Source organism: Coturnix japonica, chromosome 2 (assembly GCF_001577835.2).
Source record: "Coturnix japonica isolate 7356 chromosome 2, Coturnix japonica 2.1, whole genome shotgun sequence".
Classification (NCBI taxonomy): Eukaryota; Metazoa; Chordata; class Aves; order Galliformes; family Phasianidae; genus Coturnix; species Coturnix japonica.
In genome coordinates this window covers 23,572,603-23,716,781 of record NC_029517.1, presented here as the reverse complement: position 1 = coordinate 23,716,781, position 144,179 = coordinate 23,572,603, and positions in this window count along the sequence as shown.

Here is a 144,179-nt window from a genome sequence, read left to right as displayed (position 1 = left end):
TTCCCTCTTTCACCCCTCCCCACACTCCCTAGGAAAAAATAAATAAATTAAAAAAATAAAAAAGGAAAACAGACTCAGTGAAGATTTCATTTCTAGAACAGAGTCTCTTTAAACACTGTTACCAGTGTGTTATTCTATTTCAAGAAATGTACTTATGACATTGCTCCTCTGCATTTTAATATAGATGTTGGAGAGGGCTGGAGAGCATCCCAATACTCTGTTCTTTTTTTTTATTGTTGTTGTTTTGTTTGTCATTTTGAGGGTTAGAGGAGCCACACATGGAAAATTAGGGAGTTATAGGACTAAAGGTATTCAGTTTGTGGGTCAAATGCTTTTCACCTTACATATGTAGGTATAACCTTCAAATGAATGAAGCCACTGGTATTAGCCACAAGCCACAATTGGTCTTTCAGTCAATTCTTGCCATCACAAGCTCATGTGATAGCTAACAAATACAAAGGAAAACGAAGGCATACTGTCATACAGCTGTACTGTTTTTTTATGGTGGTGTGGACATAAGCACTGATTAGATAAGCAATTAAGATTTACACCTCTGGTCAAATCACATTTTGGGTAAACAGAGATGTAAGCTATTTTCTGATCTGTAATTTTTATCCAGACCAAATAGGAAAATCACATATCATATTTTTAATTTTTAATTGAAATTGTAATGTTCTGATTATTCGTACTTCAGCCATAATCCTGAATATTTGTTATAGCAATATTGTCATGACAGGCAACCCCAAAAGAACTGTGAATTCTTATGCAAAAACCACATCTGAGGGAATTGTTCAGTATTTTATTGCTTTGAAATGAAAAGTGACTCTGAATATCAAAGTACAAGAGCAAAACTGATAAATACAACACTGTTACAGCCACTAAATGTTTTGGACTTCCTAAGCATCTGTAATCTGTTGATCTCAGAACATTTTAAAATACTTTTAAGACCTTATAATATGTTTGTAGGCATTGCTATTCAGATTTATAAAAAGGTAATGTTACAAGAAGAAATGATCACCTAGTCTGCCAGAGGCATTGTATGACACAGTGCAAGCAGAGAGCTGATCAAGAAAACACTGTATAGTTTTGTGTGGTTTTGTGACCACACAGTCTAGAATACCTGGAAATTCAACTTGTAATGTTCTTCTTGCTATTACACTTCCTTTCTCCTGGCTTTTGTCATGGATAAAGCCAGAGTCTGTCAAAACTCTGATAGAAGTTTTGAAGATAATAAATCCAAACTGATTTGTTTCAGTGCAGATCTGCATAGAATTTCTTCTTTTCAATCAACATTGAGTTTGTTAAGCCAACAGAAAAAATTGCTGTATCCTTCAGTCATACAGTAATTTTGGTACAGTGTTTTGGTAATCTCTAGGCAAGTTTTGACATTTCACTCAAATTCAGCTCAACCACAACGTTCACTGACACAAGTTAACAGTATAAGAAGTGTCAGGTTCCTTTTTTTAGTGAAGTAATTCAATATGTATAAGGATGATGGATGTGAATGCCTACTAGGGAATCATTGCGCCAAATATGTATAAGTTCACACACTTTTCTTTGGAATCCACTTGAGTCTTATCTATTCTCAATATATTTAAAAAAAAAGAAATGATTAGATGTCTGAGACTTGCAGAAACTGTAATCACACAGTGCATCAAATCTGCATGTGTTTGCAAAAATACAGTCACAACAAAATGCATTATGCAGAACAACCAGCTGATTTGATTAATTCCTATTCAAACTAGAAAAAGAGTAGGAAGATTTATTTCTTTTATTATTCTGCACTACTAAAACAACTAAGGGGACTGGAGATAAATAGAACCCAAATAAAGAGAGACCCTAGAAAAGCAACATTCAAAAATTAACATCCATGCATTTCTCCCAAAGGTTCACAACTAATTGCTTTGAATTTTTCTCTAGTTCTTATCTAGGCTATCCTCCATATACACCCACATAACCTGAGTTTTTTCATTTTGAATTGTTTCTTTGTATTTTCCACCCATCTACACTTAGCCTTTCTTATAACTAATATTTCAAATTCTGAAAACCCTAGGCTTCTCTTCTATGTGCTTTTAAAAATATTAAAAATGATCTTCATTAAAATACTGTCTAAATAAATTTGTGGTTAAAGTACATGCTCAATCATTTTACAGTAATTTGCAGTCTGAGTCAGCGTATATCAGCATATCTCTAATAAATTCTACTCCATGAGGATTCTTGAGTATTGCCATGTCCAGTCCAGAATTTTTTTTTAAATAAAATACAAAGAAAAGCTAAGAAGTCAGCAACCTCCTGCAATTATTTTCATGCAAAGAAACAGTTGGTGTCCTAAAACAGTCATGAGCTTAAAAGCAAGAAGAAGACAGTGTACACTTGTTAATTATGATGGGGTAGAAAGACATTTAAAAAAAGGTAGAAATGAATGTAGGAAGTTTTTGAATAAAAAATCAAAATTTCCTAAAATGGCCGAGAAGCAGCTAGCCACTCACAGGTACAGATTGCGGGTGCAAAAGGAGGAAGATGAGGAGAATTACAAAATTGGAAGAGGACTGCAGTTCCAGACAGCGACAGGTGGTGAGGAAAAGCTGTGGAGTAGCATGATCTCCCACTTTTCGTGAATTCTTGTTGGTATTATGAAGTGTATGTGCACATCCATGAGAACATAGTCCCTATGTTTGCTGATCAAATAATACTAGTTGTTCGTAAGTAAAATGGCATAAAAACTCCCAAAACACCAAACACAGCTGAATTTCTTAAAGCAAAGGAGTAAGCTAAATGACAGTGTCTTGTCCTGGAGAAATAACTGCCTTCACTATAGACCCTCCGAAATGTATAGCTAATAGAACTAGCAGTACAAATGGACAGTCTTTTTCTTTGAATCTGTATTGCAAGGCTGTACAGTTTTCCAGTAACATTCTGAACTACAAGATTTTTTTGAAACAGAAGAATGGATCTGACTTCCATTCCTTAGTAGAAAAGGGGAGAGTGCGAGGGTAAGTTCTTAGAATTGAATCTGTCGCTTTAGGGATCACCAGTACCCATCAGTATGTGGTCCCATGCATTTAAGCATAAAAATAATTAGGCTTTTATTTTTTTTTGTTGTTGTTGTTTGACCTGGCAGTTTCACATGTATAGAATATATAGAATAGTTTATAGTATATAGAATAGTTTAACATGTACAGCTGCCTCCAGAAAAAAAAAAGTAAAAAAATTTTTTAAATTACCTGGATCTCAGCTGAATAATGGTGTTAACATAAGGGTTCAGATCTGCTGCATACTTAAAAGTACATAATTCAGAGTGTGGTAGTTGATATTTTCCATTAATGAGAAACAAAATATCTTGGTTAAGAACAAATTTGCACTATTATTTACAACTTCAAGTCTGAAAACAGGTTTTTTTTTTTTTAAAAAAAAGAATAAATCTAACTTTTAAACACACAGATTTTAAAACAAAAGCAACTTTATGGATATTTCAAAAATGTATGTAATATTATATTTTCCCATTAAAGCAGCATTAAAAAACAAGTATGTACTTACATAACTACTGTTTTTCTCTATGCTTGTTCTACACCTTTAAATCTCAATGCACCATCTGACTTGCTGGGGTTAGGCCAAGGCTTAGCTGTTTTCATTCACTTTTTCTTCTTCTAACTGCACAGTTCTGGTTTGTGTGCAGGTAACTGACTACCTTATGTGCTGAGTAATACTTAAATCCCATGGGAAACTTAATGTTTCCTATGGTTTCTCAGCTCTTTCCTACCTCTAAACTAAATAGAAAAATGAAGCTGACTTTGTTAAATACTATACTTCAGCATTATTGTCACAGAAAAACTTTAGTAGAGATCTGTCAAATTTATTACTTAAATGATTATTGGGTGGCTTATCAAGGATCTCTTGCTGTGTTCCAAATACTCTCTTCGATTGTACATGAATTTTTTTAATCATCTATTCTTCCCATTCCTGTAGCTACCCAAAGTGCTTATTGCTTATTAGGTCATTGTTCCAAGTTTTCTTTCCAGTAATTTTCTTCTAATCTGCTTAACTTTATTAAGTGTAAAAATATGTGACTAATGTGCCACTTACAAGTGGTAACTATCAAACTCTGAACCCAAGTAAAAGAGAGAAAGCTTATTGCTCATTTCCTTATTTATACTTCGATTGATACAAAATACCATAGATGCTGTTTTTCAGACTTAGGCACATACAGGTTTTCTGCATACCTTAGTCTGCTAGATGTCCTCCACCTGAGGAAGGCACTGACACTAATTAGTCTAAGGCTTACACCCAGAACATGTAGGGAGTGAATTAACAAAGAAACTTAACCTTGGCATTTCTTGATTCCTGAATTTGCTGTGTGAATATCCTTTTATCTTTATTTTAACTTCTTTTTGAAAAATATCCTTCCATATGAGTGGACTAATCTACTGCAGCTGTTGCATCTGTTAGTTGCTTTTGATAACAATACCTGGTTCCCAGGTGCATATTTGCATAAAGAGTGATTTGATATCACTTTACTGATGCCAATTTACACCAGCTGGGAGTCTGGCCCACTACTGCTAATTAGTAATGGACAAATTTATTTGCTCTGGCCTTCCTTTGCTTAATAGTACCCCTGGTTCATCATTCTAATGTAACATCTTAAAACCTGCTGAAACAGAATAGTTTAATCAAAAACACTTTTGCTCATATTCCTCTACTACTTGCTTGCAACACATATCTGTAACCTCCTCCACAGGAAGCTCAGTGTGATACTTATAATACCTGAATACAATTTTTTAAAACTGTTTTATGTAGAAAATGATCATGTTCCATATTTGCTTAGAAACTTCACTTAGGGGTTGCTAATTAAATCAGTAAAAGCAGTAAAACAGTCGAGGACAAAGAAAATAATAAGATGACTGAGAAACAAAATGAACAGTCAAGAAAAGGACTTGGAAGAGATTGGTCATATTAAGAAGAAAGTGAAAATAAAGACAAAAGAATAATGAAGAAAATAGTAATTATTTATTGTGCTATTGGGTTTCTTGCATGAAGGAACAGTACTTAAAGCTCAAGAATGGATGTGTTTTAGAGATTATGAAATTAACGTCAGAATGGAGATTTATGTATTTATTATAGTGTTATTCTACCCTGGGAGCTCAAAACGTGGAATGATTATTAGCTAGGTTACTGTTTTTGTTGAGCAGGTATCTCTTCTGTTATTACTCCGTTAAATTACATGATCATATTTCTGTGCACAATTTAGATCTGATGTATGCTAGTGCCTCCATTTTGAACAGACCATATGGAGAGCTCCATGAGTGCCCAGGGAACCAGAAATATGCAATGATCAACCATGTTTTCTGTTATTTGTTGAGCAGATGAAAGGAGCTGTAAAATAAAAGGCATTTTGTGATGGTTTCTATGTCCTTTACTGTCCTTTGTTTAGTTGCACTGCTCTAAGGGGGGAAAAAAGTCTGGTTTTAATATAGCAAAGAAAATTGCATAACCACTTGTAAGATCCAAAGGAAAAGAAGGCATCAGAATAGAAGACACTACTTCATATAATAGTTTATAATAGTGTAATAGTATAGTAGTGTGTATAATAGTATAATAGTGATTATGAACTAGATGAGAAAAAATATTGATATATGCATGTACATACTTGCTTATAGATATTAGATTATGAATAAACGGATAAAGGAACAAGAAAAGACAGAAGTTATTATTTCTCGCTAAAGAATTCTTCATTTCCTTCCAACCCAGTGTCACTGACTTACTCAATTCTTCCTTTCCTCCTATCCTTTTTCAGAAAAGACATTCAATTGCTATGTTCCTTTCTCTCTATACACACATGGAAAAATAAATGGTGGTCTCTCCATTTACTAAACTGAAATAAAAATGAAAAATCCCAACTCTGCAAGAACAATCCAACACAAAAACACCCTTCTTCCAACTCTGGCCTTTTGAAGAGTTGTAGATGCTTGCAAAAGAAAACTTTTAGACAAGTACAGTAGCAGAACCACATCCCATAAGGAACATTCTAGTCTATCTTGCTTGGTGAGTTTTGTGGGCCATCTGAGATATAAAGACATTGAACAAACATTTTAGAAATAACTTTGAGATGTGGAGCAAGCATTTTAATTTGTGGCTGCTATCAGAGTCTTTTTTTCAAGATCAGTATTTTAACCAGTTATTAAAATTTTATCCAGCATCTCTGCTGCTTTACTCCTTATAAGCTTGATTGTTTGCCTTTAGATATTTAAGCACAGTGATGAAATGGACGGAAACAGCAAGAAGACAAAGACTTTATGTTTGACTGCTATATTAGGTTATTTGGCTTAGTGTCTGTGGAAATGTTTTTGATTGCTCTTCCTTTCTCTATGTGAAATTACTGTACATCATGTTCTGGTAGGCTTAAATATAAAAAATCATATCAAAAAGATCAGAAAATGACTTTCTCAGAAACTGGTTACAGTTTTTAACGATTTTAACTGAAACCAAGACAAGAGAAGAGAAAAGAGATCCGTTAATGTTAACATAGGGACAATGCATCCAATGCAACTGATATGACATAAACTCCAGCCTTAATTTGTCAGACCTATTAAAGAAATATTTATTTATTTCCTCCACAAGCCCAACACCTGCATTCTCTAAAGACAAAACTACATTGATATTCTGACAACTGCAGATTGTCTCATAATGGTCCATTATGAGAATCTTGTTGTTTAATAGACTTTGTGGTAAGAGTTATATGTTTAAAAGTTAATGCGTCAGTGAAGTGGTGTAATACTATTTCATCTTGTGGTTATCATTTGTGGATTAGTGTTCAGATGGAAATAAAATTTATTTTACATCCTAAATATTTTCAACTGCCTTAAGCAAAAATGATGCAAGCATGTCTACGGTACCTAGGAATAAGAATTTTGTGGTACTGATATTATCTGTCATCTAACACAAAATTTCATACTAATGTATTATGTAGATTATTATGATTAGTTCTTCTATTATTTTTATTTAATTTTTTAGATGTCTGCTTTAGAATGCCCTTTAAAAGTCTACATTTGGTGGGACAAACCCAGTCTACAACAACTATGGAGATGCTATAAAAATCAGTTAGCTAAAAGACAATAAAACTTGTAGTTAATTCATCTAAGAATAGATCATTTTTTCACAGCTGAGACCACCCAGTACAGATATTTATACTTGCATTTTAAGAAAGCTTACTTTTCCATAAATTCACATATTAGGATGACGGAGTGAAGAATTATGTTCTCTATGTATTCCAAAAAGCATCAATGCTGGAGGTACACAATTAAAGCAAGCTTCATTTTCCTACCTCCTTGTGTGGAAAAAAGAAAAAAAAAAAAAAAAAAAAAAAAAAAAAAAAAAAAAAAAAAAGAAAAAAAAAAAAAAAAAAAAAAAAAAAAAAGGAAAAATAAAGTATTTTTAAACCGTAACAAAGCATTTTAAGAAGACCTTTTAAAATATTTTCTTACAATGACTCTCATGTCTTCATTCTTCAAGTGTTGCTGCAGAAGCAGAAACTCTTGCTTCAAGGAGAGAGAAAACATACAAGTCAGACAGTGTGCTCTACAATGCATGCACCACAAAGCATCCATAAAGCTTATGAAAGACTATTTGGATGGCATGTTTACAATATCTTTGTCTAAATTCAAGCCATGCAATAATTTTGAAAGTTAAAATTGTAACTATAAAGTGAGTCATTCCTGCAAGAGAGACCAGGGCAAGAATACTACTGTGAATTCAGGGGTAGGTCATCAACTCAAGCACCTGAAGTGCCGGTTCTGAAAATATCTCACAAAGAGGGTTACTCCTGTCAAGCCTCTGTGTGAGTCTTGCTTCTTCAATATTATGTACTCAAGAATACTACAGAGAGCTGCTTACATTTTCTCTGAACTCAGATTCACCTTTTATCATATTTTTGTATTCTCTCCTTTACTCTCATTAGCCATCAGTCTTTTCTGAATTTGATTCATTTAAACTCTACAGAAAACAGGAAAAACACTTTCAACAAGACAGTGATGAGGAATAAAAACACAAACAACAAACCAACAACATAATTTCAAGATATAGAAATAAAATCCTACTAAAACGTGATATTAACAGCAAGGATTGTGGTTGGTTTGTTTGTTTTCCAAAAATGTTACCAAGATTTTTATATTAAGGACATTTTAAAGCCCTCCTATACTTGCAGGTGCTATAGTCTTTGCCTCTTGAACTTTTGAAAAGAGGATACATAGAGACTTGTCAGTTGACTGTACTTAGCAGAGACAAAATATGTTACAAGCTGGAATCTGAGACTCTCCATTCCATGGAGCATCCCATAGATACTGGAATATAAGGTCACACTAGCATATTTTCTTCCTGAAAGTCCTTAATGAAAGAAGCACACAGCTCTTTTAAAACTTCATTTTCCATTCTTGTGTATGAAGCATTTGATGTTGTTCCTTTGTTCAAATATTATGATAATGTTTCTACCTTTGGGAGGCAAAATTGTAATAGCTGAAGGGAAATACAGCCTCTCAAAGGAACTGATCAAAAATCAGTTCTAGTGTAAATAGATGCAAACAGTTATTTTCAATAGAGTTGTATCATTTTTGAACTAAATTAGGTCTATGATTGACCCAACTCTATAGTCTCCAGCCAAAATTCATATTATTATAATCAAAGTTTGTAGAATGTCAGTAAAAAAAAGATTAAAAAAAAAAAAAAAAAAAAAAAAGAGCCACATGCCCCATTTGGCTTTCAAAGGCAAATTGGGAGTGCTTTTCTCTTTGATCAGAAGGTCAAAAAGTATTTCTATCACTTGACACAATGTGAGAATACAAACAATAAGCCAAATATCTAACTGATGTAAGGACAAGTTTGATTATACTACCTTTGAGTTTAGCCTCCTATTCCTTGGAGTTATTACTGATAAAATATACAGTTTTTTTTGTGGTTTTTTTTTTGTTTGTTTGTTTTTTCCCAAAGGCACTGATGTGCCAAGAAAACATACAAAACAAGATAAAAGGTCCCGCTAGGTAAAACTTCAGGATATTACATTTCATTACTGTTGTTAATTCTAATGATTTTATTCAATATTTCATGTATTTTCTCATTATTTTTCTTCTGAAAGCTCCAGCTTCATAAACATCACAATTTTTCCATACTTTAAATGTTAACACCCCCTTGTATCTTTCCATTTATAGAAAAAAAAACAAATATTGAGGGCATAGATATTAATTTATAGAATAATTAAATGTTACTTTTAACAATTGAAATTTTCCAAATTTGTCAAAGAAAATAATTTGGCTTTAAATCTTATTCTGCTGTTGACTTTTGGTCTGCCTTTCAAGTCACATTTTCAAACTTTTACTTTTGGCTGCAAAGCTAAAAACTTAACTGTAAAAAACATTAAAGATTTGGGAAAAAGAAGCCAAAAACAAAATGAGAGCACTCTGGTCAAGAGTGGTTCACATCCTTCAAAACAAAACAACCCCATGCATATCTAAAGTCAAATAAAACTGAGCAAATGCTTTATGCATGCAGTTTTTAATACATGGAAATTATATAAAAGTAACTATATGACAACTGCTTGTGCAGACATTGCCTCTTAAGGGAATGAAAGTGGGGCAAGGCAGAGGCCACAGGTTCATAGAAACAACCAAGCATTTTGTGCTTATGATACTGTTTTAAAGCCAGTAGTATTAATGGTCTGTACACCTAATCCATAAATGTTAAGTAGATATCATCTCACTCACTTGATAGCGACTAACTTAAGTTTTACTCTTATGCGCAGCTGATGTAAAAGATTGGTGATAGCTGTTGGGATCCTGCAAGTGACATACTCCTCAGGCAGTACTAAGGGTAAACCTGATCTGGTTGTTTAAAGCAAGCTAGACTGAATTACACATGGGCAATAAAAAATAATCTTCCCAGCAGGTTTCAAATAGTTTCATAAAGAAAAATAACCCTCTCATCCTTTAAACATGCAGGGATGATTAACTTTTAGATTAATCTAATATGAATAAATATGAATAAGGTTAATCTTAATCTAATATGAATAAATGTTCCAAATATTGAGAATAGTTATTTTTGCAAATTAATTCAAATGGACTATGCACAGAAAGAAAAATATTTTGTATTCTTCTACAAAATAAGTATGTTCAGGATTTTTGGTACCGTGGTTTTGGATTTGCCTTTGAGAAACCAGGCATGCTGACACTGGATGGGACACAGCCAACCAAGAGGAGCTAGAATACAGTGGGCAACAAGTTGTCTGGGGTAATCACCAGAGCTTTAAGCTAGATGCTGTGGGGAAAGGAGATGTACTGCTGAGTGACAGAGGGCCAGGAAATACTTTCACTTTGGAAAGCAGAAGAGGAAAATCTCAAATTTGTCCCAGAGAATTTTGAGAGGTATCTCTCAAGAAGGTAGAGGGCTGATAGCCCAGCTGATGCGCTTCTGTACCTGTAGCACAGGAAATAAGCAGAAGGAGGTAAAAAACAATAATGCAATTAGAAAACTATGACCTGATTTCTATTACAGAAACATGGTGGAACAAATTGTACAACTGGAATGCTATGATTGAGTGTGCAAGCCTTTCATAAGGGAGTGGCAAGGTGGGAGGGATGGGTAAATTATTCTCAATATTGAATGGATAGATTGTGAAGAACTGCTTCTGAGAAACAGCCATAATCAGGTTGAGAGCTTGTAGGTCAAAATTAGGGACCAGTCCAACAAAGTACATCTAGTGTTTGGGTTTACAACAGGCCACCTGATCAAGGGAAGCCTATTGATGAGACCTTCTTACTTCAGGTATAAGACGCTTTGTGTTCATGGTGTCTCGTCCTGACTGAGTATTTCAGCAGTGGTGACAGCAATGTGAAAGACAAGCTACATTGAGCATGACCATGCACACTGTCATACCATGAAATGAAGAGTGTCGTGATCAGCTCATCTGTGCAAATTTGTTGATTGCAACCAGGGAACTGTATATAGAGCTGAAAATCAACTTGAATACATTGTAAATGATGGTGACAACTTTGGAATATCACAAGATTTGTGCTAGGTGGGTGCCATGAATGCTCACACAGGAACAGGAAGAACACCATGTACAAGTTTGTCAGGACAAATTGAACTGATATGAGACTGAAGTTGACAGATTCGTGTAACACGTCATTACCAGTGATGAGACGTGGTGTCATGACTATGAGCTTGACTTAAACATTCATTGGTGATATATGAATTCTACATCAAAGAAAATGTTGAAAACGCTGCCCTTGATGAATAAAGTGACATGAATATCTTTTGGGATAGGAATGGAGCCCAGAGAAGACACTGACTAAACGGGAAGGCTCAAGCTTTCAGTCAGGCAGGATAAGAAGATAACCTTTCTCTTGCAACTTGTTAATGCCAAGCCCATACCATTTTGATGATTACGGAACAGAACACGTTGTCAGTCTTGGCTGGACTGTTCTACCACATCCACCATGTTGTCCTGATTTGGCATCTTCTGACTTCCATCTGCTTAAGCTGATGAAAGATAATCATCAGCATTTTCCTAGCAAAAATGTCATCATAGCAGCTGCAAAACAGTGGGTCACCTCTGCTATTGCAGATATTTATATGGCATGCAGGCTCAGTTCAGTGCTGGTAAAAATATGTAGGTAATAGTTGTGACTATACTGAAAAATACTGTTTTGCAGTTGAGAATGTGCTCTGTCAAATAGTGTTACTGTGCTCTTTGTATTTGCTGCACTTTCCATGGAAATAAAAAAAGGAGTATTACTTTTGGAGCTATACACACTGCAATCTTACATTACAGATAGTCTCTAATACAAAATGTAGTCATTTTAGTAATAATGCTAATTGTTTTTAATAATTCTTAACTTTCATATTATGCTTTCAGACTGTGTTAATCTTGCTTAAATATATTCAGAACTTGTAATTTTAATTTATTATGACCAAAAGATGGCAGCACTCATGCAGTTTACATTTCCTTCCAGTTATTCCTGTTCACAGCTCTCTTAGCAAATTTTGTTTTATGATGCTGCACTTTATTATCCTACGTAAACAATTATTATTTGGGAATCTTTCAAATGAGAGCATATATTTCCTGTTTTGGGGACAGTAATTAGGCTTCGGAAAGCTTAAAAATAAATTCCTTTTATTTTAGTTATTTTAGGATAGCTGTTCTAGAGGAGATGACCATCAGTAAGTGATAAACAAAACAATCTCCAGCTTGAAGTCCTTTTAGGGAAGCCCATCCTCCTCTTCTGGGGACTATTTCACCTGAGGATTTGCATCACATATGTCTCCTGACTCTTTTCCCTTTTTGTTTGTTTGTTGTTGTTGTATGTTTGCTATTCTCCTCCTCTTCCCTATTCCGCTGTTTCTTCCTTAATGCTCCCTGGTCTCCTGTTGGACAAATCTGAATGTTTGTGCCTGATATAAACTCCCTAATGGTAAACTTCCAATTCATTGATCACTGTTCCTCCTGCAGCCAGAATTACTCAGCATTATCTAATGACTGAACACTGTTATAACCACAGCAGTCCAAATGCATGTTCCTCTAGGTACTGAACACACAGTGCAGTGGCTCTGAGCCAGTGTTAATAGAAATTGATGGGGGACAACAAACAGTGACTGTAGTAAAGCAGATTTAGCAGATAAATAATATAAAAAAGAGAACCACATGAAAAACATTGACGTGAGAGACTTTAGTAAGCACAGAACCACACTTATCCTTTTTACTTTTGTATGCTTTTTTGTTATCTACATTTTCTCATTGAGTCTATTTAGACTCAAATATAACTCTATTCTACTCCCAGATTTATTCATACCTGTGGTTTCTGATGATTTTCAGAACTGCATTACATTGTGTGTTGATTTCTGTCAAATGTAATTCTTTCTTTCTCTCCTCTTCTCTGTGCTGAAGATCAGTGATTAGCAGGCCTTTCCACTATGAAGCTCATTCCATTTAATAAGCTAACAAGCATTTTGACCTTAAAAACTGTTGCACATCTGACTTGGAATTCAAGGCTTTGGGAAAGAGAGAGCGAAAGAGGGCTAGCCACAAATATTCTGGAACCTTACTCTAATGTAATCAGTTTTTGAGTAGTTCTTTTGCTATGTGTAAACTGACATGTTTCATTATGTATTTTTCCAGGATAGAGAGCCTCATAGACGTGATAAAAGTACCTGAAGGTATTTTTTTCTTTTTATACTGAAATAAAAATCAATATAATTTAACAACTGTTTTTTTTTTTTTTTTTTTTTAATTTCACTGAATAATTATGTTAACAATACAAAGTAGAAAAAATAAAGTGGTGAAATATTAATTTGTTTAGTAAGGGGATTTTGAAGATAGGAAATAAATTCCTCAACATGGAAGACAGTAGTGATACAAAAATCTAAGGCCCATGAAATCTCTGACTGGCACGAAATCAATTTATGTGACAAGGGAGTACAGGCAGTATTTCTGATGATAATATCTAACAGAAGTTTGGGAAAATGGGGACTGGGATAAATCTTGTGCCATTTTCAAGAAAATATATTTCTGCAGAGAAAAACAGAACATGATGCCCCTGGACTTTGATCTTTACATGTGTTCTGGATAAAAATGTCAACTGAGTGTTTGACTGACATAGACTGAATAGAACTATTGAAGAACATGAATGCAAGGGTAAGAAAAAAATCAGCTGGACTTTTGAGAAGTTTTCATCTAAAATACACTGGTTATTTAACTCTGTGAGAATGTGATCTTAATTACCATTCTTTTTTTATTTACAACTTTCTGTATCTTGCTGTAATTGTGATTCTGAAATGCTGAGAAATGATACGAAAACAAAAAATTGGAGATTATTTTTTTTAACAATAAATGACATTATTTCAAATATTAGAGGTGAATTCATGTGAACTCCAAGAATTTTTCTGTGTACTGAGACCTAAGGCATTTCTATGCAATACAAAAATATTTCTTGTGTACATCTCTGTGAAATAAATGGAGTATGAAGTACTTTTATTATGTTTCTATACCATACAAAGATAGCACGTGAAATCATGATTGTCAAAGAGAGGAATATCAGAGTACCAAATGAATCAGAAAACTGTTCCAGTCATGCTCCATGTAATAGTGGACATTAGCTCTGGAAGCAATTAGCTCTTACAGTCCTTAATATTTACATTCTTAGAAAATGTCTGGCATTTAAGAATACCATCATTTGAAAAGAAACCAAAGACTGTGATGAGAGAAATAAAAAAGTTTCAGTTCAATTTACACAGTATTGCTCTACCATTATGTTGAATAAAGTACAGTTTAATTTTTAATGAATTTTGAGTCCATTCTCTATTGTAACTCAGCACAAGATAAATGAAACAACTATTGTATTGCAAAGTGGCCCTTTCTTGCAAAGACAGTTGTGCTGTAAATCCTGAAGTACATGCCATGTAAACCTACTTTTATTCTTGAATTCAGCCCTTTTAATACTTTCTGTATCTAATTTATCTTTTACCAACTCCCTCATAGTAGTAGTTGTAGTAGAAGTAGTAATCAGTAAACACAGTTTATTGTGAAGATATTTAGATAGAAGGCAGTAAAAAAGAATTTATCAAACATTCATTAGCGTAGAGTCTTTCATAACTTTTACATAATTTCTGCTAGATTATCCACATTGTGTTATATTCTATGTTGGTTTCCAATTTTACCATTACAAAATAAATGTGTTATGATCTGATAATGGTTTTCTTCAATCTGAAATCACATTACATATGCATATATCAACAGTGCAGAACTGTCTTTCAAATCTTCAGGTTGTGAAATTCTCCCTTGTAGACATGAGGAGTAGAAATAAGATTTCAGATTATTTTTTCTCAAAGAAAATAAAATTTTGAACCATCTCATTACTTAAGATAGCAGGGCTGTCAATAGCCCTACCTTTGATAGTTCATATAATAAAATGTTTACAACAAATGACAGGACAACCTGTTTATAAACTGGCACACATAGTCTGTCCAATATTGTACTTGGCACATCTAAAAGCAACTACCACAGGAAAAATATGTTAGTAAAGTCTACTGGACCAAAGCAGATACAGCCATATAGCCACATAGAACCACTAAGGTCTGTAAGCCACTAAGCAAGCCCTAGATACATTTGTAATTCATTCCTTTTTGCTTATTTAGTAAAAAACACAATTAATTTTTGAAAATTAAAGAAAAAACCCACAGTACTGTTTTGAAAAAAGCTCTTCTCATGAGAAACTGTGCATCAGTGTTCAGTATTTTCCACAGTTGGCAAGTTTTTAAAAACTACCTTGACTTTGTTTCAGTTTTACTTAACCTTATAACAGTAATACATGCCCTTGTGATCAAAAGACAAGCTTGCTGTAATTCTCTAATAGCTTACGGAAGTTATTCTATTCCCTGGAGCTTCTTGGAATTCAGAAATGTGTTCGTTTATTTATATGAGTAACTCCTATGCCATGACCGCCTACCTGCATTCTCTATGTTGGCAGCTCATAAGAGCAGAATAAATTTAAGATCACACTGTTAGTTATTAAAGATTTAAAAAATATTGTTCTGAGACAGGTTCATTTGAGGATTCCTTCCTGAACAGCTTTTTAGGAATTTTTCTCACAGACATTTTTTAGTTCCTGATTGCATTTAAAGTCTCATGTGTCAGAATCACAGAATGGCTTAGTTTGAAAGGGACCATGAAGATCATTTAGTTTTAACCACCCTCTGCCATGGGCAGGATTGTCACCCACTAGGTGAGGCCATCCGTGTCCCCTTCCAACCTGCCTGAATGCCTCCAGTAATAGGGAACCCACATCTTTGGGAAATCTGTTCTAGTATCTCACCATCCCCTGAGTAAAAATATCATTCTAGATCTAATCAAAATCTCCCCTGTTTGGGTTCAAAACTATTTTCTCTTGTTTTATCACTACCTGCACATGCAAAAACTTGGTATCCATCCTGCTTATAAGCTTTCTTTAAGTACTGAAGCCTTCAATTATCAAGACTGAACAAGTCCAATTCCCTCAGTGTTTTGTCATAGGAGAGGTACTCCAGTCCTCTGATCATATTTGTGGTGCTCCTCTGGATCCACTCCAACATTTCTATATCTTCATTGATCTGAGGGGCCAAGGTCTGGACAAAATACCCCATGTCAATCATCCCAAGGGCAAAGTAGAAAGGAACAATCACCTCCCTGAGCCTTCTGCCACTGCTCTTTGGATGCAGCCCAGGATACAGTTGGCTTTCCAGGCTGAAAGGGTGCACTGATGGCTCATGTCCAGCTTAATGTCCACCAGAATCCCAACATCCTTCTTTTCAGGTCTGCTATCAATAAGTTTTCCCCTCACTTTTTACACACTGCTAAGATCACCCTGACTTGGCCTCGTCTTCCTTTCTTTCATTAGTAGTATTTTTTTTTTTCCTTCATAAAACATACTGACTATATTTCATAGAAACATAGAATGGCCTGGGAGTACTGAAAGGTCCAGCCTCTATCCCAGTACATGAATAGACAAGATAACTAGATCACTGACTTGTTGTTGAATTGAAGCTCCTGTTGCTGAGTGGCTAAACTAGAGATGCTGGAAAGAAAAACAAACACACTGGACAGGACAACACCAGATGGACAGAGAAAGGGGACATTTAAGTGTTTTTTAAACTCTGGTCCATTGAGGTTCAACCAAAATTTGCAGCATAGGTACATAGTACTGTAGATATCAGCAGAAGCTCTTCCAAAGTTGATTACTGTAACACACAGCGTGACACTGTGAAGAAATAGGTTTACAGGCAATTCATTTGCACTTGCTAATATTTCTTTAGGCATAATCACTTCCATCTCTGCTACAATAGGATTCTCATATTGTGCTCTGAGCTTAGTGCTCTGCTACATTTGTGGAATTTGATCACAGAACACAGATAATATTTCTGCCTAGTGTGATTTCCACATAAGAATATAGAAATATCTTCTTACTGCTGAGAACCTTCCCTAGATGATATTATGTATTCACGTATACTACATATTTATTACATGTATCTTATTAATATTTGTCAAAAAAGGTTTGATTTCTACATATCAAAAATTTAAGCCCATCTTCATTAATAATTGGCAGCCACCTGAGCATGTAAATATCTAAGCCATGGTCTCTGAAATGACATTCATCTGAAAGTCTAAAATATCCTTCATGCTACCCTCATAAGTGTCAGTTTCAACAACTGTTAACATCTGGGACATCACGTAATTTAATCCCCAGTTGAACCCAGCACTAGATGCAAAAGAACAACAGTGATATCTGTTATACCACTTTGCATCAATTGTTAATGATCCATTTTACTAAATGAAGAGCACATTTACTGCATCTACTTGTCTTGAAAATGGAAAATCTACTACTATATATAGGCCTAACAATTGATTTCAATCAGCAAGTATAAAATGAATGAAATGGACCATTTTTTTTTCCCCTTCACTTGGCAGAAACCAGTGTTAGGAGAAGCAATATTTTCTGTATGTTATTGGTGTTCTTTCTTCTGCCCTCTCAAAACTGAAGATTTAGTCTCTAAGCTGCATTCAAGGTTAATGCTGCTGAAAAAATGGGGGGCTGAAACTTACAGCATGTTGTTTCATACTGTAATATCAAAATGAGAGTAAATAGAAGTACAAAGCACTTGAGAGCTAAAGATGGAATACAAGTGTCTTTATAAGGCTGTGAGGTTAACTATATACATTTTCCACTTCATGTACAGGAGCATATGGATTAAATACGTTTTCCCCTTTCAGATTTCAGGTCATTTGGAAAAATATATTGGACAAACTAGAGGAAGTTTTAAGAGACTGTGTAAGAAAGGAAGTCTGGATCTTTAAAATAACAGGGGAAAAATCTGGGGTGGAAGTGCTGGAAAGAATAAATATGAAAAAGTGAAAAGTCACATAGAAATATAGCTTTGCGGGGGAAGATGAAAGAGGCATGAGAGAAGGACTTGAATGTTGCAAATATGTTCAATCATGGAAAAAAAAACATTTAAAAAAGTTACTCTGCAGACTCACCAGCATATTAAGATTTCAGGATTCAGTGAGGCTTAGAGACACATGCTACAGTTGTGACAAAGTGAAACTGGTTCAGCATACCTGCACTGGAGTACATTACAATTAATCTTGTGTTCTGGTGCTTACAAGTATATCAGAAGAAATTTATTGAATAAACAACTCTGAACCTCTTGCACCTTTATTTTGTGCTGCAATTAGTTCAACACTTATTGTAAACCTATATGATCTCAATTTTTGTTTACCCTTGTATTTTGTCTTTATGACATTTGTAATTACATGCTCTCCAGGTCTTTTTCTGCTTGTTTACTCTTCTATAAAACATAATATTAGCCCTTCAAAAATCCATTTGTTGCTACCAGCTAGGTTTGAGTCACTTACTGGTCTTGCTGCAAATAACTAGCTTCTAATTAAAACATCCTTTAATTGTTCAGATTCTTGAAATGTGCTTAGACAACGATTTCACAGTCATTGGTCAGTGGCCCTGAGTGCAGGATTTGTGTGAGAAAATCACCATGCCCAAGTGACATAGAAATCTTACAAAGAATGAGTAGTCAGACGTTCCCACAGCTTCCAAATCATTCCCTCCATCTGCCAAATACAGAGGATGCGAAACTGAGTGTGCTGCAGATATTTACAGTGTTAACAGAGGCCGTAGTGCCATGCCATGTTTGAAGTAATCAGAAAGCACTGTTCAGTAACAAGCACCCCAAGACCAAGAAGTCAGCTGGCTTATAAACAGGAATTACTCTAAAATGTGATGATTTTATATGAAGCAAATAATGTAAATAAAGACGCTTTTGGTAGGCTGAGCATGGTTTAGCTAGCACAAGTTTGCTAGAGTTTGTATTGTTGTTCAGCATTCCAACTGTACCATTTTTCTTTTAGCTTTTCCAGTTATACACTTTATAATATATACTAAAGATGGTTTACCTGTATTAAAATATCTTAGCATTTATGCTGCATACAATAATACTAGATTTACAGCCTCTCTCTGTTGTTTGGCCTGGCTTTTTCTCACTTGCTATGGATCTCATGTTTGCTCTTCAATTACAGATTTCAGGGAATTAGGATTTATCTTTGAATTTGACTCAGCAATTCATGAATACATAACATTGTCAGAACAGCTGGAGCGTATCTCTTACCTGCTCTGTGCGATGTGCTTTAGACACTCTTCATAAAAACATAATTTTTTAAACTGTGATTCCAGTACAGTAAGGATTACTATAAAGAACTGGCATTGGAAGTGGTATTTTTTCATAAACTGTTAAGTGGCTAAATCTATTTCTTTTTTCAGAAGACACAAAAACATATTCACCTAAAGTTAACCAGAAATTTGTCTTAATTCTTTTTAGTTTTGTAACTCTTAACATAATACAAAGTTAAGAACAGCTGAAGAGAAAATTTCACAAGGAAATGCTCTAAATTTTCATGAGTTGTTTTGACATTGTTTGACAGTATTTTTCCTTTCACCAGTGATATTTCAGCAGTTGACACAAAAAACTGCTTGTACTTACCAGCAGCTGAATCCCAAATCGCTATGGCTTAAAGCCAAGTTTGAACAGCCTCATGGCCATCTATTCCTTAGCTTGCTGCAATTAATGCCACACTGACGTGTGGAATCAGACTCTATAACCAGAATTAGGTTATAAAGCAGGTACATGTTTATTCAGCACTGGGCACATGGGGGATCACTCCTCCTATCATGCGCATCAATGGACAGAAGTGTTAGAAAGTTATAGAGCAAGTGTATACATATTCAAATTTCCAAGAAATCATTAACATATTCATTGCTTTTCTGGGAACTCATTTACATGCTGTCCCTCCTACTGACGCATGCGCAGTCCATAGTGGGGGGTCTCGCTCTGGTGGTCGTTGGGATGAAGTCAGAAGTCTTCCTCAGGTTACTCTGACCCAGCTCCTCTACTCAATCAGTCAAACCAGTTCCTTTGGCTTATGTATACCCAGCTGTATTGTCTTAACTATAGATCCAGCTGTATTGTCTTAACTATAGACCCAGCTGTATTGTAACTATAGCAATGTCTACATGTCCCACTGATCCTTTTCTTCTGACATTCCCCAAAGCCAAGGATACTTCATCTTCAAGGAAGAGCCCTATTTACCTGATTCCTACTTTCAACACTTCCCCATTTGTACAAGAGATTTAATGGTGGCACTGTCAGCTATAAGCTCTATCTGTTATTAAAACTTTCCAAGCCATTTCTGTAACTTTAAGTATCAAAAATAATGAAGTTGTACCAAACTGTGAATCTCTTTCAGTCATTCTGAAATGAATACAGGCTTGAAGACAGGTGGGTAGAGAGCAGCCCTGTAGAGAAGGACCTGGGGGTACTGATGGAGGAAAATAAAGATGAGAAGCTGTTCGAGTGGGTCCAGAGGACAGCTAAGAGAATGGTCAGAGTTCTGGAGCATCTCTCCTACAAAGAAAGGCTGATGGAGCTGGGCTCATTCAGAGGTGGCTTCTGGGAGACCTCATTGTGGTCTTTCAGTAATTAAAAGGGTCCTACAGGAGAAATGTGAGAGCTTTATCAGATAATGTAGTGTCAGGACAAGGGGTGATAGTTTTAAACTAAAACATTTTCACTGAATTAGATTTAGATTAGATATTAAGAAGAAATCCTGTACTGTGAGTGGTGAGGCACTGGCTCAGCTTGCCAAGAGGAGCTGTGGATGTCCCATACGTGGAAGTATTGAAGGCTAGTTTGTATGGAGCCTGATCTGATGGGAGATGTCCCTGCCCATGGAAAGGGAATTGGAGCCCTTTAAGATCCTTTCTAACCTAAACCATTCTATTATGCTGTGACTTCATGATTCTCTTATGTCTACAATAAATGTTCCAAAGTGTGAATGAAAACAGGACCAAGAATTTACCAGTAGAACCTCTGTCCTGATGAAAACTAACATTTTGCCTCTTTTTTGCAGCTTTTCTCCTCTCTTCTGTGAGAAAACTGATTCTCACTGGAGATAGATACTACCCATGAATGCCACAGAAATTCTGTATGTATAGTATATTTCTTTAGCCAAGATAATTTACATATCAGCCACTGTCATCTCAATGAACAAAATAGCTTCTGCTTCCCATCACCACCATGATAACTGAGATAATCTGTAGTGGTATGGACATTATTACAGTAACTTTTCACAAGGTCAGGGTCAAATGTAAGTTTTTTCCTAATGAATTAATGAAAAATTGGACCAAGCTCTCCAGCAAAATGGAGGGAGACATATTCTTTTCCTGGGGCAGCCCTACTTGCCCATAATTCTGCTTTTGTGGATTCAGAGTTTGCATGCAAACCAAAATCAGCTTGCCTGGAAGTGGAGGGGAGGGTAAGACAAACTTGCAGTAAATAAATAATTTAGGGAACACTGAACTAATCCCAAAAATAAAATAATGGGAAAAAAAGTCCCACTTAATATTCTACACATTTTTCCAGGTATAAGATTTATAGATCTCATTTGGTCTCATTTTTGATGTTCAACAAAGAAATGATATGTTACTGATTTTTATTTTTTTTTTAATATTTCAGAATGGAAAACATGTTCTTTTATTAATACACTCTTTTCTAGGGCAAAGGTTTAATTCTGACATCAGAATATATAAACATATTAATGTCTCTGATGCCACTTAAAAATATTTTATTGTAATTGCAAATTAGAATAAGAGAATTAAAGGGAATACTTAAGTCGAAATAGTCATAGGAAGCAATCAAAATGATATAAGAAATCAAAAGTAATTGTAAGGGAAAATAATCCAATTTATAAGCAAAATACTTAAAACTCTCCCTGGTGTGAAATTCCTTTCTAGTTGTAAGGATGCTTGTAAGTGCTCCTGTGGTAGTTTCTTATACTATCTATTCTCTACCATCAGATAAGATAAATGAAAATTCCTTTTGTTCGTTGACAGTATTGTCCTTTATGACTGAAATGTTATATTCACGCTTGAAATTTTAACCTAGCTGACATGCAATCATAGTTTTCTGTCACTATGTCAGTGACCTACATTAATGTTATAAAGGTAGTACCTGAGTTCTAGTTTTTGTAGAATAAACCTTTGTGGAAATCAGGCCAACAGGCTAAATTTAGCACAAAACTGACTTAATGCTATATCAAAAAACTGCTTCTCTTGAAAGCATACTATATGCTAGAGACAAGTCATGAAATCTAGAAGGATTTGTTATTTTGGTGGCCCACTTCAAGTATAGCAGCATGATATAAAAGGATGCTTTGGAGAAATGTATTTACATTCACAAATAATATGTCTTAAAATTTTTAATTGACACTCTATAGAATTACACTTAGTTAAAATGACAGTTGTTCAGGGGCTCATATATATATGTCAGATTGTGAAGATGATTTTACTTCCTTTGATCCTATGTAGTAGATCTCGTACAAGTAAACATTTCAGCAAAGGACCGATTTGTTACTCAAATGACATGTGAGATCACAAAGATTTAATTTTATACTTTTATTCAACCACAGATTGTTAAAGTTCTTAATTTCTGTCTCCTGCTCCTCTCTGTCTTGTAGCAAACAATACCTTACTTTCTGCACACTGAATTGCACGCTCGTAGCAATTACCAATTAAATCCCTCATTAAGGGAGAGTTTATTATGTGTACCTTATTTTTGTACATATTCAAATTATACAGCTACATTATAGAAAATTGTGTTTAGTATAAGGTTTCCTCTTTTATGCTCTGTCAAAAAGTCCTCTCTACCACTAGAACAATTAGCTAGTTCTGATATTTGCAATTCTGGTGACATTCTTGCAGAAGTGCTGCATTTCTACAGCACCTGATTTATCTGTTTAACATTTTTTTGGTAGTAAAATTCTGACAAGTCAAGAATGAAATAAGTATGAAAAATGAATACCCTCTTTCTATAATACTCTCTGTTTGATTTCCTACTCAAACATAATGTTTCCTCATCATAACAGTCAGCAATAGGTGCATAAGGAATGAATCTACTGGCAACAGCAAATGTATTCACACTTACAGCAAAGTAGGAATGGCAAAATGATAACTACCTTATATATTTTGTGTTTTAAACTCTGAATTTTATTAGCCTCTGTTCTGAACTAAAATGACCCTCAGCTCCTACTGAATGAGAGACACTTAGTACTTTATCTGTGGATGCTGCTTATAGAGTCATACAGAAGCTGGAGGCTAGCCAGTGAGTTTTCCTATTAAAGCAAACCACACACATTCCTATTCAAATTTTCTGCACCACTTGTTATTCTATCAAAAGCAAATTTCAATATTTTGGATATTTTTTTTACTTAGGCTCTGCTAGTAACAAATTGTATTGTGTGTAGATGTCAAGGTTTTGGTACAGGGTAGCTGCAAGGGTGGTCTCTGTGAAGGCCAGGAGGCTTCCATATGCTGGAAACAATAGGTTCTAGCTGGCTTAAAAATGGACCCAGTGCTGGACATGACTGTGCCTATCATCAAAGCTGGTTGCACATTTATGAATATGTATTTAAGAAAGGACAAAACACCATGCAGCAGTGATGAGTAAGAAGAGATGAGAAATAGCTCTATGAGCACAGAGCTCAGAGGAGGGTGAGGAGAAGGAAGTGCCTCCATATTCCAGAGCAGTGATTGCCCCACAGATATCCACAGTGCAGACCACTGAGGAGCGTGCAGTGGAACATATATTTCCCTGCAGCTTGTGGAGACCATAGGAAATGTGTGATGGAAAGGAACAGCAGAGAAGAAATGTTATAAACTGACAATAACCTCTCATTTCCCATCCCATCCTTCACCTATGAGGGACAGAACAAAAAGGAGTTGGGAGTGAAGGAATGAAATTCAGCATGGGTAAAGGAATGGGGAGGAGGTGTTTTAATTTTTATCATTGTTTCTCACCACCCAAATCTATTTTAATCAGCAATAAATAAAATGAACTTTCCACAATTTGAGTCTTCCCCATGATAGTAACTTGTTAGTGATCTCCCTCTCTTTATCCCGACATGTGAGCTTTTCTGTTTTACCATGTTCTTTTGAGGAGAGAGTGAAAGAACAGCTGAGTGGACATCTGGCAACAAGAAAAAATCAACCTGCAACATTAAATTTTCTCCTTTGCTTAATTCTTTAAAGGGCTGGATGTAATCATCTAAATAGCAGAAAAAAAATAGTAATGAGAATCTTAGTGGAAAGAAAGAGACCAATCTTTGGCTGGTGTGAATCCGTAGAGTTCTGCTGTTGCTCATGGATACAATTATCAAGATAAAGTAAATTGAACAGTCTTCTGCTTTAACCAGCTGAACATCTGGTCTGTGATTTTGTTTTGTGAGAGAAATGGCAGGCTAATTATGATTATTTTATTACTATTTGTGTTTACTTTTTATTTTTTTTTTCTCAGCATGTTCAATCTGAAGTAATCCTAATAGTTCTGCTTTTAAGACCCTTCTTAAAAGTCACTGTATACAGCTATGTAGAATTTGCACTATTACTAGTTAAATTACAAACAAAAAACAAAACAGGTAAAGAAACAAAAATGTTAGGTCTAAGCTAATCTAAGCTCTCTAGATATGAAGTTTTGCAAATTAATTACTATAAATATGCAGGGTACAACAACCATGAGTGAGTTATCAGCATCCCTGTTGGATGTACAGACCTGACAAGAAAGGGCCTAGAGTCAGATGAGCAAAAGGGAACACAAATCGATAAAATGGGGATTGAGCAGAGGAACCTCTAGCAATGAAGTGCCTAAAGGACACTATCATGAAGTAAAATCACGCATTCCTCCTGGGAAATACACATGCTGGGGTGCCTCTCTGGAGTCTGTACAGTAACAAGAAGAACTAGAGACTTGTATGAAGTTGCAGGTCTATGATCTTGCTAGGAACATGGAGGTCTGGAAAGATGGCTAATTTAAATGCAGCATTACAATGGAGGAATACCAGCTCTTTAGGAGGGTTCAGCTGGGAGTTTGTGGAGAGGAGCTGCCCTTTATGCAGGAGAAGACCTGACAAGCATGGAACTCTAACTAAGGATGTCTGTATGCTAAGAATTAGAAAATAGTTCTAAAAAGGATAAATGCGCTCATAATGTATAGCATCTAGAAAAAAATGATCTGTTTGGTTATTGATGTGAGTTATCCTCCAAATGAAATAACAGGGAGAAACCCAGAAGGTAGAATGGCAGCTTGTTTGTGTATGTGTTTGACATACGGATAATCAAAGAAATAAATTGTTTGCTTTGATTCTCATCCCATTGTCCTGCAAAGAATTAACCTGAGAAGATGACAGTATTTACCTTATGAATATGGAAATCAAAGAAAAAAATAAAATAAAAAAATAACAGTAGCACAATCACTACTGTCCCTGCAAAACTGAGCTAATAATTTATTTTCTCAGTGTAGGTTTCAAGGTTTAAAAAAATACCTACATACAGTTTGGTAGCTTTATTTGTCTCAGAACATAGATGAGATTTATCATGTAAAAATTGTCTTTAAATTATACAAATTTCTCTTCCTAAGTGAAAGTAGTTCTGGAAACTCGACACTAAGAGCAACAAACAACTGTGTCCCACTTCTACAGAGTGGACCAACAAAGACAATTTGAACTCTTCTGCTAATCCATCCTAAAGCATCCTGTTTTCAGTATTCAAACTAGAACTATGCTGTTTCTTAGCTGCAAAACTCTGATATTCTGTGTGTATATGTGTATATATGTGCATGTCTGTATTCGTACATGAATACATAAGTAAACCACTGAAGAACTGTTACAATGATTAAATGGCCTAAAACTTCCTGTCAGTTAGCAGACCAGAATTTTGTGCTTATTTTATATATATATATGTACACACACATATATATATATTAAGATTTGAGGCATTTAAAAAGAAAACATTTGACTAAATGGAGTATATGAGCCCATTTCCAAGGGGTGTCAGAGAAGTGAGAAAATCTCTAGAACTTATTTTTCTACCAGTGAAACCTGAAAGGCACTGAACTATCTATTCAGCCAGGAGGAAACTGGGGTCCTGGTCAGAGAATCTAGCAAGATTTTGATCAGAGACAGCTTTATAGTTGTCATGTATCCTGTTCTGTAAAGTATATTGGTTTTGTACTTTTCTAATCAAATATCTGAATTGTTTCCAACAGGGCAAAAGATGATTAAACCAGTATCTGCCAAGACATCATCTAATGAAATACTCAGTGAAAGTGTAGTAATAGGAGCTTTATCCAGTCTGAACTCCTGTCAGAATCCTGAAGGCACTATTAGGTCCCTACCAGCTTCACCTGGGGCTTCCAGACACTTTTACAGGCCCAAGAGGTCTGGAAATCCTCTGGCCCTTCAGTCCATGTCTGAGCTGTGTTAGAGAATTACTAGACTCTAATTCAGATACAGCTGTTCCTAAATCTGGTCATTATTTGGCACTAGTAATGATATTTGGGTCTCTGCTACTCACACAGATTGGATACAGTGGTACTTGGCCTTGGCCTGAAAGGCTTTTATGCTGCAGGTCTAGTTGTCCTCTCCACTATCTACCCCTTAGTGACCTGCCCTGTTCTTGCTGTAAATGATAATTTTTACTCTAGGAAAGATTCTTTTAATTATCAAAGCTATTGGATTCCAGTGGTTTACAGAGACATTTTCACATTAATGCTGAGGGGAGAAGATAAGGAGAAGAATGCCTGTTCAAAATAGAACAGTTAATGCAGTTTTTTATATCTTATTTGTTTCCCTAGAATCAGACACTGGATGTAAATGAATGCACAGGTATGTCCTCATATAGAGGACTCCTATGAATGCATAGGAGTTCTCTACACAAAATGAACTTTAGCCCTGTGTAAAGTGGTTTCAGAGCAAGAAGCTTATGCACAGTGCTGAATGATACACAGCAATTATCTTGCTCTGAAAAGGACTATGTTCTTGGCTCTCCAGCTCTACTGGAAGCTTTGGAGCCCCATTCTGATCACGTACTGAACCCTTGATGTACATAAGGCAGAAGTCCCCTAGAGCTCCTGGGTCTTCATGGGGGAGGGCTGGGTATCTATGTCCAGCAAGACAGTGGCTTGGAACAGGTGCCGACCCATTTCCTCCCAAGAACCTTTTATGTTGAGTGAGTTTAATTTTGGCACCTAAAATGAGATGAACTACCACTAGTCCCACCCATGTGAGGTTTGTCCAAATACTGTCAAAACATAAGGTTCAGTTAGGGCTCAGTCACTAAGTTTATTTGAATCCTCCCTCTTTGGTATGAAGACATGCTGTAAGTAAACCAGACAGGCAGGCAGGTCAGGACTTAAAAGAGTTTGGACCGACCCATATTTAGAGTACAGATATGAAAATCATCAACTTGTAGAAGACCTGTGGAGCAGGATGGTTTCCAATCAAGATGACTGTGACACGTAACCTGAACATTTTTATCCTCATCCAGATGTTGAACTGCTTTAGAATATAAATGGAGGGTTGCTCTTCCCTTCAATTACTGCAGAACTAATCACTGCAAATTGACTTTCTTCAAAGGTCAAGAGTTTCCAAGAAGGGTTAGTTCCTGAAAATGTTCCTTGTGGTGTCCTTGGAGACACCTATGCCATTTCTATCTTAACTGTGTGCTTTCAACTGCTCAAGGCCTCTCACAAACTTAACACAAAATATATAGAAAAATGTCCTTCCATTAGATCAGCTTACATGTTTTACAGAAAAAAACACAGGATTGTTAAACAGCGCAGTTGTCTCTGAACTGACTCTCTATTTGTCAGAGGTGAAATGGCAACTTTTCAGTACCTCCACCTCCATTAATATGCTTCCAAGAGAAACAAAGCTTGAAAAATGTGTTAAACCTCTTTTGCTGCACCACAAAATGACTTAGCTCCCATTTAATTTTATCCATGATTATTTACAATAAAATGACTTTCATCTGCCTATAAATCCTTACCTGGTACATTCTTTTTCCAAATTGCTTTATTAATCCTTAGTTATTATTAATTAGAAATGGCACAAACAGCACAATCATTTTCTTAACTCTGTCCGACAGCTGGGCTTTAATAGACTACAAAGCATTACTTTGGTTTCTGGGATTTATTTTTCTCCTACATTAGATATGTCACATGGTGGAAGAAGGTGAAAAAAGGGGAGAAATAATTCCAAGTGTCCTTTTTAACTTGAGCGATGCAGACAGGCAAAGAAGCTAACTGCTTTTTATTCACAATTATTCAGTATTCTTTATTTTCCATAGCCCCTCCTTTATATATCAGCTTACTCATCTGTTACTAGTAATATTAGGCCCTCTCTGTTGTGTCCATAGGACCTACAAATTATATCATGTGTAACACAAATCAAATCCTTTCCCTGCAGTGATGATTGATCAAGCAGAATATTCACATTTAACAGTGTAAGATCTTGGTAATTGCTTATCTCAGGAAGAGCGGGCTATTTCCCTGGACTGACACTTGTTTGTCATGCACTTGCTAACCATGTTTCTTTGATTTTAGCTATCTACTGGAAGTCCTACTGATGATGTAAAAGGCAGGTAAATAACTTATGAGCACCATGGATGGATTAGCTTTCAACTTCTACATCTAAACAGTAAGAATGGGAAAGTGCTGATAGCACTGAAAATATTTCATTTTTTTCAATCATTTATTTATTTATTTACTTATTTTTGCATTTTGCACACAACACCAAATGATTTTTTCTTCTAATCAACATTTTGGTATTGCTTTTAATGATCACCTACATAATGATTAGCCCATGGGGTAAAAGTGTGACTGTTTCTTCTCAGCTTATTTTACCGTACTCTCATATATTCTATTGATCCTACTTCAAAACACAGAGAATTAAAGAATTCCAGTCTTCTACATCCAAGGTTTCACATATGCTGCATTGGAAATTTGAGAACACTACCTATTTCTGAATTGAAGAAATGCTTTATAATTGGATATTGAATTTTTCTAATACAATCAGGACAAAGGATATAAAACTGTAGAAAATGGAATGCCTATGACAGAGAGAGCTATGAATTTACAATGCAAATGTAAGAAATATGGCCCAAGGACTATGCAAATGTTCAGATGAAAAAAAAATATAATGGAATATTTTATAAAGGGTTTTTTGTTATTAATATCTTCTTAAACATTTACATAAGTGTGTAAGAAAAGGAAAATGAAGAATTGCACATAGACCAGGCCATAATCTAATAGTAAAAGAGATCCAATGCATAGTGCTCAGGGAGGCTGAGAAAACATGGAGGAAAGATACAGTTGAAGACAACTCTGAAGAATGATCAAGACTTAGGGACTTGCTATTGAAACATATTTCTTTTAGATAAGGGACCTAATTTTTTGAAATAGTTTTAAAAATACCTTTCCTTTTACATACTTAACTAAGCTAACATTTTGTCTATTATTATTATTATTATTATTATTATTGTTGTTGTTGTTGTTGTTGTTGTTGTTTTTGTTTTTTTTTTTCTTCCAGTATCTTATGTGACTTTAGAACAACTTGATCTTGTTTGAATTTAAAATGTTGATTCCTGGTGTGCACAGAGGCACTTCCGGATCTCAGTGATACAGTGAAAATTTTACTTGAAAGGTTATAATCAGGGAATACATATGTCAATACAATGTACTTAGTGGATGGATAAATAAATATTATATAGGGATTATTTCTAAAACTTGAAAGTTAATTTATGCAGTATTATTTTCCTTTTCACTCTTTGATGAGCTTTCTTTTTACAATCTTAGAAAAGTAATTTCTGTTAAAGAAACAGCTTCTTTCTACTTCCTGATAGTCCTTATGCAGTCTATTATGAACAGAAGTCATCCATGGTATAACTGGTGTCTCCAAATATTAAATGCTTCTGACACACACCATTCTATTTTTTTTAATGTTTTGAAATGTATTTTTATATGTTTTGAGATGTGTTCTGCAGACAAAGAGCTTCTAAGAACTAAGATTAAACCTGTAGTAAAATTCTCTCACTCTAAAGTTTACATGCTCGATATAATAGCATTTCATAATGACATAAAGCTGTGTGTTGTACTTTTTGGCTCCTTAAAATGTGTCTAAAATGTTTACTTAAACCATGGGGGATTGGTAACACTTGAGGTTCTCAAGATTCAATTAGTTGTGGTAGTTTCTGTATCTGGAAAACACCAAGTGTTATAAGAGGAATGTGATACTAGAGGTACTACAGCTATATGTAAAGATCCTTCTCAGCAAATGCAATTCCAGTTTTTTTGTAGACTGGGAATGAGCTTGGCACTTTCAACAAATTACTTCATAGACAAGAAATCAGAAGTTTTTTCAGGTTTTATTAAATCAACTCAAACTTTATGGAGAAAAGTCTTCTTTCTATGCACACCATTATGCTGCGTACTGTAAACTGTCAGAAATGCTTAATTTCATCCTGAAAATGTCTCTCCCTTGATATTTATTTTTGTTAAAAAGAAAAAACAAAGTTGAAATTTACTTTTACACCACACACACATACACAACAGAAAAGAAAAAAAAATCTTTTCAATTATAAATACAGAATTCTGTGAAACAGCTGCAACACTTTTCTGCATTCTTTGTTTCTGACTGCTTTCCCTTCATGCCTTGAGCAACCAAAAGGATTAATTCTAGGTAGTTATTTAAATATAGTTACTTGCTAAAAATCCTCTGCCAAGATCAGAGAGAAGGGATTAGGATTAAACTGTTCTAATCAAAAGTATTTTTTTCTTTCCTTATAGCGGCTTTTTTTTTTTTCTTTTTTTTTCTTCAAGAAACAAGCATTAACACTATAGTGACAAAACAATATTGTAGAGTGCATATTTCTTGGTGCCAATAAACATCTTCCTTACCAAATACAGAAAAAGGGTTTTCTTTTACCTTTGTCTACAAATGTCTCGTGAATGACTAAGGATTATATTAATGTACCATGTATTAAATTAAAATGCTGTCTTAACAATGTGTGTTTTTTCTTTTGTCAGTTTGTAGAATGGCTTTCACTTCCATAACTTTTCATCAGAAGTCGTACACAGAAAGCTTATGCCTATGACTTCAGTTAAAAATTATTCTTGGACTTTCAATTATGGATTATTCTTGGACTGACTGTAGTTTTAATAATAACAAATGTAATGCTTTCCTATGAACTTGACTTCTCTGTAGCAGCTGAGATGCAATAAAAGATTATATACAAAATATGTCAACAAGCTGTAGGGAATATGGAAGGTTCACAGCTTCTGATCAGCTGAACTAATTGAATTGGTACAGAGTATTATGTATCTCCCATTCCTCAGCATCACAGAAATAGGGAACAAACTAGCAGTTTTGTGGAAAAAAAAAAAAAAAAAGAAAGAAAATTTATCACATGGCTACTAAGAGACACTGTCCATCTAGCGCTTTCTGACAGCGGTTTTACTACATTTTTAATACTCTTTGGTCATTTTGATGGTATTGTGCTAGCAGAATAAGATTTTGAGTTGTTTGAGACAACACTTTGATACTTGGAGAGGAGAAAAAAGACACTCTACCTGAGACCTGAGATTGCTTTTGATTATTTTATTGCCAATTTTTAATTACTAGTAGCTCAGTGAAAGAGTGAGGAATGTAGTTAGACAGGAGTTGCCAACTGGGCACAAGGGGTGAGGCAGATCCTAACTATTCTGGGAGTAGTATATAGTCACTGCTAATGTGGTTTAGGAAAGAAGTGTTTTGGTGTGAGAGACTGAGAGAAGGCAGAAGTGATGGAAGCTAACTGTGTGTATTTATGTCAAGAATTATGTACAGGAATGAGAGAAACTATCAAAAATATGCTTCTTTTGTTGTTTCTTAATTAATAGTCTGTGCAACTAGGTCTGCTAATTAATTTATGAGTAATTTAACAATCTGTGTACATAAGTAAGTCTTCTACTAAATAAATCCTTCTCTTCAGAAAATGAGTGTAATTGCATTGATGGTAAGTAAGAAATAATGTCTATCACATTGCTAAAACATCTTGTATTGTATATGAAGGCTAGCTCAGCTGAGGTGGGATCATCATCGATTATGGGGATTGTTGAGTAAACAGAATGTGAATGCAGTTGGCAGGACATTTTCATAGTCCCATTCAGCAGGGAGCCCTCAGTAGATCAGAGATAACATAGACGTTAATCTCTTGGGGACTAGAACTCTCTCTTTCACAGTGTGTCTCTAAAATTCACAGCATAATCATGACTAGGCAGTATTAGCAGTAGTGCAAGTGTCAATAAGAATTTTGTTTAACTGTCCATTTGATCTTGCTATAATTTACTAAAGTTCAGAGGCTTAACAATTTCAGTTAGGTGAAGAGATTGATAGTGGAGTTTTTGAGACAGCCTTATTTACCTAGAGGAGAACACACAGCTTTTATTTCCCCGAAGCTCAAACAAGAAACTATTCACATTTTGTTCTACTCTTCCTCTATCGATTTTCTGTGTCTTTTCTTGCTAGCCTTTTTACTGTATTACATAGGTTCTGGTCTGTGATGACTGGGGAGCTGACCTGGATCCATGAGGTGTCCCAGTACTGTCATAGTTTTTGGGAGGGCCTCTAGTTAATGTCATCGTAAAGGCCTTGTTTCTGAAAACTGGTGCACTGACCTCATACTGTCCCTTTCTCAGTTTAAAGGGAAAGAAATTCTAGCTTCTGTTTTTCCTGTATATGCTGCTGGATTCTTTTACTCTGGGATTGTTCAGTCCGGAGAAGAAGAGGCTCAGGGGACACCTTATCACTCTCTATACCTGAAAGGAGGTTGTAGCAAGGTGGAGGTAGGCCCTTCTCCCATGCAGCAGTAACAGCATGAGAGATAACACCTTTAAATTGTGCCAGAGGAGATTCAATTTGGTTGTTAGGAAAAATTTCTTCTAAGCAAGAGTGTTGAGGCATTAGAGCAGGCTAGCCAGGGTGGTGGTAGAATCACAGAATCATAGAATGGCCTGGGTTGAAAAGGACCACAATGATAATCCAGTTTCAACCCCTTGCTATGTGCAGGGTCACCAACCACCAGACCAGGATACTCAGAGCCACATCCAGCCTGGCCTTGAATGCCTCCAGGGGTGGGGCATCCATAACCTTCTTGTGCAACCTGTTCCAGTATCACCAACCTCTGTGTGAAAGACGTCCTCCTAATATGTAACCTAAGCCTCCCTTGTCTCAGTTTAAGACTATTCTCCCTTGTTTCAGGTTTTCAAAAATAGAGTAATTGTGGCAGAGGGACATAGATACTGGGCATGCAGAAATGGGTTGACATTTGGACGAGGCAATGTTAGTGGTCTTTCCCAACTTTAATATTACTAAATAATTCTGTGATCCTGTAGAGTGAGTTAGTATACCTTTAGCATGAATGATTTGACAGTTTTACTTGCCCCAGAACAGCAGAGATGACAAAGATATATGTAACAATGCTGATACAAACATGAAAAGAATGTTTCAAAAACAGAACAAATTGAAAATATGTACTAGTTGGATATTGCTCCAGTTGTTTAACTTCTTGCTTAAAATCTCAGATTTGTAACAAAAAACATTTTCTTACCTCGGTTGTGTGAATAATCTTTTGGATCTTTTGTACAAAACAAACAAACAAACAAACAAATAAATAAATAAATTGCAATTGTTTATTTTATTTTATTTTATTTTATTTTATTTTATTTTATTTTATTTTATTTTATTTTATTATTTTTTTTATTTTATTTTTATTTTTTAATTTTTTTTTTTTTGTGGGGGAAGCCATGCAGTCTTTTTATTGGCTTCTTGTCAGTCTTACTAGGGTAATTGCTCCCAAACAGTATAATAGATTTCTATTGTATTTCTCAGATGTAGTTAACTTATGTGTAAAGGCTTACTTGCTTTTTTTTTTAATATGTTCAGATTCTCACCATCTTTAGAACAACACCAGCAAGTTATGTCATTTATATAATTGACTCCCTCTTTAGTGATGTGTTGTCTGATGAAGGCATGAAGAGAAAATCTATATCTCTCGGTCTTTCCTGTGTGTCCATGTAATCAACATTATTTCAACATTATTTTATGCCTCATGTGAGATAATAGCTTCTTTTTGTTATCTGAAGCAATTAATTATAATCTAATCTAATGCTACCCCCAATCTTATTCTTCTTCCTCCTATGTAAAACTCATAACAAAATTAACTAGATATTGTGTTGAAACATTGGTAGGCAGGATGACAAAAGATGGTTTACACAGATCAACTCCTGCTGAGATCTGGCTTCCTGTATTGCTCTATGCTTTCCTTCTGTCAAAAGGCATTAAAAAAGGACTCCAGTATTTCTGCAAAGAAGTAAAGACAGTGTGCCTTTTATAGACTCCCATTTGTGGAGTATTTGGGATGTGTCAACATTTTCCTTGTTACAATTGCCAGTTACAAAGTGTGGCCATCTTGAACTTCCTTTGACCAAATAACTGATTCTATAATTTGCAGAATATGATTCGTCAGCCTGATCTTTAATGGAAAAAAAGAAAAATCTCTTCTCAGAAACAGAGAGACCTACGAAAGACTTCTCCTTTGGTCCAGATGTTGGTTTATGTTATACATTTTTGTCATGAAGGTATGTAAATCTCTTTGATCTTCAGTTTATGTAAATATCTCACTGATTATTTTTAAGAAGCTAACATCTATTTTTATGCTTGTGTATTCTGGATACTAAGTAAAATATTTTGTTTTATTTTTATATATACAGTTGTTTGAGCCTTACTGTCTTTTTGCTTGGAGTAAAACGGAACCTACCACTAGCCCTGTGGAGACTTGGCACCTGCTCTAATATTATCAAAACCATCAGCAACTCAAGGCCCTTTGAGAGAACACACTGCTGCTTTTTCCAACTTTATGTTTGTTTGTTTTCTTTTTGTTGTATGCGTCTAAAAAAGAAGTCACTTCTATGAAATGAAAAAATGCAGGCACTTACTATCAGCTGTACCTGTGTGATTTTCAGATATTCAGTTGTGGGATACATCAGTGAACATTTATGGATTAGGCACTATAGTAAGCTTTCTCATGGTACAGTAACTGAATAGGTCCAATGTTGACTCTAATAACTCTTGAGAATGTTTACATCGGTCACCTCTGAAATTATTCTGTTCACTATAGGTCAGAATAACAGCTTATCTTTTTCATGACTCAGAAAGGATGTGGGATTTTAAAACAGCCCAAGTGCATAAAAATAGTTACTGGTCTAGCCAGTGCATTCATGTTTACTTTTCTGAAGAAGTATTAGAAGTGATGAGCTCTCAAGAATGTACTTTGTATGTTCAGAATTCACTGAAACTGAACAGATGCTTTCCAACTTTGTTGATGTTCTTATTATGGCATTTCAGACCTTTGGAAACTTTTACTCTATATTGTAGATGTTTTAAACTGCCCAGAAAGATATGCATGTTGAGTGTTAAAGGGAACTTAATAGATTAAAGATCCACTTCATTATTCATCTGCAACTTGATGTTAAATGTTCTTTGGATAAATATGGCAGCACAGGCCAGGCTCAGAGGGACTGATCATTGTTGAGAGGAGTGAATCATGAGGTGCTCAATTTTCTGGAGAAAGTGGAAGTGCTCTGACAATGGGGAATCCTTTGAAGCTGAGAAATCTTGTTCTGAATTGACAGAATCAATATCCATGACATAGGTTTGAATGTTTTTCTATTATGCATTCAGACCTGCTTCCAAAGCACCAAGGGATCTTCTTAGTTAATCACTAGCATTACCCATGACAGGAATCTGTGAGGGCATAAATAGCTTACCCAAGTTATTTGTGTGGTAAATGCTGTCAGATGGAGTTTTTCTTTTAATGTATTATGCAGACTCAGAATATTCTTTATCAGAGCACAGGGATGCAGAGCAGAAGCAGTCTGGGAAACCATTCTTACTACTGGCATAAATTTTAGCCCCTTTGCCAAAAGCTGCTTTCAGCAGCATGGTAAAACAAAAATAAAAACACAACAAGCAAGCAAACAGACAAAACCAAAAACAGAAGGGCCTTCAGTGAGAACAGCCCAGACCTCTCTTGCATAGATTAAAATATCATCATGCATTAAATTAGTATGGATTATCTGACCTGAAGTGCAACCTGAAAACACTGCTGCCTCTCTGTCTCATTATACTGATTGCTCAGTGGAGCTCATCTGCACATACTTATAAGATTCAGTTGTAACTGCTACGCTTGAACTTACTATATCTGTACAAATTGTCTACTCCACTGTACATGTACAAATATGAAGTTCATACTAGACTCCAGCTTGTGCCTGAGGGCACATTGAGATGCATAGGACCCATAGGCAGCATCAGGTAACCAAACCTATGCATAGAACTGGCCAGGTTCTCTGACAGGTGGACTGAATATGCGTACTAGGTGAGCAGTACTGGTGGATTGCACAAGCTGTCATGCAGTATCTTTAGTATTTAACTGTTTGAAGAAGTGGACTAATTGCCTCTAAGTTCCTTGTCCAAATACAATTCTTTTTCTTTTTTTTTCCAACTTCTCCTCAAATAGCCATTGAGAGTCTTTTCATTGGTTAGGTTTTTTGTTTGTTTGCTTTTTTAATACTTTCAGTTGTGATATGTTTGTAAGGCTTGTGTTTTTCTTCTTGTGTAAAAAATCACCCCAGTAGTTGTTTTGTTTGTTTGTTTGTTTGTTTTTTCAATTACTTGCACAAACTCATGGGATTTACTTATTTCAGAAATATCCATTCCAATAGAGTTAATACTTCTATGCATTATGTATGTAATTCACATATTTAGCTGGAGACATCTGAATGCAGAGGCCTAAATTTGCCATTCTATTTATACCTCTGGAGTCCATGTTTCACTCATGTTCAGGCCTGTAGTGTACATAATTATTCTGAGTTTTACCTTTGATTCACTTGAGATATTCTTGTCTGTTGAATTTTCCAAGTGCTGCTATCACAAAAGCACTTCTACTTTTGATTTCTGCTTCTGACTCTCTCTCCTTTGTGATGGTAATTTGGAGATACCTGAATGAATCCACTCATTCAAGTTTCTTAACTTTGATGTAAATTTCTTGTTGTGTTGGAGATTTTTCCATTGTTCTGGCTCTGTCCGTTTCTTCCTGTTTGATCAGCAGTCCGCAGGTGGTAGCTTTGTTGTTAAGTCTGCTAGCTATGGTTGTTTTTCTTCCAGTCAAATGGTATAATCTACAAAGCAAAGATTATAGATCTTTTTCCACTAGCTGATAACTTTGTCTTACTAGAATGTTCAAGCACTTCAAACTAATTTTCAAGAAAAATATGAATAGAGGTTCTTCTAGGAGAAATCACTGATCTCAGTGTCTTGAGGGAAGACATCTTGTGCATTTGTCTGTGTGACTGAAGGAACTGTCTTTCTACCTTATATACTGGTGCTCATGGCATACCATTTTTTAATTTTACCTTTGCTATTCCGTTTTTTGAGGACTTACTCAAGTATTTCATGAAGCTCAAAGCACTTCAAGGAATCTAAAGATGCAGGGTATGCTAGGTGTCAGTGCTCCCTTCTGAAATGAATTTTTATTTTGTGGAATCTGTGTTGTCGATATATTAGGAGCGGATAACATGTTAATGAACAGTTAAAATGAATGCAGCTTCTGTGCCAAGAATATGTTGGTAACAAACCTACCTCACTTATCAAAGTTTTCACAGGAGAAACTCAAAATGGGCACACTGGCACACAAAAATATTGGATTGTTCTTTGGTTAAGTCAAACATCATCATAGACAAGAGATGGATTTCTAGTCATAAAAAAAAAAAAAAAAAAAGATACAACAAGGGGAAATAGTGAATCCTCCAAGTCACAGACAACAGACAATAAGACAATAGCTCTAACTTGGAGCTATTTATTGCGAAAATTCACAGCTGTGATTCTTGGAATGTGATGGTCATCTAGCTTTATGCAGATGCTTAATATATGAAAAGTGTGTAAATACACTGCATGCTGGATTTCAAATAAAGCTAGTAGGCAGAGTGATTCAGAGATATTTGAATTCTCAAAATGAGTTATTTTCTTTAATTTAGGACTGTATCCAAATTAATAAGCCTTGACCATCAGCCAACCAACTTGCCTAGGAAAGTGTACACTTGCCTTGCATACTATTATTGCCTAGAATATGTTCCTTCACTGAATTTTCTTCACTGTTATAATTCCAAGACAGAAACTGAGTGCCCTGCTGCCTAAATCCTAATGTTTGCAAGGTCCTTTAAAGTCTGTACAGCAAAGGAAGGTATGTCCTAGTTTTAGAGACAATTTAAATGTATCTGAATTGATTAGTTAGTACTGGTCCAAGCCCCCAGATGCTCAGTTTGATATAAGCTTCTTTCAGATTTCCTTAGATCTGCAGCATATACCCACATGGAACAACAGACATTCATAATATCAGTCTAGTTCAGATTTCATAAGTTGCCTAATCATGCAGTGAAAAGTCCACTGCTTTTTAAATGATTTATTATTACTGAATAGCTGAGAATTCATGTGGCTGTGACTTGGAAAAAATAGAATAGAGAATTAACATTAAACAAGGAATTGTTAGTAAGCATAAAAAAATCAGTGAACTGAAATTCAGTGTGGTTCCCCAAACCCTATTGCACATCCTTAACCCAGTTCTCTTTATCTGAAATACTTCTTTCAATGGTCTTACTGGCTGTTTAAAAATCACTGACTTCCTGAGTTTAGTTAGTGATCTGTTTGTTGAGATAACTGGAGGAGATGATGGGAAAAACAAAATGGATAGGATTCATCAGGGGAAGTGCTGGTGCCCTGGGCTCCACTCACAGCTAGTAGAGATCTAGTCAATACAGTGAATAGAGTCTAAAGTGCAATTCTTCTCATTCTTAAGAAGCTGTCTAAAAGAAGTGAAATGAATTAAACCTTGGAAGTGCCCATTACTCTCCATTGACTTGAAAGGGAGCAGTGGGGGACTTATCTTCCATGCAAGCAGCTGGCCTTCAAACATTTAATTTGAATGCTGTCTAGTGCAGTCAGTAGTACTTCACAAGTGTGAAAAAATACCTGTGAATTTGTAACACGTATGCCTATCATTTTTGAAGGCTGGGAACTTAGGAACTCAAGTTTAAACAAAAACTGTTTGTTTCAGCTTACTTGGTATATATATTTGTACATATGTAAACTGTTCAGGCACTCAATGACATTCCTTTCTGCTCTAGATTCCAGATGGTCAGCAGCAATTTGGGGGGTAGAACTGGAGAAGAGTATGTGGTTGACAAGAAGTTAGTTATTCTGTGTAGTTGAAAATATCTGAGCTTTAGCTAGGAGTTTTCAGTAATTTACATCTAAGGTTTCTTAACTAAGATTAACATTATGGTTGCTGTGAATCTAGCGGTAGAATTCTTAGGCTTTTATTGTTTCTCCTACCAGTCAAAGATGTTTAAAGTCACGAAATTATGAATTTCTCTTTCTGGCTGCATGACTGAACCTTGGATATCTACTTCAAGTTCTTCATATTGAACTTTAAAACTTATAAAACATGATGCATGGAAAACATTTTTCTCACTTCATAAGCAGAAAGGAAAATAAAAAAGCTTAATGTAGAAATGCAATTTATATTAAAACCTTTGCCACTCATGGTTCATTCCTATGATCTCAAATGCACATCCATTACGTCCCTGTATTAAATGAGTGAAAAAGGGACAAAACAGAAGCTGCTTGATTTTATGAGGCAAAGAAATAATGACAGAAAAATGGGGATTTTTGTTTGTTCTTTGGTGTGAATTGGCACAGGCATTATGATGAAGTGAAAATGCAGAGGTTAATTGAAAAATGCGATAAACAAAGCCCCTTGAAGGTCTCAGAATAATTTTGCCTGGCAGCACTGACAGCCTTCTACCATCAGGCAATAAACCCATTCTGAATTGCTGGAGAAAAAAAAGAAAAAAGAAAAAAAAGGAAAGAAAAGAACAGAAGAAAGAAAAAACCCTTAAAGTTAATAGCGTTTCTGTTCCTTCCACCTCATTTCAACCCAATTATAACTAGGAAAAGTCATTTTGTCTAATTTGCATTAATGCACCTCTATGGAAAAATAGCTTAGACAGAGAATTTGATCTTTTTTTCTTTTCTTTTTTTTCCTTCCTTCCTTCCTTCCTTCCTTCCTTCCTTCCTTCCTTCCTTCCTTCCTTCCTTCCTCACTACCTTCCTCTTTTCCTTCCTTTTCCTCCTTCCCTTCCTTTCCATTTCCTTCCTTCCTTCCTTCCTTCCTTCCTTCCTTCCTTCCTTCCTTCCTTCCTTCCTTCCTCCTGGCTTAAATGGTGATTTGGTGGTGATTGTTTATTTAACGGGAATGGGATAAAACAATCCCATGTAAACAGAATTACACAATTTTAATTTAGGAATGAGGATTTTCATATTAACATAGGAAAGGGAAAGAAATTGTAGTAAAGTTCTAAATATGTTATGATGAAATCAGTTAAAAACAGTTGTTTTTTTGTTTGATTGTTTTTTATTTATTCTACGCACAGAAATACTATCTCTGTCTTTCCTCAAGTGTATGTCAATTGGCATGTTTCTGTGAAAAGAACTAAAGGTTTTGTGGAGAGTCAATAGTTATATAGAATCAGGACATACTTCATAGAAATACACATTTCTGTGACTAAACTGTAACGGTAGTGTTTTGTTATCTATCTATCTATATATATATATAGATATATATATATGTATTTGAGATAATATATATTTCCCAAGTACAATTTTTAGAGAGCAAAGAAATAAAGATAGGCCTAAAATATATTTCCAGCTATATTAAACAGGCTATTTTGCATAAATTTTAGCTGTGTGTGGGATCAAACCACACAGTGTGCTGAGTGCATTTTAAAATAGAACCAGTATGCATGTAAGAAAAAGAGAACATTTCCATTTCCATGCATATCTTGTGCAGAACTCAGTCACGGTTCCTGAGGACTGAAGTCACTGTTATGACAGTATCTACCCCAAAGGAAATTCACAGACAGGAAAAAGAAAACAAAAAAAAAGTGTAGAAAATCCTACTTGCAACCAATGTTGTTCTAAGCCGCAAGAAAAGCCTGCAGATTTCCCTAGAATTCTTCCTGATACTTCTGCAATAATTACTTAGTTTCAGATCTCCAGGTGGTGCAATGACTTACTTAGACCCTTTGCAATACAAAAAAGCACTAGATTCTAATTCAGTATAAGAGTGTATTTAACTGAATGCCTGAAAAAGTGATATGTATCTTTATTTTCATGTAGCCAAAGATGCAAAGTTCTGTTAGTGCCTCGCATAAGAACAGAGGATTAAACAGGAATAGCAAGGCCAAAAAATCAGAAGGTGTTCCACGCTGACACAGGTATATTCCCAGAATATGCAGCATGTGTATAATCACAGAAGTGACTGCTCGTAGCCCATTCTGATGAAAGATAGAAAGAGATGCACAAGCAGGGAGGAGAGATGTCTGCAGTGAAGCTGAGCCTAAGAAAGGAGGAAGAAATAAGCTTTCTGTAACTGTCATCTTTGTTTCCAAGCACTCAAATTACTATTTATATTATATTGCTAAGTGCACTCTCCACAAGTTTGTTGATGATGCCAATCTGAGAGGTGCAGTTGATACAACAGAAGGAAGAGATGCTGTCCAGAGGAATCTGGAAAATCTCGAAAAGTGGGTCCAGGTGTCGGGAATACACGCATCTGAATAATGTATGGAGTGCTGCCTGCATAATGTCATGAACAATTCTTGCTGGAACACTGAGAGATGTAAAGGTTTCTGTATCTGAATGTTGATGAAAGTTGGTGGTGACATCACATCTGAACAGTCCAGAGGACTACCAAACTCAGTCCAGGAACTGAAGCAATTTCTATTGCTATCAGCCAGGATGAGAGTTAGTTTGGTTATTTTAGATAAAATGCCAGAACAATTTTTCTATCCAGTTCTGCTGAAATGTTTAAATTCTGAGAGATTTTCAATATATATTCTGGTGATTACATCAAAGGTTTGAGATTATTTTATAAATTTCCAATTGAAGTTATATCAATGGATAAATTAAAAAACAGCAACGTAGCTGCTCTGCGGAAACTATAATTTGGGAGAGACATCAAATCTTTAGTCTGTTCATTAATTTCATGTTGAAACTCTTGTAATCATCTTTTACCAGTAAATTTTTGTGCTCATTCTAATTTGCTTGTGTAGTCAATCGAGATCTCAGTTATTCTTAAAACAAATACATTAAACAGCTTGGAAGATAAGAGAGCCAGTCAGGTCATTAAATCAACATCAGGTTACAGAAAGGCATTATGTTTGTGATGACATTAATATGAGAAGGAAAGTAATAATCTAAACAATGACTGTGTAAACAATTCATATTGTATACACTGTACTTAGGAAACTAATACAATATTAATGCAGTTGGTGGTAAAAGTACATGGGAAAGCAAACACTAAAAAAAACCTCGGATCTACTTCAACAAAAATAGAAAATGAATGTTGAAAATCATACAAGTGATCATGTGATCACTGAGACACTAGTGCCTTATTCAGTAAAGATTAGTATTCTTTTCCTTCAGCTGAGACCTCTAGAATAGTTCTAGATGTTTGATGTAGTTGCCAGCAGTGTTGGCAGATTTATTCTTTATGGATTTTCTTTCTACTCAACAAGAAATTTGACAACTGTAGATGAATGATTAGAAAAGTGGCCCTGGGAGACAGAGTTTTTCAGTTTAATCTTTATCTGCTACTGGTTTCCTCTTCTGTGAGTAAATCATGACAGAATTTATCAGGAAAAACTTCTTTACAGAAGGAGTTGTTAAGCACTGGAATAGGCTCCCCGGGGAGGTTGTTGAGTCACCATCCGTGGATGCGTTTAAAAACCATTCGGATGTGGTGCTCAGGGACATGATTTAGAGGAAGGCTGTTAGAGTTAGGGAAATATAATTGGGTTGTGGTTGGACTCGATGATCTTTAAGATCTTTTCCAACCTAAGTGATTCTTTGATTGTATGATTCCATGAATCATAATCTGGAACATCAAGGTATTGAGTTTTTAAGTAGCATAGACTGTAAGTTCCTATTGATGTTATTGAGTATTGAGTTCTCAAATGTTTGGGCCTGAGTATGTATAGTAAAACACACTGTATTGGAAAAGGTATGTTTTAGAATATCGCTAGAAATATTAACGATATGCTGAATGGGGATGGATTGGAATGCTGTGTAGTTCTACAAGTTCTAGACAGTTCTGAAGATCAAATTACCTGAGAACTTTATGTGCTTCTTATGCCAGTTTACTGGAAAGGATTTTTTTATTATTGTTATTTTTATTTTCTTCCATGTTAACCTTATAATTTAAGAGCAGTGTTCCCTTAGTAGGTATCTGTTATTCCTGTAGAATTTTTTTCTTCTTTCAAAAATTTTACATGTGTGTGTGTGTGTTTGTACATACTAAATATTACAGTTCAGGACTCCAGGTGAAATTCTTTCTCTTTTCATTGTTTAATAGTACACATAGTACATAAGTAGATGGCTATTCTGGTGGCCTGTATTAGGACAACAAGGTGGATACTCTGAGAATAGACCTCCAATAGAAGTTGAAGATAAAAGTAAATGTTGTTAAGTACTAATTTTGCAGCTAAAAGTCAGCTCATTCTATAGTCTTTCACATTAAGATGAAGTGCTGTTTTTTTTTAATTTGTTTATTTATTAACAAAATCAGAATATTAGGTGCACACCACTCAGAGCTCAAGGACTTGTCATTTGAAGTAGATTAGACTGATCTACCCAAAACAAGTACTTTTTTTTTTTTCCTGACAAAGTGCTAATAAACCCTTCTGGCAGCCGCACCGTTCTTTCAAGATCTTACTGTTTGTTTTATTTGAAGTGATGAAATTTACAGAGAACTGTTAAAAGGTTCTAATTGAATTTCACAGAAGGAGACCTGGTGTGACCCAAAATGGGGAAAAATAATCCTCAAAGCCTGTCTCTGTGGAAACACCGATTAAAAACGTTAAATGGGAAAGAAAGGTCCAAGCTAGAAATAATCAGTGTGAGACTTAATGAAGATTTTTGAGATAACTGAAGGTTGATAATGTCTACAAGATGTAAAGTGCATGAAAAGATTCACAACAACAGAAAAGTGTTTATTAAAACACCTTTTAAAAAACCTTGTGAAATAACAAAAGCTAACTTTAAAGGTTCCTATTAAAATAAAGCCTGGGTAAATTAGATAATTTCACCACCTACAGCTTTAACAGAACTTTTTACTTAGCTTTTATTTCCAGGTTTGGTTCACTTTGAAAAACTTTAACAATCATTGCCATGAGGCTTTTTATGAAGTTGGTGACTAAGAGCTACATAAATCATATTTTCAGTAACTTTAAACAGACATGAAATCGGGTAACAAACTCTCCTAGTTGTGTCAAGGTAATTTGTGAATCTCAGTCTAACATTCCGATCATGCCAGATAAAAGACATGAAAGTTAACTTTGAAATATCTTAGGTTATATGCAGATTGACCCTGCTTTCAGGAGAGCTGTCATTTCTGTTCCTAATTCATGATACAGCCCTTGGTATGCTCTGTATCCATACTGGAGTGAGATCTTAGCATAGAGTGACTTATTACTCCCTCTCCTTTCTTGGGCAGATGAACAGACATTGCAGCTATGACTGTGCTATCTTGAACAGTAAGAGATAGATAGATGTGGCTTGTCACACCTGGTAAAGATTGTAACTTTCTTCATTTTGATTAATGAGAAGGATACAACGTAAGATATTTGTTCTTAGCACTGACTGAAATATGAATCATTACAGAGAATTAGCTGCCTGTAGAATTATGTAATATGACTAATGTGGCCTTGGGAAGCATGTAAATAGCAAGGTGAGTCACTACCTACATTGGTTACTAGGTCACTTCTTGCAAAGCCAACAGGAGGTGAGCCAGCTTCAAGGCTGAGTGATAGGAACTACAGTAGGTACAATGCTCACAAATAAGCTTTGATATTTTCCAAGTGCTAGCTGACTTCTGTCCTGTCAGTGCAGGACACAGCTAAAGATGGTACGTAACTGTGTGATGTATGTGTGAAGTATGCCTAACAGAGTCATTGCTAGTTAGTTATCATGCTATACTTCAACTATGTAAAACAATTATGTTAAACAGTTGACAGCATAACCTTTCTCCCTGCCACTGGTCAAGGGGAGTCAAGGGCTAATTTTCAATGCAGGTTTTCCTACTGTTATTCAGCCCCTGACTTAAGGGTTCAGTAGCCAGAGTGCTCTGTTTTTAAGTCTGCCTCTTAAATTAGCTGGAAATTCATACGGGTATAGTGATGATGTCTTTCTCTCAAAGCTACAAAGGAGAGACATGTTCTCTTAAGTATGCAGTTTTTGTCTGTTGGTTTCTGACACTGGATTGAGGAATTCCCTTCAAATCTATAATGTTCTCAACTTGCTTGGGCTGTAAGACAGGGCTTGCTGGTTTGAAAACATATTTTGGATTTTGCTGTGAAGACTGGCAAAGGAAATAGTTTATGTATGCTAACCTATATGACAACCTGGAAAGCCTCTGCATTTGAGCTAATGCGTGAGAAAAAACAAGGTGAAGAGATGGCACAGGAATCGATTTTCACTCTGGGAAAAGAAAGATTTGTGTATAAAAAAGTGAAAAATGTATGATTTTGAGTAGAGTTTGGCTGCTCATTTTCTTTTAATGTTTTTGTTGGGCTTCATTCTAATTATTTTGTCAAGGTCAGCTTGAGTCTAGGACCTTTATTTTAATGTTTGCTAGGCTGATAGAAATAAAACAAGTAACGATTACTATTTTGTTCCTGTTGCTCAAAAAGCTAGTGGTATCTCAGGCTTCGACCTGTTTCTGTATTTTCAACTTAGTAGCCACTTTCTATCACTCCTTACCATCTCATTTTGCAGTTTCCCTACTGAAGCCAGGTGACTGATAGAGGCTGGAAGGGTGAGCCTTCTGCACTTTTAGCATCCCTCATTTTCGCTGTAATACTTTATGTAGTCCTTCCCTACTCTTCTCCCAGCTGTGCAGCATCAGTGAAGCTAAATTTCTGATGCATCAAATATTATTTGTTAACTATTTGTTAACTATTTCACTACACACTGTAGTAGTTTTTTAGAAATCCTATAGGGTTTTGTTTTATTTCTTTCTTTCAAGACAATGCAGTATGCTGTGTGTGTGTGTGAATGTTTTAGGTGCCAGTAATACAAATCACAATTCAATACTGTTGAGCTGAGACAGATACATAAAAATTGTGGGTGTAGCTATGCTTCCATTACTCACATTGTGAAGCTAAAAGCCTTCTTTAGCCATTTAGTTGTTATATAAGAAAGCAAATCTGATTTGAATTCATTAAGGAAAGACTAAATTAATTTAAATACTTTCTGACATCAAGGAAGTATGGTAATTTATAGCTAATTTTCTCTATGTATCTTGTTTCATGTCAGTTAGATATTCACATTTCATTGCTAGTAATATATTAATTTTATATGCATTGTTGATGCAATTTTGGGGATATTATGATAGCAGCTAAATTTTCCTGTGAATGGATCAAATCATAAAAAGGAGCCTTGTAAATTCAGTTGATTTTTACTGTACAATAAAGGCCTGTTAACTGAATTGCAAATTAAATACTTATTTGCAACACATAATACAAAGCATTTAGTATCAAAAAATGGGCTACATTATAGACTCACAATGTGGAACTGAAAATAGGCAGCTTCAGAGCATGTTAAATATCCTTAGCAGACTGCTAAAATATGACATGGGAAAACAGTTTACACTCAAGCAATTATCTGATAAGAACCTGTACTCACAGTGAACCCATTGCAGTATGTCTACATAGATAGTGTATATATATACTTGAGCACATGTGAAGATCCACACAAGGGCACAATGTATGCCTATTTCTTTATGTACATAATAAAACAAAAGTTCACAATATTCAGTAAGAATATAAAAATACAGATGGCAAATAACAGAGGATGTTAATAAAATGTGTTTTAGTCTACTTTTATGATGATGTATATTTTCTGTAAAGTCAGGGGAAGTACACTGAAAAGCAACTGAAGTAATATAGTGGTGAATTAAGTTTTAAAGCACTGTTGATGATTGAGATTCATTGTTTTTCACTCATTTAATACAAATGAAACAAATACAAGATAAACAACCTTTTTTTCATTGGTACCATTTAGTCAGCTTGTTTAGCCTGTCTTTTAAAATAATATTTTTCGTACCTTCAGCACTTTGGGAAAGAGGATGTATGCTTTCCTTTTGAGATGTGCTAAAAATGAAGTGAAAAGTGTGTCTGCAGTGATTATTTGTCAGGTAGTAAAAGACTATACAGATGAGGGAGCTGAATAAAAGCTCTTCTATGTCCCCTCAGATTACATGACCTGCCATTTAAGGAATGTTTTCAGAGTAGACTGACATCTTTGATTACCCAGCCTTTTGAGCCAAGCCAAGTTCTCAGCTGGCACGAATCAGCATGTCCTTTCTGAAATGCTCAGTGCAGTGCTGACTTTCAACAGCTGCAGTTCTTCCCCTGGCAGATCCATAGGTTTCTTACCTATATTTATTTGTTCATTTTTCTTTCATATGCTAAATTAAGAAAAAAACTCTGCACCTTTTGCTACCAAATAAATGAAAATCATATTTAGTAAGAGAAAGTAGGTTGTCATATACAGAGGTGGTGCTGCCTAGCATATTACAATATTTAGCATACTTCATTGAAATGATGGAAAGAAAGACACTGACTATTTGTTAAGAAATAACTAGAGAAATTTGGAACGGATGACTATACTTTGGAGGAGATAACAGCCTTTTACAAAAAATTAGAGCAGCCGTTAGGTGATCTGATTATGTTAGCTGCCCAAGGCCCTTAGGGAAGTCCTTTCACTCCATCTGTGCAGAAAAAGATGAGAATTGGCATGGGAGCTTTTACTCTAGCTCAACATCACTCCACATTGAGATAAACCTCTTGAGACTACTCAGGAAGATATCAGAGTAAGCTGGATGGGTTATATATATATATATATATATATATATATACACACACATACATATATACACACATATACATATACATATATAATAATTATAACTAGGAATATATAGGGTATATATTCCTAGTTATAATTCAAAGACTGAGAAATGTTGTCGCAACTGGGTGGGAATTTTTAAATCTAGATATGTCAAGCCATGAGTAAAATTGTAGGAATCTGGTCAACAAAGCTAAAGCAATAACACTAATTTATTTCTGTGTGAGTACAAACACTACTGACAGTAGTAAAGAATTTAACATCTTCCAATTTACACATCCCATAATAATTAAAAGTCCAAAAGCTTAAAAAAGCAAAGCCAAACAAATAAATATTTCATCATTACTGTTGAACTCTTTTTTTTTTTTTTTTTTCCCCCCTGCATTTAGTACTTAAATGTAGGAGTCTGAAACAGACAGGTTGCTGGCTTCTGACCAGGGATTTATTGCTATGTATTTAGAGGTGGCTGAGTACATTGAATTCTCCAGATAAGGATTACAGCCGTTTTTATCTGTGATAATCTAGATACTTTATGTTTATTAAGAGCTGACATAATACAGAAAAGATAGTGTGTGGCAATTAAAATATACTGAGAATAATAATTCTTTTGCTTTCCAGAAAGAAAAGAAAACATATCCAGAAAATACGACTTTAAAATAGAAAACCTTTTTATTTTCTTAACAGCTCTCTAATGCATTATGTTGGTTTGAAATGATAGTCTGTACTCTATTTTTTTTGGAATGCATTAAGGAATTTGCACTGACTTTATCTTCTGACACAAACAAACAAACAAACTGTCTGCAGGTTGAACGTGATCTCACAGATTGCATATGCCCTACCCACATTTTTGTTCTTTCCTGACCTATATGAAGTTTCCATTTCATTGTCTAGGAAAATTTGTGTAGAAGAGAACATTTAGTCTCCGTATTTTAGGCATAGAGATTTTCATTATTCTTTTGAATTCCCTTATGCAATGCCATACACTATTTTCTGATTGAATGGTGCAATAATTCCATCTTTATTTGCATTTGTATAAACATCCTTTCACATTATGTTAAAATTATGAAGAAGGAAGTGAATAAGACAATATGCTTTCTTTGCCTTTCTTGATTGAAGGAAAAATACAGTTTTAATTCAAGGGGAATAAAAAGAAAGTGCATTTTGGGTATCAGTTGCAGGTTTAACAGTAGCTAACCTCACCCATGAGATTATCAGCTGCTGGGTTATCCCATTTATATCACCTTTGCTTCCACAACAGGCCTTGTGAAGCATACACTGTACCTAGCATTGCCTATGAGAATGAATGTTACACACAGCTGTCAAATTCATGCTAAAATAATATAGATCTGTTCAGGCAAGTTTATTTCCTTATTTCTGAGAAGGATTTATATATATGTTTCAACACTGCAAACAACTAAGACCAGAAATGTCTTAATTTCTGAAGGTTGAATGTCATAGTCTTTGCTCATGGGAGTGATCCAAAATCATAGAAATCACAGAGTCACGGAATCACCAAGGTCGGAAAAGACCTACAAGATCAACCATCCACCTATCACCAATAGTTCTCACTAAACCATGTCCCTCAACACAGTGTCCAAATATTCCCTGAACACCACCAGGGTTGGTGACTGCCTGACCACTCTTTCAGAGAAGCTGTATGTCCTAATGTCCAGCCTAAATCTCCCCTGGCACAGCTTGAATCAATTCCCTCTAGTCCTATCACCAGTTAAATGGGAGAAGAGTCTGACCCCCAGCTCACTACAACCTCCCTTCAAGGTAGTTTTAGAGAGCAATAAGGTCTCCCCTGAGCCTCCTCCAGACTGAACAATCCCAACTCCTACAGTCGCTACAGACCCCTCACCAGCTTTGTTGCCCTTTGAACACTCTCCAGGGCCTCAATGTCTTTCTTGCAGTGAGGGCCCCAAAACTGGACACAGTACTTGATGTGTAGCCTTACCAGAGCTGAGTACAGGGTGACAATCACTTCCCTATTCCTGCCGTACACACTGTTTCAGATATAAGCCAGGATGCCTTTGGCCTTCTTGGCCACCCATGCACACTGCTGGCTCACATTCAGATGAGCATAAATCAGTACCCCCAGGTCCATTTCCTCTACACAGTCCTCCAGCCACTCTGCTCCAAGCCTGCAGTGCTACCTGGGGTTCCTGTGGCCAACGTGCAGGATGTGGCATTTGGTCTTTCTGAACCTCATCCCATCGGCTTCTGCCCATCTATCCAGCCTGTCCAGATCCCTCTGTCGGGCCTTGCCATCCCCATGTAGACTGACACTTCCAGCCAACTTGGTCTCATCTGCAAACTTACTGAGGATGCATTCAATGCCCTCATCTAGGCCATCAATAAAGATATTGACGAAAACAGGCCCCAGCACTGACACCTGGGGAACAGCACTCGTGACCGGTTGCCAGTTGGATTTTACCACCTCTCTCTGGCCCAGCCCTCCAGCCAGTTCCTTACCCAGCCAAGGGTGTACTTGTCCAAGCCACGGGCTGCCAGAATCTGCAAGAGAATACTGTGGGAGGCAGTGTCAAAGGCTTTGCTGAAGTCTAGGCACGCTACAGCAACAGCCTTTCTCTTATCCACCAGACAGGTCACAAGATCATAGAAGATCAGGTTGGTCAAGCAGGAACTGCTCTTGGTGAACCCATGCTGGCTTGGCCTGATCCCCTTGACCCACACATTCCTTAGAACCCTTCTCGTAGTTAGGAGTTACATTGGCAAGCCTCCAGTCTTCTGGGACCTTACCACTCAACAAGAAGTGCTGATAGATGATGGAAAGACACTCAGCTATCACCTTTGCCACTTCCCTCAGCACTCTCGGGTGAATCTCATCTGTCCCCATGGACTTGTGGTAGTCCAGTTGGACCAGTAGGTCTCTGACTGCTTCCTGCTGAATCATCAGGGGTTTAGTCTGCTTCCCAGCCAAGACTACCAGGTCAGAGAGTGGAGTACCCTGAAGATAACTGGTCTGACCTATAAAGGCAGACATAAAGGAGGCATTCATCCATACTCAAATACTTCAACAGCTTCACTCTGAGTACAGTTACTCGAATTAAAGAAGGAGACTCAGTCCTTTAACAGAGTAATAAGTAACTGAAACACATTCAAGCTTTAAAATTTGAATAAATTTTGTTCAGAGTTGAAATTTTCAGAAACTGGAAAAGTAGAGCTTAGAAACCTATCTGTAAAGCTTAGATCTATTTAAAAAATACCCATTGCAAGAGGATTTATGTAGCTAGCTAAAATATGTTTTTATGTGCCCAGACCTTGCTTTGCATAAGTGGAAAATGCCACAAGTATATGTGAACGCTATGCATTTGATTTCAGCTTTGCCCCATTGAAGCCAAGGAATAATCAGAGCTCTTATTCCTAAAAAGCTGAATGAGTGCAGTACTGCCAGGGTACTTCTATGAAAAGGGTAAGTAAGGGTGCAGTTCTATCACAGTGAAAGCCTAGAACAGGAATGTGCCCCTTGTAAACCAAATAAATTATATATATATATATGTTATATATGTTATATATATACATAACAATAATATCAAACTAAATCACTTTCTTGTTTCTGTATTTGTTATTAATTTGGTTTCAAAATTGTATCTGTACAGGTCATGTTTGCTTAAAAAAAATTAAAATGTATCGTTACATTTTTGAAAAGTAACTGAAAGTTTTAGCTCTGCTAAATGACAACTATGGAAAAAATACAAAGTAATGTTAAATTTTTAATTTTGAGGTTTTTTCTTTTTAATTTTCATTTATTTATTTATTTATTTTCCCCCTCAAAATGGAATTTTCAGGAACAGTTCACTTAAACACAAAAGATACCTTGAATCCTTTGCTTTGATTTTTTTTTTCTTAATTCAAACAAAGTTATTTAAATAAACAACACATAAACTGCATTTGAAATGAAAAATATAGTTAAATCCCCAAGCTATTACAATTTGAGAGTGCTGACTGTCAGAAGGCTTTATTCCAATCCTTGTGGAGACAGAAAGTTGTTCTCATGAATGTATTTATTTCACCAGATTCTCCCACCACAAAACAGAACCAAACTAAGCAAATAAACTCAATTCAACCCAAGCCCATCTTTTTTAAGGTACATGAGTTTATATTAACCTGAAGGAAAAAAAAACCAAAATGTGGTATAAATCAAAGCAGTCCAGAAATGTGGTGCTTCTAAAAGTCATCTTGGTTGTAACATTTCAGTTGATTGTGGTGGTAGGCTTAAAAGGTAAGTTTAAAAGATAAGTTTGTATAAGTGTTTAGAGCTGTTGAATAAAAGAGAAAAGAAAACTACCCAGTATAACTATTGAAACTGCAAAGCAGTATGACCTTGCCCATGTTGTCAAAAAATAACTTCATTGGATCTCATCTTCTACGTAAGTTTGTTTCACCAAGAGAGATAATTTTTCAGCTCCTGTGTTTCTGGAACATTTACTTCTCTGACAACTAAAGAAAATGAATGTATTGACTGAAAATCCCTATGCTCAGAAACAGTCACATCTCATTTCACTTTTCTTTACTCGCTTTTCATTTACAGACGTAGACAAACATTTCTTTCTATTTTGTTGTTCAGGATGCCTACTTTTCCATTTTAGGAATTAAAGGATTGTTTGTTTTACCTTGTGCTAGGAAAATTCATTATTTCTTTATATTTTTTTTACTTTTTTATTATTTTATTTACTTATTTATTTATTTATTTATTTATTCTGAGAGAAAAAATAAATCATTGTCTTTCCCAATTGATACCCCTTTAACCTTTCTATTTTCTCTATGTTAAGACACTAATGCTCATATATGACTGCCTTTTTACAACTAAAGGGAAACTGAAATGTATTATAGTGTTTGGCTTGTTATAACTAATTACTAATAACACAGTGAATTTCTATGGAGTCTGCATTGGAAATAGTAATTAAGAAAGCTAAGGTTTCCAGTTAGACAGTCAAGAATTTAAATATACCAGATTTAAGTTAACTTTTACAGATAAAGCTTTTTAATGTAGGTTGTTGGTTGTTTTTCTTTCTCAGTTTTCACAAGTTTTGTCCACCAAATTTCCGGATTTCATTCCATATGTAGACTAATTCTCACCTGGGGAAGGCCCATTATTGCCCTTTACAGATACATGCAGCACTGAGTGCAGTCAGTAGATGTATTAGTTCACAGCAGTCTTTAAGTCTGTACACTGAGAGCCATCAAGAAGCTCTCAGATTTACTTAGGACTGCTTGTGCATATAGCAAGATATTTGCAAGCCAATTTTTTTCTCCCTTACTCCATGACCTATGTATTCGATGACATTATGCATAATACACCTGCAAACCCCAGCCCTATCTCACACTCTCTATGGTACTACATATTCTGCTACCTCACACAGCCCAAATTTCTTCTGCCACCTTTTTACATTTTACCTCTTTTCCCTACCCCAACAAGATATTGTGTCCTTTCAATGTATAGGAGAACTGAGGCTCACAGAAAAGATAGCTGTATAGGTTGCTCCAAAAGTAATGCCTCTTACCTATGGGCATTGAAACTAAAACAGATGCAAAGAGTGCAATAATACAATTCTATTGATGCCCAGTTTGAGATGACTGGTTTTAATTAGAATACATCCACATAATTCATCTGTGGCAGGAATATGGGGGGAGGAAATGAGAATGTGGGACTCAAACCAGACATCTCACCAGGAAGTGGTACCAAGGTGGTACGAATAGAGCTCAGAACAGAATTTCTACTGCAAAGCTATCATGCTACCCTTCATGTTACCTTGTGATGCAGCATTATTAGATGGTAAAATCAAATGTTGATTGTAGTTATAGTACCAAGCAAATGCTTAGTACTTCATTTCCTACACATTATCTGCACTGATTATAATATAGAGGGGACAGTAAGGAGGTTAACAGATGTCTCCTATGACTTTTGGAACAGGAAAGTACATTGTGTGATAAATATTTATGCAGAATATTGTTTGTAGATATGATATACCTACTAAACATCACCATCATAAGTTAGAGCCTAAAAATACTTAGTATGAAAGACTGAGCTGCAAGAAATTGAGGAAAGGAAATTCTGAATCTATTATATTAACTTGAAATATTGCCTTATTGAACTGTTTAACTCTCCTATTATGTTAAATTCTTATCCTATCATCAAATGCGCTACTTGCTTTGGTCCTTCAGTCTTCATTGACTAATTGTTAAGCACTGAATGTGAAGACATGCTTTTGCTGAGGACAAAGTTATGGGTTTTGTTATTTTGTTTTGTTTTTCACTTATGGAATTAAGTAAAAAACAACAACACACAACAAAAGTATTCTGGAAGTGTTCTGTGTTAAATATGTCATTATCTTCATCAGATTTATGTGAACTTGAGTGAACTATTGCACTGATAATTTATTTTGAGTTCACAACTGTCAATAAATTTTAATATTGCTAAACTATTCCTAAAATCCACAACTGGCTTGTATGTCTTACATATGAGAGGAAGTATTGCTAATACAGAAATATTGTACTTTGGGGGCTGGTCTGGAATGATCTGGTACGGGAGTCACTATAGAATGCTCACATTATTACCTAATCGTGCTTTCTTTCCTTCCTAACATTTTACTCCTTTTTTAGTAATATGTTTTCATTTGTGTAGTGTCTTCTAGACAAAATAATATACAGTGTTGAAATAAATATATGAGAAATACATGCAAGTTGACAAAAAATAATTAATAAATACCAGTCTATGATGTATCTGGAAGCCTTAAAAAGTTTAAAAAAAAAAAGGAGTTGTGAGCAGATATTTTTTTCCAGATTCACAAGAATTTCTGTTTTGTGACATAATAGAAGCCAGGAGTGCCATAAAATGGGCAATAAATTGTGAGAAATAACATATTTTGTGACAGCAAACTTGCTTAAGTAGGTTTCCATTACTGAGCTTGCTGTCATCTGCTTCCATCTAATGAAAAAGTTATTACTTGGTGTAGAATTCTGACATGTTTTTTGTACAGACTATAAATTCACTTTTATTTACTTTTAACTGTGAGACAGTGATAAATTACCGTACAATTATCACTTCCAAGATGGCAAGCTGACACAATGACAAGTCTTTTTAGATATTTTGTTCCACTTCCACTAATAAGTGAATGTGCAGTGGTTCAAAATACTGCTTCATTTTGTCACCATCACAATACTATTTGCTCCTCAGGTCTCTTTCTACTTTTTGGACACTTTCCTCACTCCTTTTGCCCATAAACTGGAATTTTAAAATTCTTTCATGATCGTTCTTTGTCTGCGCTTCCCTACTTTAGGTCTACACTGACCTAAATTAATTCAAGCAGATTAAGGCCTTCTGCAGGCTCATTCAGAAAGTTTAATACCATTTAACTTGTTGCTGAATAAAATCATTTCAAATTTCTTTCTTTAGTTCTGTAGCTGTGCTGAGTGTCTTCAAGTTCCAAGTGCTTTGACTGGGCCTTCAGCTGAAGTACGTTGCATTTTATTGTATGAAAGAGCTACACTTCTCTAACCATACGGCCCAGGATCTAGGTGTAAGTGGACAAAAGAAAAGCTTAAAAAAGCTTGAATATAGAGCTTTCAAGTTGTACAGCTTCCTGAGGTGAGGATATCTATAACCTAATAGTGCTGTAGGAAGACTTATTTCTTTCTGTTCCATTCTAAGCTCCTGCTGCCTCTTTCATGACTTCACCTAACTGAGAACTGTATTTAGGAATTCAAAAAAAGGTTAAAAACAGGTAAAAATATTCCTGAATGGAATGTGCTTAATTTATACTAACATCAGGCTGTTTACAATATAGATGGGCTCTTTCAAAATATATTTGTTCTGTGAGGCCATAGTCAATGTGCTTTCCTCTCCCCCACTTTAAAAAAACATGACTAGTCCTTAAATTTGTCTGTGCAAAAACTAGTAAACAAACTCCAGAACCTATGTGGTTGATATCGTGAGTCCTAAGCTCACGACAATCTCTGAAATGAGCTACCGGTAAATCTTCATTATTTTTGTGCTACCAGTATATAGCACATCATTAATGCTGGAGAGAGTAAGGACTGTAATTCTACAGTCTGAGGATTCAGTAGGGAATAAGCACCCCAATGTATCATTACAGAACTCTTCTTTCACATTGTGATTATTACTACAACACATATAAAAAGAACAACAACAACAACAAAAAACAAACAAACAAAAAACCCTAGATGTTTTCTACCTTTTACTCATATTTAATTTCTTCATTTTTAGAATTAGACTTTTTCCCAACAGTTGACTGCTGACACTAACAGTGCTACTTTAAAATGATTCACAGTTCTTTCAGCTTATTCTGCAGACACCTTTTCAGACAAGTCTTATCTTGCTTAAAATCTCAAAATACACATTAAATATACAATTATCAAAATCTTATTAATTACAACTCCTGTTCTGAATCCAGCATGTTTCTCTAAAACAGAAACAAAGGGCAAAGCATAACATTAACAATTCCCTGCCAAGTCATGGGAAGTTTTGATCTTGTAGGTGCTAAGCCCTTGCTACAAGTACTCAATGCATCCTAAGAGAAAAATTAATGGGAAAACTCCCATTAATGACAACCAATTTTTGTTGTAGATCTCAAAATTAAATTGGTGGGGCAAGTCATCTGCACTTGGAAAGTATCCAGTAAGATTAAACCTGTAGTATAAACAACAGGACATGAAATAGTAGACACCATTTAGACACAGTAAGTCTATATGTTACTGAAAAAAATAACAACATTTATAGTTCTTAATACATCACAAAAAACATATTTCTGTTATTGGAGTTCTGACTGCCTTCAGAAAATGAGAAACACCTGCTCATGATGACAATCTAAGGATAAGAAAAGATTGCTATGCCTATGGAAGATGAGATAAACTTTCCTGAACAGTTTTCCTCTCCCACAGGAAGTGTCATAAAATCCTTAATATAGTCTAAGGAAATCATCAGCCTCTCAGTTTCACATTCAAGGTTATGCCCCATTTACTCAGCAATGTGAAAGGCTATTAAATTATTTTTATGCTGATAGCACTCACTGTGTATTATAATACTTCTTATATTAAGAATATTCTCTTTAAATATTTAGAATAACTGAAGTGATGTTAAAGTATATGCATATATATTTAAATGAAAGCACTCATGATTTGTGTAAGACTTTCTAGACATGATGGATGCTTACTTAAAAAACTTGAATTCAAATACTGGAGAAACATAAGCTGCTCTTTGTATCAATTAACTGCTCAGCAAAACAGTTGATTAATCAAGAGTTTTTCATCGGTCAAAGAGAAAAGAACATTGCAAATCTTTTGATACTCCTAAGAAGTAACTGTTGAAACGTGTTGGGTTTTTTTTTGGTTTCTCATTTTAATATCAAACCAAAAACTAAACTGATTTAATTAATTTAATTTTTCGTTGAAAATAGAAAGGTAATAATTAATGTAACCACCATCTCATGTCTAGTGAAAGCCTGGGAATATTTTTACTCTCCTATTTGCTCTGTCTGGGAAATTTTACAAAACCCAATGGAGTTACACTAGCATAGAATCAGTATGAGAAGAATGTCATAACTCTTTAGTTCAGAACAAATTTAAATCAGCATCAAGCACTAGTTCTGTAACCTATGGAATGTTTAGGATCAGGATTTATAACATATAGAATTCTGAATGAATAATCTTATTAAATCACTAACTAAATAGAGAAAAACCATTCATTTATTTCATTTTATAGATGCCTAAAAATGAATGCTTCAGATTTTTCAGAAGTGAAAATATAATCCTAAGAAAGGATAACAGCTGGATGAAGCACAGTGATGATATAGTTGCCTCCAGCTATTATCACTTAGACATCTGTTTTGGAAGGTGAAATATCGTGAAGTTACAATAAACTTTCTATTAATGAATAACTTTAATGAGAAAATGAATGAAAATTAATGACAGTAAGCACTTGGGAAGAAGATAACAGCCCAAAATAGAAATTAAAAAGAGCAAACGAGGAAAATTTTGGAATGAGTCCTTGGATATTTCATGAATCTGAAAACAGCATGAATGATTAACTGTGAAAACTAAACCTTAACACTACAGTGAGTAGGGTATCTCTCCTATAAATTATCTGTCTCAAACTCAGAAGTCTAGTACAGAACTGCTTGCCCTAGGGTCTCTTTATAGTCAATAGAGAAATCTAGGCATCTCTGGAGGGTGATTCATCTCTGACTAGAAACAGCATCTGAGATAGGTCAAATAAATTGCCCTCTAGAGGTGCCTGCTTCTCTCCAGTTCAGACTTAGACATCTAACTTTTACTTGTCTAAAGATAGGTGACATGAATCCCACTTCAGATCATCTTGATCTCACATTGTTCCTCCACTGAACAATTGAACAGACATTAGTAACAAAAAATCCCTAAGGCTTGTCACATTATAGACACCCTATACTGACCAAGAACTGAAAAATTCTATTGACTGTTCAACTACCATTTTTAACTGATGTTTTAGTGTAGAACTTGACCAAATCTCCATGGCTTGTAAAGCTTTTTATGTATAATTCACAAGCATGTTCCAGTATTGATGCTGATTAAAACAATGTGTGCTTACTATGTTTGCTCAGAAAATAATTTCTGTACTAAATACAGTCTAATACTGTGGGCACAATAATAATGACTGTGGGCACGACTCTGGAGTTCCAGGTTTGGTGGAAGTCTTTACTGTAACGCAAACCGTGCTTCATATGTTTTAAGATTACACTTCCAAGACATAAAAAACATTATTATCATTTTACCCACATAAATACCCTTAATCTGATTAATTGGTTATTTCTTTAACTTTACTTATGTGTTTTTGTTGTTGTTTGGTTTTGTTTTTATTTTTTCCTAACAGACTGATTGCCTTGGAATTCCCTTTAATTATTCACAGTTTTACATGTGGTTAATATAATAGAAAAACAGCCTTTTTCCCTTTGGTTTCACAGAGTATAGAACCAAAGATCTTAATGAGACTGCAATACATAATGAACAAAGAGAATGCTTCCAATTGTTTTTACAGCATCCCGATAATTAATTTTGATGGCCACAACATGACTAATTTTAACCCTAAGTCAAAGTCCATAGGGGTATTTTACAGTTTTCCTCTTCTGCGTTTTATTTTATTTTTTCTTAGAAATGACATCAGATTTACTTAGATTTTCTGGAAAAGTCAGCATAGTGAATGAAAGGAAAAATTAGCTAAGAAAAAATAATGGTAGGACAGTTTCATGGAAGAAAAATGTTTTTCATATTTTTTAGTAAGATCATCAGAATTTTGTTCAGAAGCAACTATGCGCACTATTTTGAATGTGCATATAAAATTAAATATCATTATATACTATACATAAATTAATTATACATTTGGGAAATCAAATTTAGTGATGGATCACTGGCTCTAAACTACAGCATTCTACCTAGGGCTAAATTAAAAGCTAGCCACTTGGTGTTTTGACATCTCATTAGCAAAACTGCCTTTATCACATGCTAGTCTATCTGAATGATAGAAAAGGGTGCTCATGAATAGTATGCGTAAAGGATTTGTTGGAAATAGAATAGAACTAATCTGAAAGAAAAGCATTAGTGGAAATGATCGTTGGATTTGTAGTGGTGTTTTCAAGCTATAATTTTGAACTTTCCAATGATATTCCAAGTTGTGTTTGTAGGTACTTACGCGTACAATTTTATACTTCATATCCTTTGTCAGACATTTATAAATACAGTGCTAATGGTTCTAAACTAACACATATTGTCTATCACAACTGCTGGATCTGCTTTTTGTAGTGGCTTGCACTCTATGGCATTATTATGCCACTTCATGTTGAGAAGTCACTAAAATATAGTAGCATGATTTTTGAAGACTTCAGTTATAAATGCCCATTATCATTTGTGATTACACCAGACTGGATATGTATTCAAATTACTTTGTGGAATTCTTTCATCTGAGATTCAGTTTGCTGAGGAACGTTCCAAGAAGTTCAGTGGTTTCTGTCTAGAATTTTCCTTGTCTAAAGGAAAAATAAGTAACCACTCAGGTATCAATGCATAATAAATTACAGAGAGTATTTAGGTCATCATTCAAGCTGCCTAATTTCAGTTGATTATCAGATAAATTAATACCTTAGCATCTTCCGAGAGATTTTTTCTTAGAAGTGAAAGAGAAGATGAATCATATCAAAAAGCTACTTTAAGATATCATGTATTACTGGAGATGCTCCTTTTTTTTCTATTGACTACTGCATAAATCTACGTGTAACTTGGGAAATTCCTAGCATTGATGAACTCAGTTGTATGCATAGTAGTTAGGAACATAAACATCATATCAAGACTATTCTGTATATGTAAAATCGTAGAAATGTCTACGTAAAGGAAACATAAGCAAATTAGTTTAGGATATGGAAATTTGAGTAGACTCTTATTTTAATTTCTACGTAAAGCTGGACAAACCTAACTAGTAAATCTATCCTTAATAGCCACTTGACCAAGTAATGGAAACTGTTTTACAGAGTCTGACTACTCTTTACACGGGGAAGGAGTATAATTTTACTGAATGCTATCAATGTTATTTTGTTATTGATTTCTTCAAGCATGCATGATGCACTGCATTCTACTGGAAATTAATAGCAATAATTTCATTGTAGCTGAACCACCTTCTTTCATCTGTCAGCCTCTTTTTATTTTATTTTTTTTATTTGTTCCAAAATCAGACAAGTTAGGACATTTGATTATCAGTATCTCTGTGAGCATCTGGTAAGGACTTGAGCAAAAATCTCCAGATCAAGGTCTTTCCATTTCTTGCAGCTTGACCTTGTTAATTTGCCCTGAATAAAGTATCTATACATTCAAGAGATACACTGACTAACACTGTACAAAACTTCAGAGAGAAAGAATACTTTTATTCAGAAATGAAAGCAATTTAAACTGTGCCTCTTTCTCTTTTTATTTGTTTTACTTTTTTATTTTTCTTCATATTTACTGAAACATAAAGGATGAACTTTTAAATTTTGAACCTCTTTTCTACTTCCTAAAAAAACTGATTTTAACAAGATAATTGTCACCTTTATGTTTTTGATATGCTGTATATTTCTTTTAATACAGGCTCTACTGGGCATGAGTTGGACTTTCCTACATGAATCATTAGTAAGCACATCACTAAATTTTTGCTGTGTTAAAAAATAAATAGCAATAAGAATAAAATAATAATGATGTTGATGATTGCAATAATAAAAGGACATTTTTTTTTATTATAGAATGGTTATGTTGACATTTATATTTACATGTAATCTTACTATTGCTTCAAAGGCAAAAATCAGCATCAACTAAGTGGCAGCTACTCATTAACTTGACACTAATGTAAAATTATAGTGACATAATGAAAGAATAAAAGATATCTTAGGGCATACTGATGTTAGATGAGAAGAAGGGGGGTGCTAAATTACCTTATGTTTCCTTGATCGTAAATAGCCCTTGGTTGTTAAAACCTGGCAAAATTCAGAGCAAGAATAAGGGTTCACTGTCATGCAATTTTCTACACTGTGTTAGAATATTCAGAATTATGTACATTAAGATGTATATATCCTTTTGAAAGCTAGCTTTATTTTCAAAGGCTAATCAAAACTGAGTGGCAACTGAGCATGTATTTAAAAGATTTTCATCATTAACATACTGCTGAACATCAAAAGAGTTGATGGGTTTTAACTACAGGTTAGATTAATTTAGTATGAATTTGGCTGTCTTAAATTTAGGCATCTTGTCAGTGAAGAAAGGAGCCTGTGAAATGACCTAAAAGGTACTAATTACATTTCTGTGATTCCATTTTAATAATCATGCTTAGACTGGAGTGAATGGTTCTAATGGAGATACCTACCTCCCTGCAAGTAGAAAAAAAGAAAGAGGAATTATTATTTTTTTTTTCCAAATAATCTTTGACATATTTTTGAGTGGCCAGTTTTGGATAATTCATAGTGTTGTTTAGAACAAATGTAACAAATTTTGTTGTCTAGAAACCACCCGATCTTTTCAAATCACTTGAAGTACTGAAAAAAATGTATGGGTCATACTTTTATGTTTTCCTACTGTCATTATTGTCTGGCCAAAAAAGGAACATACTGTGAACTCATTGATGCCGTTAGATAAAATAAAAAGCAGTTGACAAAATAGATTGCAAAATATTAAGCAGCCAATAACGCTTCTTATATTATATATTATTCCTGAATATTTTAAGGTGGATTTACCAAAGTTTATTAATTAAGTCTGTCACCCATGAACTGGTGAAGCTGGTGAAATATACGATAAACTTTTAATTGTGCTGAGTAGGAACAATCAATAGTGGTATATCAAGGAAAATTCTAAATCGGTGGTAATTCAAATGACAGGCAGGACTTTGCTCCAACACTTCATTAAACTTCTATTTTTATGGGGATTTCTTCATTTCCACTGGAATGAACAAGTCAGTATGCATGACTTATTCTGCAATGAACTTTGATGAATTTTTCTAAGTACATTAAAATGAGCTCCATCTTCTGTTAATCCAAAGACCCCTCCATTCCCTCCTCTCCCCACCCCCCATACATATGGTGATAAACTCTCTGATGCACATACGAGAAGGCAGGATAATGGGCATGAAGGACAATCATATGTATGTACGTATATAAATATATATTTTTGCTTGTCAGTAATAACACTGAACTGCCTACAGCATTCATAGTGCCTCTTAAAACGCAGGTATTGTGTTGAATTTAAAATTCTCTTATGCTGAGCAGGGAAGAGAAAAAAAAATCAAACACTTTCTGAATTGGGCCCAAATATCCAAGGTTAATTTTCTGAGAAAGCTGCAGCAGCTAGATAAGGCCATACCCTGCAAATTAGTTTTGCCTGCCTGGATTACAGCTAAATTTATGCAGCTTGCCTTATCCTTTCAGAAGCGCCTCTGAAGTGTCGTAATTAACTGGCACACATAAAGTGAGCAAATTTTCTGCTTGGTGGCAGCCATTCCTCATTTCATCTCAGTTCCAGCCCAAATGGAAAGGTAGTTTCTTATTTTTACCGTCAAAAAAAAACCTACAGCCCTCCAATATTTTACAGGAAGTCTTTGAAAACAAACACAAAATGTCTTCAGAATAGAGTTTGGGTATTAAAGAGCAAAAATACTGCTAAGGAAGCAAGGTGGCAATTTTGCATAATATTAATTTAGAAACAAAAGATGTATAAATTACATATATATGTGCATATATACACACACGTTAACCTTCTAAAATCTGACTGTTCACTAGACAATTTTTGTTTTTTTTCTTTCTGTTCACATCCACATTCAACCTATAGGTTAGGAAGGAGTAAATGCATGTTTCTGTCGTAACATAATAAGTGCTATACCCTACTATCAAATGTACATTTAATATTTGAATATAATTTTTATTCCTGCTGATAAAAATATTTTAATATTTAAAAAAAAAACAACCACAAAAAATCTAAATAAACTGTCACACTCCACATGTGAAGTAAAACTGGTAGATGTAATCTTGTTAGTAATAATGTAGATTCTGGAGTAAATTTCATCTTGTTTTCTTTCCTCTTGTGTTTCAAGTTTTCACAAATGTTGGTGCTGTTGTCATCATGAAGATTTTTATTGTTCTAACAGTATTTCATGTTATCTTGCTTTATTCTTATGTATGTTTTCCATCTGTTCCATTCTTTACTCTTTCACAAAGCCTGTCAAATATTTTGGCAACTTTGAATGCATATTTGTAATCAAATATTAAGGAATTACTTTCTCCTCTCATCTCCTTCAAGCTCCTCCAATTTTTGTGCTGTGAAAACTTATGGAAGTCAGTCAGAGTGACTGTTTGCTCTGAATTCTGATGACAAATTGAAACTTCTTTGCTGCTGTGCTGTGCCAACAGTAGTTGGATTTTTTTTTCCTGTTTTCCCATTTAGCAAAAGTAATTTCTAGGTTTGCTATCAAATCTTCATGTTATCCATACAGAATGGATAGGGAAGTGATTCACTATATTACAAACCATTGTGAGCTAAACTACCTCCATTTCAACTAGTCTAGCTTAGTAAAAATCTGTACTTTTGCTTCTTGAAAATTGATACTAGAGCTCAGCTCGGAATTTTCTACCATCTATTTTTTCTTAGAAATTTCAGTTGTGCCAAATATTATACTCTTACTCTGCTGGTAAGTAGATCAACAAGTATGCTGCAGTGTGTTAGTTGTACAAAGCATACCCTGTATAGTAAATCTCCCAACAATTGAGTAGTGGCAGCAGGAATCAAAGGGCCAAATTCTGCTTTCAGCTACACTGGATTAAATCTGGAGCAAATCCACTAACTTCAGTGAATGTACTTGGGATTTAAGTTAGTTTAACAGTTAAGCAGAATGTGTCCCTTCCTACTTCAATTCTAGCAGCTACTTATAGCTGGAATTCCTGGGCAGTGAAATGATTTGCAGAGGAAGAGTACATGATATGAGTTCATGGAATTTTTATTTGCTTAATCTTCAAGTGAAAAAGATGAGTATTATTACTGTCCTGACTATATTAAAGTATCCTGTCTGTGAGGGCACGTGCATGTGAAGAAGGAGAAGCTAAAGAAATGCTAAAAGCATAAGCAGTTGGAAATCTCTTTAAGACCTGAACAAATCTGGAGGCAGCTGGTTTTGAATAGAATCTAAGAGTTTGACAGCAAGTGTGAATAGGATCTTAATTATTCACACAAATTTTACAGAGTTTAGTTGATCTTAAGCCAGGTAGTCCACCAGAAAACAATAAAAAATATTTTTTCTGTACTTCAAGATTAGATATAATGAACTGAAAAACAAGATTAAATGAAAGTGGAAAGTCTAAGTTTCAGCAGTACTAGCATTTATCCCACATTCTTGATATCCCAATAAATCAGCTCTCCAGATGATTTCTCATTGTTATGAAAATGCATTGCAATGCTTTTGAGTCACAGGTGGTATAAGCCTAAATCTTTGTGCAAAGATGAAACTTAAAGGAAGATATTGACTGTAGTAGTCAAACAGCTTAACTTCTCTTCCCAGCAGTGTGTTTACAGTAGCTATGTCTAATGGTTAGCAGACAGTAGTTTAGACCTCTATTAGTCCTGTTTCCTCAGCTAAGATTACTGGGAAGCATTTTACTCACTGAATGCAATGATGATGATTGAACTTTAAAAGCTATGCAGCTGTCAAATGGCAACCGGGCTCATTTATACATCACACCAATAACTACTGTCTATATACTTACTAAATTCTTGGATTTTGAGAAGAAAGTAGACATTCTGTCTATATTTTTTTTAAAAACTTTTTTTGTATATATATTTTTTCTCTTACTGTCTCTAACTTTATTTACATTCTCTTCCCATATTTTATCTCTCCCATCTTTACTCTTGACACCTTATGCCAACCTTTTATTTTATTTCCCAAATCTTTATTTTTTTTTCTTTTCTTAACTTTTGTGTAACTGCTTATATTTTGCTGTTGCCAGCATTGCTATTGTCACTGCCATGAAGCTTATTTTGATCACGTATAGATATATAAAATAGTTAATTCAGTGCCAGTTTTACTGGAAAGAGAATACTTCTTTGTACTGTTTCATTTCAGGAATATGAAAGTGGGAATGTTTGGACAATTTTTGTTATTGATAATACATATTTCTTGCTAATGCACGCTTTCCTATCTAACAAACACACAAACAAAGAAACAAAACAACAACAACAAAACCAGACCAAAAACCACAGAGAGGTACAATAAAAATATGAGTGTGACATTTAGGCTTTCATAGCACTTTTTATTTTTTAGTATCACTGTTATAAATACAGTGAAGACAAAGTGAAAAGCCTTTTAAAATAATTCCAAGGTACTGTTGCATTATTTGCGGGCTTTATAGAAATGCATGGCCAAAATTTGTGGTTCATTGTCCTATATCTCTAATAGCAATACCTCTGTTGTAGAAAATTAACTGATGCTTTGTGAATGGTCACTTATTCATTGTCGTAATTGCTCTTTTAAGCTTCTGTAGTAGATAAGCTGTCTTACTTCATATTTTGTAAAACTATAAAAATAGTTAATGGCAAAAAAAAAATAAAAAATCCTTACCTTTTAATGTAAAAGTGCACTTGACTTGATATTTGTATATTTCTTTTCTCTGATATGTAAGTATGTAAGTCTTGGTTAAAATTAAATTAAAGTGCTCTTTAATTTCTTTCCATTTTGATCATATAAAATACCCTAATCCATAGGAAGATTTTTAGAAACATATGCTGTATTTTATATAGTATATGATTACATATGTACATAAAACCAATCAGATTTAATAACAAACATTATTTAAAATTCCAAAGTGAAGAAACTGATATGCTTTGCCAAGGTTTTTCATTTCTTCTTCTTCCCCCCCCCCGCCCTTAATTTTAATAAATCTCAGCCATCCAGTTTCCTATATTGAATTCAAATTAAACATTAAATGAACAACTGATACATGTATAAAACTAATGAATAAAAATCCTGTTTACCAATTAGTTAAATCCAATTAAAGCTTAAGCTGATAATTGTATAAACCTCTGGTATGAAAAAAGAAAATATGTGCTCAGAGCTGTTGTCTACAGAAAGTGTAAGAAGATACTGGGAAATTGTTACTGTACTGAGACATTGAATAAAATGCTAATTTCACTGTTGTAAATCTGTGATATTGAACTTGGGACAAGCAATTGCCTGTTGTAAGAGTGTTTTCCAACAGAAGAACATCCACAAATCTAAGGGGAGAACTGGTGCTCAAGTATCAACGTGACTACATCTGCTGCTCACTAAAAGGCAAGAGAGCATGATTTTCAGAAACTGCAGATGCATTTAGAATTTATATCTCTAGAAAGAGAGATCATATCTGAATTGTTTATTGTATAAAATCCATATTTGTTTATGACCCTTATTTCAGAAGTGTTAACTTACAGATGCAAAATATAAACTCTGACTAGCTGTACTTTTGTCTGATACTGAATTCTTTTTTCTTCTGAATTATACAAAATTTATTCACAAGGGCATACCATATTGCTGTTTCTCTACAGTGTCTTTCACTAAACACTAAATTGTCTCTATATTTGAGTTTCAGGAGACTGTTTATTTTATTTTTAAAATCCTAGTACTGGAATTATTTCAGGGACGCTAAGATTAACTCAGAAGCAACGTAAGAAGTACAACTATTCCTTATCTGCTCCATCCTCTGTAAATTGAAAAGTGACTGAGACTAAAGTGAAATGCATCTTGTGGCAACTACACAATAATTACAGAGCTTTTTATTTAATTTAAATATTTAATGAAATAACTGTCTGAGAAACTTCACTTAAGATTATTGTTATTCCTCTGTAACACAGTTTACACAGTAGTGACTTTAGTAGAGAGCTGGAGTGGTGTCACCGAACTGAATGCATAATATTAATACTAATAAGAAGAAAACCTAAGGGGATGAATGTACCCGACTCTTTCCATTAGGTATTTTTCCTCTCTGTGTATTCTCACTTTCATGGCCAAGACTTTTGAACTGGGCTTCGGGTCCACAAATGAGGTGCTATAAGGAATTTTTTTTCTCAATTTGACCAACAGCAGCATGCTGGTCCATAATGCAGTTGTGAAGAAGACGACAGCTCTTTGAATTAATGTAGGGAAAGAAGACTCCATTAATCATATAAAGACTTTTCCTTCCTTCACTCTATCATGGAATGAAAGATTTGCTTCATCCTACTACTTTTCTAGTTAAGAGATAATTTGAAGCAGGAATTGTTGGAAGTTGGTGGCCTAGAGTAGCTAAATTTGGTGTGTAGCAAAGTAGAAAAGCAGTTCTTCTGAGGTGATCAGTGGAGGAGTTCTTGCTCAATAAGCTGTAGTGTTGATCAGGCAGAATGTCTGACATTCTGCTAGGTCAGACCTTCTGCCTGACTGGGCCAGATGTGTCAACAGTATAACAGTTCCTTATTTTATTTTTCCTTTGGTCTCATTCTTTCAGTTTTTTCCTTACCTTTCTCTGATCTCTTTTGTCTTTTCAGCATGTATGTTTTTTTTTTTTTTTTTTTTTTTTTTTTCCATGATTGATCCTTTCTGGAGCTGTGCTTATAAACCCAAGTGTTGTTCAATTTCTGTACTTTCATGTCTCCTGTTATGATCTTGCTCTTTATTTTTTGGGCCCCTTTTTCTAAGGGAAGCCAAGGGAAATGGATGAAAGCATGGCTGCCTAAAAAGAATTTGTTATTAGTGAAATTCTGTATCCCCAGTCATGCTCAGGACTGTCTGCATGAGGTCTCACTTTCTTATTTAGGAACTGTAATTTGGAGGAAAATTTGACTATTAAAAAATAAGGACAGTTGTCAAATAGTAACTATCACTTTTGCAAGTTTTAAGTCTGTGATCTAATCCATTTTGTAATCAAGTATCATCTAAATGTATATTTTATTGTCACTTTTTATGAACAAAAACTGAAATGGCATAGTAGAACTTGGGAGGTTTATGCTTAGTTCCCCAGGCAAGTAATTTAAAACTCAGATATGTCTCAGTTACTTGTTTATATATGTCCTTCACTTATTTATGTGTATTTAATGTTAAATTCCAAGCTTTTTGATATAGTCATTTTCTTAAAATATACTACCAGTAGGAGACCTAGATATTGTAAAGTAACAGTAACAATAAATATTCATCCATTAAATATAAAGAGGTAACTTTTTGCTTTAGATGTAGACAGTCTGTTGTTTCACTAATATATGTGACACATCAAAGTGAATCTTCCTCTAAACTCATTATATTTGAACAAATGTTTCTGAGATACTTTTCTTAAATAAGAAGCTGGTATATATCCCTCGCACATTATGACAGAAAATATTATCAGAGATTTAAATTGGAAATAAATAGTTATATTACTTCTGTTTCTTATCATAATTGGTAAACTACAAAACAAAACATAATAACAAACATTGTTAACAAGTCTTCCCTGCATATTTGAAAAAGATGAAGATACTTGGTAGGCTATTAAAATGAAGGCACAATAAACAAAATGTTATTCCCATAGTTATCAATGACAAAACACTCATTTATTTCCTGGACTCAGTATTTTACTTGTCATTTGTTAATACTTGAAAATAGTAGGGACTAAGAAACTTTATTTGGTGATACATTTTTTGAAATTAAAATGAGAGGTTTGGCAATTCAGAGAAGCCTTATCAATACTCTGATAAATAACTTCAGACAGCAATGCTAATATAGATAATTCTGATTATGCAATTTCATTTCGAGATTAAATATTAAAATGCTTGATCATAGAAGAGAAATATTTAACAAAGGAAAAAGCTTAAGTATATTCCATTTGAGTATGACACTTGAACGTATTTTATCAGCAACAAATAAACACATAACCTGAGTGATTGCTGTGCAGATTAACTAATTATTCTACCCAATTTTCTAAGAACACAGCTTTTTTTTTTTTTTTTTTGTCAGTACATTAGTAAGTACAAAAGCTTATGTCATTCTTGGGTTTCTCCATATATTTAGCCTCAAAGGACTCAGATGAGAAAGGGCCCATTTCTTAGAAAGACTGCTGTTATCTATCTGCAGGTAAGCATCCCCAAACAAAGCAGGATTATAAGGGATCAGGGGTTATCTTGCCATGTTATAATTTGTCCTTTTGATTCTCTTTCCCTCAGTTCAGATGGGAAAGGAGAGGAGAATGAGAGATTGTCTGTCTGGGATTTACCTGCTGGATGATCTTTAAGGTTCCATCAAACCCAAGCCATTCTATGATACTCTGGTTCTATGACATTAGTAAAAGTAATTAAAGATACAAATTTCTGTGGTATTTCTTTTCTTTTTTTACGAAGTTCATTTCTCAAACAAACAGAAAATTACTGGAAGACCACTATGGGACCACAAAATTATGATTTTTGAACTAGAGAGTTTTTCTTTAAATATATAATTGAATAAAAAATTCTGGTAGATTACTTTCTGGAAATTAATAACTGTGCATAGCCTTGAAAAAAAAAGAAGACTGAGATGGGAACTGATTCAGATCTATAAATATATAAGATGCGGGGGGAAATGTGACAAGGCCAGATTCTTTTCAGCAGTGTGTGGAGACAGGACAAGGGTAAACATCCAGAAACTGGAGTATAGGAAGTTCCACACGAATGTGCACAAGAACTTCTTTACACTGAGGGTGACAGAGCACTGGAACAGGCTGCCTGGGGGGTTGTGGAGTCTCCTTCTCTGGAGATATTCAAGACCCACCTGAACACATACCTGTGTGACCTGGTGTAGGGAGCCTGCTTTGGCAGGGGGGTTGGACTTGATGATCTCTGGAGGTCCCTTACAACCCCTACAGTTCTGTAATTTAATATTGTAGATCCTTGATGGAACAGTGATTACACACATACAATTTAAAACAAATATTTGAGTAGAGGTAAGATGAAGCACTAAACATAATTCAACTAACAGAGATTATCAACTCTTCTTTCACTGTACAGAAGACAAACGAACTTCCAAACCAAAGACCTGGACCATTAACTATCAAGCAGAAAAAGGAGATTGCCCATTATAATTAATCTACATGTCACAATCCATTGAAGGCAAAGATCCATTTCTACTATTATTATAAAGTTGAAGAGTAGTTAGAAGCATAGAAACCATCAGGAAACAGGGAAGCATTTGGAAAATAATTAGAAATATTTATTCTCCACCTTCCTCATGCAATACCTCAATCTACACAAACCTGTAGTGAAATAAAATGTTTCACATGTAAGGGAGCCTTGAACAGAATGGTGGTATTCAACTAATTTTTATTGGCTTCGTAGTTGCTTTTTTAAATATATATATATATTTAAAAAGTCTCTCTCATATTTTCTGCTTTATTTCTGATTTTTTATTTAATTTTGTTTGTTTGTTTGCTTGTTTGTTTCTGTAGAAATCATTAAAAGAGAGTCTGAGTTCCAGCCAGTTTAAATAGGAGAGTAGAAGTTTTCAAAGTACTTGTATAGCAAATTCAGGTCAAGATGAAAAACAATCCAGCAATTTTGTATGTCTAGGGATGTAACAGCGCTTTTACATATCCCTGATATATTTTTATCTAACACTGGGCAAGAATGATTAGGAGAGATTTTCAATGTAATGAATAGGAATTAGGATATGTCTCACTGTCCTCTGTGCTCTGGAAAAAATTACCAGTGTATTCGAGGTCTGATCTAGTTTCCACTGAGATCAGGGAGAATCTCAAATTGATTTTTAGGGAGAGCTGGATCAGACTCTTGTTACACTAGCTAAATCCTTACTAGACCAATATGTGTGTGAACTGGCAGTGATAACCTGAAGATGAAATGCTAGCTTTAAAAACCACTGTGCTTTCTCTTTTGTGGAAGAAATGGAAAAAAAAACCACATGTGTGCATGGGAGAAATGATATGCTGCTGGCAGTTTTGATCCTGTACAATTAGACTTTTGATCATCACTCAACAAGTCAAGCAAAGATATAAAACCATAGTTAGTGTGTTTCTGCACATAATGATATAGGTAGAAGTTTTTAGTTAGCCATTCAGTGCAGACATTTCTACTGAACTCCTGCAGGAAATAGGTTCTTGATGCAATCTCCTATTGATTGAACTGTCAGACATTAACTGATGGCCAGCCTTTGAGAGATACTGTTTTAAGAAACCTTGTGATGCTGTTTCACAATTCCTTGTCATATGCTTAGACTTGAGATATCGTGAAGGAGAAAAAATGATGGAAATTGAGAGTATACATGTTTCACTTTCTCATTAGAGCTAAAATGAAAGAAGTGGGGTCAAGATGCTAGCATAGGACTTTGCTTTTGGAACAGGGAGGGCACTGACTACATATTAGTACAAGGAGACATTTACTGTACATTGATCTGCATCTAATCTGTTCTGTCTGTGTAGCAGGCTAGCCAAATGCCAGCTCTTATCTATGGCAATTGACATTTTCCATCATAAGGAACAAGCCAGAGTTTTAGAATTCATCTACAGTTTCTTTATTGAAAGCATAAGACATCATAGGGAAGGTTTTTACTAAGAGCTCAACATATAGGAAAAAAATACATGTTCTGATAACAAAATATACCAAAATATCTCAAAGAATGTATGTCAAAATATGTATAGCCATGTTTCTATTGATATTCATGGAAACATACCAGTGGGAATGATTCTGGATCTTTGTTGGAAACAGCACATACAGTTATATCACATTTCCTAATGCTTACTGTCAAAGGAGGAGAAATCCTGTCCACTTTTTAATGTAAATGGGACTAGATTAGATTTAAAAGATATCAAATAATGCTTTGTTGGGTAACTTTTCAGAAGTGAAGTTTTACCAGAGGAAATATTCCAATTCCAATGTTATTTAATACATAAATTTTTAGTAATTCTCTAAATATGTATAAATGTCCTAAATACTTTTAATTTATTAAAAGAGTTTAATTTCTGAGACATAAAACCCTTATATATGCCAAAAGTGCAATTAGCATGGAAGTGAAGGTTACAAAGAATGAAAGCAGAACACAAACCTTACACTAAAATTGAATTATACCCCTTACAAGCATTTAAAATTGGTAAAAACTAAGAGGAAATCCCCTAGCTCATGAATACCGTAGTTAAAAAAAGAATGTAATTTTTTTTTTTTTTAATTTTTTTTTTCTGCTCTGATTCTTAGGCTGATATGTCTTATTGGTTAAAACTATTTAGAAAATCCCATTAATGTAATGGTGATTTTTCTCAAATGCTGTTATTCTTAGAAAAGGATTATAAATTGCAGCCTTTTTTTTTATATTCATATGTTCAAAGATCCTGTAATTCTATTGAAAAAGTACTGATTTAACACCCTTTTGCATAGTATTATCCAAGGAGAGAAAAGTAAAAAGTGGATGCTTACACTTATTTAGACCAATGAGATCTAGGAACCTTTGCATTTTAAAGAACATAATTGTAGTAAAAATAACTTATGAAGGCCTTTGACATGGTACCCCACCACATCCTCATCTCCAAATTGGAGGGTTGTGGATTTGATGGGAGGACCACTCGATGGATAAGAAATTGGTTGAAAGGCCGCAGGCAGACAGTGGTGGTCAATGGCTCTATGACCGGGTGGAGGCCTGTAATGAGCTGTGTCCCCCAGGGATCTGTCTTGGGACTGGTGGTCTTTAACATCTTTATCAATGACATTGACTATGGAATCGAGTGCACACTCAGCAAGTTTGCTGATGACACCAAGCTGAGTGGTGTGGTCGACACAGAGGAAGGAAAGGATGTGATTCAGAGGGACCTTGACAGACTTGAAAGGTGGGCCTGGGTGACCCTAGTGAGGTTCAACACAGCAAAGTACGAGATTTTGCACTTGGGCCAGAAGAACCCCAGGCACCTGAACAGACTGGAAGGAGTAGACCTTGAGAGTAGCTCGGCTACTCTCAAGTACCTGGGGGTTCTGGTGGATGAGAAACTTAACATGAACCAGCAGTGTGCTCTTACAGCTTGGAAAGCAAATGGTATCCTGGGCTCCATTAGCAGAGGTGTGGCCAGTAGGGGTAGGGAGGTGATTGTCCCTCTCTACTTTGCTCTTGTGAGTCCCCATCTGGAATACTGTGTCCAGGTATGGAGCCCTCAGTACAAGAAAGACATAGAGCTGTTGGAGAGGGTCCAGAGGAGGGCCATGAGGATGGTCAGGGGGCTGGAGCACCTGTCCTATGAGGACAGGCTGAGGGAGCTGGGCTTGTTCAGCCTGGAGAAAAGAAGGCTGCGGAGTGACCTCATTGCAGACTTTCAGTGCCTGAAGGGTACCTATAATCAGGAGGGGAGTAAACTCTTTGAAAGGACTGATAATAGTAGGACAAGGGGAAATGGTTTTAAGTTAAAAGAGGGTAGATTAAGGTTGGATGTTAGGGGGAAATTCTTTACTAGGAGAGTGATGAGGTCCTGGAACAGGCTGCCCAAGGATGCTGTGGATGCCCCATCCCTGGAGGTGTTCAAGGCTAGGTTGGATGGGGCCTTGGGCAACCTGATCTAGTAAACATGGAAGTTTGGTGGCCCTGCCAGGCAGGGGTGTTGGAGCTTTGTGATCCTTGAGGTGCCTTCCAACCCGAGTCATTCTGTGATTCTGTGATTCTGTAATTGGAAGAAAATATTAAAGATTTTGTACATGGTTTCTAACCAAGAAAGAATCCTGATCCTGCAGTTCATTTAATACATATAAATATTATGCCCGTATGGAACAACTTGCAGGATCAGTTTAAATTTGTAAGACATATGATGTAAGATGTATGATCTGGAGCAGGATGATCTAATTTGTGTGTAGTCCAGAATGAGAAACAAACCACAGTGTCTTTTTATGCAAGGTGATGATATTGAGGAACACTATGTTATGATCTGAGTTAATAGTTAAAATGAGGACACAAGTACAAACACTATCAGTTAAGAAGTAATTTGAAAAGGCAATTTGTCCCATCCTAGGATAAGCAGTTTTCTTTTATGAAAGTGATTGTTTTCCAATATGTAGTTTTTAAAGATGTACTCAGTAATTGTGCACTATCAGCTATGATCATCATGGTCATCCTCACTTATAAAAAGGGGAAAACTAATTTCCATCCATTTCTAGATAATTTTTAGCTTGTACTGTTTCCCAATTTTACTTTTTTTTTTTTTTTTTGTACAGTTCTATTCATGTGTTTGGTATCATGGTAGAGTAAATCTTGCACACTATTTTAAAATGGAGTAATATTGTGTGGGTACAACAAAAACTGCTGCATGGAACAGGTAAGTTTGTGACTTCACTGAGGGGCAGGCTATTCTACATCCCTACTTAACAAACTGGATTACTGAAGGAGTTGGTTAGAAAAAAAGAAGGATGATGAAGTATCTTTAGATTTCTGAAATAATTCAGGTTTGGGATGAAGATCAACAGCTATCTCAGATGATGAGGGGCCCAGTGGAGCCTGGTGCTGAACCCAACAGCCAGAGGCCTGATTGCTTTCTGCTGAGTATTAACTATTAATCATGTGGTGAAAATTCCATTTTTTTGCACAAAATCTCATACACTGCCATAAAATATAATCCTGTGGACCACATCTGAAAGCTATCTGGTGGCCTCTGTGGTGCACAAATTCTGCAGATATTTATTTCCTACTATGCAAGCACTGAAAGTGTGACAGAGCCATCTGGAGTGCTGAATCTCTCAAGAAAAGATGAACAATTAATAAAAACAAATAAATAAAAAAATCCACCAACAATATGAAATAAGAACTTCAGTACCAGTTTACCCCTATTAGCTCAAAACAATGTGTCAGTCAAGAGGCATGAAATGGATTAAAGTATTCAGAAGAAGACCCATTGCCATTGTCATATTCCTAATCTGCTGCACAAGTAGCACTCAGTATTAACTTTATTTCAGAACAGTTAAATGGTATTTGTCAATGTTAGATGTGACAGTCCTCTGTTCTGCTCCTCTGCCTTTTTGAACTGTGAGTTCATTTGCTAGTACATGTCAGTGAATCGATTATTTTATGACTCCATTTTAAATTTCCCTTTTGTATTGCACTACAAGCAGTGGGAAGGAAAATCCACTCCATAAAACAGCTTGGATAACCAATATTTAGCATGCTACAGTATACCTGCAGTCATTGTATCTTTGAACTACCAGCAGAACAGAAATGTCCAGTGAATTAAAAATAAACAAACCACATGAAGAAAAGAAATGCAGAATTTATTTAGAGATATAGGTAGTACTGTTTACAACCATCCATTTAATTACTTACCCATGTACAGAACAGGACCTGCCCCACTCCCACCCTTACATACTGAATATGATTCATGAACATTTTAGTGCTTTTTTACTACAAAATGGTCGTGGGTTTTTTTCATTTGTTTTGTTTTGTTTTTCTGGTTGGTTTTTTTTTGTTTTTTTTTTTTTTCTCTCTCCTTATTTCTTCAGCGATAAACAGAACAGTGGGATTATTAGAATCTCATTATTTTCTCAGCATTTCATGAACAGCATGCTAGACTGGGGGAAATCTGTTTAGTTTCATATGAGAGAAACATAAGGCACAGAAATGGACAGGACATTTTGCTAACCCATTTTTTTAAGTGTTACAGAAGTTGCTGGAGAATGCTAAATGTGCCAATGTAGCAGGTGCCAGGAAAGATTGGGGGGCAGAAAATGTGTCACCTGCAATGGAGATGAAACCCATGAGGGTGCAAAGTATGAGAAAAAGCCTTGGCTTTACAGTCTTTTCAACTTCTTTGTTATGAGGCTCTGATATATACAGAATTTATTTGGAAATTTATTATGTGGTGATGCTTCTTAGGAAAAACAAAATGTCCTTAACACGTAATTCATCTTAATGAGCATGTATTATACCCTGCTTACTGCTATGAATATCACTGACTTCATCTGTTTCAGGACAAGGAATCAAATTCTTTCCACAATTTTGTGGATGAAAAGTTCCAAACATTTTGCAGTTTAAAATGTCAGAGGAATTACTCTGGCCTTGTATCAATATAATAGTAACAATGCCCAAGTGAATGTACATAAAATGTACAAAATATCCATAAGAATAATACTTATTTGTTTAAATAAGTTATTGATCACAACCTTTTATAATATTTTATTTGACTAATTTCTATAGGAACACACTGTCCAGGAATATTTCTGTTTCACGATTTATGGCACATATAACTGTAGAAAAACACATTAATAGAATATGTGATGGTGAACAATATGCTTACTGAATCAAGCAAACAGCTATCTGGAAATGGAAAAGTTCTCTCTGAGAGCTTCATGTATATGACTTATTACCTAAAAGAGAGGAATTAATAATTTTTAGTTGCACATTTAGAACATGTAGCAGATTGTCTAGCTAGGCTCAGGACTGTACCTGTGTCATTTAGTTATTCTGATTAAGCTACAACAAATCACCTATTTCTGAAACTGAAATTAGTCACTATGCACACATGCTATTTGCAGTCTTCATACAGCTGAAATTCTTTAAATAAATTCTTGAAACTAGATCTTTAACATTCTTTTTTCCCACCACATATTAACATAATAAAATGACCACAGAGACTTCATGGTTATTCTTTTTTCTCTCTCTAAATATTACTGAAGGTTGAGCATCCATGAGCTGCTCTTTTATTCTATTTTCCTTTGTCTTCTCGTGCTGTAAAAAAACTCAGCTTGTTTGCTCATGTGTGTATGTGTGCTCCAGCACTGACACAATCTTAATGAGTATCCATTGGCTCTCTTGCTGTTGTTTATATTGCATTTCTACTGACAAATCCCAAAACTACATACAAGACTTCAGATGTGACCTACTGAGGGCTGAATAGAGGGAAATAACACATTCCTTCAGCCTGCTGATTATTCTCTTATTAATTAACGTATCCCTATAGGATGATAGCTTTCATCATATCAACATCATGCTGTGACTATTGACTCTGTAAGGATGTTCAAAACCAGGTGGCTTTGCTGCTGGCTCCTTTAGCACTACTTGGAGCAGGAGTCAGGCATTACAGTTGCTTAAAAGAAGCAGACACAAGGGGCCAAAGGAACAAAGATATCACTCTTAGTAATTAAGAAAAGTTTGAAAACCAGCTAATTCTGTGGTACCTGTGAATAAGCAGTAAGATGCCTCCTGCCCTTGCCATGGCTTGTGTGAGCTCCAGGCAGAACTACAATACTGACAAGAAGGAATAAATGGGATTAATTTTAATGATCATCTATTTAAAAGGCCAAAAAGGGAAACCCTTTGCATAAGAAGATCAGATATTACTGATGTGTTGTACAGAATAAAAGTGAGGTACTAGAAGAGTTCAGGACGTACAGCAGTGTTAACGTTGATTCTTGTAAAAAAAAAGATTACATTGCAAAAAACAGCAACACACTGTGAATCCTTTTACTTGAATACATAAAATTAAATTAATTTTTATTTCTTCTGCACAGGTGCAATGTTTTCCCAGAAAACAAAGAAAGTCATCGAAACATCTACAGCTGATATTTTTCACTTGTATTTTAAAGAGGAAATTATTATGCTAAAAGAAGTTCTTGATAAGACACTGCTGTCAAAACTGGAGACTCAACAGCATTGTGATCCTGTGATGTTCTGCATAATCAGTAGGTTGCTAACTAATCAATTTTTTATGAGGATTAACATTCGTAATTTGTAGGTGAGTAGATTATGTCTAAGAAAAACTTTATCAAAAGCCATTCATCCAAGTATCTCTAGTGTTGAGGTATGCAAGACTGATGGTTCAAGGCATCCTGACTTTAAAGGTATGCATCCAGGAGTAACAATGGCCAGCTGAACAACAAGAGGAAGGGGATTTTGTAGTCAAGAGTGATGTCAAGGTGGGCAAGGACAGAAATCTGAGTGACAAGGGCACAAACACAATTGCACTCAAATGAGGTGACCAGGGCAGGCCTAGGAATGGGAGCCACAGTGAAGTGAGAATCCCAGAAGTCAAGCAGATCTCCAAGCTGAATGTTGTATATCCTGACAGCATGTGTCTAAAGCATAAAACAAAATCTATAGCTGTACAGTCTCCGTGAATTTTTAGGAAACATTTCTGTCAAAAAAATTGGAACTTGAACAAATTAGCTTTGTGTTGAAGGACTGAAAGAGATAAATTGTAGGAGTCGATAGAACTCTGCAAAGAGAATCAGAAAGTTCAGGTGAATCACAGAAATCATTATTTTTACTGTCCAAGATAGTTCTCAAATATAAAATTCAGGAGAAGGAAGTGTTAAAAAAATTTACTTGCAGTGAATGCTTATGGAATTAGATTATGGTCCTTGTCCTGTAAATTATGGTTATCCTTAACTTAGGGCACTATGGAAAGATGCTTTTTGCTACAACATTGAAATGTCCAGCCTTCTCAGTTAAGTAGCCCCACAACAACCTTTGCTCAATTGTTATCAATTAAAAAAAAAAAAAAAAAAAAAAAAAAAAAAAAGATTTCTCTTTCTTTCTTCTTCCAATTCAGGAAATAAATTGAGCTCCCAGAGTGCAGAACGAGCACCTTGTTTTCTCCTTGCAGTCTGGTTTATTCAGATACTTAAAAATGAAACCTATTCCACACACAATCACATTGCAAACTGCATTTCATTCATGTCACTTTGTCGATTCTTCCATTCTAATCTCATCCAAATAGACTCAGAGATTTATACAGTATATGGACATACAGGAGTAAACAAATATAGTGCTGATAAGGTGTGCTCTCTGACTTGCATTGTTTGTCAGGCAATTGAATGAGATTAAAACATACTCTACTGTTACCTAGGCTTAGAAGTGTGTACTCCTTAATGCAGAACTAGATTCCACCTTGAGAGGAGTTAGAACCTACCCTTGTACAGATCCTGTATATCTATGATCTGCCAGTTTAGGAAGATAGAAAGAAGAAAAAACATGTTTCTAGCATAGGTAGTAAGACTGTTAAAGAGAAAGCAGACATAAAAATAAAAATAAAGCAGAATTTTGCTTATAACATTGCCTCACATTATGTTCAACTTCCCCAGTCTATAAATCCATGACTTTATAGCTCGATACAAAGCTAGAGGATATTTCTTTTGAACATGGTACTTAGTATCACAGCTGCTGGAACCTGGTGTACAAGTTAGCCAAGAAACTTTGGCAAAAAATAATAAAACCATCCATGTTGCAAGAAGACAGAGGGATGCAAATGCACAAGGATATAGAACTTGCTGCTGCAGCTACTAAATAAATAAGTGGTGAAGGTGTTAAGCATTATAGAAATTCATCAAAATCCACATCCATTCTCATTAGCTGTCTCCAGATCCGTTAAAGAATCAGAATGTCATAAACACAAACAATTTGCATAAGAAATGTCCAAGCCATGAATTGGAAACAAGATTAAAAGAAAAACAGCTGTGTGTAATTGTCCATCCCCTGTGGAGATTAATATCACACATTACATGAAAAATCAGATTTGGGAATGAGGTTAACAGAATTAACTAGAAGAGGGAGTGAGCAATACCTCCTACATAGTTCCCTGTTCATAAGCATGTCTTTACTGCCTTTCAGAGGCCGCTCTGTCTTGAAAAATCATCCTCACAAGGGCTGCAGGATTTGCTACCTTGCTACATTTAACATATTTACTAACGACAACTAATTGATTTTTATTTATCTGGCAAAGCAAACCTTGGTCTTTTCACCCTAATATTTAATTCTCTTCAGCAATGTAAATAATGAGAAAGACACTTGCAGATCTGATTAACCTGCAAGTTCCTTTTTAAGCAATGAGAAATCAATACCAGTACCCATTCCATTAAACAACCCTTATCACTTGAGTCAGTAGCTGCAAGAACATACACATATGTTATTTTTTACAGTAATGATTCAACTGTAGGGCAACTCTAAAAAAATAATTAAAGAATAAAGGAAAAAAGTAAATAAATGGTTCCTATAGTCTTTAAGAATCCTTTACACAGGAAGAAAGCTTTCTATGTTGACCTATCAGTGTTTTAAACTGATCTGAACAACAGGCTTTCTAGATTGTTAGAGTAACTCAGTTTCCTATATAATAGTTCCCGATCTGAAAGTACTGATGAAAATCCAGAGAGTACTGTCAAATCCTGAAACTGATGTGAATTCTTGAATGTCATTTTAACTGCAAAAATTATTAAAGAAGTACATAAGCGTACTATGTATGAAATTCTTACCATAGCATTGTATGCCACAATATGACAACAATTTCTAACTTATAAATATTATTTGCTATAGTGAATATAGAAAACAGAGTAGGTGAATTGGGTGGATAGATAATTTCAGATTTGTAAATGACTACAAAACCAAAATTTGGGCTTTTCTGGAATATGCTTTATTGGTTCAGTTCTCATCTGAAATTAGATATCCAAGAGTAGAAAACTGGGTTTCCTCAACTCAGTATTCTTGTGGATGCATTGTTCAGATCACATCCCTGTAGAGGTTTCAGTAGTGAGAGCTACTTCCCTGTGATTCTGTCTGTATGCTTTTTGACTTGCTTATTTTCAGAAAATATGATGTGTCAGCAGTATAGCACAGATTTACTGTGTAATTGGTTGAACATAACTGAAAACAGGCTTGCCTGAGATTTTCAGTCTCATGACAGCGCATGCTGCTGGACACTTGGAAAGACATCATCAGACAGAGTGACTATGCAGAAGCTGATGAAATATCTCCTAGTTTGCAAGGACAGTGGCTGTCTTGTGTTCCTGGTGACTCAATTCAATGATGAAGTGTTCTGTGCTACTCATTACACAAGAATTATGTCTTTTGCCCTCTTAAAATTACTGTTTAAATTGTCTTATGAAACAAAACTGTAATTGGATCACACAGCTCAGCTAGATGACAGGTAGTCCAAACTGACTGATTGAAATACTACCCTGCTCACACCTGTCTGAAGTATATTTAACTTATCCTACTAGCACTGTAGCATATTGGAAGGTATGATTGAGATTGATGCACTGGGGTGATTTTTAGGAAGTATTTGTACATTATACAAAGCCCCAGTATGCACACTTTTTGAAGATATAATCATGATATGCTTTGCACATACAGAACAGTTCAATTCTGTAGAATGAACATGTTATTCCTAAACCATGTAGACAAATGAAAGGCCAAAAATGACATGTCTAGCCTGATACTTCATTGTCAGACAGACGCATCTTTGTTCACTTATGTACTTGCTTCCCATATATATAAGTACAAGCCTGGAGGTCTTCTGTCTGAATAACTCTTTAGGTCAAGGTTAGGAATTGCAAAGGTGAAGACAGCAGGTGGGCAAACATTCTCTGTCAGCTCCCTTGTTCTTTCATTTAACTCAGTTCGTTTTCTTCCTACTCCTTTCAACTGCATTGTATTGATTTCTGTCCCTTAAAAATCTTCATGCTTTGGGATCTGAATCAGTCATTGACTATTTACAGTTTGAGAAAAATGTCTTTGATTGCTGCCCAGAGAACAGTGAGCCTTATCCAGTTTTTCTGAGAAAATGTTATAAAAGTGACATAAAAATCTTCTTTTTGACTCTGTGAACCATTTATAGGTCTTTAGCTGCAGCAGAACACCCTGGAAATAGGTATGGAAGATGGAGAAAACACACTTGGACTTAGAAAGATGAAATAACTATATCAACTAACAGATGGTAAAACTAAGTTTTATACAGTTTGACTTTTTAGTTGGTCCTTTGACAAGATTAAAAAAAAATAATATTTTTTTGGAGTAATTTAAACTTCCTCACTTCAAATAATAATGTAATTTTTTGGCCACTGATTATATACTCTTTAACAGAGTAAGTTTAAAGGAATGTGTAGTAGAAAAACACTTGCAAAGTCAGGTGCTGAAAGAAGAAAAAACATCCTCAGCATCATACAAACCATGTAAATATAGGTGATTATATGAACCAATTGTCCAGGCCTGTCAACATTCAGCATCTCTGTCTGTGGTAGACAGTTACTGTTGTTTACAACAGTCTTCGTCTCTGACCCTGGATAGACAGCCCTGAAGCGATATATATTGATTTAAATGAAATACTTTCAGCAATTTGAATCAGAATTGTTCTGCTTCTCTGGTAATGAATACAAGAAGCTTTCAGAAAAGGAGTTTCAGCTGCTGCTTGGCTGAATATCTTCATGAGAGCAACAAAAATGATTTTACACTAGAGGCAAACTTGTCATCAGGTTGGTCCCTGTAAACTGAAGTTAAATTGAAAGTTTTAAATCAGCCCTGCATAGCTTGAGGCTTTTAACCATTGACAAATGCTCAGAGAAATCATACTGAAAAATTAAGAAAGCTTTCCCCAGCTGTGATGCTTTGACTTGTCTACACAGGAATAGATTATTTTCATGTTGTTGAACCTATTCAAAGCTTTAGACATGTTCAGGGAGGAAGCAAGCATAGAGGCCTGCCTTGTGTATTGCTGACTGTTACCTGCTAGCTGAAATTGTTCTCCCAGAAGAAAAAAGCATATTTGCTGCTGTTCATAGCAGTACGTAGCAGTTCATGTTGCTATAAAGGGAGGTTAAAGCAGAATGCTATTTTAAACATTTAAGAAATAATGAAAAATGCAATGTATCTGTTGGAAATCTGGACACCTTGAGACGAATTCAATATAATCCACTTCAGTGGGTTCACACTTGGTTACTTACCTGGAAAGCATGCTGTCAGGTTTCCAGTATCCTACTTCTGCACCACTTGAATGAACAGCTAGTTGAAGAAAACCAATCAAAATCAGCTGTTTCTTTTTCATATTTGGGCCTGTTTGTAAATGAGAAACAAGACTGTACTTATTTATAGACAAATAAACCAGTAATTTCTCCATGAAAAATTCTTTAGCAAACATGGACATAAAGAATACATACCGAGATGTAACAGTATTTTCAGTTTCCACTAAACTTTCTTTTCTATTCTTTTAATCAGAAGGATGTTTTGAAACACACACAAGTTAGATCAGGTTTGAGATAATAATTGTATCAGTCTGCAGCACCAACTGGGACTTCCCCTGGCTTCTGGGAAGTTGCTAGGCTACTATCTTAAAGAGACAACTCACTTGATTAATTGCAAATACAGATTGCTTTATGAAAAAGTTAATACATTTATAACAACAAAGTCTAAGAAGTAGCAAGCTGATTATTAGAACTTGCAGTATTCCCTGAATACAGGATTAAGGAACAAAAGTACAGCTTTCTAAAAGAGATGCAGTTGTCGCTGACTGCAGCTCTTGCATTGGTGAGTTATTATCATGCTGTTAGTAAATCGACATTCAAAGAAAATAAAAAAGCATTTGTTTTCAGAGTATGATATTCAAAATAAATGCCGCTCCACTCACTTTGTATTTGTATAACTGGCAAAGAGCTTCTGCAATGTTTTAGGGAACCTCTATTCCAAATCTGCCACGGAGGAGAGTGCATGTCTGGTATGTATTTGCACTGGATGTCAGACTGCTGATACTTTGCTTTTTCATTAAATATATCATTACTTGAAACTCTTCAAAGGGCTAAGCAGCTTTCATTCCTCAGATTATGTGGTGACTCTATGAATAAATGTAATATGGCAATGCATAATGATAATTACAAATATATATATATATATATAAAAGATGTAAGCACCTGGTTTCTTACAAGTAGACATTTTTGGAAATTATTTTAACTTCCATGAAATTTGTTGACAAAAACTGGAGAAATAAGTCTTTGAAATTTTCTTTGCCACTTTTTAGGCTCTTTAAATAAATAAATAAATAAATAAATAATCTCTTGATGTTGTATCTGGCAATATTGAGAAATATTTCTGAAGTTTTTTAAAAGCTACTTGAAGAGGCAAATCAAACATTTTCAAGCAGCTTTACACGCAAATCCTTACATAAGCAGCAGGCATTTGCTCAACCTGCTTCTGATTGCTCTGAAAGCTTCATTAATAACTTGTTTCACCCTTTAAAATGCCAGATAAATTGTCTCTATACCATTTGGGAGCACTCTGGCTTGTGGTCACTGCAATGGGAATGCATTAACCTTTCTAACTGGTAGACCCCAGATAAGTGAGGGGATGATTAAAAAATGAGCAACTTGCAATGAACTGAAAGAGCAGGTGAGGGAGTAACAGCACAGCATAAAGCTTCAGTGGGCATGCAACAGATTTTAAAAACAGTGAAAAATCTCTGGATAAAGTAAAGTACAACTTTTTAAAAATCAAAGTCAAATAGCTTGGAAAAACTGAGAAGTTACAGAGGTTGAAAAAAGAGATCATGATCAATCAGTAATGTAAGTCTTACCTGAGAATTTCTGTAAATTGTGCACGATTGTATGAGTTGAGAGTAGATAATGGTGCACCTACAAGCTGCAGTTTATTGATATTCTGAGCATTAAAAGACAACAAAATAACACACATATGTCCTGTCCTGGTCCTTGAAGACAGCAGGGAAAACACAGTGTCCTTTATAGTTGACTTGTATTAGAATAAGCTTGTGAGGGATATATACCCTTTATCCTTGTAATTAATTAATGAAGTGCGTAACCTCATAAATTGGCACTTCACACCTGTGGGAAGTTTTATTGTTCATACTCCATAAAAGCTTGGGAATATAGTATAGTTTGGGGGCTATCTAGTTTAGCCTTATCCTGAAAGTTTTCTTATTGTGAAGCATGTTGTTAATCTAAAAAAAAAAGGTGACAAAAAATATTCTGTGAAACAGGGTATTGTGATGTGACTGGGAAGAGAATTCCTAACAGCACAGAAGGACTCCCTATTTCAAGCACCAGGCTTTTTAATAGTAGCCTTAGGATCTTGTCAGCCTTACGACTGTGAAGAACACTATGAATCGTAGCATGATCTGTTGGTTTTTTTTTGGATCTAAAATTGCAGAGATGCGATCAGGGGATATGGATATTAGTGATACATAGCAAAGGAAAGTTTTACTGATAGATTAAGGTCAATTTTAAATGTAAAGATTAAGATCACTTTAAAAATCTACAGGAATATAAAAAATCTACAGGAATATATATAGACAAAATCCTAAAGCAAGTTTCAAATGATATGACAGATTAAGTGTTTTTTTGTAACAAACAATGATATATTCTAGATGAATTTTGTTTGAGATTCACTGAAATATTAACAGGACAAAAAAAGAAAAAAGGTTGGTAATGAATATTATTTTAGGTAGATGAAGGGAGAAATAATTTTCATTCTTTCAATTACCTTATCATGATATACTGGTTAACAATTTTTAAATACCACAGTAATATCCATATTCTTCATTTAATAAGATACTCAGCCGACTCAAAGGGTTCTGAACATTTTGTTTCTGCATATACAAAATGACTATTTTCATGCAACAAAAGATAAACCTGTTGAATGGAGGCATCAGATGCAGTTGTAGCATTTCTTCTTATAGTCTGAATAATCAGTTGTGCAAAATTTGTCCTCAGAGTGCTCAATGTTGGGAAAAAAAAACAAAAAACCCCTTCGGTATTGCTTCTCTTTTTGTTTTCACTTTTCATATATATATATATGTATGTATATATATATATTTCTGTAGATTTAAATAATTTTATGAGCATTATTTTAAAATATTTATTATTTTGTTTTAAAACACTTTAAACATAATTTACAGGCTATGTTTCAATGGCTCCCCTATGCTGATTTACTGTCTGAAAAATAAGTCTTGATTTGAGGCCAAAAAGGCTGTAAACAAATTGCGAGGCTCCACTTCCACAATTTTTTATGCTTTAAAATATGAGCTGGTTATTCTTTCAGCTAAAGTCAGTGGTTTATGAATAGTCCTAAGTATTAAAAAAGGATCATAGTGGAAAATGTCATTTTTTACCTTCATTCAACTGTTCATTTTGCAATTCTTGTTTGCTGCTGTCAGCTCTGTTAAGTATTAGAGTCTGTAATGAAAATGTTGATGATTTACAGACAAGTTTGAAAGTTCATGATTTCACAAAATAGCATCATATCTGGTGTTTCTGAATCTGGATTTTCCAGTTAGGGTCATCTTAATTGATCTGGCCTCCACTGTAGACAGCTTGAGTGGGTTTAGTTTTGGATTCTTAATGAAAATATTATGACTTTATGGTCTATTTAAAAATATTCAATCATATTTTTAAAATATGTTTGAGTTCACAGTGTGTACTGTGGGAGAAGTGTAAGAGTAAGCTAATAATGATCAAAAATCTTAACTTAGAGTAAAAGATTCTGTTCATTCTAATTGTTTGGACAGTGAAGAATTGGAAGAGTTTGGACAAACAACAGAAATCTTTAAATCTAAAGTATGGATCAGAAGTGGTCTGTGTAGATCTAATATTGCCTCAGCACAAATATATGAAGTAAATGACTTTTTCAGTTTCTTTTATTCATTTTATTATTTCAACACGTGTTGATAAGAAGGTATGACTTGCAGCTGTCTCATATAGCTCAGTGTTCTAACTTTCAAGCTGTGAGTGGAAGAGCAGGATCAAAGACATTATGAGCGCACTTCCAAATAAAGTTATGGGGTTTCTGAATGTATACATAGGGTTCCATATCTGTGATATGGATAGACGCATATGTGATACAACAAGATTTCTGTTCCTGTTTGATTTATCATAACTTTCATCTTAGTTATAGTCAGATATTTGCTACATGAATAAATGCATATTTCCATACCCAGAGATACAAACAACACTGACACGTATATTACAAAGTGGATTTACATCCTACCTCAAATAGGGAAAGAAGAAATCTATTTCTGTAAAAACTTTCAGGTGAGTCAGTTGTTCTTACTGCGTGTGTATGGGTCTTGGCAAGGTAAATGAATGGGTGAAACAGTAGTTTCCTCATTGTGTCTTCACTTTGAAGACACACAGGCAAAGAATCCATCACATAATGGCACAGCATAGATACTGCTCACTTCGTCCTTTTTCCATCTTTGTTTACAGAGTAGCAGTCAGTGCATTAGCACTAAAAAACAAATAAAAAAACAAACAAAACACCTTAAGAAAGATATCTAAGTCTATTTGTACTATAACTAAGTAGCTCCATACATAAGGAACTCATCTGAAATCCATGTTGAGTTAAGAAATGTAGGCCAGCAATCTATGTCCAGCCAACCATTGCTGACAATATCTAGCTTTTACATTTACACCTATAACAAATATTAAAGTCTAAAGAACTTTACTGTAAGTTAGCATAAATCAATGTAACCTCACCAAAGTCAAATTTTCATGTAAATAGTGAGCCATTCCACTGAATACTGAGATATATTGCCAATATCCTGCTTATTTTTTCTGCAAAATTCTTTTGACATAGAAAAAAAGCCCCAGTAAAAATTGTAGCATGTCATAGTATTTGCTTCTGTCTGAAACCCAAATGAATAACCATTACAATCTTCTTGACCTAATGCTTATACTCTTTGTATACTCTTGCTGCTATTTCAGCCTTGTTCAAGTAGTCACAATTTCCCACAAAAGAATTTGTAGTCACTGTGGAAAAGCCACAATAAGTAAGAGATTTAAATAATATCTCCAGCAAATAAATGTAGAAAGACTTATTATTGTGTTTAATAGAATGAATGCTTACTGTGCTGCTTCACTGCTGCTAATAAGCCATATCAAGTCAATTTTCTCTGTCCATTCAGTAGTCTAAAAGTGTCAAACCTGGGGCTTCAGTGCTGGTTTTACTGCTAGGCTGAAAAGGTGGCAGCTGTTGCTGGAAGGGGAAAATGCTTTCACTGCCTCAGCAGTTGCAGTGAATACTTTCCTCTGAATCTCTCTGAAGTCAAGGGAGAAAACGGTTACTGTCATCAGATCAGCAAAATGAATATAATGTTTTGACATGCCTTTGCATTACTTGTGTTTCCCTCTTTTTAGATAATACTTTCTAGTGAAACATTGACATTTCCTTCCTTTGCATTGCATAAGAAATTAGAAAATATGTAATATACCTGGGGAAGACACTTATCAAAAGTCAGATCTGCGAAGTAAATAGTGGTGTGTTAGTGTTCCCAGTATTTTCAGATATAATGTATTAATAATCATGTTACTTTGTAACTAGAATATGACTGTTTGTTCTATACCATTGATACCACTATTTGATGAAATCTGAAGTTTAATTTAATGTATGAATTATTGCAAATACCCTACTATCTTGTCAAAACATGTTAAGTCTTGTATAAAGTAACTATAAATTTGATGAAATTCAACAAGTATTGTTCTCCTTCATGCTGAAAAACCTATTACTAGTTATTTAAAAATATTTCTGAGCTGCTATTATTTTTGTTCCATTCTAATTACAACTGTACATAATTATTACATTTTTAGTATAAAATACATATGGCATTTTCAGCTTTTGTGCAATTTATTATCAATCTATGCAGAAAATGAACTGGGAAGAATGGAGCATGATAAAGTCATTCAGTGTGATTTGCACTTGGAAAACAAATCTAGTCTAACTATCCAGCATTAAGGAACAGGACAAGAAACAAATATGCACAGGCTCTATCTCATTAATTCTAGGATCACTTAACTTATTAATGATCTTTTTGAAGTTTAAACCATTAATGCACATTGGCTTTGTCTCACATTAAGACTTTATGATGTCACTTACACTGAGTTATCGATGAAGGTGAAATTTACCAAGAGAAAAAAGGCAGCTTCTGTTTACTGTAGGAAGTAACAGCAACAAAACACGCTTAATCAACCCCAAAACTGGTACCAATCCTTAATGTTTTACCTCATGACTTCCTTCTTGCCATATGCTAAAGTTCATTCTGTGATGAGCCTTTGAGCTGTCAGACTGTCTGCCTAGTTTTTCCTCTCATTTTGTCCTCAGTATAAGTGGCTGTCTGCTGGAAATTGTTTTATAACTTGCCTGACCATTTGACTGCAGGGCATAGTTACTTTTCATTTCTCCTGTTGGAGAGATGGTTAACACAGCAGGGAAGCAAGGCCAATTAAGTGGCCACTACCATTAACATTAACCTTTCTAAAAGTGTAGGCATTATGTCTTAGAACATATTTGGTACTAAATCAGTACCTCAGGGCCAGAAAAGTGTGAGTGAAGTACCAATTTTTAACTTTTTTTTTTTTTCTCTGTGTAAGCATGAGGCAAGAGCCTGTTTTGAAGGGCAAAGCCATCTGCTTGTAGGTCGGTCACTCCTTTATGTGAAATGCACATGAGATATTAAAAAAGCTTCTAATTTGGCAATCACTAGTGTAGTTTATTAATGGTCATATTCTTTTGAAAAACCCAATGCTGCTTTACATTAATGTCTCCATCCCTGGAATTCTTAAGTGCCACACTGAATGGAGACCTGGGCAGTTTGATCTAGTGACTGGCAATCCTGACCACAGAAGAGAGGGTGGAGCTAGATGAACTTTAATGTCCCTTCCAACTCAATCCATTCTTTGATTTTGTGATTAACATCGGTCTTCTAAATATTTGGAGCTTTGGGATAAATATTCACATTTTTAAAAATGTATCTGAATCTGGTCCCTTCCTCTATAATTCATCTTCCATGATCATTTTTCATTTTCTGCTCTTGTTGTGAACCACCGCTTGTGGCAAAAAAGTAGGCGTATTATGTCTATCTGCAAGTGGTGCCCTGCATTATCTATCTTGTTTAATTTTTATTATTCTTACCCGACAATTTGATTTTATGTAGAAGGAACCAGTTGCCTCTCTTATGACTTCCCACTGAGAACTTACTGCTTTTGTAGTCAATGAATTACTGTTCATCCCTGTGAGGAATGTTGTAGGGAATGTAGAATCAAAGTGACATCTTTCATAAGGTTTGCTTCTGTGATTGAGTTCCTTAGGTGAATATATATTTGCATGCAGGGTCTCTGAAATTGATTATTTTTGGACAAAACAAAACCAAAACATTCTCCAGGACTGAAACGAATGTATTTCAAATTCAAATAAGCTAATGTACTTCAAATTCAATTCAATTCAAAAAACAAATTAGAGCAACATACCTATAAACTGTATGCATAGTGTGAATGGATACAAGCACTAGTTCTTTATTCCTGCCTGTTAATGCTGATGTAGCCTTTGATGCTGAGATGTATCTTTTCACTGAAGTTTCTTTTCTCACTGAAATATAATTGTTTCTTTTCTACTTGACTAAAAGTTTTTAACAGAACTGATTAACTTCAGTACTGTGACTTTTCAGTTGAATTTCATTGATCAATGGTCTCAGAGCAGCTGAATAAACTGGCACAAACTTAGGTAGCGTTGTCTTACGTGTAATGAAAGACTACATTTAGATACTTCCTTCAGAAGATCAGATTGAATTTTAATATAAACAGCTCTTAGGCCTGCAAAAGCCTGAAGCTGGGAGTGGGGATATGACTGGATATTTGCCCACTGAAATTAGTAAGACTCAAATTTAAATTGAAAACTTATTCCACCTCAATACATGACCAGAGATTTCAGTATTTCTCTAATTAGGTGGTGTTGAACATGAAATATTTTTTTGAAAAATAATGACTTCCTGAGGGGAAAAAAAAGGCTTTTGATTTCACAAAAATACAGTTTTTGTGGATTATGTTGGCTTTTAAAAGTGAAAACCTTCTATTTTATACTGTTTTCAGTGGAAAAACTTAGACCATCTTTTCTCCATCTTCAGCACTTTCTTTTCATAAAGGAAAAATGCTCTTCATTTCTTCTCTTTTATTTTTCATAAAAAATCTCATGAAATCTGATGCAAAAAATGCAGTGACTTTTTTCCCCCAGAGGATCAGGAAGGAGGTAAACTTTACTTCTCAAGGCATTTAGTCTTATCTGACCAGATCAAAAGCACGTTGTTTCAGTGTTAGCAACTTTCGTCCCACAGATTTCTTCTTGAATCTTCATCAGCCCCACATGCTCAGCTCTCCCATGTTTAAAAGCAGTATTGGTGAGGAAAATAATTAACTGTTTCCTTCCCTCCTTCCTTCCTTCTACCAACAATACCTTTATTCACTTTTTTATTTCTGCAGATCTTATAATACCAAAGTCAGTAATGCTTCTTTAATGTAGTGAAGTTCTATACATACTTTTGAATGTAATGTTATAATGGTTTGAGATTCAGATCAGACTCAACTGTTAATTTAAGTAACTTTACTAGTGATTATATAAATCACCTTTAATTTTGCATATCTCTTCTTGTTAAGCCGTTTTCTGAACTTTGAATCAAGTGAAGTAAGTGGCAAGCTGAGAATTAATATGATATGGAAAGAGAAGTAAAACTGAGGAAAATTGTGTCCAAAGAATTTTCAGGCAAAGCTGTGGTGTCAGACTACTCATGATTTTTTGAAGGAATCCAAATTAACCCTTTTTGCCTGTTTCAAATACAATCAGTGGTTGAGTGCCCATGTGTCTTTGTTTCTATGGATGTATTCCTCAAATGAATTCTGTAACAAGAAAAATGTATGGGGTAGTTCAACACACTCCGACCTGCAAATGGGCTCTAATCTATCAGAAGAAATAAATTATCATTTCCTTATTTCTATTGGATGTCTCTGATATCTTTAACCATGGCAGTCAGCAGTGTGCACTTGGCAACTGAACTGAGACCTTGCTGACTATATAAGAGTGAACTTAATTGTTATCTAAGGGTTGGTGAAAACATTTTCTAGATCTCAGACCTTTCATGAACTCAAAACTATGGGCTCATGGGTAGTTGCCCAGAAAATCTGTGGATGCCCGTCTCCTGGAGCCATTCAAGGCCAAGTTATATGGGGCCCCGGGCACCCTAATCTGATGGGTGGCAGCCCTGCTCATGGCAGGTGGGTTGGGACTGGGGGGGCTTTAATGTCCCTTCCAATCCAAACTATTCTGTCATTCTACAGTTGCGCGGGTGCTGCCAACAGGCTTCTCAGTCACTGTATACTGGCTGAGGTGATGTTGGGGCCCAAGGCCCTGCGCAGTTCTGTGTAGCTGGAGGCCATGTTGGATGTGCAGCATGGTGCAGGCCTGCACCTACTCTGGTCAACTTGTATGTGGATCACTAATACCCCAAGTTCTCTTGGTCACAATATCCTGTGAGGAAAAATAGATAGGTAAAGAAGGTGTACTCTGATTACAAGGACCAGTGAATACAGTACCCTGTGTTGGCTGAAGCATAATGCCAGGGAGAATGAAAAAGGCATCACTGAATAACTCAGAGAATGACCTACTAAGTAGGATATTTCTGTGTGAAAAGTCTTCACTGAAGCTGATATCTTTGGTGTCTGTATTATTTGTTTAATTAATACATCTGTGTATGCAAGATGATCTTTCTGGTTTCTAGTTGGAAACAAGACCCATTACTATTACTGTAAGCAAACCAAATGGAGAGAGGTTCTTTATGTAGCTTAATTCAAGTTGTTAAATAATATTTCATGAAAGTTTTCCAACACCCACAGGTACACAAAATACTTTCCTCTTTCTGTGGCTCAGTAGTTGTGCCTGCCACATGTTATCCAGATGTCACTGCAGTGATTCATAAAGCAGTGATAGCAAGGAAATAGATAGAATTGGTTATTTCACTACTGCATGTCTTCATTGCAGGTTTACAAGGTGTAGTATGAGAAATGCCGCTGACTTGATCCATGCAGTTCCTCAGTTCAACAGAATTATTTTAGTGGGTGTGAAGCAGTGATAAATTTCAAAACTAAGGCCAGCTTGTACAGATCTGAACCAAAAGAGTAATTATGTGAATCAGTATTGTGAAAACAAAAGACCTGTATTTGCATTCTTTTTGCCTGTGGAGGAAAAATACTAGAAAAAAAGCCATGTATTAGCAGATCATTCTGATTTGTATTTAATTAAAAGTGAAAGTAAGCTAGAAGAAAAAGCTTTTTTTTTTTTTTTTTTTTTAGCGGGCATGTTATTCTACTTATGGAAGCTTGGGAATAGCATGTGCTGAGACAGTTCAGGAAAGGGAGAAGGAGTAGTGCTGGAGGTGAGAGTGGGATCTGAACATTCAATTGTGCTTGTAACAGGTGCATTTTCTAAAATATAAATCAGGTCAAGGAAGTTCAAGTGGAAGCATGTTTGCTGAGTGAACAGACAACTTCAGAGAAAGGATGTAGAGTGGGAAAAAGAAAGAGCAATCCACATCGCTGTAAGAGCAATCTACAAACCATGTAGCATAACACTTGCTGAGAGTGTCACAGATCTTTCAGATACTTACCTTTATTTCCATACCTCACCCAACTTCAACTATCTGTTACAGATCCTTGCCAGTTCTTAGCAGATATTTTATGAAAATTCTCACACATATTTCAGAAGCTATTGCTTTTCAGTATTATTCCTGTTTTAAATGTACCGCTAACTCTTTTGAATCCATTGCCATTTTTTTCCTATGCACTAAGCATTACAGCAGCAGGGTCTGAAATTAGTACCACTGGGTGGCTTGCCTTGATGTCTGCGTGATAAGAACCAGACTTTCATCAAGGATAAAAAAAGCATATTATTTTAGTAAACTAAGTGCTTTTCCATTGTTGCTTTTTAAAGCTGTAGTACTGCTGCTAAGAAGCTAAAACTGATTAGCACTATTTGCAAAATTAGTAAACACCTCTTTCTCTATAATTTGATCATTTCAGAAACTTTACCTTTTTCTTTTCTTTCTTTTTTTTTTCTTTTTTTTCTTTTTTTTTTTTTTTTTTCCCAGTGTTTATTTTTATACCTAGTAGCTTTTGTCTCAACCTTTCAGTCTAGTTGCTTTTAGCTGCTGTAAATGACCAGGGAAAAATTTTCACATTACAAAGATATAGTTTCCTGTCTTTTCTGTATGGTGCAGAGGTCAGGATGGGAGATCAGAGGCAGGAAGCAGTTTGTCATTTTGTTAACAGGTACAGGGACTCAGAGCTTTGTTACACTCTACCAGAAGCCATTAGAGATCCATAATAAGCTAGGAGCGCCAGCATGGGGCTGGTGTTAGGCTGGCAATGAGATGCAGTTTTGTTCAGGAATGTGGTACTGGAAACTATTTGCAATACACGCATGTGTGATATCATACATATACCTGAACCCACATGGATCTTCCTTTGGGTGTGTGATTCAGCATAGAATAAACACTATCTTTTGTTGATCCTGCCCTATCACAAAGAAAACTGAGTATAAAAGATTCTTTTTTTTTTTTTTTTTTTTTTTTTTTTTTTTCCCCCCTCATACTGCCTGGCTTTACTGTGCCTTGTGAGGTAAAGCACTGACGTGGCCTCCATTTTCTAAAATTGTGGGGGTAGCATTACTTTAAACTTGCCCTTCAGTGTTTCCTTTTACGTTTTCTTAAACTCATTCAAAAGTGAAATTCCTGTGAGTTATAAAATAATATTACTAAAGCAAAGCATTTTTCTAATAAATTCTATAGGATTTCATAGTAATTACTATTGAAATCTATGACATTTCTGTGGTACCCTATTATTTTCTCCTTTAATTCATTCCATTGGATTTTTTCTTTTAAGGGTGAAATCCTTCTGAAAATACTACTCCTCCACAGTGAGCCCTTTTTTGAAATTGTTATGCAAATCCAAATCCTGCAGTCTTCAGAGGGAATCTGTGACAAAACTAAGACAGACATAGCTACCTCCAGTCAGGCAATTCTTTTGATTAAGGTTCCCTGCTTTAAAACAGAGTTTAATCAAGGATAACAAAACCAGAGGAAAACCACTTTCCAGGTGTGCCTTCTTGTGCAGATGGTGTGCTGCCAAAGAGAATCAAAAGAGTCTTAATTACAAGAATGATCAGTAGAGTCAGACAGGATGAGAAATTGTGCACTCTGATGGAAGCTGTTCATTACATAACAGCATTGCTTGGCACATGGGGAGGGACGAAGCTGCTTCTGACAGACGACAAAGGCTTTTTGAAGTCTTCTGAGAACAAATAATCCGTGCCATAATGTTTGAAGCATTTAGAGAAGGTGACGATCACTTGTCCTTGCTCTGGACAAGTCTAACTCAGCAGGAGAACTCATGCTGCTCACTTTCCTGGGCAAGTAGGGAGGCAGGAGATCTTCCCAGTCTGCTTCATGACAACCTTTGAGATGTTTCAAGGAGTGGCAGCAGTTAAATGCAGTACTATTGCCTGTTCAGAGAGGAAGGTAATATCACTTCTATAAGAGTTAAATTATTTGGCCAAGATAGAGCTGGGGCTCTGCTGTTCTACCTGCTGACAAGCAGGAGCGTGAACACAGTCTCTGAAATTTTTTAGACTCACTAGACTTTTGAAATTGTTTTTGTGGGCAGTTGAACATGCCCTACCATACCCACATATTAAAAGCATTGAATGTTTAAGGTTTAGGCAAAAACCTAAGAAGTATCATATTGTATTTACAGGTTAAGGAAGGGGATGTAGTGTCTTCCCTCATCAGCAGTGCAGTACATCTTTTACTTTTTATACTAATATCTGTTTTTCTCTAACAAAGTTGATAGTTAAACTGTGGTTTTACAACTTAGTGTTTGTAGCTGTACCCACAGAGTGCCTGTGGGACTCCATCCAAGTACAGCATCTGGCCACAGGGAGCTGCATGAAAAATAACCTCATTAGTATGTGCTGAGTATAAGCCCTGTCTTCTACCTGGCTCGTCTACTGTTGGACGTGTAGTCAGTTGTCCATAAGGAATGATGCATTTATTAAGGTACTATTAATGAAATAAATTCTAACCTCTGTTAAGTGAAACAAGACCATGACTTTTCCTCTACTGCCTTGGGACTAGCACAGTGCCCTGCACTGGAATTTCAGTTGCATGTGTATTTTGATGACAGAAAAAAAACACCCCAAATCACAAAAACTAAACACAAATGAAAAAGCAAATAAATCTCTCTAGGAAACAGGAATATAATTTTCTCCTTGTGTAGCAGTTCATTTCTATTTTTTTTCTGGAGGGCTTTCCAGACACTTGTGAATTAATTTTAGCAATATCACAGAGTGCACAGAGGCCTAATTCTATGTAATTAAGGGGTAGACTGTCATTGATTTCAATGAGCTTTGGATTTGGCCCAGGTGAATATAGACTTAGAAAGAGAAGGAGCCCCTACAGCAAGCAAACAAGCAGCAAAGCTGGGATATAAACATAAATGATTCTAACCAACTAATAGCATCCTACTCGGTTCCTCAGAGTCTCCTGAAGGTGTTCTTTGACAGAAGATGGAGGGAAAAGGATTTAAATGCACTAGCAAATCTCAGGAAAAAAAAAAGGGCAAGCAAAAGAAGGTTGATAGTCCAACTGTAGGGTGAAAGGATGGACTTGGCTCCTTCCTTGTCCTAAGTTTTGTCTTTTCTCCTTTCCTTGCTCTCCCTCTGGATAATTTGCTTCAGTGAATTTTTTTGTTTGATCTCTCCTGGTACAGGTTCCCTATTTGTTACTTCTCTTTTGGCTGTCTGCCCATCGCTAATTGGCAGGAGATGATGCATCTGGGAGTACTGAGTCACTAGGAGAAATGCATTTGCAGGACACTTAATAATACAGGGGTCTCAAAGTATTTTACAAACATTAATTAATTCAGCCTGATGTTATATTTGTGAGGAAGACAATCCTTATTAGACATTCTCCTCTTCTGGGAAAAAAGAATAACTAAGAAAACTTCTTCTGAATTGTTACTATATTTTTATTATTTTCATCATCATATACATGATATATACATAAAATCATTGATCAAGTGTGAGGCATCTGCATATCTGGTTTGACAGCTCATTGTGCCCATGATGTCTGAGCTTCTGTTCCAGTAAGGTTTATTCACTGAATTCTGCAAAGATCCATAAAAGATAAAAAGAAAATTCTTAGGTTTCATGTTAGAAAGAAAATGGACACTGTAGCTAGAAAATGTCTGTATGCACTGCCATTTAGAGACAGCATTTTTAATAATAGTAGTTATATCTTTCATGTTGCATACACTGTATATTACATAAGAAAAAGCCCAGCATACACATTGACTTTTACGTAGAATATGACTGCTGTGACAAATCTTCAGGGACCAATCTGTTTAAGGGAAGTGGGAAGTATAGTTAAGGTGTTTAGGTGGTATTCCTTTTTCATAACAATAAGAATAGCCACATGTCTGAAGCTAGAGTTAATATCTTACAGGGAAGAGCCAGTAGTCTATATGGACATAATGTAGTACTAGAGAATGAGCCTGTGTTAAGGGCAGATGGTGAAGTAGTAGGGATGAATAGAATAACTCCTTTGGCTAGAGTATGGACAATCCTTAATGAGTTTTTTTGTAGGCTGCAAACACCCCATGCAACTTTGGATCAGACTGTGCACACTTTGTTGTTGAAAATAGATTTCTCTTTGTCTCCCAACTATTAATCTGTTTTAATTTCTGAACTTCAGTGTTCTACTGGATACAAAAGAGTATGTCAAGTGCCACTGCTCTGCTCTAAGTCTTAATTCTTCATTTGAGGAAGATGGTAAGAATCATGTTTTTTAACTTCCCGCTTCCTCGTTTGGATAAGAAACTAATGTTCTAAATGTTATTCTATGAATAATTAAAACAATTGTCCTTGCAGTTTCCTGAACTCGCAATGTTCTAATATTTAACAATACTCCTTGTGATGAAAATCCACAAATCCACAGTATTGACCAGGAGTGACTACCAATGTTCTCTAATGGATGAAAAGTTATCCAAATCTCAAATTTACTCTTTTCAAGGAGGGAAGAACACTAATACCATTTGTGGAATTGAGTTTGCTTAGGAACACATCATAATTATGATCCAGAAAATACTTAAATGAAAGCCGATGACAAGCAGACCTAGAATTGCAGGTCTCATACCATGCAAGGTCACTTTCACATTTGATACCGAATGCAGATAAATAGCAACATGGTTGGAAGCTAAGTGGCAAATTCAGAATCATTTCTGCAAATGACTTTGCAAAAAAATAAAAATGGAACACAATACATAATTGTTTTAAGAAGATTTTTACTTTTTATTAATATTTATTTTTGCAAATTACTTAGAGACTAATCTTCTGTATTAGCTTTGTAAGTTTCCTCATATAAAGTTCAGCTGCTTTATGCATACATAAAACACCTTTTTTATACAGAACATGTTTTTCAACTTCTTGCATAGGTAATGGAAATGAGCTGATTTTGCTCACATTTACTAAAAAGAAAATAAATTAAAAATATTCACCTTTGGGCTGAAACCTTGCATGGAAAATTTCAGTCAAAATGCAGAACTTTATGGCTAGTTATATATATGTGAACATACAGAATACTGAATAACAGAAGATTGTTAAAATATGTAGGTTGCTCTAAAAGTAACGCCTCCTGTGTATTTGTGTGGAAACTACAACAGGCACAAACTACAAAATAACACAATTTAATAGAACAGATTCTCATCTACAAAACTATATTTTTCAACATAATCACCACCACTAGCTATGCACCTTGGCCAGTGATGAACAAGAACCTGCATGATGGTTTTTGGAGAACCGTTTTAAACAAACAAATCTATGCTGTTTATTTTAATTTGTTTCAAAACAGTGAGTTTATTTTAGTGATTAGGTGGCAGTTTTACAAAGGTTTTGATAAATTCAGAACATGCAGAAAATGAATGTCTTACTGCTCTCTCCTGAAAGAAAGTTAGATAAAGAAGCCGTTTCATGATATTATTTCTAATTCTTTATTCTCCTATGTTTTATAGAAGTAGTGATATTTCCTGTTATGAGAATATTGAAAACAACCCCAGGCATTACACAAATTATCCTTTCTGAAGGTTTATAATGAAAACAGGAGTAGTTTGTAAACAGAAGCAATAAGAAATTTGGTTCATTCAGATTAACAGCCAGTCCAAACACCTGTGCAATTTGAGCTAAAGAAGCACATCTGCTGTATGAAGTCTGAATTTAAACTACAGCTTTAATAGTACAATCAAAGATTTATTATTAATACGAGTGCACTGGTATTATCACATGCAATCAAAATTATCCAGTTATTATGGCCATTAATGTAGTAATACAAGTAAAGCTGATATATACACTAATTTAATAGCTACCTCTCTCCCTGATGGTGTGCTTCCAGTGTTCCTCAAAAAGATGAAAGTAAAGTTTCAAGGTGAGTAATTGCTATTCAAGGCTCTTTACAAGGAATACATTCATTGTGTTTGGTTTTTTTTTTTTGAGTTCCTCTTTGCCAGGCAGAAAATGGTGATAATGGTGATGATTTCTTCCTACTCAATTTAGATTTAGTTTGTGTCTATTTTTATGTACAAGAGATGCTCTGTAAATAATGCTGCCTATGTCATTACACTGACCCACATCAGAGGCAGATGTTGGTGGTATGGCAGTAGAGGTTGAACTTTCCCACCAGTATTCCATTACATTCTGTTGCTGTGTGACAGATGACAGCAGAGGGGCAGTCTGACAGAATGGCATCTGATATGGAAGTGCATTTGAAGCGAAGGTGTGGAAATGAATTCCTTCATGTGGAAAAAATGACACCCAATGACATTCACTGATGGGCACAGAAAAAAACACCTGAGGAATGTGAAGTATCTAGTACTCTATATTTAGTAGATTAATTCTTCACCCTTCCTTTCCCCCTTCCCTTTCCTTCCCTTCTTAATTAATTAATTAATTTATAAGTAGAGTTGTATTTTGGGGATTTTATTAGCAACTGAGAAAACTGACACTGGATCTTAGATTGACCAACTGAAGTCACTGTTGATACATCTGAAGGAAGAGGTGCCATCTAGAGGGACCTGAACAGGCTTGAAAAGTAGGCCCATGTGAACCTAATGAGTTTCAACAGGTCTAACTGCCAGATGCTGCACTTGGGTTGGGGCAGTTCCGAGAGTATTTACAGACTGGGAGAAGAACTTGAGAGCAGCCCTTCTAAGAGGGATAGGTAGATGAAAATTTTAACATAAGCCAGCAGTGTGCACTTGCAACCTGGAAGGCCAACCGTATCTGGGGCTGCATGAAAAGAGGGTTAGCCAGGAGGGACAGGGAGATGATTTTCCCCCTCTCCTTAGCCCTTGTGAGATCCCACTTGGAACACTGAGTCGTAGCTTGGGTCCTTAACTCAGGAAAGATATGTAGTGTTTGGAACATGTCTAGAAGACCACAAAGAAGATCAGATGGTTGGGGCACCTCTCTTACAAAGACAAGGAGGGAGCTGGGCTTATTCAGTCTGGAGAAGAGAAAGCTCAGGGGAAACCTGTCAGGGTTTAAAGGGAGCTTACAAGCAGGAAGGAAATCAACTTTTTACATAGGTTGGTAGTGACAAGAGAAGTGGGAATAGTTTTAAACTAAAAGAGCGGAGATTTAGATTACACATCGGGAGAAATTTTTCACTGAGAGGATGATAATGTGCTAGAACCTGCTGCCTAGAGAAGCTTTGGATGTGCCGTCCCTGGAGGAATGCAAGGCCCGGTTAGATGGTGTCCTAGGCAGCCTTATCTGGTGCCTGATCCCACTGCTGTGAGGTTAGAACTAGATGTTCTTTAAGGTCCTTCCAACCCCAGCCCTTCTATGGTTCTATGGCTCTTCCATGATCTGTGAAAATATTTATATATATAACTCCTTGCTTTCAAAAGGATTTAGGTTCTTAGTAAGAAATTAAAAGGAGGACTACAGTTCTTTGCCAGTACAAGTCAGGCATTAAACAGAGTACCAACTAATTTTTTAGGTGGTAACACTGAACACTTAGGTTGTCATAAGGTTGGATTTGAGAAGATATTTCTGCAGTAAAAATACTTTGATCATTTTCCTGAGAATCTAGGCATTTTTCAGGAGCAGAAACAGTAGCAGACATCTCCTTTTTGAATTGTCATGTATTATTCACTGCTTGCCTTAGGTGGTGCTTTCTCAACAAATTAAAATGACAAATTTTTGCCCTTAAGTATTTACAGTCGAAATTCATTGCTCTGACTAGACTGTTGGATGTCTGCTGAAAATTCAGGACAAATAGCCCCTTTATGTGACTCATCAGTTCTATGTATGTGACATACCTTCTGAATATATGGGAGATCTTGAGCATGAACTACCCACACAATCTCTGCAACAAATCTCTCACTTTTTGAATTGAAATATAGAAACTTTCTCTTTACATACTTTAAAAAAAAAAGGTTTCCTGATGAAATATTGTGAGAAATACAGGGGACATCAGAGAGCATGTTAATGTTGAGATAGCACTGCATAAATACATTTCAGAATATTGTTTTCAACACAGATTTAATAAAATACGTGCTGCATTAACTGTGTAATCATTCTTTGTGGTAAAAATAAGGAGAATAGATTTGAAACCATTCTATTGTTGTTTATATTTTCTTTCCACTCTTGCAGTTTAAATATGTCTACATTTTAGTTTCAGATATTGCTCTGAAGAATAACTTACCCTCACTGGCCTAGTTAGCCTAGATGTGCTCTATGCAGTGTTCATAAAGCGCAGAGTATGTGCAGGTGGTGCACCATCTCAGGAGGAAGTACTGTGTGTAAAGATATATTGTTTTTGCATAACAAAAATATGTTGTGACTGTAAAAAGTCCAAAGAGGTGCCATGGAGCTTCTAATACAAGGTAAAATTCTGCTTGCAGAAATGTAAACCTGCATTTTTGAGTAACATAAGAAGATGTACTTGTATAAATAGGTTGTGTGATTTGAATGATAGCCAGAGGAGAAAGTTAACAAAGAGAAGTTATTGCAGTATGCCATAATAGGTAAAAATTAAACAAAAATGAGAAGAGAATGGGGAGGGGTAAACCAAGCAGTAAGCAGGGGCAGAACATCTGTTGAGAGAACTAGAAGAAACGCATATTCTGTAAACCCTGGAGTCCTCAACCACGGAGAACACTGGAGGGATTCTGTGCTGGGAAGTTGGAAGCATTAACTCTCATGTCTCTCTTTCATCCTTTTTCTCACAAGGTTGCCAGCTATTGCAAAAGTGTGAAATAAATTGTGATCCATAGCAAATTCCACCTGAGCCTAGGCTACTGAATATGAACACTAAAATATTCCTATATCCTGCAGTTTCAGATTGGGAATAAATTAACAGAACACTCATTTGAGAAGCACTTGAATAGCAACAAACACTAAACATCTTACAACTCTATTATTCTAAGTCTTTTTTTTGGTAGGATTCTTCACTTTTCTAGATTCAGGGATAGGAAATGGAAATGGAACCTTTTTTACTCTATATTATACACATTTCACCTTCTGTTCCACTGTGCTGTGACATGCCCTCAGATTAGAGATCTGGCTGACATTCTGAGATTGCAGTGTTCTAAATAACTGACTTTTGTAAACTCAAAGCCAATATGGATGTGGCAGGCAGGAGTTGAATAACAGTAGCAAATGACAAGAATAAAATAGGATAGTTCTGTGATTAGAGATTTTCATTCACATCACAGTAATGATTTAGACACACACAGTGTGTCTATATATATATTTATATTACATCATTGTAATATAAAAGGGTAGCTCTGAAAGTAATGCATCCTATTTTATTATGTTGGTGATATGGCACTAGAGGTTGAACCTTCCCACTAATATTCTGTTACATTTTGTTGTTGAATGACATATGGCAACATTGGGAAAATGTGATAAAATGGCATCTGACACAGAGATGCATATGAAGCAAAGATGCATCGTTGAATTCCTCCGTGCAGAAAAATGGCACTCACTGACATCCACTGACATTTGCAGAGTGTTTATTTAGACCAAACAGTAGCTGTGAGCACAGTGAGGTGGTGGTTGGTGAAACACTCTCAGTGTGTCACTTCTGCTGGTGCAGAATTGTAGGAGCATGGCATACAGGATCTTGTTCATTGTTGGCCAAAATGTATAGCTAATAGTGCTGACTATGTTTAAAAGTAGTGTTTTGCAGTTGAGAATTTGGTTTATCAAGCAGTGTTATTATACTCTTTGTAGCTGTTGTAGTTTCCATGGAAATAAATAGGAGGTGTTACTTTCAGAGCAACCTACGTAGTTCCTATAAAGTATTAATCACACAGAGGTTCTATATTTTACATAATTTCATGAAGAAATCACCATATGATTATTTTAAAGTATTTCAGCACTTCTGAATTTTAGTCACAGTTTCTCTGGTGATCTGCAGTCCTCAAATTTAGTACATTAGATGTGTTTTCAGACAGATATCCTGGAGGAGAGGGTTATATATCAGCATCAGTGAAAGTTAACATTTATTCAGATGCCTGTGATGATTTTTGAACTTTTCAACATAGAAAGGACAAAATTAACAAGCAGAAATCATGAAACACATTATAGTGTATTATTAATGTTGTCCTCAACATCTGTTGAATAAGGAAAATGTGTATGTATGTACTTAACCAGAAAAAGCAACAAATCAAATACTATTGGATACTCATAGCTATTTGAATTGCATTGTCCTATTTCTACTAGTAGTGGATTGCTTTGAGATATCTGATTGTTCCTAAGACGCTTGGACAGAATTTAACTATAATTGCTGCGTGATTTCTAGGAAAGAAGAAAACCAAAATTACCTGGATGTACTGGGCATAATATGAGGGGATCAGTCTAGATATCTGATTTGTTCAAATGAAGACTGACAATTTAGCCATGTGAGTAAACTGCAGATTTCTTGTGGAAATGTTGTATCAGGTTTCTGTATCCTAGTAGAATATTTTCTGTGACATGAAATGTCCGTCTTGCAAATTAAGTACCTGATTTGTTTTTGATGTTGAGAAAGCTTCAGCTTGGGAACCCAAAAATGAAATGTTTTCCATTCAGACAGAGGAAGATACCAGCTTCTGAGGGCAGCAGAAAAGAGAAGTTGCTGTAGGCCTAGTGGGACCTCAAAGATTCAAACCCCAGAGGAATCTGGTACTGCAGGAGCTTCTGTCCTAGTCTCAGAAGAATGTCTGCATAAGAAGGAATTTGAGGAAGTAGACAAATGCTTCTCGTCTCCACATCTTTTCTCCCATCACTGATAATTACTCCCAGCTGGGTATGCACAACTGGTCCTACAAAGTGATTGTCACTTCCTTTCATCATACCAATTATCATTGGCTAATGGGGGAACATATATCTGTATAATCGTAATCATTTTCTAAATAATTTGTGGTCTAGAAGGAAACATTAAACAAAAGTGTGAAAATTTGTAGAGAAGATTAACGAAGGAAGCTAAGGCACAAAGAAATAACTTTCTTTTATGAAAATGACAGTCAAAATTTGAAATATATTAGGAACACTGAAAACCATAGTAAGATAAAGATAAAGATAAAGAAACAGACCCCTATTCTACTGCTGCCCTATTTTTAACAGGAAATGACAGAATTATTAGTAGATAAATGAATAAGTAGATAAATGAACACATCCTTGTATCTAACTAAAGAACTGCTCAGCAGTATATAATGTCAGTAACACAGAGTTGTAAGCTAGATGACTAACACGTCTGAAAATAAAACAATTAATAGGCATTCAGTATTGAGAAGAGGTGTACCACTATAGTAGTGTGAAAGGTACAGAAGTATGGGGTGAGATGAATGGTAAGATTAGGAAAGTCTAGCTTGGCTGGCTAATTAGATACAGTTATTATTTTATTGCAACACAAAAATGTTGAATATTATTTTTAAAATTAAATTTTGGAGCAGAATATGAGTTCCTGGTTCCCAAGAGAAGGGCCACTTTAAAGAGCTATGATATTGTTCTGGAACATATAAAATGACAAGTAGACAGTTTGCTAATGGGGGAGGAAGCTAGAAATTACTAAGCAGCTTGAAAAAACAGCAAGGACTCAGGAAGATCTTTAAAACTAGAAAACTCTCTATCATTTGTACTAAAGCTTGGATTTTTTACCTACTACTGCAAAGACAGAGGATGCACATAGAGCAGATTATTCTTTTTCTAGAAGATCTAGCAAGAAGGTGCACAGCAAGAACACGTTGCTGGAAGTTAGTAAGCAGATGATAAGGAGAAGTAAGCACAGTGAAATGATTGCTTACTGGAGCAAAATGTCAAGTAAATTCTCTATGTGTAGATTACATTAAATATTATACAATATGTTATAGACAGGAATTAGATTTTAGTCAATTACAAATTATTACAGTCAAGATAAGAAGAAATAATTATATACAATGGTCTTTGATGTATGGGAATTGACAATTATTTATCCTTTTGGTTTTAAAAACTTTAGTTCGATTTGAGAAAGAAATATAGAGATTATAGATTGAACTGGGCCTTGGTAGTGGGGAGGGGCTGGTGGTAACTTGAAGCTCAAGGGCAGCCTTGGATGTAGTGACCACAAATACGTGAGGTTCAAAATTCTTCTGGATTCAAAGACGGTGTGCAGCAAGCTTGCTGCTCTGGACTTTAGGAGAGCAGACTTTGAACTCTTCAGGGAACTGCTTGGCAGGGTGACGTGGAAGAAAGCCCCAGAAGGAAGAGGGGCCAAAGAAAGCTGGTTGGTATTCAAGGATTGTATCCTCTATCCTCCAAGCCCAGAAGCAGTCATCGTGAGAAGAAGGAGGGTAGGTATATACTGCCGGGAGGCCTCTATGGATCTACAAGAAACTCCTGGAATTAAACTGAAAAATAAAGTCTATAGGGAATAGAAACAGGAGCAGATTACCTGGGAGGACTATGGAGAAGTTGTCTGAGCAGCCAGAGATCAGGTTAGGAAAGCTAAAATCCAGACAGAATTAAATCTAGCCAGAGACATAAAAGGGAACAAGAAGAAATTCTACAGGTATATCAGTGATAAAAAGGTCAGGGAGGATGTGGGCCCTCTCTGAAAGGAAACTGGAGACCTGGTCTTAAGGAATAAAGAGAAAGCTGAAGTGCTTTAAAAGGTTCAAATTTGGGCACAAAAACTGTAATAATTGAGCAAAACAATTTATTTCTATTTAGACAAATGTCAAAAAAGGTAATTTTGATAACTTTTGTAATTCAGAAACTAAATAACCTTTTGCAAAATTTTTCAGCTCTATATGCTAGTTGCTGATAAAAAAGGGAACCACTGTCTATTTTATTTATACATGTGTGTGTACCATCATGCAAGTAGGAAATGCCCAAGATAAATTGTGTTTTGAAGAACATTTTCAGATTAAAACATTACCTATCACTTTCTGTTATTCCAGACAAGATTTAATGAGCTTTACTGAGACATAATAATGTTAATATACTGCCTTTAGTACTATTTTTCAAAGCATTTGTAGTGTGTTTGACATCTTACCAACATACATTTGGACATTCATTTTCCTAATGACTTTGTGAAGATGACCTATGCACTATAAAGGATTCCTTCACTAATTAGTCCTTCTTTATTTCTAGGCACCATCAAGATACTCATTCAACTAGAATATAGATTTTATGTATGTATGAATGTAAGGTCATGAAAGGTCAGCTGGTATTAGGGGTATACTACAGGCCACCTGATCAAGGGGAGGCTGCTGATGAGGCTTTCTTGCTCCAGATGCATGAGGCATCTGGCTCACGGGCTCTTGTCCTGGTGGGGGACTTCAACCATCCTGACACTGTTGGGAAAAAACCACACGGGCGATGCCTGGCCAAGAGCTTCCAGAAAGGCTCTTGGAGATCCATTGAATGATAGCTTTCATGGTTCAGGTATTGGACAGACGACCAGAGGTCAAGCGTTGCTGGACCTGCTGCTCAACCAACGCTGAAGGAGAATTCATCAAAGGCGTCAAGGTGATGACTGCCTGGGGCTCCAGCGATCATGCCCTGGTTGAGTTTTGTGATCTCAAGCGATGTGGGCCTGGCAAAGAGCAGGACCAGGATGCTCAACTTTTAGAAGAAGCAGACTCTTTCAAGCTTACTCCATGGATGCTGGCCAAGGATCCCCTGGCGGCGCTGCCCTCAAAGATAATGGACGTTGAGGAGAGCTGGTCTACGTTTCAAGTGATGCCCTCCTGGCAGAACAAGAGTCTCCATTCCCCCTGATTAAGAAAGTGGCAGGAAGAGGTAGAAAACCGGCATGGCTCCAAGCAAGGAGCCTGCTAAGAGACGATGGGTGAAGAAAGGGGTGGTAGCAAGCTCTGGAAACAAGGCTGTGTCACCCGGGAAGTAATACAGGGATGCCGTCCGAAACTTTGCAGAATGTGGGAGTCAGGAAAGGCCAAGGACAGGCAGAACTGAACTTGGCGAGGGTGAAAAACAATAAGAAAACCTTCTACAGGTACATTGGCCAGAAGAGACAGGCAAAATCGGGCGTACCTACTCTGGTAAATTTCAAAAGGAGAAATGGCTTCAATATCCAGATGAAGAGAAAAGCTGAGGTGCTGAATGAGTTCTTCACCTCGGTCTTCACTGGTGGTCAGGAATTCTAGTTCTTTTTCACGTCCCTAAAGTCTTCGCCCCCCATCCCTCCATGTGCGGGACCAAGATAGGTAAATCCCTCCCACTGTCAACGGGTATGAGCAAGTTCCGAGAGTGGCCTCCTTAGACCTGAATGAGTATAAGTCTATGGGGCCAGATGGGCGTTGCATCCCAGGGTCCTGAAGGAGCTGGCTAGGTGGTTGCTGAGCCGCTCTCCATCATATTTGAGAAGTCGTGGCTGTCAGGGAGGTCCCGGATGATTGGAGGAAAGGCGTCTACGTCACTCCCATTTACAAGAAGGGGAGCAGGGACGACCCGGGTAAACTACAGGCCGGTGATCCTCACCTCTGTGCCTGGGAAGATTATGGAACAGATCCTCCTGGACAACATGCTTGATCACATAAAAGAACAAGCATGTCATCCGAGACAGCCAGCACGGCTTCACCAGGGGAAGGTCTATGCTTAACTAATCTTGTGGCCTTCTATGATGGAGTGACGGCGTTGGTGGATGAAGGGAAGGCGACCGATGTCATTGTACCTGGACCTGAGCAAGGCCTTTGACATGGTCCCCCATCACATCCTCATCTCCCAATTGGAGGGACGTGGATTTGATGGTGGACAACTAGATGGATAAGCAATTGGTTGAAAGGCCGGAGACAGAGGTGGTGGTCAATGGCTCTATGGTCCAGGTGGAGGCCGGTAACGAGCGCGTCCCTCAAGGGTCTGTCTTGGGACCGGTGCTCTTTAAACATCTTTATTAATGACATCGATGAGGGAATGGAGTTGCACCCTCAGCAAGTTTGCTGATGACACCAAGCTGAGTGCTGCAGTTGATACGGTGGAGGAACAGATGCCATTCAGAGGGACCTTGACAGGCTGGAAAGCTGGCGCTCGGGTGACCTAGTGAGGTTCAACACGGGCAAAGTGCAATGGTTTGCACTTGGGCCGGAAGAACCCCAGGCACCTGTACAGGCTGGGAGAGTTGTCCTGAGAGCAAGCTCGGCTGAAAAAGACCTAGGGGTCCTGATAGATGAGAAACTTAACTGAGCCAGCAGTGCGCTCTGGCAGCCCAGAAAGCAAATGGGATCCTGGGCTCCATCAGGAGAGGGGTGGTCAGCAGGGATAGGGAGGTGATCGTCCCTCTCTACTCTTGCTCTTGTGAGGCCCCATCTGGAGTACTGGTCCAGGTGTGGAAGCCCTCAGTACAAAAAAGATTAGGAGATTTTGGAAAGGTCCAGAGGAGGGCCACAAAAGATGATCAGGGGGCTGGAGCACCTCCCCTATGAGGACAGGCTGAGGGAGTTGGGTTTGTTCAGCCTGGAGAAGAGAAGGTTGCGGGGTGACCCTCATTGCAGCCTTTCAGTACCTGAAGGGAACTTACTCCCAGGAGGGAATAAACTCTTCGAAAGGGTGATAATAGCAGGACTAGGGAAAGGTTTTTAAGTGAAGGAGGCGAGATTTAGGTTGGATGTTAGGGGTAAGTTCTTACTAGAAGGGTGGGTAGTCCTGGAAACAGGCTGCCCAGTGAGGTTGTGGATGCCCCGGCCTTGGAGGTGTTCAAGACCAGGTTGGACAGGCACCTGGGCAACACTGATCTTAGTAAATGTGTATGTTTGGTGCGCCTCTCGCTAGGCAGGGGGGTTGGAACTACATGATCCTTGAGGTCCCTTCCAACCCGGGTCATTCTGTGATTCTGTGATTCTGTGATTCTGTGTATGCATTTATTTATTTATTTTGTTAAGGACAGAATTTTAGTGAGATAGAAACAGTAGTGATAACAATCAAGGACAATATGATGATTTATTATCACAAATTACTGAAAACAATTGGCAATTAGGAAATAAATGCGTAAAATTTGTATCCCCTAAGTGTTGGTTTAATCTGTCATTTACAATAGATCTTCCCATGCAATGATACAAAGTATTGAGATTCTACTGTACAAATAAACAAAAACAAGTAAACATCTGTTTAATTAATTATAGATGCTAAGTTGCCCACAGAGATTTGCTTTAGAAGAACCTACGGAAAGATCATAGAATGGTTTGGGTTGGAAGCAATGTCATAATTTGTATAGATTTACACCCAAAAATACAGTCACTGTTCCCCTTTCGTCATATCTACAGTCTTATTTATGAGACTGATCAGATTAACACCAAAATGCTCTCAAGATCCTTTCTTTCTGAAAAACACTTATCACATTGCTACCATTTGCCTGTGGAGAACCTCGAGTATCTACAGTTCTAAAACATGAGGTGCCATTACTATTATTATAGGAAAGAATAAAGGAGTAAGGAAGGCAAGGAAAAGCAAGAGGTTAGCATTACTAATAGCACTGTTTATTTATTAATGTATTTATTCATAATATATTTTCATATAGCTTTACTGTATGAAAATGGGGAGATTATGTTTTCAGATTCTGTCAGACCTCAAATGACGAAGGAGAGCTTTAGCTAAGGTTTGAATAGAGGTAGAGGGAGATCTGGCTTAATTCTCTTTATTTTACAACCTTTGGTGGAGCTGGGCTTGTTCAGCCTGCAGAAAAGAAGGCTGTGGGGTGACCTAAATGCAGCCTCTCACTTCCTAAAGGGAGCCTATAAACAGGAGGGGGAGGCAGCTCTTTGAAAGGGTAGATAAAAGTAGGACAAGGCGAAATGGTTCTAGGTTGAAGGAGAAAAGATTTAGGTTGGTTATCAAGGGGAAGCTTTACTGTGAGAGTAGTGAGGAGCTAGAACAGGCTGCCCAGGGAGGCTGTGGATGCCTTGTCCATGGAGGTATTCAAGGCCAAGTTGGATGGGGCCCTGGGCAACCTGGTCTAGCATTAAATGTGGAAGTTGGTGTCCCTGCCTGTGGAGGGGGGGTTGCAAATTCATGATCTTCAAGGTCCCTTCCTGGCCATTTTTTGATTCTGTGATTCTTACAAACCTACATCTCTTTCTCCATCCTTGTCATGTTCTCAAATAAACCTCTATTTTTATATTATTATTATTGTTAGACGTGTACCGAAAACAATTACCGATAACTTTTCTATGGTTGTGTGTCTTTTAGATTGCCTATTTTTTATTATTTTCACATGTCAAACATCCTTGTGCTTTAGCTAGTGCTTGCAGGGACTGGGTAGAACCACAAAGTCCAGGTAGATATTCTCAGGCTGTAGATGCAGATTTAGTTGTTAATTAAGCCTTCAGGCTGATTCTGCACACCAGAACAGTCATGAATATTAAGGTCACTGCTCTATTTCTGTTCTACTTCACAGATGCAGGTGTTGCAAATTTTGAGGGTTCTACAGTTCAGTTGTGAGCTACTGAATGTGCTGTCAGTCCAGACTGCTGACTGCAGGAAAAGGTAAGATGTTACAACAGGTGGCTGGAATAGGATCTCATTTAAATTCTTGCACCAGGCCCCCACCACTCGTGCTCTGCTCTCTGGTCCTAGTTTTATTAAATCCAAAAGTTAATAAAAGGCAAAGGTTTCTTGTCATAATGTAATTACTTTTCTAAATATAAGTTTAGCAAAATCAAGGGAATGTAATATTAGTTTCTACGGAAGGAAGGGCTGGAACTCTGTTTCTGTGTCTAGCTGAGATTGTGTGATAACAGGAGATGAGAAGGAATTTAAAATATGTCCGCAAATATACAATGAATATACATCACGCTTTGGTACAGATTTCTAAAGCTAAGTGGAGCCAGTGGGTGTCTCCCCATTGACTGCTGGTTTTCAGTCATGCTGTAAGATACTTGTCGCTCCATTTTCCATTAAATACTCTGAACTCTCTGACTCAGCATTAGCAGGGAGAAATGGGTAGAAAAATTGCTGCATAAAATGATAATTTTAAATCATGCAGTCAGACACTGTAAAAAAAAAAAAAATCCATTAAATTTTAGTCTGCAAATCTGTCTTGGACAGCCTCTGTTATCTACCAGCATAAACTACACTGTTGAAAAAATTTAGATTTGCTGCAGCTTATTTTGAAATTGCACTTGAATTAATTGAAGAATCTCAGAGAACTGAGCAATACAGGAAAAACAAAATTTAAAACCTGTTATGTTCTGAAAGTTCTCAGATTTATGCTTTTAAAATATTTGGGCCATATTATGGTATACAAACACAATGCTTTGCATTCAACTTCTTTTAAAAAGGAGACAAAGTATAACAAATACTACAGAATAATGACTTATGTGAAATATTCAAGTATTACTGTTCAGATTTTAATTGACAGTTTTATTCCCATTAGAGCATGGTGAGAGGCTCTTCACAATTTACCAAATTCTGGTAATGCACCTTTGACCTATCAGTGTGCCATTGTGTTGACATTTTGCACTAGAGTCACACAGATTCCAAAGTTCATTGCTGAATCCCGTGAGATATTACAAATGTGACTTCCCAGATAATTTTCACATCTTGCATGAGGCAATGGAATATTGTATCTCAGCACTGATAGGGATACCCCCCTCTTTAGGGATATAGCCTTGGGAGAGAACGTAATAGTAATCTCTTGAAAGGATCCCAGAAGACTGATGCTAATTGCTTCATTATTCTGGCCTACTTTATGCAAAATTTTTTGCAAGAAAGTCAGACTTTAAATTATAAAGTTGCTGACACTCTGCACATAGGAACCAACCTTTCCCTGTGGCTGAGCAGACAGGCTTTTCAGTAGCTGCTGTAAATTCCTTATGAACAGGGAAGGAGGCTGCCAGCATTCTGACCTTAACAGGTGGATGCAATGAGGTGGGGTATATGAGTGAGGTGGTAATACAGGTGTATTAGCAGCCCAAGTCCTGAGGGCAACATATCCATGTTTCCAGACCTGTTGTTTCATGCAAAAAGCCCTGCATTTAAATATGCCATCTTCTGTATGACACTGTAAGAACCTGGCTTGTTCATTTTCACTTTCAAATAGGACTTTCCTCATTGTGTGGTGTGGGCATAAGTCAAAATGCAAAAAAAAAGGACGGAGGAAGGTGAAGTATAGCACTACAGCAGTTTCCTTTCCTCTCCTTCCTTTCTTTAACTAGGAACCAAGTGCACCTGATATTTCTACCAAGTTTAAAATGCAAAATCATTTAAAAGGACATGTAAATTTATGTCACTGCATAAATACTAAATGCAGTAATAAATGATCTACTATTATTAAGTATTATCTATTTATATTTAAAAGTTGCCGTATGCATGGCATTAAATGCTTTGCCATTGTATATGTATAAAATAACCTAGCATGCCTTCTTGACCCTACTTCATTTTGTGTAAAACACCGTTAGGAACAAGCATAATGATACTTGCATATATCCTGAGGGACTGGTGAGCACTGGCAGATGCTCATCTTTACTTGCTGACTGATGGAAGCTGAAATTGTGAAAATTTTGCCGTACATCATGCAGGTGCTGAGAGACTAAGGTGATAAGTTCAAAGAGCTGATGGTTAATAATTAAATATAATAAGCATCTGCTTTTGTTACTACCCGGAGGCTGAAATTACCCAGAGTGCTGTTTAGACACAGTGTGGATTTATGGGCAGCATAGCTCTACACTGTCTCTGGAAGGATCAGGTGAGAATTTCCACTGACCTGTAGAAATATCAGAGATTTCTTAAGCTCTTTGGTATTTCATGAATTCTACAGCCCAAATTCAGATGTCCTCACTCATTCTGACAAGTGCCCATATAATGTCAGTCTAACTATTGTTGGAGCTCATGGGACAAGATGTACAATGTTGGTATTCAGCCCTTTCTCATACTTTGTGTATCATCTCCTCTAACTAAAACTCACCAGTATAGCATTTAATATAAACTATCTGTTCCATCTTCTGTAGTTAGGAGAAAGAGATAAGCACCTCCACAGGGAGTTGAATCTGTCTTCAGGTATATCAGTTGAACCAACCACTGGAGAGCCCCTCTCTTCCTAAACTGACTGGGGAGGGAGAAAACAGAGGATTTAGAGTTTTGTATAAAATGAATTCTGGTGGAATACCTGAGCTATGTTAACCTGGTAATTAAGGCAAATCCATGCCTACTGACCATCCATACTGTAAGTTTCTGAGTGTAGTCCTTGAGTGCATTTTTTGTCTTTTTCTTTAAAATACAATTAACAGCTGAACAATGACAAGAAATATTCAGTCTTATGGCAAAAGCAGACCATAGTTCACAGCAAATACTAATATTGCAAATCTAGACATCCCCTACTCACATACCTTATTTCCATTTTACAGAGTAAAATGAGAGACTGTTACCTCTGTCATTACATAGGTCATTTCAGTTAGCTGGTGTTTCCAGAATTATTTGGGCTTAAAGTTATATGGTTGCAGTACGTGGAATTAGTAGAGACAATGAAAAGTGCTAATGACTTTCATGAACTCTTACAAACTGACTTCATATAATTTACTTAAACAAATTGTGAGAAAACAACCATATTTCTATCATTGAATAAACAATTAATTCCACAGAATTTTATTCATGTGAGTAAATTGTTTCTGCAAATGTGCTTAGATCTGTACATATACATATATATAAATTTCAGTGAAGTAGACATACATAAGGTTTGTCATCTTTTCAAAGGTATATTGATGATGAACATCTTATTAGATAACCAAGGCTTTTATAAGTATTAACAAACCAGAAATATTTTTCCTTAGCTTTAAACTTATTAACATTTTCCTTATAATACAACTCATCTGATTATCATGAAGAAGACACTAACAGTTGATTAAAATAACAGATGTTACTGAATTGGGAGATGTAGTGTTACGAGTAAAAGCACAAAATTAATATGAGGAGATGTCAAAACATCAGAAACCCAGGCAAGAAATTACAAAATGAAACTTTTTATGTGGAGAAACAAACAAACAAAGAAACAAAAACAAAAACAAACAAACAAAAACCAACAAAAAACCAAACTGCTATAATACAGTGAAGGCATAATGATCTGGAATATTGTTACATAAAGAAAAGGAGATATTTGGAAGACTTGGGATGAATGTGTACAGAAGAACAGCAAACTGGATAAACAACTATGGGATTAGAAAGAGAAACAGTGAATGGCTTTCGGGAGACAAAATTTATAGTAGAACAATGCAAAGAATCCCATGCACAATACCAGAAAGTAATTTCTAAAATTATGAAGAATTCAGAGAAGAGAATTAAAAAAATGACAAATGAGCTGTAGTTTCTAATTTAATTAAGCAGGCTAGCAAAAAGATTAAAACTGATAGAACTTAATAGTTTTTCTCACTGAAAAGCAGTCTTGTTGCATTGAAATGAATGGAGATGGAGACCATTGATACTGATGAAGGCAGTGTGAATATGTTTATTCACTCTGACTGCGATCCAGTTAGGCCTGTTTTTTATTGAATTGAGTAGAGTCATAGAAATACAGAATTAGAAATATAATAAATGTAGAAACGGAAATACAAAATTTTTCAGGCATTGAAAAGTTAGAAGTAAAGATTGAAGTCTAGTCATGTGCTGCAGAAAATGAAGGAGTTTCCTTACACATAGGACAGTAACAACATTACTATAGGAGCTGTTCTGATGTACAAATTCTATGTTAGGCCTTTTCCTGCAATGAAGTTTTCCTTCCACAAGTACATTTACGAACTGGAGATCTCAGGCTGAATTCCTATTTCAGTTATGGTAAGCGATAACTGCAAATTTTTATCTGCTTTGGGAAACAGATTTTTTCTTTCTTTTGTGGTGTTATGTTCTGTGTTGTGTTTTCTCATGAAAGTATCCTGAGCATAAAGTCTCACTCTGGAAAGACACTTTTAGTTTTTTACTTCAATTCAAACTTTAATCAAAAGGGGAAAGATATTTGTATGGCATAGCTACTGGCATATAACAAAGCTGCTGCTTTTAGGAAACCTGTCTTATTCACAACTGTCTAGGGGACACTCTAGAGAACAATTCAGTGCACCTAAGAGAAACTCTTGATTTAGCCCCTGGAGGAGCCTTTTTTTTTTTTTTTTTTTTTTTTTTTTTTGTGGGCTATGAATAGAGTTGAACTTCCTATTTCAGGGCATATATAAAATCTGTAAAATCTGAATTCTGAATTGCCATGTCAGGCCATGGCTTAAAAATGACAATAACTATAGTTAAGGACTAAATCACAAAGCCTTTAAATGATAGTGATGCATTGCATTTCTTTGTGTTACATGATATCAGGTCTGACTTGTGCAACTCGTTATAGACTGATAACAGTGAAAATATAACCTGAAGCTGTCAATAAGTGAAAGTACTTGTTCTGTAATTAAACTATTGGAAAATACAAAGACTTATAGTTTTCTAGCTACTGTACTTTTTTTTTTTTTTTTCTGCTGTTCTCATGTGTGAAAGGTAAAGACAAAGTTCTTTAAGGAATTTTAACAACTTTCCCATTACTGTGGTCAGCTTCTGCAGCACTTTTGTTTCTTTAACTCTTCTTGCACTCAGTTCACTGGTGAAATGCTTATCCAGTTCGCAATTACATATTTTTGTGTATAACTATGTAATTTTTTTCCTTCTATATATCTTTCATTTCCACACATACACTGAATATTTGCATAAATTTCTTTTGCTGTTGTTGCTTTTGTTCACTATAATATGCTAGGTAGCAAAATTTTTAGTAGTGCATTGCTTTGGATTAATTAGATAATGATAAGTTGCTTTAAGGCATTTGTCATGTCTTATTTTTGAGTCATTCTATATTTGAATAGATATTCTAGAAGACTGATGGTTGTTTTGCTTGGTATGTGAATTTCTAATTTTTATTTTTTACCTCTGTTCTGAAATACAATATTACTCATCAGAACCTCTGGAATTCAAGAGCTTTGTTATAATTTCATTTGAACAAACATCACCTATCTTAGACACAATGATAAAAAATGCATGAGCCTTGAAGTTCCAGTAATGATTTGCAAAATTATAAATTGAACAAGTTAATATTCCCAAAATGTTTACAAAAAAATGCAGAAGGTGATTATATTCAACATAATTTTCTATCCACAGCTTCTGTTAAAAACTTGTTATTGTCAATAATCAACAACTCTGAAACAAGATACAGCCATAATGTTTTGAGATATACAAGAGATAGGTAAAGGACTTACACAATCACACAGAGATAAATAATAATTTTTCGGAGGTAAGCAGAAATAAAATATTCCTAAAGGTCACGTGCTTTCTCTTCAGATCATTTAAGGCTTCTGAAATACCACTCTGAGGTAAAATAACTACCTCTCCAGAAGAGTCATTCTGTTAGACAGTCAGCTAACAACAGTACTGAGATAAATGGGAGTGCGAAGAATTGATTTTACACTTGTACCATAAGTGCGGTCAAAGACTGTAGGCCAGTACCTCAAATAGAATTCTGGAATATTATTGTATATATATTGTATATTGGCAAAGAGGATATAGTGAAATACCCCTTAATACTTTTTTTTTTCTTTTTTTTTTTTTTCCCCTGACTTTAAATTGAAATATTCACTTCCCAGACTGTTTCACAATGTGGTGCAACCTCACATCATTTTTATTTGGAGATCTTTCTCTCAGTTGATAATACCTCTAAAGAAAATGACTCCTGCTCCTTCACCAATCACCTCTTCTCATCCAACAGTTTCTCTTATTGCAAAGTGTTTCTTACAGTGTTGCAGGAAAATAAATGCATACTTTTTTTTTTCAATTAAGACTGACAAAACCTGAATAGAATAGGAAGTGAGACTTTGTGATATTCCACCTTAATTATTTTCCAGCAAGGCTGTTTTAGCATAGAGAGATTGTTGAGGCTTAATAAAAGAAGTATTTACACAAATTGAATTTGGTTGCCCCAGATCTGTTAGCAGTTTTGTGTGAGATTCTGGCTACTGGTCTGTTTGTCTGTTTTTGTTCTTTTTTTCCCCCTATCTTTTATTTCTATTTCAGATGTTTCTGATTTGAGTAAGCTCACATTTCTTTTGGCTCTTTGCCTTAGCTGCTACCGGTTAAAGCTGCAGTGCTATCCAGCTGGGACCAGCCATCTCTGGTCAGGTGTTTCAGGCATAATCATGGTTGGGTAACGGCAAGAACAGTCAATCCAGTATTCTGGTACTGTATCCTCCATGCAGTATTAAATAGTCTCCAGGGTATGTAGGCAGCAGGACAATGTCATTTTGAGAAGCCCCAGTATATTCTCAGAACTTTAAAAAGAAAGCATTTGGCCTTATTTTCTTTCCCACCAAGAAAATAAGAGCATTCACAATCCTAGCATAATTCAACAAACACTTCAGTGTATAGTGCTAATGAGAGAGAATAAATTCTTTAATAAAATTCATTTTGATAAGACAAAGTAGGCTAAATGGAATGTGCAGTTAGGCATGTAAATGTGAAGTGCTTTATTGGACTTGATATGTGATGAATGTTTTCTTCCAAAGATGAGCAGGTGAAAAGGAAAGATGTTCTTTGGCACTGTTGGAAATTTTGCTTTTGTCTTTTCCCATTCAGTATTAAAAAAAAAATCCACCAGAGCAGAAACTCTAGCAAAACTAGGAAATTAAAACTGTGTGTGCCATTTAATCCAAAATGCTGCTAGTGACTTAGTGACTTTTATTCTGATATTCTTCTTTCTTCAATACGATTACATGAAAGTAAATGCAAGATACTGATCAGCAGATCAAAGTCATTTTTAGTATGTCTAAACATAGTCTTAGTACTCACCTTTAGACATATGATTTCTGTAGCACTGTTCAAAGTGACTAATTTCAGTTGTTCTCTTGGGATATGAATAATATTGGAGGAAATTATTAAGTTAATATAGTTGGGCAATTTTTTAGACAATTTCTATTCTTCCAGAACAGAATTATCGTTATTATAATATTGCTTGTAAATTGAAACTTATGATCAGAGATTTAAAAAGATAGTGTAGTTGGAGAAAATTCCTACTACAGTTGATGTAGGAAATGGAAGATATATATAAGTAAATATCTTAATAGTTTACAAAGTCTCGGGTGTAATATGGCAGTCTAATTTGCTTTAAAAAATCATTATAATAATAGTAGAGTTTCAATACATTATTCAAATAAACAGAAAAAAATAAAGTTGTGGAAGCTCTGTGTTTAATGTAATGAATGAAGTGCAGATTCTCTTTTAGAATTCTGCTGCTGATACATTACTTTTACTTTCTGAAAACAGGATTATTTGCCTGTGCTTGTTAAAACTCATAGATTGATATTTTTAAGAGTAATAAATGATTTTGCAGATAGATTCTTTATTTCACATAAAATACGAGTGCATAAAAGTTTCAAGTATATAAAAACAATCACAATTTCAAAGGAAGACACTTAGTGCCCAAAGAGATTTCTTGAGAGTCAGGGTTACTTTTCAGATGTACCTGGCAAGTATCCTATGCTATTCATTTGCAGTGAAGAATGACTTCATGCCCTACTATGAACAGATTTACTGAGTAGTTCACTGCTATGAAAACCAAACGATTACTAAGAGTTGAGGCTATCTGATTATTTCTCTTCTTTCTGCCTTTTACAGTTTAAACAGAATTGGGCAGTTACAATGTAAGCTTTACAATAAATCAGGCTCAGAAATTTACATTCTCTCTTTGTTGTAGAATGGTGATGTGATAGAAAGATTTATTTACAGGTGTAAGACTGTTGAACCCTATTCTATGGTCTTATGTTGGAAAATAAGATTAGAAACAATGCAACCCCAGGGAATAAAAATAGCCAACAAAACCTTTATAAATACTTCTAATCAACGCTGGACAGCAGCCATATTTAAAACCACAAACAAAACAATTAAGAGAAAAAAGTCTCACCTCCAAAAAAGTGTGTAAAATTGTTAGTGATTGTTTGTAAGAGATACTGTGTCAATATAAAGATCAACATTCACTTCAGTGATTGTAGTTCTTTCATTATGATACTAGCACGCACAAACCCGGAGAGGAGTAGTAGAAAACTGTTGGATACTAAATAAAATATTTTCATTTAAGCTAACTGACCTACTATCATTTCCCCATCTTAATTTTCAGCTTTCTTCAACATATCATTCCTAAAGAATGCTTATTGCTTTCTCCTGTTACACCAAAACCACAAAGTTCTTTCAGTTCTCTAGCAGGAAAAACAATAGTAGTTGAGATGTTATCGTCCTAAATGTGTTCTTCATCTCTTGATCTCTCTGTCTCAAATATATATATATATATAGTAATTATATATATATATAAATATATATATATAAAAGGAAAGGAAAATATAAAGGAAAATATAAAGGAAAGGAAAGGGAAGGGAAGGAAGAAAGGAAAAGACATGTTTCTAGTTTTTAGGGAGCAGAAGTTGTCCAGTGACCAAATTGTACTGTAGCTGGTGTCCTGATGAAGCATGCAGAAGTACAGGTGATGTGAATGGTTCATTTTACTTAACTTCCATCTGTTTGCACTTCCACTTTTAGGTCTGGTTCAGTTATCATACTGCACAATTTGTTTACTCTTAATTTTAAAGAAGATGCTCCGATTCAAGATTTATGATATAATTATTGTTATTATTTCTAATCTTTGTTTACACCTTCAAACAAATGATTAGATTTAGAAACATAATTAAAATGGATGAACAAATGTATCGCCCTTAAGGCTTAGTACTGTCATATTGTCTCAGTCTTTTTTATTTTGTTCTGTTTTGTACAAAATTCCCTATGAATAATAGCTGTTTAGTTCAAACTTATGTATCATTGATAAACTGATCATTGATAAATGCAAAAGGTAAGTAGAATTCTTGCTGGTTGATGTCCTCTGAATCTTCAGTTATTTAACTCAGATGAGAGTGCAATCCAGTGGAACAGTGAACAATGATTATTTTTCAATAATGGAATCTTCCATGACTTTTTAAAGTCAGCATCACTCATACTGGTTCATTTGTTAGTAACGGTTCTTTTATTTATAGTAACACTACACTGTGAAAAATCAGTCAAGTCTATTTCACTCTGAAAACATCCAAATGAAAGCCTTAAAATGTTCATGCTGGCCTGTGCAATTATTGCATTGTACCACTGGCCTGGAAAAGAATCATGAAATAATGACCTGTTAATTCAGGTCTAGAGCACATAAAAAGGAAAAGCTCAGGGAAAAGGGATAATCTATTAACATTCAGCTGAGAAAAAATAGTATCTATACAAGATGTCACCAGCTCAGCTGTTCATTTGTTCACGGATGGTAATCAAAGAAGTTAGAACTATCCCAGTAATGTTTTGTTTGTTTCTTTGTATGTTTTAACATAGTAACTATATCCTTGTTAATAAGTTTTCTGTGGTATAAAAAATAAATTAGTATCACCACAGAGTCCTAGAGTACCCTGAATTGGAAGGGATCTGCACGGATCATTGAGTCTAACTTCTGGCTCCATACTATACCGGCCAACATCCAGACCAATGTCTGCAAGCTTTGATCAAATGCTCCTTGAAGTGCTTTAGCTCAGGGCCATGCCTACTGCCCCAGGAAGCATGTTCCATGTTCACCACCGTCTGGTGAAGAATCCCTAATTCACACCTGACCCTCCTCTCATACAGCTCCACGAGAATCACATTAACTTGCCTGCAGATTAAGAAAGCAAACAGCAGTGAGAGAAAATCCAGATCCTGGTGGTGACTATAAAAGATCTGATTTTAGGATTGTGGCCAAATGTCCCACATAATTATTTTAAAAACAAATCCTCAGTAAAACCCTGATCATAAAGAGCTCCAACTTTTGAGAAAGTTCACATGAAGTTATTGATTTAAGGTAAATTAAACTCTTTAGCAAAGTTTTTAGTGCGAGACTGAAACAGTAGAGACAATATTATTTTTATTTTTAAAAAATATGTATTCTCTAGCAAGCAATAACCTTACACTCTCTAATTTCTGTTTCAAAATTATATGAACGTAAAGTTACAGGTCTTAATAATTAGGAAGCTATTCTTGCAATAGAAATTTCTTTTTGTCTTTTTCTGAAAACTAGACTTGTAGCCAAAGTGCAGAACCTGGCACTTGGCCTTGTTGAACCTCACCCCATTCACCTCAGACCAGCCATCCAGATTATCTAGATCTCTCTGAAGGGCTTCCCAACCCTCGGGCAGATCAACACCACCTCTCATCTTGGTGTCATCTGCAAACTTACTGAGGGTACACTCAATCCCCTCATCTAGGTCATCAATAAAGATATTAAATAAGATGGGCCCCAGTACTGACCTCTGGGGGACACCTCTTGTAACAGGTCGCCAGCTGTACGTAACTCCATTCACCACTACCCATTGTGCACTGTATGTACAGTTATAAACAGTTACACTACTAGTTGAAAATGCAGGCCTTGCCATATAGACTAAATATTCTGCTCATAAATAAGTGAAGAGAAATTGACCTGGTTTTAGCTGAGACAGTCCACCTCCCCCTTTTAGTATTTGGTATGATGCTGTGTTGAAGATTTGGGAGAAAAACAATGTTGGTAACACACCAATGTTTTAGTTGTTGCTGAACAGTGACTTAAAAGAGCCAAGGATGTTTCAGTTGCTAGTGGTAGGAGCTAATGTGCACAAGGAGTGTTTCTGACTGCTGCTCAGGGAGTAGTATCAGTCAGCATGTGGTAAGCAATTGTTTTGTGCATCACTTGTTTTGTAAATACATATTATAGTATTATTATAACTATTATATTTTTCTTTTCTTTATCTATTCTATTTTGCATTATTTTCTCTTTCCTCCCTCATCCCTCTGGGGGATATGTGAGTGAACAACACTGTGGTGCTTAGCCACCTGGTGGATTAAACCACAGCAGCAGTCTACCTGTTAATCTCAAAACCATGTGAGAATTCACCATGGAATGTAGCACACAAATTCACATCAAAACTACAGAATGGTATATTCATGGTGTATTCAGTTGTATTTCCCAAGATATCTTTAGACATATTCCTCGAAAAATTAATTTTTATTTTTATTTTTTTATTTCTTTACTTTCTTGCTCATGTGGAAGCCTTTGAAATGATTTTTTCTAGAAAGTGAGAAGATGTGTTTGTTCATTATAATAGAAAGAAGGTGCAAGAAACAAAGAATGGCATATAGAACTTGGGGGTAGCTATAGGGAAAAAATGTAAAACAGAAGTAATTTCACATTATTTCCTGTCAGTACTGGCATTATATTGGATCAGTTTTATCTCTTTATATTCTTAGAATATTTTTCTCGTTTACACATAGATTAATTTTCTTTATCTACTGCTTAAATATGGTTCACCTTCAAATCCTTTAGAATTCAACAGTTTAACCTCATATATAAAGAGAGGTGCTTATGTCATTCGAAACTGATAAGAAGCACATTCTACTCTTAGTTCAGCTCTTCTATTTTAACAGTTCAAGATAAATTAGTAAGTAACAGATTCAAGGAATCACTATCCAAAAGCTCTTGTAATCCAGTGGTAAACTGTGATTGCTGCAAAGAATTCTAGATTGCTTTAATTGGATATTTGAGAGTGTATTCACAAGATTTTACTGCTAATATATTTGCAAACATTGGTTTGAATACTTCATGAATTAATTAGCATTTTTATTCAAAAATTGCTTAACACTAAAAAGATTCCTCACTGTAAGGAAAAAGAGTATGTTCACATTTGCCTAATGTTATCAGATAATCTTTATTATAAAACTATCTAACAAGTATTTCATGAAGTAAAATAGAAGAGAGTACCAAACAAAACTTACACAAAATAGTAGAACCTCTAAAAAGAACATCTGATAAATGATCTGTTAAGTAATCAAAGTCTTCTGTAAGAAGTCATTATTGATTTTGTACTTTTTTGTCACATCTTTTTATTTCAAATATGATCATCTCTGAAATCATTATACAAAACCTGTGTATTTATAGCTTGAAACATCACAACCTCACAAAACAAACAAACAAACAAAAATCCACATACAAAACTCACAAACAAAAACAACCAAATCTAAACTCCAACTGCAAGGCTACTTTAAGTATTAATTACAATATCGCAGAATCACAGCGTTGTAGGGGTTGGAAGGGGCCTCTAGAGATCATCAAGTCCAACCCCCAGTTACAGTTCCCTAACATTTATTCTAGTTGTATACCAGTGTATGTTCATCCCCAGCTTTGAAAGGTCAGTTCAGCAATAAAGTACTGACGTTCAGGTTAATTTCAAGAGATTTGGTGTATCTTCTCGGCTACTGCTGAACTACTGACCATTACTGCTTAAAACTGACCATTCTATGATGATTCTATGACATTTTCTGAAACTTTCTAGAATACTTAAAAATGCTAATCCTGATCTTGTGCATGTCGTATATGAAAATGTATGGATGCATGGGAAAGATGGAGAAGGAAGGCAAATACAATATTTCTTGGCTCATGAGGATTCAGGAGCACCTACTGGCATCATCAGCACTGCATTACTTTAGTGTATTTGCATAATTAAACAACTGTAAAACAGTATGCTTAGTTCTGCTTACCTTTATAGCAGACCAGAGTCAACATGAAAAGCTGAATGCAGCTCATCTTATTGAAATGTATAGTGCAGGCACTTCCAAATTCATTGTGCAGAACTGGACAATATTCTTGGCATATTTCTTTCTAACAAACAAATTATGTAGCACAATTGCCACAATAAAAACATTTAGTTTAAACTTTAAGGCTATTTATAACTCAGGAAGTCACACAGGCAGTTATGTACTAAGTAGCAACCTAAGGAATGAGGAAAAACTGATCATTTAGTTGACATGGTCTTTAACTAAATGTCAAATAAAATTATATGACAACCCCTGGGAATGTTTTAGTGTCTGCTTAAGACGAAAGCTTGCTTGTCTGAAGTATACCCGTTAGTGGTTCAGTGTGTAATTTTGGTTTTATTTGTATTTCAACAGAGATGAAAAGCTACACTGAATTTGTGGTAGGTGCTATTTTACTACAGAGCAAAAATAATAGATGCAATAAAGAAACCTTTGACAAACAGGGTTTTTAGTGACAGATCCACGGTAAAGTTAAACATCATGGAGAGTTGACTAACATATTCTATTAATAATGTAGTGTTTTATTCTATATATTTCTGAGGTTGAAGTTTCGTACAGTTTCTCTCAGAAGAAATTTGCCATTGGAAGTCTGGCCATACTTGGGAGGCTTGGGTATTTTTTCATCTTCTATTGACAGTCCTAGTTTTACTGAAATGAGGTGATTTTACCCTAGAAGCCAATACTCTTTCTGTAGCATTTCTGTAGTTGTTAAATAAATAAATAAAACACATTATATTATTGGACGTGCATTCAAACAATATATGATTTTAATGGACTAGAACTGATTGCGTAAAAGGACTTAGGTGTCACACTGCTAAGTATTATAGCATCACTATAAAATGTATACTTCAGCTATTCAATACATATAAAAAAAGCATAACCAGAAAAAATAGCACAGAGAATAGGAATGAACTCATGTGTTCCAACAGGAAATTTTGAATACAGGCCGAACTCAAACTTAGTTTCTCAAAAAGTCCAAAATAATAATTCTGTTTTGAAGTGGAGGTCTTTTTCTCCACTGGCAGTTCACAGTGGTTTACTACTTCTGGATTTCCATAAAAGTTTCAGGCTTCAAAACCATCTTGGGCAAGTCCTACTAATGTTGATGCTCACTTTCATACCACAGCTCTGTGATTTCTAACAGTAACATTTTATTCATTTATTTATTTTCTTTTCCTGACATCAAATAATGGAGGTGAATTAGCTGATGTGGAAGGTGTTTAGGAAAATCTGGGTTGCTACAGCACATAACCTTCAATAAGTAAATAAGTAAATAAATAAATAAATAAATTGTGAATCACTTATTAACAACTAAATCACTTATTAGCAACTAAATCTCTGGCAGTATTTTCTCTTGATTTATCAAAGATGCTTTTTGACTTGTCTAGTCCAATGCTTTAGGAAAGGCATGTAACTTGTAACTCATTTCAGTAATTGAAAGAAAAAACAAAACCTACCTCAAATCTACATTTTCAAATATCATTAGATATTTTGAAGACTAGACAGCCTGGTTCTGTTTCTTTCAGGCAGAATAAATACCAAATATAGCACATTATGTATAAGCAAGCAATGTGAAGATATTTATTATAATTAAGGCACTTATTATTTATTTTTAATAATTATTTCTATATTATTCCTAAAATTGAATGAACATATCTTACCTGGAAGACAGCATGTTGTTGTATCACTCTACAGTAATCTAGGGAAGGAATTTTATCTAGTTTCTCACCTCACTCATATAGGGAGTATTTATGTGGAATAGCTTTTGAACATCACCCAACATTGGCTGTTGTGTGGTAGATCTGGTGACATACAAACTCCCATGATGGAAAATGGCAATGATCTCATGGGGTCTGTGATAAGATAGTGATTTCATATAGGAAGTCCTCAGTACTTTGTAGTCAGACATTGAACAATTGGCCTAAGATGGCCATGGTCAGTCCTTGAAGTTTATGTAAGGAAAAGACAATATTAAGGATTATGACACAACAAAAATGGAAAAATAGAGACCATACAGAACTTTATTGTGTGGTAAGATGTTCAGTCTACAAAAATTCTGTTCATAATTAATTTGTTATTCATAGTAAGAACAACCATTTTCCAGTTCTAGGATGAAGGTGTAAAGTGAAACTTTGTAGTACAGGCAGATATTGATGAGCAAGTCTGAGCTAGGACTGGCCACATTATTCCTTTCTTTGTGGTCTTCAAGGCCCTTCTGTTGTGCCCAACATAAAAAAAGTCATTGGTTCAATGCAGTTTATGAGGGTTTGTGGTCATTTCATTGTTACTTGGCTGGCTAATGCAGTAATACTGGGACAAATATTAGATATGGAATAAGCATGGTGAGTCTAAATTATTCCCTTATTTCTGACCTCTTCAGTATCACAATTGCTAGCAGATTTACCATGAGCAGATGTAACCAAAGACCATGCAGATCTCCAAGTTCTGCCAAAGGACAAAGTGATGTGTCACATAACAAAATTCTGTTACTTTCCTTATTAGTTGTTAAAGGTGCAGGAAATAGAAACCCTTCACATCACATCACACTTTGTGAAGATAGATTAATGCTTGTGAAGCATCACAGTGCTGAGTGCCAGAAAAAAATCCCACAAGGCTGCCATAGAAGCATGTGTGATAGATAAGACTTAAGTCCACAAAATGAACAATGATTGTAAAACAAAATATTGAATAACTAGTGTTTATAATGGATCATTATCCATCTTATTCACTCAATGGGATAAAGCTCACATACGGAAAAAACACAGTGTTCAAGCATGTATTAAATGTGTGTTTCATAAAGCATACCCTCCAGGGAAAAGAACTGCACTTCAAAGACTTGAGTTCTTTCGCTTTGTACTTGTAAGAGTTTGATTTTGCTACTGAAATATCTATTACAATTTTAACATGTAATATTCTCCCTTCCTGCCATTTACCTCTTCTGACCTACACGTACTCACCTGGACTTTATTTCCATTAATATCTCAACAGGTGTAAAATGTTTTTCCACAGATGCTTTTTCACACAGATGTTTTCCCTAGTCATTCTTTCATTTCTCCCTTCAAGTCTCCTTCATTCTTTTGTGCTGTTCATGCCAATAATCCCTCTGAAATACGACATGTTTTGGCTTCTTTCGAAGCTCAAATAATTGCAGTGCTATTTAAGGTTCAATAACCATGTGCTTTTAGCAGTCTAAATCTGAGTACAATACTTGCGCCTTTTTGTAATATTTTTATTTATTTATTTATTTATTTTCTGGTGGGGGAGAGAATCAAAAGTCAAGATCAGTTATCTACTTTCCATAATGTAAAGTCTGCCAGCCTTGTCTCTTTTTTTACTTGAATTGTTTATATTTACTCACTATTTTATCTGTATCTGATTTTAAATTCCTTTTGTTGATAGACCTTTCATTTCATTGAACCTTAGGATACAGTCTGTTTGTCCAGTAACACTGATTATATGTTTATTATCATTTATTAAATATCTGAACAAAGATGCAAATCTATGTTGAGATGGCAAGTTGAACCATAGGTCAGGTCATATTAGAAAGAACAGGGTTTTTGTTTTAGATACATAAATACAGGAAAATTAAAATGTTTAGGTTTTTCCTGGCATAGTTCTCAGTGGAAAAGAAATAAAGTCTGATTGAAGCTACTCTTTTTTTGTTTTTTTGTTTGTTTTGTTTTGTTTTGTTTTGTTTTGTTTCTTCAGGTGCTGATACTGTTGCTGTTTATGGACAGAAGACAAGGATAGGTCAGAATTATGACAATGAATACGTGGACTATGATATGGGGCATATTGGCTCATCATAATTGAGTACTTATGCCAAAATACACTAGATCTTAAATATGCATCTTAGTTCTGGTCCAGGACATGGAACCCATTTCTGTAGCTATAGGAATATGATTGTGTTGCCATTTATAGTGCATGGACTGGATGAGTTAATATGTCATTGACAGACTGTGTTTGATAAAAGTATTGTGAATGGCAAAAACACTCTATTATAAATGAAGATGCCTTTTTAGTCTTTAGGATTCAACTGTAAATGAGTTTAATTAGGAACAAAAAGACATTCTTAAACATGTGAAGTTTGAATACTATGATGGAAATTCTGGTTTAAAATAAACTGCTGAACAGAGTCAAAATTTATGACTATTGTAATTATTCGAGAGAAAGTTTTGGACTGATATAGACAGTAAAATGTCCCATCTGCATATTACTTTGAGATTTCAAGGTGCAGTGCTAGTCCTGTGATAAAATGTCATTGTGTAGATTTTTAAGTTATATATTGAACACAAAATACAGCTTAACTATGTGACAAAGTGAACTCAAGTATGTTTAACACATTAGTTAAATAGTGAGGATCAGAGAAAAACAGAAATATTAATAATCTGATCTGATTTAATTTTCAGTCCCTCAGTATGCAAACTTCAATATTTAACACATGAAAAGTTCCAAGAAAGAAAACTGGACGTTAGTATAATGCATACAAAGGAAAGAGTATTCATTTGCAAAGATAAGTTTCATATTGCATGGTCAAGCAGATGTAATACAAATGGGGCATTTAACAAAATATGTAGCATGGTAATAACATTACTGTTTATTCTATGATTAGTGAGATTCCCAGTGGTGCAATGAATCTCTGTATTTCCATTTTCATATTTTCTGTGGCAAAGTTTATATCTGTAGGCCATAACTTCAAATCACATCACAAACAGGAGTCTGACTTCATGAATTATCTATTTATTGTCGACAATTACACAATTAATCTGGGTTTTAAGCTTTTAAAGTAAAACTTTAAATTTTAACATAATTTGTTATGTATCATAGTCAGATAATACCTGGTATATTTTCTTTAAAGACTAATAAAATAGGGAGATGATTCTTTGGCATAATCTCTTTCCTCAACATTTTCCAGGGCACATATGCTTTTCTGGACTATACTCTAAATTTGCTGGAGTGTAACAAGGTGGAGCTGAAGAGTATATCTGTGAAAACATACATCTATATAGCACAGAAAAAAAAAATCAACAATCATAACAAAGAAACAAACAAACAAACTTGTGCCTTCTATTTTAGACTTCTCTAAAGCAGGTTAGAACACAGGGTTGGGACCACACCAAAAACCTTTGCCTCATATTCCATTTGCATGATTGCAGAAGTAGAGAAATGTGGAGCAGACCTCCGGTGACAATGGGACAGGTAACAACCTGGATCCATCAGCTAATTATGTGGCAGCGTATAAAAGCATTTTGCAATGCTAATTATTAGCCTTAAACATTACATATGCATGATGCTTTGAAAGCAGAGAGGCAAAGCAAGTCTGCCTTTCCAAAGGGTTTGTAATCTAGCAGCCTTTTAACTGAACTTAATTCAATGAATGCAGCTAAGCATGATGATGACTCTGTGCCTAGACTAAGCTGGAAGAATCTGTTTTTAAGAATGACAGTTACATTAAAAGAGACGCAAAATCCAAGGATTATGTTTAATTTCTGAAAGGGATCAAATTGTTTACATGGGAAACTTAATGCAATAGGATTCTAAATGGACTGTCTGGGAGCAACTGCAATTCCTATTGACAACAATAAACATAAACTAGGTCCTTCAGATTTGAAGTAGTACTTTAGAGAAACAAAAGTAATGGGGGAGAAAGATTTGTCATGCATTGTATATGTTACAAGCAATATAAATTGCATAAGTAGTGTAATCTGGCTTCTTGCAGACAAAGAGGTAAAACATTCAGCACATGAAGCAGCAGCTGTGGCAGCAATGAAAGCAAGTGAAGCCATTTTGAGAGCATAAGTAATGAAAGTAGCAGGTGTGGAGATATCCTTTCCAGTGAAAGCACCCCAGTGATTCTGGGGTGGTCTGTTAGACCTACCTGTTAACACTGCTGCCAAAATAGGATATGATGTTCTATTTAACTGGCCACCATCTTTGGCAAATAGCTCAATAATTTTTGTTTGGAGAGGCAGAATTCAAGAGGTCTGAGGCTGAATTCTAAAGTAATATTTTAAGAGTAAAAGGCTATATTTTATTTTATTTTTTGTCTGATCAGCTATCTGAGCTGTATCAACAGCAGAGGTATGTTCTTGTGGCGCTGCATCTGCTTTGTTATCTACCTTGACGAACAAGCAACATAGTTGCTACTGTCAGACGGTATCCATTGAAATGACATTAATTCCAGGAAGGTTATCTACAGGTTCATTTCGAGAAGGAAAAAAAATAAAATAAAATAAAGAGAAACTATGTGCTCGTGGGTCTTTTTAAGAGAAGTGCACATCAAGATGTTCTGAAATATGTGAATAATGACAGCAAAAGATGTACAACTCCACAATTAAATGTGCAGAAAGTGGAGAAGATAAATTTGTACTCTTTTTGGCAGAACATCTCGGCTATGTGAAAATGGCTAAGAGGCTTTTTCCTACTCGTTTTTCTTTAAATGGGGAGAGTCCGAAAGAAACAAAATGAGAGACTACTGCTATCACTCCACCAAATCAGTGAAGAAAATTTTCTGAAGAGAAAATTAACTATCAGGGAGACTTAAAAAACATATATATTACCTGAGAAACAGCAAGTACTTAAGGACAGAGTGAGATGTAATTTACACTAGCATCAATTTGGATTATGTCCATTGATTTCACAGAAGTTGACTGGTAGAAATACACCGAATTTACAAGTATGCAAGTAAGATCACCACTTAGAGCACAGGACACTGTAAAGTGATATGCAGCTGGATGCAGTCACAGCCAAACTCTGCCCCGGGGTTACATCCTTTGAAGTCACTAAGTGCTTTCTTTCTCTGCCTAATGCTTTGCAATATTTCTTGTCTCCAATAAAATACTTTTCTTTCCCTGACACAGACTCCTGCAGTTCTCCTTAAAAAATGGTAAGGAACTAGCTGAGCAGTGACTTTTCATAATTAGAAATATCGCAACACTGTCTGCCTCACCACATGTTAACTGTTTCCTTTGCTGTACAGCTGTAAAGGAAGGGCTGCTTCTCACCTACAACTTAGTTCATCAGTGGCAGCCTACAGCTTTTCAGTCTATTTTGTTTGGTTTAATATTTGCATCTGAATGAGATTCAGCCTGATACCACTTTTCATCAAAACAAACAAGCAAAAAAAGACAAAAAAAAAAAAAATAAAAAAATAAAAAATGTATATTCTCTGTTAATTACGTATCTTTGAGTGAACTTAAAGGAGGGTTGTGAAAATGAATTCTAAGCATAGTGAAACTGCAGTAAGATGGCGTTTTTTGAAATTGAAACTTTTGAAATTGAATAATTGAATATATTTATACAATAGCAGTTGTCTTTTTTTTTTTTTTTTTTTTTTTTAGAGAGAAAGAGAAGGAGAGGGAGAGAGAGTTATAGATTGAGGTGCATCACCATAGAAAATCTTATCATCTCCTCTATGCTTCTGTAGCTCTGAGTGCAGAAGGGAAGAACATATGAGGACACATGGTTAAAAAAGCTATTTCCTAAGCCTTGCCTAAATACCAGGGCACTAATGAATTTAGGTAAGAGTGATTTGTGCATTTTCAGATTTTATCCTTGCAACTCTGCGTTTTCACTAGCCCAGCAGTGCAAATGTATACCTCTGGGCCAGCTTAGCTTAGCCAAGTGCATAAAAGACCACCCTCTCTGCATTTTCCATATATTCCCCATATTTTTTTCTCAATTTTTACGAATTATAAGGGAGTTAACCATTGGTACACATTAGGTTTTAAAAAACATTCACCCTGTACTGAAGGAGACTGGAAAACTAAATGTATAACTTCAATCCTCCAGAAGTATTCACAGCTTTTCTTTGGTATCTGCTCTTTCACCTCACCAAATGTAAACTTACTTGACTTTTACACTCTAAATTGAACAACCACAATCTCCTGCAAAAAAGTAGTCACCTCATCCCTCACTACTGGGGTACATTATTGAATAAAATGGCTGGAGGGAAGGAAGGCTGAAAAGGTTGAGGGCATGGTTGCTGAAGAGGATTAAAGATAAAAATGGTTAGGGAGCACAGAGCATACAGGGGGGCATATAGGAGGCAGGAAGAGAAGGTGGTAGGATTTTGTAATGATGAAAAGAAAATGGAGCTTTGGCATTTGAGTGGAAGCCCTCAAAGCACAGGACAGACATGAGGATCAAAACATGGACACATACACTAAATGTGAGGAAAAGAGGAGAATTCAAAAGAAATGAGAAGGGAAAAAAGGGGCAAGAACTGGAACACAGAAATAACTGAAACAGATAAAAGGAGAGTGAAGAAGTAGTTTAAAATAATACAGACTGACAGAAATAAAGAGAGAAAGAACTACCAGGGACAAATTAAAAGTGGGCAGGAGAGTACCCTGAAACTGGTCTTTTTTATTATGATGAGCAATGATGTGGAAAGGAAAAGCTTGCAATATATACCCAAACTACTTCTATAACATGTAGATTTTTCTTCCTATTTATTCCTGATTTGTCTCAGATAGAATCATCTGGTTTCTACTCCGCTGCTGCAGGCAGGGTTGCCAACCACCAGATCAGGCTGACCATGGATGAGAATAACTCTTGCTTCCCTACTTTCTCCCCACTTTTCAACCTTTGCTTTAGATTTTGTTTAATAACTTTACCTAGGGGAAAATATTTGCCCTGATACACATGCTTTAGTAAGAAATACTTGTGTAGTAAGCATGTAATCTGAAGAACAGCTGGGCAAGTCCTGAGAAAACATTACGATTACTGAGAAGAATTCAGGGAATTTTTGCTCTGGAGGGGATGCTCAGAATTTCCAAAAAGAGGGCACACCCCCATTTCTTCTTTTTCTGATTATCAGTTAGAAATAATTTTCCTCTTACCCTTATTTTCCCTCTTTTATTTTTCCTTTCTCTCTTCTTTTTTTCTTTTTCTTTTTTAATTAATTTATTTTAATATTTATTTATTTACTTACTTATTAATTAATTTATCTATTTATTTTCAACATTAGCTTCAGAATTAAGTATTTCATCAGACATGGAACCAAAAATAATTGTGTCCACATTTAAGTCATTCTCAGTATCCTCTGTGCAACAACTGAGTCCTTGGTAATCTAATCCAAAATAGTAGGATTTACAGTCTGGATTTATTTTGTCCCCAATCTATTTTCTATGTTATATCTCATTTTAGTAGTTGTTTTCAATAGAGATTCTACTTGTTCTACAATGACAATCTGTTTTTTTTTGTTTGTTTGTTTGTTTGTTTGCTTTTTTTGGTTTTTTTTTCTTCCTGAAATTGATTTCACAATATTAATTATTATCCATCATTATTATAGAATATAGGTAAAAAACTTGGATATGTGTTTTGCTTACAATGCAAAATCAGTAAGTATATAGAATTTTCCAATCTCTATATTAGACAAGCTTATAAAATCCTCAAGGACAATAACAATAAAAAGGACAAGGGACAATGGAAGAACTTTTATCCCAGTTCTGTGTATAATAGGCTTTCCTGAAAATCCAGGATCAAAGTGTCTTCATATAACAGAAGAATCTGGTCATTTTCTAAGTAAGAATAGAGAGTTGGAAGTTACACATTCAAAGTATATTTTGGAAAAATCTTAAATAGTTCTATAGTGGGATGGTTTTTGTTCTCTGATAAAGAAATACAGCTTCAAAGACTGCTCTGAAGTAATGCCTCCTATTTTATTATGTTGGCCCATGACATCAGAGGTAGATGTTGGTGGTATGGCAGCTGAGATTGAACTTCCCACAATATTCTGTAACATTTTTGACCAGTAAGGTTGTGGAATCCCCTTCTCTGGAGATGTTCAAGATCCATCTGGACACGTACCTGGTTTAGGTAGGAGACTGCTTTGTCGGGGGGTTGAACTAGGTAATCCCTAGAGGTCACTTCCAGCCCCTACAATTCAGTGATTCTGCAATTTTATGGCTGTGTGACAGATGGCAGCAGAGGGACATCCTATCAAAGTGGTGTCTGACATAGAGGTATGTATAAAGCAAAGGTATGTTATTGATTTCATTCATCCAAAATACAATGGCACCCACTGGCCAAATTTTTCTGGACACCAGACAGTGGATGTGAGCACAGTGAAGCAGTAGGTGGTGCATTTTAGCATGGCAACAGAGACAGTGCGTCATCACCACTGGTGCAGATTTTTACAACGAGGGCATCCAGGCTCTTGTTCATAGCTGGTGAAAATGCATAGCTACTGATTGTGGCGCTTCCTCTACCAAATAGTGCTATTGTACTCTTTGTTGTAGTTTCCACAGAAACAAATAGGTGGCATTGCTTTCAGAGCAAGCTATTTAGGGTTGCTGCAGAAAGACCTATCTTAGTAGGACAGAAATTATTGTTAATAAATTAAGAAATTGTTTTAATTAATATATAATTTATTGAGACTAAAGAGAGAGAGATGGTGAATATGTCTAAGGAAAACAGGAGTTAGACTTCTGTTTCTATATGTCTTAAAAACTGTTTTAGAATGACAAAGCAAGGTTATACATCCATTATGACATTTGTTTTTGCCACAAGTGGACATGAATTAGAATTTAGCGTTACACATGAATGTAATCAGCAGAACTGACATGTTTCTATTCCCTTCCTATTCAAAAAAAAAAATCAGCTAAACCTAAATTTTTTTATCCTAGTTCCAGCTTTCATTTTTCCTCATTTACTTATCACATGTTTCTGACATTTCATTTTTTTTTCAAACATTCATATTTAATGCAACATTCTTATAAATATGGTTTATGTCCTTAAGAAAGAGTCTTCCTTTACATTGTCAGTCTGCCTGTGCTCTATAAAATAACTTCATCTCTTTGTTTCTTTGCAGCCTTCTACTACTCTCCACAAGTGGAGCTTATACACTTAAAAAAATGCATTTCAATTAATGTTTCAGGCAAGTAAATTCTTGTAGTAGACCTTTATTGTTGTTGACCTAGTGGAATCAATAGGTATTTTAATCACTTGCATAACATCTTAATCTGTGATAATGAATGAACAAATGTATAAAAAGAAATTCTTTTACATATAGTTTTATTAGAGAACTACAACACCTTTATCTATTACTTTTGTAATTTTATTTTTTAACATTTATATTTCTTTGTGCCATCACTATTATTTTTCCATAGTAATTTTCTATGTTTCAACTTGAGTTTTGTAGTTAGTTGCGTAGTTTTGTTTTTGTTTTCGTTTTTTTTTTTCTTTGGCCACAGTTCTCAAATTAAATCTACTTGTCACTTTAGGGTTAATAGACTGGTCAAAATTGCTATGTACTTTGAAATTCTAATCTGAAAGAAACACGGTATACTAGCAAAACTACTAAACAGCTGGATACCTTCAAGCATTCAGTCCACAACAGCAATCAAAAATGACACAAGATAGATTACAAGCCTGAAAAAGAAGTGCTGACCTTTAAATAGGTAAAACACCAATGCAGTTCTGGCTATTGAACAGCATTGTAGTGATGTATTTCAAAAAGTATTTTTGGAAATGCCAAGCACTCAATCATTATTGTCTAAGTACTTTAGAGAAAAGTCAATAGAACTGTTAGAAAAATAAACTGAGAAATTAACTTGCTTAATATGCATCTAACTCTTCTTTAAATGTTAATTTCTATGCCTCCCCTCCTTGTTTTCCAGCTATACCTTAGGAACTCTTTTTTTTTCTTTTTTTCTTTTTTCTATCTCAGCATTGTTTTAGATAGTTATCTTTCTCATCAAAGTAATCTTGTCTTCCTGTCACATGAGCATTTATTTGATTTTCCCTTCTTATCTCAGCACAGATGTTTCTTCACACAGATTTCTGACAATACCGAAAACAAAAAAGAAAAAAAAAAGAAGGAATTTGTTTTTTCATCCAATTCTCAACTGACAAATTAACAGCAATATTGGATCATTTATTTTCAGCATTCTATGTCAGCTCTCATAGCTTGTTCCAGTTCAGAACCTTAAAGATATATATTTTTGTTATTTTATTATTATTTTTTACTGGGCCCTTATACACTCTCATTCTCTCTCACTTTCAAAGAGATGTGAAAATGTAAAGGTAGAAATAATGTAGTGGTGGTTGTATAGACACAGCAGCATAATCCCTTTCTATTTTGGACTTGTTTGTGCCTGCACTTTTATTGTTTTTCCAGAACATTTCAAATGTATTTTGGAACTGTGTTTTAATTTCAGAATGTGCAAAATTATAGAAGCAAAAAGGATTGACTGTATTAAAACTGTTATAATCAGAGCTTTGAGCCTCAGGGATGGCTTAGTAACTGAGAATTTTCAAGGGGATGTAAATTGGCCAGGGATATCATACAAATAACAAGAACTGTAATGAATACATGCACTTAGCAAAGCCCTACTCATTTATCCTTCAAATCTCTAGAGTATAATGTTCTTTGTACACTTTCTGTTACTGGTAAGTTAAAAAATAAAAAATAATAATAATTATTATATATACATATATATATATATATTTATTTTTTAAAAAGAAAAGGTTATATTACTTCAGAAGATGTTTTCCTGCTTTCAGAACATTTAAAAAAATTTAAAAAAAAGAAAAAAGAAAGAAAAAGAAAACACAAATTTTATGAATGGGAAAAGGAAAAAGAACTCAGGAACTACAGAATCATAGAATCACAAGGTTGGGAAGGACCTAAGAGATCATCTAGTCCAACTGTCCTCCGAGTACCACTGATACCACAAGCTACTAAACCATACCTTGTAGCTCCTCATCCAATCACCTCCTGAACACTGCCAGGAACGGTGACTCTGCCATCTCCCTGGGCATGCCATTCCAGTGCTTGACCACCCTCTAAGAGGAAAAGTCTTTGGAAATTGGAAATCTCTCAAACTCTTTTCTTCAAAAGAGAATTTCAGCAGAAAAAGAAAACAAAAAAAACAAACACCAAAAAACCAAGCAAAACCAAAATGAATCAAATAAAACTGAAGCAAACTAAACAAAAACCAGACTCTCTTTACTGTTTCTTCCTGCTATAAAGCATCTATTTTGCAACTCCCATCAGGAACACCAGCAGACACTTATTAACCCTCCAGAGTTTAGTTTGACTGAAATGATACTATGATACTATGATACTATGAAATTCAATAAACTTTTAAAATTATTGTCAGTTGGTCTTTATTTAGAGCTGCTATACTTCATATAAACATTTATTGTTAAATTGAGTCAATCACTGGAAATATTTCTTTGTAATAACAACATTTATACCTTGTTCCTTTTTACCTCATTTTTTTATCATGTAGATATTACAAAGGGAGAGAAAAAAGAGCATATGTGGTTTGGTAAATCTGCTTCTATCCATTTCAAATATAGTAGGAAGCCAAACTGTAACATTGTTCCTTTCAAATGTGGGAATAAAGTGATCGGTCATCTTTGTGAATTGGCTATGTTTACATTTTTAGGAGCATATTTCACCACTAAATAGATATTATATATATAAGAAACAGCTGAATTATATACAGTAGTGTTGTTGGCTTGGTACAGGTACTTATCGGAAAACAGCATCTTTCTCCTGTTTATTAGCAAAATGAATTAAATATTCATAGTATCATAGTCTCGTGCGGGTTGGAAGGGACCTTATAGATCATCGAGTCCAACCCCCCGGGATTCGAGCCTCCTGTGTAGCAGAGCGGCACTTCTACCACTTGCGCCACAGGGGGGATTCGAAACCAGGGCCTCCCGTGTTGCAATGCGGCATTCCTACCACTTGCGCCACCGGGGCACACAAGACGTTTCTTTTGCTTTTCTTCTTTGAAACTTTAAATTCACAGAATTTAAAATTTAAGGATTCAGGATAATATACATTGTAAAACATACATACTTACTTGCATGAAGTGAAACTTCCTGTCATACTCTCATACATCTCATAAGACATTAGTAAATTTAACACTGGTCATGTAAATGGTAATATGTAAATGTATGTGTACAAATAATACAATCTGTACAGTCTGAGACATCTATAGTCTTCTAAATATTCCTAAAATGCATTTCAAATATTAGACAAGACTGTAATTTTGAAATTGTTAGATTTTCTATCTTCTATTACCAAATATACATATACTCTTTTTTTTTTTTTTTTCCTTTTTTCTTTTTTTACCCCCCTTTTGCCCCCCTATTTTTCTGCACTAAAAATATGGAATATAACATATGGGTCTTTCATTATAAAAATATTATTCAGTTTTATTGTGTGCTGTTTCCCAGAGTTTTTCTAGAAGAAATCTGTACTAAGCATCACTAAAAGTAATGCAAAGCATTTCTGACGTAATGTCTGATAGGAACATGTCTTTACAGGTGAGTATTTTGTGGCTGTTAGTATTTTCCAAGTTTTTTCATCTTCTTCATATTGTGAGAATATATCCGTTATGAGATATATATCACCTCCCAGTGGACTCCATGGTGAATGCCTCTAGCTCTCTGTATAAGAGAAGAATATTATAAGGATCAACATCTGCATGGGTACAGTATGATGCTCTTGAGATATAGATGCATGCAGCATAGATCTATTATCTAATCATGTAAACACATTAGGAAAATACAAACTTTGGTTTAGTCAAGAGACTGCTAGTAATATTCTTTAGTCAGTCAGATGTAAGGTTGTTTTTCAAGCACGAATGCAATGGAAAATTGCTTTTGTTTTGTAGTCACTCTTGAAGCCATCTCCGCAAAAATTTAGTTCAAACCCAAAGTGCTTTGGGACTTAGATAAATCTAACATCCAAATCTAATGTTTGCCATGTCTTCAGAAAACACTGAACAGAATTATTTGGTATCTTTGAATAATCTGTGTAACATCTTATTAAAACTCATACATTACCATGAGTCTGTATATCATACAATGTAAATAATATTTTTTTTAATGACTTTCAGGATAGTGTTTTTTCCAAACACTTTAGGAAATTATGCTTTTTTATCTTCTGTTGTCATTTTGAACATGTAAAACAAATTATTTTAGATATATATGTATTAATGTGAATATATAAAACAAAGAGATGAACGTAAAGTAATGCATAGTCTCAATAAAATTACTCAACAAAGCAACATGATTATTCTGTTTCTTTGATTTTCTCTTCAATATTTGGTTCACTCACAGCAATGGTGAGTTTGAAGGGGAACTTATGGAGGTAAAGGCATATATTGTTGCTTGGAAAACTGTAAGGAAATTTCAAGTTATTAGACAGGAATATAGTGGAAAATCAAGACTGGCAAGATATGGAATAGATCATGTTCAAATACTAATATTGGGACAACAAAAAATAAAATATATATAAAAAATAATGTAGTATGCAATGAAATGCAATTCTACAAAAGGAAAGAGATATAAGGACAAAAGTATATATTAAGAGAAATCAGAAAAGGAAGTTATGATAAATTAAGTAGAAGAGAAAAAGGGGGCAGCCAAGTGGTTATGATGTGAATTTAGTCTGAGCAAATGGCATTTGGGAACAAGAAATGTGGCTTGGATTATATTAGTTATCATAACTAAAGATTAAAGTTTTGATAGGAAAAGATGAGATGAGTATGGGGAATCAAGACAGTGCAAAAAGGCAGAAATGAATGACAGTGAACTCAGTTTTTGTGTGTTATCATTAAGAAGCTTAAGAAGACATCAGTGGACTAGTGAAAGATGTCTTTATAGGAAAAAGAAATATAATGAGGGAGTACATGTAGCAATTGTAAAGATATTTTGAGCTTTAAAAAAAGAGGATTGGCAATGACTAATCATTTTGTACTCTGTGAGAAAGGGGAAAAAAGAACTTCATACTATTTTGCAGTCATAAGACTGCTTATGCTTTTCTGAGGTAAGTCACTATAATTGCCTTAATATTTATGTCAAGGACCAAGGTTTTTCTGAATTTCTATAACTTTCAGAGGAACTGTGCTTTGTCATATGTCCAAAGTCATAGTGGAAATGCTAAGTCAAGGCTTGAACTAGTGATTAAACACCTGGTTGAAGACAGGGCCAACCCAGGGGAGTTAAAGGGATAAACATTTGCTTTGTTATAGAATTTTTAAAATGCTAGTAAAGCCTCAGTATTGAAGTAGTCCCATATCTATCTATCTATCTATCTATCTATCTATCTATCTATCTATCTATCTATCTATCTATCTATCTATTTATCTATCTATCATCTATCTATCTATCTATCTATCTATCTATCTATCTATCTATCTATCATCTATCTATCTATCTATCTATCTCATTTACGAATGGATTGTAAGAAGTTCATATGCAAAGATTTCCCAAAAAGAAATTAGGTAGGGAAGACAAAAGTAAAATGGTGTTCCCAGTCTGGGAACATACCAATGCATGGATTTCCCTTCCTTTTTTCATAGAAAGATTTGTAGTGATATCCCCTGAATCATTAAATTTTTTGACCAATTTGTTAAATTCACAGTTTAGCAATAATAATTTTGCCATCTCAGTATGGCTTCTTCTTGAAAAATATCTGCTTCATTTCTATTAATTTCTTGTTATTTTTACAGAATTTTTCTCTGGAGGGCTAATTAGTGTCTGCCCAAGTTCCTGATGGGAGATGCAGAATAAATGCTTTATAACACCATAGGGGAAAATATTCAGATTTTACATGACTACAGAAAAGCAGCCCGAAATAAACTTGACCCTATAAATGGATGGTAGCAATGGCATTATGCTGTCTTTATGCAGAAAATTTATCTTTGGAATAAAAATTGCTCTATTGACAGTGGGCAAATGTCTATAGTACTATGGTTTTTATTCCTGGTGTGTTTGAAGTACTGGACACAGAAACATAGAACTGGAGACAGACTGTTTATATTTCAAGCTACAATATAACCTTTCAAATCAACAGAGAGCTCTCAAGGGGTATCAAATCAAGGTATATCAGAAAACTCCCAAATATGCATAACTAATAATAAGGTGCTTTAAATACACTTCCAGAGTAGAAAGATTTGAATAAATCCTGCCATCTCTCCTCAAATTAATCTCAAAGAACCCACTAGGCAGTTAATCCTCTACCTTGATCTTACTTACCTGTAGACTCCTATGTATATTAAAATTGAGAAGATTATAAAACTAACATGGATGCCAGCTTCAGCTCTATGAAGATAACACCCAGCTTTATTTTCCCACTATCTGCAGACAACACCCTTACCCAGCTCTGGGAGCTCTTCAGCAGGTTTAATATCTAAATGAAAAGGACTTTTCTAATTAATGACTTAATCCAGGCAGGGTGGAAGGAGTTGTGGTGTGCCCTGGAAATCCTTTTTGAAGGCTGTATCTCACTACTGTTCTCATCAGGGAGAGACTAACTGAATTTCATCAAAATATTCAGAAAGAGAATAGAAAAAAACATCCAAGACAATAACTTTCAGTAGCTAAGTGACTAGATGTTCAAGAGAGAGATTGCTTTGCACTCATTTTGAGTTCTGCTTAAATCAAAATAGAGGTTCAGTGTGGTTCTCTCATAAATCAGGTATAGCGTAGCAATCAAGTTTTCTGATGTTTTGAAATTAAGTATATCCTAAGTTGTCTTTTTCTGAAATTAGATGTTATTCAGAGCCCCCTAAAGCCCCCTTTTGTCCTACCTGTGCTGACAGTGTTTAAGAGAAGTTCTATTTCTATGCATGCATGCATTTTAAGTATTGCTCCCTTCTGTGGTCTTCAGTCTCATGGTATGTGTGTAAGCTTGCTTAAAAGCAACAAGAAAGGTCTTCTCTGCATATCATTAATAAATACAGCTGAATTAAATGAAGACTCTGAAACCCCCTGAGCTGATGCTCACTTGAGGGTGTAGCAGAGGCTCAAGTTCCAAACTGAATAAGCTGGCACAGCTGTGAACACAGTTATGCTGCCAGTAAACACACTGGAATTGCCATGGCATAGGAAGGTACTGTGATCATGTACCGCAGAATAGATTTTATGCCTGAGTACAGTTGTTATCAAGCACTGGTGAAACGAGATACCTTTTAAATTGTCAGCTCTAATTCCTGAAATACAATATCCCTGTTCTCTACCCTTTTATCTCAAGGGGTTACTAGTATCAATATATCTATAGTGCTAGTAGTGTTACTGGTAAAATCCTTATGGTTAAAGAGTCAGGTTTACAACTTTTCCCAATATGTAAGAGGGACTACAAATCATCTTTTTAGAGAAAGATAAAAAATCTGATTAGGGAGAAAGGATTTACAGTGCCCTGTAGGAGGAGGTTTAAACAATTTGTCACTTGTTTTTCCACGGCATACCACACGTCAGATTTTGGATGAATGTTTTCTTCTGTATTACAGTGTCAGGGAACAACGTAAATACATAGACTGATATTGCCATAACCATGAAAGTATTGATAAGCAAATATTTGTAATAGAAAACAGAGAAGTAATCATTTACTTTCTATTACTTGTTCATGAATTCATAATATGTTTTTCAATTAATATTTAATGTACTTGACGTAGTTTGTGGAGTTTTTGTGTGTGCCATTGTTTAATATCCTGATTAGCTTTCTCTCCCCTCAGAAGATTTCCTAAGATGAGTATGCCTGACTAGATTCAATGCAAGTTTTCTCTCAGTATTTTCAGGCTATTCTGTATCCAACGTTAAGTTTATTTTTCCCTTTTATTAGTCATTCAACCCTTCCATTTACATGAATTTGGAAGACTTGAAATAGTATGTCCAAGAAGTTTTCTGATTATTAATCTAAATATTTTTACTGTTTGAAAATATAAATGCTATAGCTAATTTTTAATATTAATATTTTGTATTAATATATTTAATTTCACCATTCTTCTAGAAGCATTTACTAAATATATACAGCTGATTTAGACCAAAAGAATGAAATAAATTTTAGTGATCTCACAGCCTTGTATTTAGTGTATCTACAAGCTGCATACAAGGTATACACAATTGTGTTAAAAAAAAAAAAAAAAAAAAAAAAAGTAAAAAATGAGTTCACCCAGCTTTTTCTTTCTTTGTTCATGTCTTAATTAATAAGTACAGCAGTTCTTAATCTACATGAAAGACTTTTTAAATCTCTTTGCCCTGGAGATGTTTTCCTAACATACCTAATTTTGACAAGGATGATACAACCGTTGTGAGGCAGTTAACACCCAAAAAGTGATACTTTTCAGGTGAGGACTTACCCCTGATCAGCTTGTTGTTCTTTCACAGATTCAGAACTGTTCCTACTAAACTTTTATCACTGAACCAGAGAAAGGTTTCATTTGAAAGAGATCTTTAAATAATAATCTAATCCAATTTGCTGGTTGGTTACACTTTGGCTGGTGTTCAGTGACCAAAACAAGAAAGGTTGTCCTCATACAGACATTATTCCTTTTCCAGTGTATCCTTTGACAACACTCTACACTCTAGAGTCTCAAAAGCTGAAAATGCACAAAACCCTAGAATTGTTTGGTTCGAAAGGCACCTTAAAGATCAGATGTTTTTGCAACCCTTCTACAATGGACAGGGTTACCATCCACTTGATTAGTGTGGAATAATTGCTACAGGTGACTTTTTTTAATTGCTTAAGGAGATCTTTTTTCAGCAGAAGTACTGTTTTTTCCCAGGAATACAAAAACAGTACAATGGCATGGAAATTGAGGCCAAGATCTGTGATCTATAGTAGTTCCCCTAGGCAACCTCAGGTGTTGTTAGCATCAGGAGAATTTGGTGTACTGACTCTTAAAAAGAACAGTGCTGGGATGGGAACTTGGTGATACCATGTTTCCGATAAGCTGTTTACCACCTACCCTAGGCTGAAAATCTGTCATTTTTTGGCAGAATGCTGTCCTTTGGATTAACTTTGCTCATGATGATACCAAAACACACCTCTATCTCAAAAGCTACCCACTTCCTATGTGCAGCCACCCCTCTCTGAGCATGTGCTCTGCATTTTTTATAGCCTATTGCTTTATAAAGTTGAGAGAATTTTACACCATTCAGAACATAGGTATGTAACGACTGAAGTCACACAAACTC